General features: G+C 47.0%; 16 non-coding genes across 16 annotated transcripts; all 16 read left to right on the top strand.

Annotated features, from left to right (window-relative positions):
• Positions 1-17,544: 17,544 nt before the first annotated feature.
• Positions 17,545-17,616, top strand: TRNAG-UCC (transfer RNA glycine (anticodon UCC)). The gene has a single exon. It is a non-coding gene; the product is annotated as a tRNA-Gly (tRNA).
• Positions 17,617-68,433: 50,817 nt separating this feature from the next.
• On the top strand, positions 68,434-68,505 carry TRNAG-UCC (transfer RNA glycine (anticodon UCC)). The gene has a single exon. It is a non-coding gene; the product is annotated as a tRNA-Gly (tRNA).
• Positions 68,506-70,037: 1,532 nt separating this feature from the next.
• Positions 70,038-70,109, top strand: TRNAG-UCC (transfer RNA glycine (anticodon UCC)). Its single transcript has one exon. It is a non-coding gene; the product is annotated as a tRNA-Gly (tRNA).
• Positions 70,110-74,837: 4,728 nt separating this feature from the next.
• TRNAG-UCC (transfer RNA glycine (anticodon UCC)) lies at positions 74,838-74,909 on the top strand. The gene has a single exon. It is a non-coding gene; the product is annotated as a tRNA-Gly (tRNA).
• Positions 74,910-76,432: 1,523 nt separating this feature from the next.
• On the top strand, positions 76,433-76,504 carry TRNAG-UCC (transfer RNA glycine (anticodon UCC)). Its single transcript has one exon. It is a non-coding gene; the product is annotated as a tRNA-Gly (tRNA).
• A 1,532-nt stretch (positions 76,505-78,036) lies between these two features.
• TRNAG-UCC (transfer RNA glycine (anticodon UCC)) lies at positions 78,037-78,108 on the top strand. The gene has a single exon. It is a non-coding gene; the product is annotated as a tRNA-Gly (tRNA).
• A 6,313-nt stretch (positions 78,109-84,421) lies between these two features.
• TRNAG-UCC (transfer RNA glycine (anticodon UCC)) lies at positions 84,422-84,493 on the top strand. Its single transcript has one exon. It is a non-coding gene; the product is annotated as a tRNA-Gly (tRNA).
• Positions 84,494-90,785: 6,292 nt separating this feature from the next.
• On the top strand, positions 90,786-90,857 carry TRNAG-UCC (transfer RNA glycine (anticodon UCC)). Its single transcript has one exon. It is a non-coding gene; the product is annotated as a tRNA-Gly (tRNA).
• A 6,312-nt stretch (positions 90,858-97,169) lies between these two features.
• On the top strand, positions 97,170-97,241 carry TRNAG-UCC (transfer RNA glycine (anticodon UCC)). The gene has a single exon. It is a non-coding gene; the product is annotated as a tRNA-Gly (tRNA).
• A 6,312-nt stretch (positions 97,242-103,553) lies between these two features.
• Positions 103,554-103,625, top strand: TRNAG-UCC (transfer RNA glycine (anticodon UCC)). Its single transcript has one exon. It is a non-coding gene; the product is annotated as a tRNA-Gly (tRNA).
• Positions 103,626-105,157: 1,532 nt separating this feature from the next.
• On the top strand, positions 105,158-105,229 carry TRNAG-UCC (transfer RNA glycine (anticodon UCC)). Its single transcript has one exon. It is a non-coding gene; the product is annotated as a tRNA-Gly (tRNA).
• A 3,126-nt stretch (positions 105,230-108,355) lies between these two features.
• Positions 108,356-108,427, top strand: TRNAG-UCC (transfer RNA glycine (anticodon UCC)). The gene has a single exon. It is a non-coding gene; the product is annotated as a tRNA-Gly (tRNA).
• A 1,522-nt stretch (positions 108,428-109,949) lies between these two features.
• On the top strand, positions 109,950-110,021 carry TRNAG-UCC (transfer RNA glycine (anticodon UCC)). The gene has a single exon. It is a non-coding gene; the product is annotated as a tRNA-Gly (tRNA).
• A 1,532-nt stretch (positions 110,022-111,553) lies between these two features.
• On the top strand, positions 111,554-111,625 carry TRNAE-UUC (transfer RNA glutamic acid (anticodon UUC)). Its single transcript has one exon. It is a non-coding gene; the product is annotated as a tRNA-Glu (tRNA).
• A 1,522-nt stretch (positions 111,626-113,147) lies between these two features.
• On the top strand, positions 113,148-113,219 carry TRNAG-UCC (transfer RNA glycine (anticodon UCC)). The gene has a single exon. It is a non-coding gene; the product is annotated as a tRNA-Gly (tRNA).
• A 6,304-nt stretch (positions 113,220-119,523) lies between these two features.
• TRNAG-UCC (transfer RNA glycine (anticodon UCC)) lies at positions 119,524-119,595 on the top strand. Its single transcript has one exon. It is a non-coding gene; the product is annotated as a tRNA-Gly (tRNA).
• Positions 119,596-142,545: the final 22,950 nt, after the last annotated feature.

Below are 142,545 nucleotides of genomic sequence, written 5' to 3'. Positions count from 1 at the left end.
GATACTGGAGCAATATAGTCATTGAACTCAGGGTTGTGATGTCTAGAGTTTAAAAAAAACATATGCCACGGAGCGTTGGTGATATAGTGGTGAGCATAGCTGCCTTCCAAGCAGTTGACCCGGGTTCGATTCCTGGCCAACGCAGTGCTAATATTTATACATTAAGCAAGCTGTAGCTATTCTAACGCAATATGTTAAAAAAAAGAGAAATATCTTGACCAGATTACTCAGCTATTAGATAAATAATAAACAAAGACATAGGCAGGCATCCCAAAAGCCCCGTCTGCGACTTTCTATGTCCTGAAATTTTTATATTTTACAAACAGCAGTCACCACTCACAACTGCTGGTAATAAATGGGCTGCAGGGGGGCAGGCAATGAAACGGCTAAGCCCTTCTGCCCGACCAGCCTTTAGAACTGCAGCATCTCTGCAGTAAAAAGTGTTTCAGGTCAATATCTCTCCCCTGGAAAAAATGTGCGAGACCCACCACCGATAAATGTGGCAAAAGTCCCCAACATTTTCTGTATATTTGTGCTCTTACCTGAAAGCAGCGCCACCTTGTAGTCATCGCAGGCAACTGCAGCATACAACCAAATTTATCCGAGAGCAAGGTGAAAGAAACCCAAGGGAACAGCCCCTGTCTGCAGCAGAAAGGTTGGCTGCTTCGAATGGACAGAACTTCCAGTCCTAAGTCCACTCACGTCCCGAACGCTCGCCCTCACCGGGTGCACCTCTGGCTCCCAGGTAAGGCCAAAACCTGAGCATGGTAGCGCAGGATCACAGAGAAGGAGCGGGTGGGGGTGCTTCTGTCTTGACAAAGGCGTGACATGGCTAGTGACTGAGAGGGCCTTGACTTTCCCCTATGACTGACTGTGAGAGGGGAAGGCGAAGATTTTCTGCACCCAGCATGCCTTGTGACATTCTTAGGCAAATGAGGTGAGAGCCCTGCCAGAATAGCTCCAGCGATCCCATGCCACTCCTCTGAAGGCTCCTGATCTGCATAACCACAGCATTTTGAACGGGAAGCAGAGTGGCGCAGCGGAAGCGTGCTGGGCCCATAACCCAGAGGTCGATGGGTCGAAACCATCCTCTGCTAGCATGGATTGATTTTTTTTCTTGGGAGGACCACTCTCTCGTTTCCACGCTGCCAGAACGGAAAACAGCAGGCTTGTGCCAGCTTTTTGTGGGAAGAGACTGCTCAACTATCGGTCTCTGCTCAAAGTCAGGGAGACAGATGGTCAGAGAATCAACCCTACACTTCAAAGGAAATGATGCACAGTTATGACCATTAAAGAAAGATGGGACCCTCGCACTTCTTTCTGAGCCTGCTTGGAACGTTATTATTCCCTTTTTTTGTCCTGCTATTATCAATCTCCTGTGAATTTCGTGGAGCTGTTTTCTTTCTCTACCCTGCTGTTTTTCCCTTGCTGCCAATATATGCTTATTTCAATGATTTGAACTGCTGCTTTCCCTTTCTCCTTTTCTGCGCAGCTTTTGCATTGGTTTCAATCTCCAGTTCCTTAGCAGTTGCAAGAACTTTTTTCCTGATTTTCATGTTGGTCTGTAAACCAAAAATACCTCTGATACTGGTGCAATATAGTCATTGAACTCAGGGTTGTGATGTCTAGAGTTTAAAAAAAACATATGCCATGGAGCGTTGGTGGTATAGTGGTGAGCATAGCTGCCTTCCAAGCAGTTGACCTGGGTTTGATTCCCGGCCAACGCAGTGCTAATATTTATACATTAAGCAAGCTGTAGCTATTCTAACGCAATATGTTAAAAAAAAGAGAAATATCTTGACCAGATTACTCAGCTATTAGATAAATAATAAACAAAGACATAGGCAGGCATCCCAAAAGCCCCGTCTGCGACTTTCTATGTCCTGAAATTTTTATATTTTACAAACAGCAGTCACCACTCACAACTGCTGGTAATAAATGGGCTGCAGGGGGGCAGGCAATGAAACGGCTAAGCCCTTCTGCCCGACCAGCCTTTAGAACTGCAGCATCTCTGCAGTAAAAAGTGTTTCAGGTCAATATCTCTCCCCTGGAAAAAATGTGCGAGACCCACCACCGATAAATGTGGCAAAAGTCCCCAACATTTTATGCATATTTGTGCTCTTACCTGAAAGCAGCGCCACCTTGTAGTCACCGCAGGCAACTGCAGCATACAACCAAATTTATCCGAGAGCAAGGTGAAAGAAACCCAAGGGGACAGCCCCTGTCTGCAGCAGGAAGGTTGGCTGCTTTGAATGGACAGAACTTCCAGTCCTAAGTCCACTCACGTCCCAAACGCTCATACCGGGCAAGCCCTCACCGGGTGCACCTCTGGCTCCCAGGTAAGGCCAAAACCTGAGCATGGTAGCGCAGGATCACAGAGAAGGAGCGGGTGGGGGTGCTTCTGTCTTGACAAAGGCGTGACATGGCTAGTGACTGAGAGGGCCTTGACTTTCCCCTATGACTGACTGTGAGAGGGGAAGGCGAAGATTTTCTGCACCCAGCATGCCTTGTGACATTCTTAGGCAAATGAGGTGAGAGCCCTGCCAGAATAGCTCCAGCGATCCCATGCCACTCGTCTGAAGGCTCCTGATCTGCATAACCACAGCATTTGGAACACGAAGCAGAGTGGCGCAGCGGAAGCGTGCTGGGCCCATAACCCAGAGGTCGATGGATCGAAACCATCCTCTGCTAGCATGGATTGTTTTTTTTTCTTGTGAGGACCACTCTCTCGTTTCCACGCTGCCAGAGCGGAAAACAGCAGGCTTGTGCCAGCTTTTTGTGGGAAGAGACTGCTCAACTATCGGTCTCTGCTCAAAGTCAGGGAGACAGATGGTCAGAGAATCAACCCTACACTTCAAAGGAAATGATGCACAGTTATGACCATTAAAGAAAGATGGGACCCTCGCACTTCTTTCTGAGCCTGCTTGGAACGTTATTATTCCCTTTTTTTGTCCTGCTATTATCAATCTCCTGTGAATTTCGTGGAGCTGTTTTCTTTCTCTACCCTGCTGTTTTTCCCTTGCTGCCAATATATGCTTATTTCAATGATTTGAACTGCTGCTTTCCCTTTCTCCTTTTCTGCGCAGCTTTTGCATTGGTTTCAATCTCCAGTTCCTTAGCAGTTGCAAGAACTTTTTTCCTGATTTTCATGTTGGTCTGTAAACCAAAAATACCTCTGATACTGGTGCAATATAGTCATTGAACTCAGGGTTGTGATGTCTAGAGTTTAAAAAAAACATATGCCATGGAGCGTTGGTGGTATAGTGGTGAGCATAGCTGCCTTCCAAGCAATTGACGCGGGTTTGATTCCCGGCCAAAGCAGTGCTAATATTCATACATTAAGCAAGCTGTAGCTATTCTAACGCAATATGTTAAAAAAAAGAGAAATATCTTGACCAGATTACTCAGCTATTAGATAAATAATAAACAAAGACATAGGCAGGCATCCGAAAAGCCCCGTCTGCGACTTTCTATGTCCTGAAATTTTTATATTTTACAAACAGCAGTCACCACTCACAACTGCTGGTAATAAATGGGCTGCAGGGGGGCAGGCAATGAAACGGCTAAGCCCTTCTGCCCGACCAGCCTTTAGAACTGCAGCATCTCTGCAGTAAAAAGTGTTTCAGGTCAATATCTCTCCCCTGGAAAAAATGTGCGAGACCCACCACCGATAAATGTGGCAAAAGTCCCCAACATTTTATGCATATTTGTGCTCTTACCTGAAAGCAGCGCCACCTTGTAGTCATCGCAGGCAACTGCAGCATACAACCAAATTTATCCGAGAGCAAGGTGAAAGAAACCCAAGGGGACAGCCCCTGTCTGCAGCAGGAAGGTTGGCTGCTTTGAATGGACAGAACTTCCAGTCCTAAGTCCACTCACGTCCCAAACGCTCGCCCTCACCGGGTGCACCTCTGGCTCCCAGGTAAGGCCAAAACCTGAGCATGGTAGCGCAGGATCACAGAGAAGGAGCGGGTGGGGGTGCTTCTGTCTTGACAAAGGCGTGACATGGCTAGTGACTGAGAGGGCCTTGACTTTCCCCTATGACTGACTGTGAGAGGGGAAGGCGAAGATTTTCTGCACCCAGCATGCCTTGTGACATTCTTAGGCAAATGAGGTGAGAGCCCTGCCAGAATAGCTCCAGCGATCCCATGCCACTCCTCTGAAGGCTCCTGATCTGCATAACCACAGCATTTTGAACAGGAAGCAGAGTGGCGCAGCGGAAGCGTGCTGGGCCCATAACCCAGAGGTCGATGGATCGAAACCATCCTCTGCTAGCATGGATTGATTTTTTTTCTTGTGAGGACCACTCTCTCGTTTCCACGCTGCCAGAGCGGAAAACAGCAGGCTTGTGCCAGCTTTTTGTGGGAAGAGACTGCTCAACTATCGGTCTCTGCTCAAAGTCAGGGAGACAGATGGTCAGAGAATCAACCCTACACTTCAAAGGAAATGATGCACAGTTATGACCATTAAAGAAAGATGGGACCCTCGCACTTCTTTCTGAGCCTGCTTGGAACGTTATTATTCCCTTTTTTTGTCCTGCTATTATCAATCTCCTGTGAATTTCGTGGAGCTGTTTTCTTTCTCTACCCTGCTGTTTTTCCCTTGCTGCCAATATATGCTTATTTCAATGATTTGAACTGCTGCTTTCCCTTTCTCCTTTTCTGCGCAGCTTTTGCATTGGTTTCAATCTCCAGTTCCTTAGCAGTTGCAAGAACTTTTTTCCTGATTTTCATGTTGGTCTGTAAACCAAAAATACCTCTGATACTGGTGCAATATAGTAATTGAACTCAGGGTTGTGATGTCTAGAGTTTAAAAAAAACATATGCCATGGAGCGTTGGTGGTATAGTGGTGAGCATAGCTGCTTTCCAAGCAATTGACCCGGGTTTGATTCCCGGCCAACGCAGTGCTAATATTCATACATTAAGCAAGCTGTAGCTATTCTAACGCAATATGTTAAAAAAAAGAGAAATATCTTGACCAGATTACTCAGCTATTAGATAAATAATAGACATAGGCAGGCATCCCAAAAGCCCCGTCTGCGACTTTCTATGTCCTGAAATTTTTATATTTTACAAACAGCAGTCACCACTCACAACTGCTGGTAATAAATGGGCTGCAGGGGGGCAGGCAATGAAATGGCTAAGCCCTTCTGCCCGACCAGCCTTTAGAACTGCAGCATCTCTGCAGTAAAAAGTGTTTCAGGTCAATATCTCTCCCCTGGAAAAAATGTGCGAGACCCACCACCGATAAATGTGGCAAAAGTCCCCAACATTTTATGCATATTTGTGCTCTTACCTGAAAGCAGCGCCACCTTGTAGTCATCGCAGGCAACTGCAGCATACAACCAAATTTATCCGAGAGCAAGGTGAAAGAAACCCAAGGGGACAGCCCCTGTCTGCAGCAGGAAGGTTGGCTGCTTTGAATGGACAGAACTTCCAGTCCTAAGTCCACTCACGTCCCAAACGCTCGCCCTCACCGGGTGCACCTCTGGCTCCCAGGTAAGGCCAAAACCTGAGCATGGTAGCGCAGGATCACAGAGAAGGAGCGGGTGGGGGTGCTTCTGTCTTGACAAAGGCGTGACATGGCTAGTGACTGAGAGGGCCTTGACTTTCCCCTATGACTGACTGTGAGAGGGGAAGGCGAAGATTTTCTGCACCCAGCATGCCTTGTGACATTCTTAGGCAAATGAGGTGAGAGCCCTGCCAGAATAGCTCCAGCGATCCCATGCCACTCCTCTGAAGGCTCCTGATCTGCATAACCACAGCATTTTGAACAGGAAGCAGAGTGGCGCAGCGGAAGCGTGCTGGGCCCATAACCCAGAGGTCGATGGATCGAAACCATCCTCTGCTAGCATGGATTGATTTTTTTTCTTGTGAGGACCACTCTCTCGTTTCCACGCTGCCAGAGCGGAAAACAGCAGGCTTGTGCCAGCTTTTTGTGGGAAGAGACTGCTCAACTATCGGTCTCTGCTCAAAGTCAGGGAGACAGATGGTCAGAGAATCAACCCTACACTTCAAAGGAAATGATGCACAGTTATGACCATTAAAGAAAGATGGGACCCTCGCACTCCTTTCTGAGCCTGCTTGGAGCGTTATTATTCTCTTTTTTGTCCTGCTATTATCAATCTCCTGTGAATTTCGTGGAGCTGTTTTCTTTCTCTACCCTGCTGTTTTTCCCTTGCTGCCAATATATGCTTATTTCAATGATTTGAACTGCTGCTTTCCCTTTCTCCTTTTCTGCGCAGCTTTTGCATTGGTTTCAATCTCCAGTTCCTTAGCAGTTGCAAGAACTTTTTTCCTGATTTTCATGTTGGTCTGTAAACCAAAAATACCTCTGATACTGGTGCAATATAGTCATTGAACTCAGGGTTGTGATGTCTAGAGTTTAAAAAAAACATATGCCATGGAGCGTTGGTGGTATAGTGGTGAGCATAGCTGCCTTCCAAGCAGTTGACCCGGTTTTGATTCCCGGCCAACGCAGTGCTAATATTTATACATTAAGCAAGCTGTAGCTATTCTAACGCAATATGTTAAAAAAAAGAGAAATATCTTGACCAGATTACTCAGCTATTAGATAAATAATAAACAAAGACATAGGCAGGCATCCCAAAAGCCCCGTCTGCGACTTTCTATGTCCTGAAATTTTTATATTTTACAAACAGCAGTCACCACTCACAACTGCTGGTAATAAATGGGCTGCAGGGGGGCAGGCAATGAAACGGCTAAGCCCTTCTGCCCGACCAGCCTTTAGAACTGTAGCATCTCTGCAGTAAAAAGTGTTTCAGGTCAATATCTCTCCCCTGGGAAAAATGTGCGAGACCCACCACCGATAAATGTGGCAAAAGTCCCCAACATTTTCTGCATATTTGTGCTCTTACCTGAAAGCAGCGCCACCTTGTAGTCATCGCAGGCAACTGCAGCATACAACCAAATTTATCCGAGAGCAAGGTGAAAGAAACCCAAGGGAACAGCCCCTGTCTGCAGCAGGAAGGTTGGCTGCTTCGAATGGACAGAACTTCCAGTCCTAAGTCCACTCACGTCCCGAACGCTCATACCGGGCAAGCCCTCACCGGGTGCACCTCTGGCTCCCAGGTAAGGCCAAAACCTGAGCATGGTAGCGCAGGATCACAGAGAAGGAGCGGGTGGGGGTGCTTCTGTCTTGACAAAGGCGTGACATGGCTAGTGACTGAGAGGGCCTTGACTTTCCCCTATGACTGACTGTGAGAGGGGAAGGCGAAGATTTTCTGCACCCAGCATGCCTTGTGACATTCTTAGGCAAATGAGGTGAGAGCCCTGCCAGAATAGCTCCAGCGATCCCATGCCACTCCTCTGAAGGCTCCTGATCTGCATAACCACAGCATTTTGAGCAGGAAGCAGAGTGGTGCAGCGGAAGCGTGCTGGGCCCATAACCCAGAGGTCGATGGATCGAAACCATCCTCTGCTAGCATGGATTGATTTTTTTTCTTGTGAGGACCACTCTCTCGTTTCCACGCTGCCAGAGCGGAAAACAGCAGGCTTGTGCCAGCTTTTTGTGGGAAGAGACTGCTCAACTATCGGTCTCTGCTCAAAGTCAGGGAGACAGATGGTCAGAGAATCAACCCTACACTTCAAAGGAAAGGATGCACAGTTATGACCATTAACGAAAGATGGGACCCTCGCACTTCTTTCTGAGGCTGCTTGGAACGTTATTATTCCCTTTTTTTGTCCTGCTATTATCAATCTCCTGTGAATTTCGTGGAGCTATTTTCTTTCTCTACCCTGCTGTTTTTCCCTTGCTGCCAATATATGCTTATTTCAATGATTTGAACTGCTGCTTTCCCTTTCTCCTTTTCTGCGCAGCTTTTGCATTGGTTTTAATCTCCAGTTCCTTAGCAGTTGCAAGAACTTTTTTCCTTATTTTCATGTTGGTCTGTAAACCAAAAATACCTCTGATACTGGTGCAATATAGTCATTGAACTCAGGGTTGTGATGTCTAGAGTTTAAAAAAAACATATGCCATGGAGCGTTGGTGGTATAGTGGTGAGCATAGCTGCCTTCCAAGCAATTGACCCGGGTTCGATTCCCAGCCAACGCAGTGCTAATATTTATACATTAAGCAAGCTGTAGCTATTCTAACGCAATATGTTAAAAAAAAGAGAAATATCTTGACCAGATTACTCAGCTATTAGATAAATAATAAACAAAGACATAGGCAGGCATCCCAAAAGCCCCGTCTGCGACTTTCTATGTCCTGAAATTTTTATATTTTACAAACAGCAGTCACCACTCACAACTGCTGGTAATAAATGGGCTGCAGGGGGGCAGGCAATGAAACGGCTAAGCCCTTCTGCCCGACCAGCCTTTAGAACTGCAGCATCTCTGCAGTAAAAAGTGTTTCAGGCCAATATCTCTCCCCTGGAAAAAATGTGCGAGACCCACCACCGATAAATGTGGCAAAAGTCCCCAACATTTTCTGCATATTTGTGCTCTTACCTGAAAGCAGCGCCACCTTGTAGTCATCGCAGGCAACTGCAGCATACAACCAAATTTATCCGAGAGCAAGGTGAAAGAAACCCAAGGGAACAGCCCCTGTCTGCAGCAGGAAGGTTGGCTGCTTCGAATGGACAGAACTTCCAGTCCTAAGTCCACTCACGTCCCGAACGCTCATACCGGGCAAGCCCTCACCGGGTGCACCTCTGGCTCCCAGGTAAGGCCAAAACCTGAGCATGGTAGCGCAGGATCACAGAGAAGGAGCGGGTGGGGGTGCTTCTGTCTTGACAAAGGCGTGACATGGCTAGTGACTGAGAGGGCCTTGACTTTCCCCTATAACTGACTGTGAGAGGGGAAGGCGAAGATTTTCTGCACCCAGCATGCCTTGTGACATTCTTAGGCAAATGAGGTGAGAGCCCTGCCAGAATAGCTCCAGCGATCCCATGCCACTCCTCTGAAGGCTCCTGATCTGCATAACCACAGCATTTTGAGCAGGAAGCAGAGTGGCGCAGTGGAAGTGTGCTGGGCCCATAACCCAGAGGTCGATGGATCGAAACCATCCTCTGCTAGCATGGATTGATTTTTTTTCTTGTGAGGACCACTCTCTCGTTTCCACGCTGCCAGAGCGGAAAACAGCAGGCTTGTGCCAGCTTTTTGTGGGAAGAGACTGCTCAACTATCGGTCTCTGCTCAAAGTCAGGGAGACAGATGGTCAGAGAATCAACCCTACACTTCAAAGGAAATGATGCACAGTTATGACCATTAAAGAAAGATGGGACCCTCGCACTTCTTTCTGAGCCTGCTTGGAACGTTATTATTCCCTTTTTTTGTCCTGCTATTATCAATCTCCTGTGAATTTCGTGGAGCTGTTTTCTTTCTCTACCCTGCTGTTTTTCCCTTGCTGCCAATATATGCTTATTTCAATGATTTGAACTGCTGCTTTCCCTTTCTCCTTTTCTGCGCAGCTTTTGCATTGGTTTCAATCTCCAGTTCCTTAGCAGTTGCAAGAACTTTTTTCCTTATTTTCATGTTGGTCTGTAAACCAAAAATACCTCTGATACTGGAGCAATATAGTCATTGAACTCAGGGTTGTGATGTCTAGAGTTTAAAAAAAACATATGCCACGGAGCGTTGGTGATATAGTGGTGAGCATAGCTGCCTTCCAAGCAGTTGACCCGGGTTCGATTCCTGGCCAACGCAGTGCTAATATTTATACATTAAGCAAGCTGTAGCTATTCTAACGCAATATGTTAAAAAAAAGAGAAATATCTTGACCAGATTACTCAGCTATTAGATAAATAATAAACAAAGACATAGGCAGGCATCCCAAAAGCCCCGTCTGCGACTTTCTATGTCCTGAAATTTTTATATTTTACAAACAGCAGTCACCACTCACAACTGCTGGTAATAAATGGGCTGCAGGGGGGCAGGCAATGAAACGGCTAAGCCCTTCTGCCCGACCAGCCTTTAGAACTGCAGCATCTCTGCAGTAAAAAGTGTTTCAGGTCAATATCTCTCCCCTGGAAAAAATGTGCGAGACCCACCACCGATAAATGTGGCAAAAGTCCCCAACATTTTCTGTATATTTGTGCTCTTACCTGAAAGCAGCGCCACCTTGTAGTCATCGCAGGCAACTGCAGCATACAACCAAATTTATCCGAGAGCAAGGTGAAAGAAACCCAAGGGAACAGCCCCTGTCTGCAGCAGAAAGGTTGGCTGCTTCGAATGGACAGAACTTCCAGTCCTAAGTCCACTCACGTCCCGAACGCTCGCCCTCACCGGGTGCACCTCTGGCTCCCAGGTAAGGCCAAAACCTGAGCATGGTAGCGCAGGATCACAGAGAAGGAGCGGGTGGGGGTGCTTCTGTCTTGACAAAGGCGTGACATGGCTAGTGACTGAGAGGGCCTTGACTTTCCCCTATGACTGACTGTGAGAGGGGAAGGCGAAGATTTTCTGCACCCAGCATGCCTTGTGACATTCTTAGGCAAATGAGGTGAGAGCCCTGCCAGAATAGCTCCAGCGATCCCATGCCACTCCTCTGAAGGCTCCTGATCTGCATAACCACAGCATTTTGAACAGGAAGCAGAGTGGCGCAGCGGAAGCGTGCTGGGCCCATAACCCAGAGGTCGATGGGTCGAAACCATCCTCTGCTAGCATGGATTGATTTTTTTTCTTGGGAGGACCACTCTCTCGTTTCCACGCTGCCAGAACGGAAAACAGCAGGCTTGTGCCAGCTTTTTGTGGGAAGAGACTGCTCAACTATCGGTCTCTGCTCAAAGTCAGGGAGACAGATGGTCAGAGAATCAACCCTACACTTCAAAGGAAATGATGCACAGTTATGACCATTAAAGAAAGATGGGACCCTCGCACTTCTTTCTGAGCCTGCTTGGAACGTTATTATTCCCTTTTTTTGTCCTGCTATTATCAATCTCCTGTGAATTTCGTGGAGCTGTTTTCTTTCTCTACCCTGCTGTTTTTCCCTTGCTGCCAATATATGCTTATTTCAATGATTTGAACTGCTGCTTTCCCTTTCTCCTTTTCTGCGCAGCTTTTGCATTGGTTTCAATCTCCAGTTCCTTAGCAGTTGCAAGAACTTTTTTCCTGATTTTCATGTTGGTCTGTAAACCAAAAATACCTCTGATACTGGTGCAATATAGTCATTGAACTCAGGGTTGTGATGTCTAGAGTTTAAAAAAAACATATGCCATGGAGCGTTGGTGGTATAGTGGTGAGCATAGCTGCCTTCCAAGCAGTTGACCTGGGTTTGATTCCCGGCCAACGCAGTGCTAATATTTATACATTAAGCAAGCTGTAGCTATTCTAACGCAATATGTTAAAAAAAAGAGAAATATCTTGACCAGATTACTCAGCTATTAGATAAATAATAAACAAAGACATAGGCAGGCATCCCAAAAGCCCCGTCTGCGACTTTCTATGTCCTGAAATTTTTATATTTTACAAACAGCAGTCACCACTCACAACTGCTGGTAATAAATGGGCTGCAGGGGGGCAGGCAATGAAACGGCTAAGCCCTTCTGCCCGACCAGCCTTTAGAACTGCAGCATCTCTGCAGTAAAAAGTGTTTCAGGTCAATATCTCTCCCCTGGAAAAAATGTGCGAGACCCACCACCGATAAATGTGGCAAAAGTCCCCAACATTTTATGCATATTTGTGCTCTTACCTGAAAGCAGCGCCACCTTGTAGTCATCGCAGGCAACTGCAGCATACAACCAAATTTATCCGAGAGCAAGGTGAAAGAAACCCAAGGGGACAGCCCCTGTCTGCAGCAGGAAGGTTGGCTGCTTTGAATGGACAGAACTTCCAGTCCTAAGTCCACTCACGTCCCAAACGCTCATACCGGGCAAGCCCTCACCGGGTGCACCTCTGGCTCCCAGGTAAGGCCAAAACCTGAGCATGGTAGCGCAGGATCACAGAGAAGGAGCGGGTGGGGGTGCTTCTGTCTTGACAAAGGCGTGACATGGCTAGTGACTGAGAGGGCCTTGACTTTCCCCTATGACTGACTGTGAGAGGGGAAGGCAAAGATTTTCTGCACCCAGCATGCCTTGTGACATTCTTAGGCAAATGAGGTGAGAGCCCTGCCAGAATAGCTCCAGCGATCCCATGCCACTCGTCTGAAGGCTCCTGATCTGCATAACCACAGCATTTGGAACACGAAGCAGAGTGGCGCAGCGGAAGCGTGCTGGGCCCATAACCCAGAGGTCGATGGATCGAAACCATCCTCTGCTAGCATGGATTGATTTTTTTTCTTGTGAGGACCACTCTCTCGTTTCCACGCTGCCAGAGCGGAAAACAGCAGGCTTGTGCCAGCTTTTTGTGGGAAGAGACTGCTCAACTATCGGTCTCTGCTCAAAGTCAGGGAGACAGATGGTCAGAGAATCAACCCTACACTTCAAAGGAAATGATGCACAGTTATGACCATTAAAGAAAGATGGGACCCTCGCACTTCTTTCTGAGCCTGCTTGGAACGTTATTATTCCCTTTTTTTGTCCTGCTATTATCAATCTCCTGTGAATTTCGTGGAGCTGTTTTCTTTCTCTACCCTGCTGTTTTTCCCTTGCTGCCAATATATGCTTATTTCAATGATTTGAACTGCTGCTTTCCCTTTCTCCTTTTCTGCGCAGCTTTTGCATTGGTTTCAATCTCCAGTTCCTTAGCAGTTGCAAGAACTTTTTTCCTGATTTTCATGTTGGTCTGTAAACCAAAAATACCTCTGATACTGGTGCAATATAGTCATTGAACTCAGGGTTGTGATGTCTAGAGTTTAAAAAAAACATATGCCATGGAGCGTTGGTGGTATAGTGGTGAGCATAGCTGCCTTCCAAGCAATTGACCCGGGTTTGATTCCCGGCCAACGCAGTGCTAATATTCATACATTAAGCAAGCTGTAGCTATTCTAACGCAATATGTTAAAAAAAAGAGAAATATCTTGACCAGATTACTCAGCTATAAGATAAATAATAAACAAAGACATAGGCAGGCATCCCAAAAGCCCCGTCTGCGACTTTCTATGTCCTGAAATTTTTATATTTTACAAACAGCAGTCACCACTCACAACTGCTGGTAATAAATGGGCTGCAGGGGGGCAGGCAATGAAACGGCTAAGCCCTTCTGCCCGACCAGCCTTTAGAACTGCAGCATCTCTGCAGTAAAAAGTGTTTCAGGTCAATATCTCTCCCCTGGAAAAAATGTGCGAGACCCACCACCGATAAATGTGGCAAAAGTCCCCAACATTTTATGCATATTTGTGCTCTTACCTGAAAGCAGCGCCACCTTGTAGTCATCGCAGGCAACTGCAGCATACAACCAAATTTATCCGAGAGCAAGGTGAAAGAAACCCAAGGGGACAGCCCCTGTCTGCAGCAGGAAGGTTGGCTGCTTTGAATGGACAGAACTTCCAGTCCTAAGTCCACTCACGTCCCAAACGCTCGCCCTCACCGGGCGCACCTCTGGCTCCCAGGTAAGGCCAAAACCTGAGCATGGTAGCGCAGGATCACAGAGAAGGAGCGGGTGGGGGTGCTTCTGTCTTGACAAAGGCGTGACATGGCTAGTGACTGAGAGGGCCTTGACTTTCCCCTATGACTGACTGTGAGAGGGGAAGGCGAAGATTTTCTGCACCCAGCATGCCTTGTGACATTCTTAGGCAAATGAGGTGAGAGCCCTGCCAGAATAGCTCCAGCGATCCCATGCCACTCCTCTGAAGGCTCCTGATCTGCATAACCACAGCATTTTGAACAGGAAGCAGAGTGGCGCAGCGGAAGCGTGCTGGGCCCATAACCCAGAGGTCGATGGATCGAAACCATCCTCTGCTAGCATGGATTGATTTTTTTTCTTGTGAGGACCACTCTCTCGTTTCCACGCTGCCAGAGCGGAAAACAGCAGGCTTGTGCCAGCTTTTTGTGGGAAGAGACTGCTCAACTATCGGTCTCTGCTCAAAGTCAGGGAGACAGATGGTCAGAGAATCAACCCTACACTTCAAAGGAAATGATGCACAGTTATGACCATTAAAGAAAGATGGGACCCTCGCACTCCTTTCTGAGCCTGCTTGGAGCGTTATTATTCCCTTTTTTTGTCCTGCTATTATCAATCTCCTGTGAATTTCGTGGAGCTGTTTTCTTTCTCTACCCTGCTGTTTTTCCCTTGCTGCCAATATATGCTTATTTCAATGATTTGAACTGCTGCTTTCCCTTTCTCCTTTTCTGCGCAGCTTTTGCATTGGTTTCAATCTCCAGTTCCTTAGCAGTTGCAAGAACTTTTTTCCTGATTTTCATGTTGGTCTGTAAACCAAAAATACCTCTGATACTGGTGCAATATAGTCATTGAACTCAGGGTTGTGATGTCTAGAGTTTAAAAAAAACATATGCCATGGAGCGTTGGTGGTATAGTGGTGAGCATAGCTGCCTTCCAAGCAGTTGACCCGGGTTTGATTCCCGGCCAACGCAGTGCTAATATTTATACATTAAGCAAGCTGTAGCTATTCTAACGCAATATGTTAAAAAAAAGAGAAATATCTTGACCAGATTACTCAGCTATTAGATAAATAATAAACAAAGACATAGGCAGGCATCCCAAAAGCCCCGTCTGCGACTTTCTATGTCCTGAAATTTTTATATTTTACAAACAGCAGTCACCACTCACAACTGCTGGTAATAAATGGGCTGCAGGGGGGCAGGCAATGAAACGGCTAAGCCCTTCTGCCCGACCAGCCTTTAGAACTGTAGCATCTCTGCAGTAAAAAGTGTTTCAGGTCAATATCTCTCCCCTGGGAAAAATGTGCGAGACCCACCACCGATAAATGTGGCAAAAGTCCCCAACATTTTCTGCATATTTGTGCTCTTACCTGAAAGCAGCGCCACCTTGTAGTCATCGCAGGCAACTGCAGCATACAACCAAATTTATCCGAGAGCAAGGTGAAAGAAACCCAAGGGAACAGCCCCTGTCTGCAGCAGGAAGGTTGGCTGCTTCGAATGGACAGAACTTCCAGTCCTAAGTCCACTCACGTCCCGAACGCTCATACCGGGGAAGCCTTCACCGGGTGCACCTCTGGCTCCCAGGTAAGGCCAAAACCTGAGCATGGTAGCGCAGGATCACAGAGAAGGAGCGGGTGGGGGTGCTTCTGTCTTGACAAAGGCGTGACATGGCTAGTGACTGAGAGGGCCTTGACTTTCCCCTATGACTGACTGTGAGAGGGGAAGGCGAAGATTTTCTGCACCCAGCATGCCTTGTGACATTCTTAGGCAAATGAGGTGAGAGCCCTGCCAGAATAGCTCCAGCGATCCCATGCCACTCCTCTGAAGGCTCCTGATCTGCATAACCACAGCATTTTGAGCAGGAAGCAGAGTGGTGCAGCGGAAGCGTGCTGGGCCCATAACCCAGAGGTCGATGGATCGAAACCATCCTCTGCTAGCATGGATTGATTTTTTTTCTTGTGAGGACCACTCTCTCGTTTCCACGCTGCCAGAGCGGAAAACAGCAGGCTTGTGCCAGCTTTTTGTGGGAAGAGACTGCTCAACTATCGGTCTCTGCTCAAAGTCAGGGAGACAGATGGTCAGAGAATCAACCCTACACTTCAAAGGAAATGATGCACAGTTATGACCATTAAAGAAAGATGGGACCCTCGCACTCCTTTCTGAGCCTGCTTGGAGCGTTATTATTCCCTTTTTTTGTCCTGCTATTATCAATCTCCTGTGAATTTCGTGGAGCTGTTTTCTTTCTCTACCCTGCTGTTTTTCCCTTGCTGCCAATATATGCTTATTTCAATGATTTGAACTGCTGCTTTCCCTTTCTCCTTTTCTGCGCAGCTTTTGCATTGGTTTCAATCTCCAGTTCCTTAGCAGTTGCAAGAACTTTTTTCCTGATTTTCATGTTGGTCTGTAAACCAAAAATACCTCTGATACTGGTGCAATATAGTCATTGAACTCAGGGTTGTGATGTCTAGAGTTTAAAAAAAACATATGCCATGGAGCATTGGTGGTATAGTGGTGAGCATAGCTGCCTTCCAAGCAGTTGACCCGGGTTTGATTCCCGGCCAACGCAGTGCTAATATTTATACATTAAGCAAGCTGTAGCTATTCTAACGCAATATGTTAAAAAAAAGAGAAATATCTTGACCAGATTACTCAGCTATTAGATAAATAATAAACAAAGACATAGGCAGGCATCCCAAAAGCCCCGTCTGCGACTTTCTATGTCCTGAAATTTTTATATTTTACAAACAGCAGTCACCACTCACAACTGCTGGTAATAAATGGGCTGCAGGGGGGCAGGCAATGAAACGGCTAAGCCCTTCTGCCCGACCAGCCTTTAGAACTGTAGCATCTCTGCAGTAAAAAGTGTTTCAGGTCAATATCTCTCCCCTGGGAAAAATGTGCGAGACCCACCACCGATAAATGTGGCAAAAGTCCCCAACATTTTCTGCATATTTGTGCTCTTACCTGAAAGCAGCGCCACCTTGTAGTCATCGCAGGCAACTGCAGCATACAACCAAATTTATCCGAGAGCAAGGTGAAAGAAACCCAAGGGAACAGCCCCTGTCTGCAGCAGTAAGGTTGGCTGCTTCGAATGGACAGAACTTCCAGTCCTAAGTCCACTCACGTCCCGAACGCTCATACCGGGCAAGCCCTCACCGGGTGCACCTCTGGCTCCCAGGTAAGGCCAAAACCTGAGCATGGTAGCGCAGGATCACAGAGAAGGAGCGGGTGGGGGTGCTTCTGTCTTGACAAAGGCGTGACATGGCTAGTGACTGAGAGGGCCTTGACTTTCCCCTATGACTGACTGTGAGAGGGGAAGGCGAAGATTTTCTGCACCCAGCATGCCTTGTGACATTCTTAGGCAAATGAGGTGAGAGCCCTGCCAGAATAGCTCCAGCGATCCCATGCCACTCCTCTGAAGGCTCCTGATCTGCATAACCACAGCATTTTGAGCAGGAAGCAGAGTGGTGCAGCGGAAGCGTGCTGGGCCCATAACCCAGAGGTCGATGGATCGAAACCATCCTCTGCTAGCATGGATTGATTTTTTTTCTTGTGAGGACCACTCTCTCGTTTCCACGCTGCCAGAGCGGAAAACAGCAGGCTTGTGCCAGCTTTTTGTGGGAAGAGACTGCTCAACTATCGGTCTCTGCTCAAAGTCAGGGAGACAGATGGTCAGAGAATCAACCCTACACTTCAAAGGAAATGATGCACAGTTATGACCATTAACGAAAGATGGGACCCTCGCACTTCTTTCTGAGGCTGCTTGGAACGTTATTATTCCCTTTTTTTGTCCTGCTATTATCAATCTCCTGTGAATTTCGTGGAGCTATTTTCTTTCTCTACCCTGCTGTTTTTCCCTTGCTGCCAATATATGCTTATTTCAATGATTTGAACTGCTGCTTTCCCTTTCTCCTTTTCTGCGCAGCTTTTGCATTGGTTTTAATCTCCAGTTCCTTAGCAGTTGCAAGAACTTTTTTCCTTATTTTCATGTTGGTCTGTAAACCAAAAATACCTCTGATACTGGTGCAATATAGTCATTGAACTCAGGGTTGTGATGTCTAGAGTTTAAAAAAAACATATGCCACGGAGCGTTGGTGGTATAGTGGTGAGCATAGCTGCCTTCCAAGCAGTTGACCTGGGTTCGATTCCCAGCCAACGCAGTGCTAATATTTATACATTAAGCAAGCTGTAGCTATTCTAACGCAATATGTTAAAAAAAAGAGAAATATCTTGACCAGATTACTCAGCTATTAGATAAATAATAAACAAAGACATAGGCAGGCATCCCAAAAGCCCCGTCTGCGACTTTCTATGTCCTGAAATTTTTATATTTTACAAACAGCAGTCACCACTCACAACTGCTGGTAATAAATGGGCTGCAGGGGGGCAGGCAATGAAACGGCTAAGCCCTTCTGCCCGACCAGCCTTTAGAACTGCAGCATCTCTGCAGTAAAAAGTGTTTCAGGCCAATATCTCTCCCCTGGAAAAAATGTGCGAGACCCACCACCGATAAATGTGGCAAAAGTCCCCAACATTTTCTGCATATTTGTGCTCTTACCTGAAAGCAGCGCCACCTTGTAGTCATCGCAGGCAACTGCAGCATACAACCAAATTTATCCGAGAGCAAGGTGAAAGAAACCCAAGGGAACAGCCCCTGTCTGCAGCAGGAAGGTTGGCTGCTTCGAATAGACAGAACTTCCAGTCCTAAGTCCACTCACGTCCCGAACGCTCATACCGGGCAAGCCCTCACCGGGTGCACCTCTGGCTCCCAGGTAAGGCCAAAACCTGAGCATGGTAGCGCAGGATCACAGAGAAGGAGCGGGTGGGGGTGCTTCTGTCTTGACAAAGGCGTGACATGGCTAGTGACTGAGAGGGCCTTGACTTTCCCCTATAACTGACTGTGAGAGGGGAAGGCGAAGATTTTCTGCACCCAGCATGCCTTGTGACATTCTTAGGCAAATGAGGTGAGAGCCCTGCCAGAATAGCTCCAGCGATCCCATGCCACTCCTCTGAAGGCTCCTGATCTGCATAACCACAGCATTTTGAGCAGGAAGCAGAGTGGCGCAGCGGAAGTGTGCTGGGCCCATAACCCAGAGGTCGATGGATCGAAACCATCCTCTGCTAGCATGGATTGATTTTTTTTCTTGTGAGGACCACTCTCTCGTTTCCACGCTGCCAGAGCGGAAAACAGCAGGCTTGTGCCAGCTTTTTGTGGGAAGAGACTGCTCAACTATCGGTCTCTGCTCAAAGTCAGGGAGACAGATGGTCAGAGAATCAACCCTACACTTCAAAGGAAATGATGCACAGTTATGACCATTAAAGAAAGATGGGACCCTCGCACTTCTTTCTGAGCCTGCTTGGAACGTTATTATTCCCTTTTTTTGTCCTGCTATTATCAATCTCCTGTGAATTTCGTGGAGCTGTTTTCTTTCTCTACCCTGCTGTTTTTCTCTTGCTGCCAATATATGCTTATTTCAATGATTTGAACTGCTGCTTTCCCTTTCTCCTTTTCTGCGCAGCTTTTGCATTGGTTTCAATCTCCAGTTCCTTAGCAGTTGCAAGAACTTTTTTCCTTATTTTCATGTTGGTCTGTAAACCAAAAATACCTCTGATACTGGAGCAATATAGTCATTGAACTCAGGGTTGTGATGTCTAGAGTTTAAAAAAAACATATGCCATGGAGCGTTGGTGATATAGTGGTGAGCATAGCTGCCTTCCAAGCAGTTGACCCGGGTTCGATTCCTGGCCAACGCAGTGCTAATATTTATACATTAAGCAAGCTGTAGCTATTCTAACGCAATATGTTAAAAAAAAGAGAAATATCTTGACCAGATTACTCAGCTATTAGATAAATAATAAACAAAGACATAGGCAGGCATCCCAAAAGCCCCGTCTGCGACTTTCTATGTCCTGAAATTTTTATATTTTACAAACAGCAGTCACCACTCACAACTGCTGGTAATAAATGGGCTGCAGGGGGGCAGGCAATGAAACGGCTAAGCCCTTCTGCCCGACCAGCCTTTAGAACTGCAGCATCTCTGCAGTAAAAAGTGTTTCAGGTCAATATCTCTCCCCTGGAAAAAATGTGCGAGACCCACCACCGATAAATGTGGCAAAAGTCCCCAACATTTTCTGTATATTTGTGCTCTTACCTGAAAGCAGCGCCACCTTGTAGTCATCGCAGGCAACTGCAGCATACAACCAAATTTATCCGAGAGCAAGGTGAAAGAAACCCAAGGGAACAGCCCCTGTCTGCAGCAGAAAGGTTGGCTGCTTCGAATGGACAGAACTTCCAGTCCTAAGTCCACTCACGTCCCGAACGCTCGCCCTCACCGGGTGCACCTCTGGCTCCCAGGTAAGGCCAAAACCTGAGCATGGTAGCGCAGGATCACAGAGAAGGAGCGGGTGGGGGTGCTTCTGTCTTGACAAAGGCGTGACATGGCTAGTGACTGAGAGGGCCTTGACTTTCCCCTATGACTGACTGTGAGAGGGGAAGGCGAAGATTTTCTGCACCCAGCATGCCTTGTGACATTCTTAGGCAAATGAGGTGAGAGCCCTGCCAGAATAGCTCCAGCGATCCCATGCCACTCCTCTGAAGGCTCCTGATCTGCATAACCACAGCATTTTGAACAGGAAGCAGAGTGGCGCAGCGGAAGCGTGCTGGGCCCATAACCCAGAGGTCGATGGGTCGAAACCATCCTCTGCTAGCATGGATTGATTTTTTTTCTTGGGAGGACCACTCTCTCGTTTCCACGCTGCCAGAGCGGAAAACAGCAGGCTTGTGCCAGCTTTTTGTGGGAAGAGACTGCTCAACTATCGGTCTCTGCTCAAAGTCAGGGAGACAGATGGTCAGAGAATCAACCCTACACTTCAAAGGAAATGATGCACAGTTATGACCATTAAAGAAAGATGGGACCCTCGCACTTCTTTCTGAGCCTGCTTGGAACGTTATTATTCCCTTTTTTTGTCCTGCTATTATCAATCTCCTGTGAATTTCGTGGAGCTGTTTTCTTTCTCTACCCTGCTGTTTTTCCCTTGCTGCCAATATATGCTTATTTCAATGATTTGAACTGCTGCTTTCCCTTTCTCCTTTTCTGCGCAGCTTTTGCATTGGTTTCAATCTCCAGTTCCTTAGCAGTTGCAAGAACTTTTTTCCTGATTTTCATGTTGGTCTGTAAACCAAAAATACCTCTGATACTGGTGCAATATAGTCATTGAACTCAGGGTTGTGATGTCTAGAGTTTAAAAAAAACATATGCCATGGAGCGTTGGTGGTATAGTGGTGAGCATAGCTGCCTTCCAAGCAATTGACCTGGGTTTGATTCCCGGCCAACGCAGTGCTAATATTTATACATTAAGCAAGCTGTAGCTATTCTAACACAATATGTTAAAAAAAAGAGAAATATCTTGACCAGATTACTCAGCTATTAGATAAATAATAAACAAAGACATAGGCAGGCATCCCAAAAGCCCCGTCTGCGACTTTCTATGTCCTGAAATTTTTATATTTTACAAACAGCAGTCACCACTCACAACTGCTGGTAATAAATGGGCTGCAGGGGGGCAGGCAATGAAACGGCTAAGCCCTTCTGCCCGACCAGCCTTTAGAACTGCAGCATCTCTGCAGTAAAAAGTGTTTCAGGTCAATATCTCTCCCCTGGAAAAAATGTGCGAGACCCACCACCGATAAATGTGGCAAAAGTCCCCAACATTTTATGCATATTTGTGCTCTTACCTGAAAGCAGCGCCACCTTGTAGTCATCGCAGGCAACTGCAGCATACAACCAAATTTATCCGAGAGCAAGGTGAAAGAAACCCAAGGGGACAGCCCCTGTCTGCAGCAGGAAGGTTGGCTGCTTTGAATGGACAGAACTTCCAGTCCTAAGTCCACTCACGTCCCAAACGCTCGCCCTCACCGGGTGCACCTCTGGCTCCCAGGTAAGGCCAAAACCTGAGCATGGTAGCGCAGGATCACAGAGAAGGAGCGGGTGGGGGTGCTTCTGTCTTGACAAAGGCGTGACATGGCTAGTGACTGAGAGGGCCTTGACTTTCCCCTATGACTGACTGTGAGAGGGGAAGGCGAAGATTTTCTGCACCCAGCATGCCTTGTGACATTCTTAGGCAAATGAGGTGAGAGCCCTGCCAGAATAGCTCCAGCGATCCCATGCCACTCGTCTGAAGGCTCCTGATCTGCATAACCACAGCATTTGGAACACGAAGCAGAGTGGCGCAGCGGAAGCGTGCTGGGCCCATAACCCAGAGGTCGATGGATCGAAACCATCCTCTGCTAGCATGGATTGTTTTTTTTTCTTGTGAGGACCACTCTCTCGTTTCCACGCTGCCAGAGCGGAAAACAGCAGGCTTGTGCCAGCTTTTTGTGGGAAGAGACTGCTCAACTATCGGTCTCTGCTCAAAGTCAGGGAGACAGATGGTCAGAGAATCAACCCTACACTTCAAAGGAAATGATGCACAGTTATGACCATTAAAGAAAGATGGGACCCTCGCACTTCTTTCTGAGCCTGCTTGGAACGTTATTATTCCCTTTTTTTGTCCTGCTATTATCAATCTCCTGTGAATTTCGTGGAGCTGTTTTCTTTCTCTACCCTGCTGTTTTTCTCTTGCTGCCAATATATGCTTATTTCAATGATTTGAACTGCTGCTTTCCCTTTCTCCTTTTCTGCGCAGCTTTTGCATTGGTTTCAATCTCCAGTTCCTTAGCAGTTGCAAGAACTTTTTTCCTTATTTTCATGTTGGTCTGTAAACCAAAAATACCTCTGATACTGGAGCAATATAGTCATTGAACTCAGGGTTGTGATGTCTAGAGTTTAAAAAAAACATATGCCATGGAGCGTTGGTGATATAGTGGTGAGCATAGCTGCCTTCCAAGCAGTTGACCCGGGTTCGATTCCTGGCCAACGCAGTGCTAATATTTATACATTAAGCAAGCTGTAGCTATTCTAACGCAATATGTTAAAAAAAAGAGAAATATCTTGACCAGATTACTCAGCTATTAGATAAATAATAAACAAAGACATAGGCAGGCATCCCAAAAGCCCCGTCTGCGACTTTCTATGTCCTGAAATTTTTATATTTTACAAACAGCAGTCACCACTCACAACTGCTGGTAATAAATGGGCTGCAGGGGGGCAGGCAATGAAACGGCTAAGCCCTTCTGCCCGACCAGCCTTTAGAACTGCAGCATCTCTGCAGTAAAAAGTGTTTCAGGTCAATATCTCTCCCCTGGAAAAAATGTGCGAGACCCACCACCGATAAATGTGGCAAAAGTCCCCAACATTTTCTGTATATTTGTGCTCTTACCTGAAAGCAGCGCCACCTTGTAGTCATCGCAGGCAACTGCAGCATACAACCAAATTTATCCGAGAGCAAGGTGAAAGAAACCCAAGGGAACAGCCCCTGTCTGCAGCAGAAAGGTTGGCTGCTTCGAATGGACAGAACTTCCAGTCCTAAGTCCACTCACGTCCCGAACGCTCGCCCTCACCGGGTGCACCTCTGGCTCCCAGGTAAGGCCAAAACCTGAGCATGGTAGCGCAGGATCACAGAGAAGGAGCGGGTGGGGGTGCTTCTGTCTTGACAAAGGCGTGACATGGCTAGTGACTGAGAGGGCCTTGACTTTCCCCTATGACTGACTGTGAGAGGGGAAGGCGAAGATTTTCTGCACCCAGCATGCCTTGTGACATTCTTAGGCAAATGAGGTGAGAGCCCTGCCAGAATAGCTCCAGCGATCCCATGCCACTCCTCTGAAGGCTCCTGATCTGCATAACCACAGCATTTTGAACAGGAAGCAGAGTGGCGCAGCGGAAGCGTGCTGGGCCCATAACCCAGAGGTCGATGGGTCGAAACCATCCTCTGCTAGCATGGATTGATTTTTTTTCTTGGGAGGACCACTCTCTCGTTTCCACGCTGCCAGAGCGGAAAACAGCAGGCTTGTGCCAGCTTTTTGTGGGAAGAGACTGCTCAACTATCGGTCTCTGCTCAAAGTCAGGGAGACAGATGGTCAGAGAATCAACCCTACACTTCAAAGGAAATGATGCACAGTTATGACCATTAAAGAAAGATGGGACCCTCGCACTTCTTTCTGAGCCTGCTTGGAACGTTATTATTCCCTTTTTTTGTCCTGCTATTATCAATCTCCTGTGAATTTCGTGGAGCTGTTTTCTTTCTCTACCCTGCTGTTTTTCCCTTGCTGCCAATATATGCTTATTTCAATGATTTGAACTGCTGCTTTCCCTTTCTCCTTTTCTGCGCAGCTTTTGCATTGGTTTCAATCTCCAGTTCCTTAGCAGTTGCAAGAACTTTTTTCCTGATTTTCATGTTGGTCTGTAAACCAAAAATACCTCTGATACTGGTGCAATATAGTCATTGAACTCAGGGTTGTGATGTCTAGAGTTTAAAAAAAACATATGCCATGGAGCGTTGGTGGTATAGTGGTGAGCATAGCTGCCTTCCAAGCAATTGACCTGGGTTTGATTCCCGGCCAACGCAGTGCTAATATTTATACATTAAGCAAGCTGTAGCTATTCTAACACAATATGTTAAAAAAAAGAGAAATATCTTGACCAGATTACTCAGCTATTAGATAAATAATAAACAAAGACATAGGCAGGCATCCCAAAAGCCCCGTCTGCGACTTTCTATGTCCTGAAATTTTTATATTTTACAAACAGCAGTCACCACTCACAACTGCTGGTAATAAATGGGCTGCAGGGGGGCAGGCAATGAAACGGCTAAGCCCTTCTGCCCGACCAGCCTTTAGAACTGCAGCATCTCTGCAGTAAAAAGTGTTTCAGGTCAATATCTCTCCCCTGGAAAAAATGTGCGAGACCCACCACCGATAAATGTGGCAAAAGTCCCCAACATTTTATGCATATTTGTGCTCTTACCTGAAAGCAGCGCCACCTTGTAGTCATCGCAGGCAACTGCAGCATACAACCAAATTTATCCGAGAGCAAGGTGAAAGAAACCCAAGGGGACAGCCCCTGTCTGCAGCAGGAAGGTTGGCTGCTTTGAATGGACAGAACTTCCAGTCCTAAGTCCACTCACGTCCCAAACGCTCGCCCTCACCGGGTGCACCTCTGGCTCCCAGGTAAGGCCAAAACCTGAGCATGGTAGCGCAGGATCACAGAGAAGGAGCGGGTGGGGGTGCTTCTGTCTTGACAAAGGCGTGACATGGCTAGTGACTGAGAGGGCCTTGACTTTCCCCTATGACTGACTGTGAGAGGGGAAGGCGAAGATTTTCTGCACCCAGCATGCCTTGTGACATTCTTAGGCAAATGAGGTGAGAGCCCTGCCAGAATAGCTCCAGCGATCCCATGCCACTCGTCTGAAGGCTCCTGATCTGCATAACCACAGCATTTGGAACACGAAGCAGAGTGGCGCAGCGGAAGCGTGCTGGGCCCATAACCCAGAGGTCGATGGATCGAAACCATCCTCTGCTAGCATGGATTGTTTTTTTTTCTTGTGAGGACCACTCTCTCGTTTCCACGCTGCCAGAGCGGAAAACAGCAGGCTTGTGCCAGCTTTTTGTGGGAAGAGACTGCTCAACTATCGGTCTCTGCTCAAAGTCAGGGAGACAGATGGTCAGAGAATCAACCCTACACTTCAAAGGAAATGATGCACAGTTATGACCATTAAAGAAAGATGGGACCCTCGCACTTCTTTCTGAGCCTGCTTGGAACGTTATTATTCCCTTTTTTTGTCCTGCTATTATCAATCTCCTGTGAATTTCGTGGAGCTGTTTTCTTTCTCTACCCTGCTGTTTTTCCCTTGCTGCCAATATATGCTTATTTCAATGATTTGAACTGCTGCTTTCCCTTTCTCCTTTTCTGCGCAGCTTTTGCATTGGTTTCAATCTCCAGTTCCTTAGCAGTTGCAAGAACTTTTTTCCTGATTTTCATGTTGGTCTGTAAACCAAAAATACCTCTGATACTGGTGCAATATAGTCATTGAACTCAGGGTTGTGATGTCTAGAGTTTAAAAAAAACATATGCCATGGAGCGTTGGTGGTATAGTGGTGAGCATAGCTGCCTTCCAAGCAATTGACCCGGGTTTGATTCCCGGCCAACGCAGTGCTAATATTCATACATTAAGCAAGCTGTAGCTATTCTAACGCAATATGTTAAAAAAAAGAGAAATATCTTGACCAGATTACTCAGCTATTAGATAAATAATAAACAAAGACATAGGCAGGCATCCCAAAAGCCCCGTCTGCGACTTTCTATGTCCTGAAATTTTTATATTTTACAAACAGCAGTCACCACTCACAACTGCTGGTAATAAATGGGCTGCAGGGGGGCAGGCAATGAAACGGCTAAGCCCTTCTGCCCGACCAGCCTTTAGAACTGCAGCATCTCTGCAGTAAAAAGTGTTTCAGGTCAATATCTCTCCCCTGGAAAAAATGTGCGAGACCCACCACCGATAAATGTGGCAAAAGTCCCCAACATTTTATGCATATTTGTGCTCTTACCTGAAAGCAGCGCCACCTTGTAGTCATCGCAGGCAACTGCAGCATACAACCAAATTTATCCGAGAGCAAGGTGAAAGAAACCCAAGGGGACAGCCCCTGTCTGCAGCAGGAAGGTTGGCTGCTTTGAATGGACAGAACTTCCAGTCCTAAGTTCACTCACGTCCCAAACACTCGCCCTCACCGGGTGCACCTCTGGCTCCCAGGTAAGGCCAAAACCTGAGCATGGTAGCGCAGGATCACAGAGAAGGAGCGGGTGGGGGTGCTTCTGTCTTGACAAAGGCGTGACATGGCTAGTGACTGAGAGGGCCTTGACTTTCCCCTATGACTGACTGTGAGAGGGGAAGGCGAAGATTTTCTGCACCCAGCATGCCTTGTGACATTCTTAGGCAAATGAGGTGAGAGCCCTGCCAGAATAGCTCCAGCGATCCCATGCCACTCCTCTGAAGGCTCCTGATCTGCATAACCACAGCATTTTGAACAGGAAGCAGAGTGGCGCAGCGGAAGCGTGCTGGGCCCATAACCCAGAGGTCGATGGATCGAAACCATCCTCTGCTAGCATGGATTGATTTTTTTTCTTGTGAGGACCACTCTCTCGTTTCCACGCTGCCAGAGCGGAAAACAGCAGGCTTGTGCCAGCTTTTTGTGGGAAGAGACTGCTCAACTATCGGTCTCTGCTCAAAGTCAGGGAGACGGATGGTCAGAGAATCAACCCTACACTTCAAAGGAAATGATGCACAGTTATGACCATTAAAGAAAGATGGGACCCTCGCACTTCTTTCTGAGCCTGCTTGGAACGTTATTATTCCCTTTTTTTGTCCTGCTATTATCAATCTCCTGTGAATTTCGTGGAGCTGTTTTCTTTCTCTACCCTGCTGTTTTTCCCTTGCTGCCAATATATGCTTATTTCAATGATTTGAACTGCTGCTTTCCCTTTCTCCTTTTCTGCGCAGCTTTTGCATTGGTTTCAATCTCCAGTTCCTTAGCAGTTGCAAGAACTTTTTTCCTGATTTTCATGTTGGTCTGTAAACCAAAAATACCTCTGATACTGGTGCAATATAGTCATTGAACTCAGGGTTGTGATGTCTAGAGTTTAAAAAAAACATATGCCATGGAGCGTTGGTGGTATAGTGGTGAGCATAGCTGCCTTCCAAGCAATTGACCCGGGTTTGATTCCCGGCCAACGCAGTGCTAATATTCATACATTAAGCAAGCTGTAGCTATTCTAACGCAATATGTTAAAAAAAAGAGAAATATCTTGACCAGATTACTCAGCTATTAGATAAATAATAAACAAAGACATAGGCAGGCATCCCAAAAGCCCCGTCTGCGACTTTCTATGTCCTGAAATTTTTATATTTTACAAACAGCAGTCACCACTCACAACTGCTGGTAATAAATGGGCTGCAGGGGGGCAGGCAATGAAACGGCTAAGCCCTTCTGCCCGACCAGCCTTTAGAACTGCAGCATCTCTGCAGTAAAAAGTGTTTCAGGTCAATATCTCTCCCCTGGAAAAAATGTGCGAGACCCACCACCGATAAATGTGGCAAAAGTCCCCAACATTTTATGCATATTTGTGCTCTTACCTGAAAGCAGCGCCACCTTGTAGTCATCGCAGGCAACTGCAGCATACAACCAAATTTATCCGAGAGCAAGGTGAAAGAAACCCAAGGGGACAGCCCCTGTCTGCAGCAGGAAGGTTGGCTGCTTTGAATGGACAGAACTTCCAGTCCTAAGTTCACTCACGTCCCAAACACTCGCCCTCACCGGGTGCACCTCTGGCTCCCAGGTAAGGCCAAAACCTGAGCATGGTAGCGCAGGATCACAGAGAAGGAGCGGGTGGGGGTGCTTCTGTCTTGACAAAGGCGTGACATGGCTAGTGACTGAGAGGGCCTTGACTTTCCCCTATGACTGACTGTGAGAGGGGAAGGCGAAGATTTTCTGCACCCAGCATGCCTTGTGACATTCTTAGGCAAATGAGGTGAGAGCCCTGCCAGAATAGCTCCAGCGATCCCATGCCACTCCTCTGAAGGCTCCTGATCTGCATAACCACAGCATTTTGAACAGGAAGCAGAGTGGCGCAGCGGAAGCGTGCTGGGCCCATAACCCAGAGGTCGATGGATCGAAACCATCCTCTGCTAGCATGGATTGATTTTTTTTCTTGTGAGGACCACTCTCTCGTTTCCACGCTGCCAGAGCGGAAAACAGCAGGCTTGTGCCAGCTTTTTGTGGGAAGAGACTGCTCAACTATCGGTCTCTGCTCAAAGTCAGGGAGACAGATGGTCAGAGAATCAACCCTACACTTCAAAGGAAATGATGCACAGTTATGACCATTAAAGAAAGATGGGACCCTCGCACTCCTTTCTGAGCCTGCTTGGAGCGTTATTATTCCCTTTTTTTGTCCTGCTATTATCAATCTCCTGTGAATTTCGTGGAGCTGTTTTCTTTCTCTACCCTGCTGTTTTTCCCTTGCTGCCAATATATGCTTATTTCAATGATTTGAACTGCTGCTTTCCCTTTCTCCTTTTCTGCGCAGCTTTTGCATTGGTTTCAATCTCCAGTTCCTTAGCAGTTGCAAGAACTTTTTTCCTGATTTTCATGTTGGTCTGTAAACCAAAAATACCTCTGATACTGGTGCAATATAGTCATTGAACTCAGGGTTGTGATGTCTAGAGTTTAAAAAAAACATATGCCATGGAGCGTTGGTGGTATAGTGGTGAGCATAGCTGCCTTCCAAGCAGTTGACCCGGGTTTGATTCCCGGCCAACGCAGTGCTAATATTTATACATTAAGCAAGCTGTAGCTATTCTAACGCAATACGTTAAAAAAAAGAGAAATATCTTGACCAGATTACTCAGCTATTAGATAAATAATAAACAAAGACATAGGCAGGCATCCCAAAAGCCCCGTCTGCGACTTTCTATGTCCTGAAATTTTTATATTTTACAAACAGCAGTCACCACTCACAACTGCTGGTAATAAATGGGCTGCAGGGGGGCAGGCAATGAAACGGCTAAGCCCTTCTGCCCGACCAGCCTTTAGAACTGTAGCATCTCTGCAGTAAAAAGTGTTTCAGGTCAATATCTCTCCCCTGGGAAAAATGTGCGAGACCCACCACCGATAAATGTGGCAAAAGTCCCCAACATTTTCTGCATATTTGTGCTCTTACCTGAAAGCAGCGCCACCTTGTAGTCATCGCAGGCAACTGCAGCATACAACCAAATTTATCCGAGAGCAAGGTGAAAGAAACCCAAGGGAACAGCCCCTGTCTGCAGCAGGAAGGTTGGCTGCTTCGAATGGACAGAACTTCCAGTCCTAAGTCCACTCACGTCCCGAACGCTCAGCCCTCACCGGGTGCACCTCTGGCTCCCAGGTAAGGCCAAAACCTGAGCATGGTAGCGCAGGATCACAGAGAAGGAGCGGGTGGGGGTGCTTCTGTCTTGACAAAGGCGTGACATGGCTAGTGACTGAGAGGGCCTTGACTTTCCCCTATGACTGACTGTGAGAGGGGAAGGCGAAGATTTTCTGCACCCAGCATGCCTTGTGACATTCTTAGGCAAATGAGGTGAGAGCCCTGCCAGAATAGCTCCAGCGATCCCATGCCACTCCTCTGAAGGCTCCTGATCTGCATAACCACAGCATTTTGAGCAGGAAGCAGAGTGGTGCAGCGGAAGTGTGCTGGGCCCATAACCCAGAGGTCGATGGATCGAAACCATCCTCTGCTAGCATGGATTGATTTTTTTTCTTGTGAGGACCACTCTCTCGTTTCCACGCTGCCAGAGCGGAAAACAGCAGGCTTGTGCCAGCTTTTTGTGGGAAGAGACTGCTCAACTATCGGTCTCTGCTCAAAGTCAGGGAGACAGATGGTCAGAGAATCAACCCTACACTTCAAAGGAAATGATGCACAGTTATGACCATTAAAGAAAGATGGGACCCTCGCACTCCTTTCTGAGCCTGCTTGGAGCGTTATTATTCCCTTTTTTTGTCCTGCTATTATCAATCTCCTGTGAATTTCGTGGAGCTGTTTTCTTTCTCTACCCTGCTGTTTTTCCCTTGCTGCCAATATATGCTTATTTCAATGATTTGAACTGCTGCTTTCCCTTTCTCCTTTTCTGCGCAGCTTTTGCATTGGTTTCAATCTCCAGTTCCTTAGCAGTTGCAAGAACTTTTTTCCTGATTTTCATGTTGGTCTGTAAACCAAAAATACCTCTGATACTGGTGCAATATAGTCATTGAACTCAGGGTTGTGATGTCTAGAGTTTAAAAAAAACATATGCCATGGAGCGTTGGTGGTATAGTGGTGAGCATAGCTGCCTTCCAAGCAGTTGACCCGGGTTTGATTCCCGGCCAACGCAGTGCTAATATTTATACATTAAGCAAGCTGTAGCTATTCTAACGCAATATGTTAAAAAAAAGAGAAATATCTTGACCAGATTACTCAGCTATTAGATAAATAATAAACAAAGACATAGGCAGGCATCCCAAAAGCCCCGTCTGCGACTTTCTATGTCCTGAAATTTTTATATTTTACAAACAGCAGTCACCACTCACAACTGCTGGTAATAAATGGGCTGCAGGGGGGCAGGCAATGAAACGGCTAAGCCCTTCTGCCCGACCAGCCTTTAGAACTGTAGCATCTCTGCAGTAAAAAGTGTTTCAGGTCAATATCTCTCCCCTGGGAAAAATGTGCGAGACCCACCACCGATAAATGTGGCAAAAGTCCCCAACATTTTCTGCATATTTGTGCTCTTACCTGAAAGCAGCGCCACCTTGTAGTCATCGCAGGCAACTGCAGCATACAACCAAATTTATCCGAGAGCAAGGTGAAAGAAACCCAAGGGAACAGCCCCTGTCTGCAGCAGGAAGGTTGGCTGCTTCGAATGGACAGAACTTCCAGTCCTAAGTCCACTCACGTCCCGAACGCTCATACCGGGCAAGCCCTCACCGGGTGCACCTCTGGCTCCCAGGTAAGGCCAAAACCTGAGCATGGTAGCGCAGGATCACAGAGAAGGAGCGGGTGGGGGTGCTTCTGTCTTGACAAAGGCGTGACATGGCTAGTGACTGAGAGGGCCTTGACTTTCCCCTATGACTGACTGTGAGAGGGGAAGGCGAAGATTTTCTGCACCCAGCATGCCTTGTGACATTCTTAGGCAAATGAGGTGAGAGCCCTGCCAGAATAGCTCCAGCGATCCCATGCCACTCCTCTGAAGGCTCCTGATCTGCATAACCACAGCATTTTGAGCAGGAAGCAGAGTGGTGCAGCGGAAGCGTGCTGGGCCCATAACCCAGAGGTCGATGGATTGAAACCATCCTCTGCTAGCATGGATTGATTTTTTTTCTTGTGAGGACCACTCTCTCGTTTCCACGCTGCCAGAGCGGAAAACAGCAGGCTTGTGCCAGCTTTTTGTGGGAAGAGACTGCTCAACTATCGGTCTCTGCTCAAAGTCAGGGAGACAGATGGTCAGAGAATCAACCCTACACTTCAAAGGAAATGATGCACAGTTATGACCATTAACGAAAGATGGGACCCTCGCACTTCTTTCTGAGGCTGCTTGGAACGTTATTATTCCCTTTTTTTGTCCTGCTATTATCAATCTCCTGTGAATTTCGTGGAGCTATTTTCTTTCTCTACCCTGCTGTTTTTCCCTTGCTGCCAATATATGCTTATTTCAATGATTTGAACTGCTGCTTTCCCTTTCTCCTTTTCTGCGCAGCTTTTGCATTGGTTTTAATCTCCAGTTCCTTAGCAGTTGCAAGAACTTTTTTCCTTATTTTCATGTTGGTCTGTAAACCAAAAATACCTCTGATACTGGTGCAATATAGTCATTGAACTCAGGGTTGTGATGTCTAGAGTTTAAAAAAAACATATGCCACGGAGCGTTGGTGGTATAGTGGTGAGCATAGCTGCCTTCCAAGCAGTTGACCCGGGTTCGATTCCCAGCCAACGCAGTGCTAATATTTATACATTAAGCAAGCTGTAGCTATTCTAACGCAATATGTTAAAAAAAAGAGAAATATCTTGACCAGATTACTCAGCTATTAGATAAATAATAAACAAAGACATAGGCAGGCATCCCAAAAGCCCCGTCTGCGACTTTCTATGTCCTGAAATTTTTATATTTTACAAACAGCAGTCACCACTCACAACTGCTGGTAATAAATGGGCTGCAGGGGGGCAGGCAATGAAACGGCTAAGCCCTTCTGCCCGACCAGCCTTTAGAACTGCAGCATCTCTGCAGTAAAAAGTGTTTCAGGCCAATATCTCTCCCCTGGAAAAAATGTGCGAGACCCACCACCGATAAATGTGGCAAAAGTCCCCAACATTTTCTGCATATTTGTGCTCTTACCTGAAAGCAGCGCCACCTTGTAGTCATCACAGGCAACTGCAGCATACAACCAAATTTATCCGAGAGCAAGGTGAAAGAAACCCAAGGGAACAGCCCCTGTCTGCAGCAGGAAGGTTGGCTGCTTCGAATGGACAGAACTTCCAGTCCTAAGTCCACTCACGTCCCGAACGCTCATACCGGGCAAGCCCTCACCGGGTGCACCTCTGGCTCCCAGGTAAGGCCAAAACCTGAGCATGGTAGCGCAGGATCACAGAGAAGGAGCGGGTGGGGTTGCTTCTGTCTTGACAAAGGCGTGACATGGCTAGTGACTGAGAGGGCCTTGACTTTCCCCTATGACTGACTGTGAGAGGGGAAGGCGAAGATTTTCTGCACCCAGCATGCCTTGTGACATTCTTAGGCAAATGAGGTGAGAGCCCTGCCAGAATAGCTCCAGCGATCCCATGCCACTCCTCTGAAGGCTCCTGATCTGCATAACCACAGCATTTTGAGCAGGAAGCAGAGTGGCGCAGCGGAAGTGTGCTGGGCCCATAACCCAGAGGTCGATGGATCGAAACCATCCTCTGCTAGCATGGATTGATTTTTTTTCTTGTGAGGACCACTCTATCGTTTCCACGCTGCCAGAGCGGAAAACAGCAGGCTTGTGCCAGCTTTTTGTGGGAAGAGACTGCTCAACTATCGGTCTCTGCTCAAAGTCAGGGAGACAGATGGTCAGAGAATCAACCCTACACTTCAAAGGAAATGATGCACAGTTATGACCATTAAAGAAAGATGGGACCCTCGCACTTCTTTCTGAGCCTGCTTGGAACGTTATTATTCCCTTTTTTTGTCCTGCTATTATCAATCTCCTGTGAATTTCGTGGAGCTGTTTTCTTTCTCTACCCTGCTGTTTTTCCCTTGCTGCCAATATATGCTTATTTCAATGATTTGAACTGCTGCTTTCCCTTTCTCCTTTTCTGCGCAGCTTTTGCATTGGTTTCAATCTCCAGTTCCTTAGCAGTTGCAAGAACTTTTTTCCTTATTTTCATGTTGGTCTGTAAACCAAAAATACCTCTGATACTGGAGCAATATAGTCATTGAACTCAGGGTTGTGATGTCTAGAGTTTAAAAAAAACATATGCCACGGAGCGTTGGTGATATAGTGGTGAGCATAGCTGCCTTCCAAGCAGTTGACCCGGGTTCGATTCCTGGCCAACGCAGTGCTAATATTTATACATTAAGCAAGCTGTAGCTATTCTAACGCAATATGTTAAAAAAAAGAGAAATATCTTGACCAGATTACTCAGCTATTAGATAAATAATAAACAAAGACATAGGCAGGCATCCCAAAAGCCCCGTCTGCGACTTTCTATGTCCTGAAATTTTTATATTTTACAAACAGCAGTCACCACTCACAACTGCTGGTAATAAATGGGCTGCAGGGGGGCAGGCAATGAAACAGCTAAGCCCTTCTGCCCGACCAGCCTTTAGAACTGCAGCATCTCTGCAGTAAAAAGTGTTTCAGGTCAATATCTCTCCCCTGGAAAAAATGTGCGAGACCCACCACCGATAAATGTGGCAAAAGTCCCCAACATTTTCTGTATATTTGTGCTCTTACCTGAAAGCAGCGCCACCTTGTAGTCATCGCAGGCAACTGCAGCATACAACCAAATTTATCCGAGAGCAAGGTGAAAGAAACCCAAGGGAACAGCCCCTGTCTGCAGCAGAAAGGTTGGCTGCTTCGAATGGACAGAACTTCCAGTCCTAAGTCCACTCACGTCCCGAACGCTCGCCCTCACCGGGTGCACCTCTGGCTCCCAGGTAAGGCCAAAACCTGAGCATGGTAGCGCAGGATCACAGAGAAGGAGCGGGTGGGGGTGCTTCTGTCTTGACAAAGGCGTGACATGGCTAGTGACTGAGAGGGCCTTGACTTTCCCCTATGACTGACTGTGAGAGGGGAAGGCGAAGATTTTCTGCACCCAGCATGCCTTGTGACATTCTTAGGCAAATGAGGTGAGAGCCCTGCCAGAATAGCTCCAGCGATCCCATGCCACTCCTCTGAAGGCTCCTGATCTGCATAACCACAGCATTTTGAACAGGAAGCAGAGTGGCGCAGCGGAAGCGTGCTGGGCCCATAACCCAGAGGTCGATGGGTCGAAACCATCCTCTGCTAGCATGGATTGATTTTTTTTCTTGGGAGGACCACTCTCTCGTTTCCACGCTGCCAGAGCGGAAAACAGCAGGCTTGTGCCAGCTTTTTGTGGGAAGAGACTGCTCAACTATCGGTCTCTGCTCAAAGTCAGGGAGACAGATGGTCAGAGAATCAACCCTACACTTCAAAGGAAATGATGCACAGTTATGACCATTAAAGAAAGATGGGACCCTCGCACTTCTTTCTGAGCCTGCTTGGAACGTTATTATTCCCTTTTTTTGTCCTGCTATTATCAATCTCCTGTGAATTTCGTGGAGCTGTTTTCTTTCTCTACCCTGCTGTTTTTCCCTTGCTGCCAATATATGCTTATTTCAATTATTTGAACTGCTGCTTTCCCTTTCTCCTTTTCTGCGCAGCTTTTGCATTGGTTTCAATCTCCAGTTCCTTAGCAGTTGCAAGAACTTTTTTCCTGATTTTCATGTTGGTCTGTAAACCAAAAATACCTCTGATACTGGTGCAATATAGTCATTGAACTCAGGGTTGTGATGTCTAGAGTTTAAAAAAAAACATATGCCATGGAGCGTTGGTGGTATAGTGGTGAGCATAGCTGCCTTCCAAGCAGTTGACCCAGGTTTGATTCCCGGCCAACGCAGTGCTAATATTTATACATTAAGCAAGCTGTAGCTATTCTAACGCAATATGTTAAAAAAAAGAGAAATATCTTGACCAGATTACTCAGCTATTAGATAAATAATAAACAAAGACATAGGCAGGCATCCCAAAAGCCCCGTCTGCGACTTTCTATGTCCTGAAATTTTTATATTTTACAAACAGCAGTCACCACTCACAACTGCTGGTAATAAATGGGCTGCAGGGGGGCAGGCAATGAAACGGCTAAGCCCTTCTGCCCGACCAGCCTTTAGAACTGCAGCATCTCTGCAGTAAAAAGTGTTTCAGGTCAATATCTCTCCCCTGGAAAAAATGTGCGAGACCCACCACCGATAAATGTGGCAAAAGTCCCCAACATTTTCTGCATATTTGTGCTCTTACCTGAAAGCAGCGCCACCTTGTAGTCATCGCAGGCAACTGCAGCATACAACCAAATTTATGCGAGTGCAAGGTGAAAGAAACCCAAGGGGACAGCCCCTGTCTGCAGCAGGAAGGTTGGCTGCTTTGAATGGACAGAACTTCCAGTCCTAAGTACACTCACGTCCCGAACGCTCATACCGGGCAAGCCCTCACCGGGTGCACCTCTGGCTCCCAGGTAAGGCCAAAACCTGAGCATGGTAGCGCAGGATCACAGAGAAGGAGCGGGTGGGGGTGCTTCTGTCTTGACAAAGGCGCGACATGGCTAGTGACTGAGAGGGCCTTGACTTTCCCCTATGACTGACTGTGAGAGGGGAAGGCGAAGATTTTCTGCACCCAGCATGCCTTGTGACATTCTTAGGCAAATGAGGTGAGAGCCCTGCCAGAATAGCTCCACCGATCCCATGCCACTCCTCTGAAGGCTCCTGATCTGCATAACCACAGCATTTTGAACAGGAAGCAGAGTGGCGCAGCGGAAGCGTGCTGGGCCCATAACCCAGAGGTCGATGGATCGAAACCATCCTCTGCTAGCATGGATTGATTTTTTTTCTTGTGAGGACCACTCTCTCGTTTCCACGCTGCCAGAGCGGAAAACAGCAGGCTTGTGCCAGCTTTTTGTGGGAAGAGACTGCTCAACTATCGGTCTCTGCTCAAAGTCAGGGAGACAGATGGTCAGAGAATCAACCCTACACTTCAAAGGAAATGATGCACAGTTATGACCATTAAAGAAAGATGGGACCCTCGCACTTCTTTCTGAGCCTGCTTGGAACGTTATTATTCCCTTTTTTTGTCCTGCTATTATCAATCTCCTGTGAATTTCGTGGAGCTGTTTTCTTTCTCTACCCTGCTGTTTTTCCCTTGCTGCCAATATATGCTTATTTCAATGATTTGAACTGCTGCTTTCCCTTTCTCCTTTTCTGCGCAGCTTTTGCATTGGTTTCAATCTCCAGTTCCTTAGCAGTTGCAAGAACTTTTTTCCTGATTTTCATGTTGGTCTGTAAACCAAAAATACCTCTGATACTGGTGCAATATAGTCATTGAACTCAGGGTTGTGATGTCTAGAGTTTAAAAAAAACATATGCCACGGAGCGTTGGTGGTATAGTGATGAGCATAGCTGCCTTCCAAGCAGTTGACCCGGGTTCGATTCCCGGCCAACGCAGTGCTAATATTTATACATTAAGCAAGCTGTAGCTATTCTAACGCAATATGTTAAAAAAAAGAGAAATATCTTGACCAGATTACTCAGCTATTAGATAAATAATAAACAAAGACATAGGCAGGCATCCCAAAAGCCCCGTCTGCGACTTTCTATGTCCTGAAATTTTTTATATTTTACAAACAGCAGTCACCACTCACAACTGCTGGTAATAAATGGGCTGCAGGGGGGCAGGCAATGAAACGGCTAAGCCCTTCTGCCCGACCAGCCTTTAGAACTGCAGCATCTCTGCAGTAAAAAGTGTTTCAGGTCAATATCTCTCCCCTGGAAAAAATGTGCGAGACCCACCACCGATAAATGTGGCAAAAGTCCCCAACATTTTATGCATATTTGTGCTCTTACCTGAAAGCAGCGCCACCTTGTAGTCATCGCAGGCAACTGCAGCATACAACCAAATTTATCCGAGAGCAAGGTGAAAGAAACCCAAGGGGACAGCCCCTGTCTGCAGCAGGAAGGTTGGCTGCTTTGAATGGACAGAACTTCCAGTCCTAAGTCCACTCACGTCCCGAACGCTCCCAAACGCTCATACCGGGCAAGCCCTCACCGGGTGCACCTCTGGCTCCCAGGTAAGGCCAAAACCTGAGCATGGTAGCGCAGGATCACAGAGAAGGAGCGGGTGGGGGTGCTTCTGTCTTGACAAAGGCATGACATGGCTAGTGACTGAGAGGGCCTTGACTTTCCCCTATGACTGACTGTGAGAGGGGAAGGCGAAGATTTTCTGCACCCAGCATGCCTTGTGACATTCTTAGGCAAATGAGGTGAGAGCCCTGCCAGAATAGCTCCAGCGATCCCATGCCACTCCTCTGAAGGCTCCTGATCTGCATAACCACAGCATTTTGAGCAGGAAGCAGAGTGGTGCAGCGGAAGCGTGCTGGGCCCATAACCCAGAGGTCGATGGATCGAAACCATCCTCTGCTAGCATGGATTCATTTTTTTTCTTGTGAGGACCACTCTCTCGTTTCCACGCTGCCAGAGCGGAAAACAGCAGGCTTGTGCCAGCTTTTTGTGGGAAGAGACTGCTCAACTATCGGTCTCTGCTCAAAGTCAGGGAGAGAGATGGTCAGAGAATCAACCCTACACTTCAAAGGAAATGATGCACAGTTATGACCATTAACGAAAGATGGGACCCTCGCACTTCTTTCTGAGGCTGCTTGGAACGTTATTATTCCCTTTTTTTGTCCTGCTATTATCAATCTCCTGTGAATTTCGTGGAGCTGTTTTCTTTCTCTACCCTGCTGTTTTTCCCTTGCTGCCAATATATGCTTATTTCAATGATTTGAACTGCTGCTTTCCCTTTCTCCTTTTCTGCGCAGCTTTTGCATTGGTTTTAATCTCCAGTTCCTTAGCAGTTGCAAGAACTTTTTTCCTTATTTTCATGTTGGTCTGTAAACCAAAAATACCTCTGATACTGGTGCAATATAGTCATTGAACTCAGGGTTGTGATGTCTAGAGTTTAAAAAAAAAATATGCCACGGAGCGTTGGTGGTATAGTGGTGAGCATAGCTGCCTTCCAAGCAGTTGACCCGGGTTCGATTCCCAGCCAACGCAGTGCTAATATTTATACATTAAGCAAGCTGTAGCTATTCTAACGCAATATGTTAAAAAAAAGAGAAATATCTTGACCAGATTACTCAGCTATTAGATAAATAATAAACAAAGACATAGGCAGGCATCCCAAAAGCCCCGTCTGCGACTTTCTATGTCCTGAAATTTTTATATTTTACAAACAGCAGTCACCACTCACAACTGCTGGTAATAAATGGGCTGCAGGGGGGCAGGCAATGAAACGGCTAAGCCCTTCTGCCCGACCAGCCTTTAGAACTGCAGCATCTCTGCAGTAAAAAGTGTTTCAGGTCAATATCTCTCCCCTGGAAAAAATGTGCGAGACCCACCACCGATAAATGTGGCAAAAGTCCCCAACATTTTCTGCATATTTGTGCTCTTACCTGAAAGCAGCGCCACCTTGTAGTCATCGCAGGCAACTGCAGCATACAACCAAATTTATCCGAGAGCAAGGTGAAAGAAACCCAAGGGAACAGCCACTGTCTGCAGCAGGAAGGTTGGCTGCTTCGAATGGACAGAACTTCCAGTCCTAAGTCCACTCACGTCCCGAACGCTCATACCGGGCAAGCCCTCACCGGGTGCACCTCTGGCTCCCAGGTAAGGCCAAAACCTGAGCATGGTAGCGCAGGATCACAGAGAAGGAGCAGGTGGGGGTGCTTCTGTCTTGACAAAGGCGTGACATGGCTAGTGACTGAGAGGGCCTTGACTTTCCCCTATGACTGACTGTGAGAGGGGAAGGCGAAGATTTTCTGCACCCAGCATGCCTTGTGACATTCTTAGGCAAATGAGGTGAGAGCCCTGCCAGAATAGCTCCAGCGATCCCATGCCACTCCTCTGAAGGCTCCTGATCTGCATAACCACAGCATTTTGAGCAGGAAGCAGAGTGGCGCAGCGGAAGTGTGCTGGGCCCATAACCCAGAGGTCGATGGATCGAAACCATCCTCTGCCAGCATGGATTGATTTTTTTTCTTGTGAGGACCACTCTCTCGTTTCCACGCTGCCAGAGCGGAAAAAAGCAGGCTTGTGCCAGCTTTTTGTGGGAAGAGACTGCTCAACTATCGGTCTCTGCTCAAAGTCAGGGAGACAGATGGTCAGAGAATCAACCCTACACTTCAAAGGAAATGATGCACAGTTATGACCATTAACGAAAGATGGGACCCTCGCACTTCTTTCTGAGGCTGCTTGGAACGTTATTATTCCCTTTTTTTGTCCGGCTATTATCAATCTCCTGTGAATTTCGTGGAGCTGTTTTCTTTCTCTACCCTGCTGTTTTTCCCTTGCTGCCAATATATGCTTATTTCAATGATTTGAACTGCTGCTTTCCCTTTCTCCTTTTCTGCGCAGCTTTTGCATTGGTTTTAATCTCCAGTTCCTTAGCAGTTGCAAGAACTTTTTTCCTGATTTTCATGTTGGTCTGTAAACCAAAAATACCCCTGATACTGGTGCAATATAGTCATTGAACTCAGGGTTGTGATGTCTAGAGTTTAAAAAAAACATATGCCACGGAGCGTTGGTGGTATAGTGGTGAGCATAGCTGCCTTCCAAGCAGTTGACCTGGGTTCGATTCCTGGCCAACGCAGTGCTAATATTTATACATTAAGCAAGCTGTAGCTATTCTAACGCAATATGTTAAAAAAAAGAGAAATATCTTGACCAGATTACTCAGCTATTAGATAAATAATAAACAAAGACATAGGCAGGCATCCCAAAAGCCCCGTCTGCGACTTTCTATGTCCTGAAATTTTTATATTTTACAAACAGCAGTCACCACTCACAACTGCTGGTAATAAATGGGCTGCAGGGGGGCAGGCAATGAAACGGCTAAGCCCTTCTGCCCGACCAGCCTTTAGAACTGCAGCATCTCTGCAGTGAAAAGTGTTTCAGGTCAATATCTCTCCCCTGGAAAAAATGTGCGAGACCCACCACCGATAAATGTGGCAAAAGTCCCCAACATTTTCTGCATATTTGTGCTCTTACCTGAAAGCAGCGCCACCTTGTAGTCATCGCAGGCAACTGCAGCATACAACCAAATTTATCCGAGAGCAAGGTGAAAGAAACCCAAGGGAACAGCCCCTGTCTGCAGCAGGAAGGTTGACTGCTTCGAATGGACAGAACTTCCAGTCCTAAGTCCACTCACGTCCCGAACGCTCATACCGGGCAAGCCCTCACCGGGTGCACCTCTGGCTCCCAGGTAAGGCCAAAACCTGAGCATGGTAGCGCAGGATCACAGAGAAGGAGCGGGTGGGGGTGCTTCTGTCTTGACAAAGGCGTGACACTGCTAGTGACTGAGAGGGCCTTGACTTTCCCCTATGACTGACTGTGAGAGGGGAAGGCGAAGATTTTCTGCACCCAGCATGACTTGTGACATTCTTAGGCAAATGAGGTGAGAGCCCTGCCAGAATAGCTCCAGCGATCCCGTGCCACTCCTCTGAAGGCTCCTGATCTGCATAACCACAGCATTTTGAGCAGGAAGCAGAGTGGTGCAGCGGAAGCGTGCTGGGCCCATAACCCAGAGGTCGATGGATCGAAACCATCCTCTGCTAGCATGGATTCATTTTTTTTCTTGTGAGGACCACTCTCTCGTTTCCACGCTGCCAGAGCGGAAAACAGCAGGCTTGTGCCAGCTTTTTGTGGGAAGAGACTGCTCAACTATCGGTCTCTGCTCAAAGTCAGGGAGACAGATGGTCAGAGAATCAACCCTACACTTCAAAGGAAATGATGCACAGTTATGACCATTAACGAAAGATGGCACCCTCGCACTTCTTTCTGAGGCTGCTTGGAACGTTATTATTCCCTTTTTTTGTCCTGCTATTATCAATCTCCTGTGAATTTCGTGGAGCTGTTTTCTTTCTCTACCCAGCTGTTTTTCCCTTGCTGCCAATATATGCTTATTTCAATGATTTGAACTGCTGCTTTCCCTTTCTCCTTTTCTGCGCAGCTTTTGCATTGGTTTTAATCTCCAGTTCCTTAGCAGTTGCAAGAACTTTTTTCCTTATTTTCATGTTGGTCTGTAAACCAAGAACACCTCTGATACTGGTGCAATATAGTCATTGAACTCAGGGTTGTGATGTCTAGAGTTTAAAAAAAACATATGCCACGGAGCGTTGGTGGTATAGTGGTGAGCATAGCTACCTTCCAAGCAGTTGACCCGGGTTCGATTCCCAGCCAACGCAGTGCTAACATTTATACATTAAGCAAGCTGTAGCTATTCTAACGCAATATGTTAAAAAAAAGAGAAATATCTTGACCAGATTACTCAGCTATTAGATAAATAATAAACAAAGACATAGGCAGGCATCCCAAAAGCCCCGTCTGCGACTTTCTATGCCCTGAAATTTGTATATTTTACAAACAGCAGTCACCACTCACAACTGCTGGTAATAAATGGGCTGCAGGGGGGCAGGCAATGAAACGGCTAAGCCCTTCTGCCCGACCAGCCTTTAGAACTGCAGCATCTCTGCAGTAAAAAGTGTTTCAGGTCAATATCTCTCCCCTGGGAAAAATGTGCGAGACCCACCACCGATAAATGTGGCAAAAGTCCCCAACATTTTCTGCATATTTGTGCTCTTACCTGAAAGCAGCGCCACCTTGTAGTCATCGCAGGCAACTGCAGCATACAACCAAATTTATCCGAGAGCAAGGTGAAAGAAACCCAAGGGAACAGCCCCTGTCTGCAGCAGGAAGGTTGGCTGCTTCGAATGGACAGAACTTCCAGTCCTAAGTCCACTCACGTCCCGAACGCTCATACCGGGCAAGCCCTCACCGGGTGCACCTCTGGCTCCCAGGTAAGGCCAAAACCTGAGCATGGTAGCGCAGGATCACAGAGAAGGAGCGGGTGGGGGTGCTTCTGTCTTGACAAAGGCGTGACATGGCTAGTGACTGAGAGGGCCTTGACTTTCCCCTATGACTGACTGTGAGAGGGGAAGGCGAAGATTTTCTGCACCCAGCATGCCTTGTGACATTCTTAGGCAAATGAGGTGAGAGCCCTGCCAGAATAGCTCCAGCGATCCCATGCCACTCCTCTGAAGGCTCCTGATCTGCATAACCACAGCATTTTGAGCAGGAAGCAGAGTGTTGCAGCGGAAGCGTGCTGGGCCCATAACCTAGAGGTCGATGGATCGAAACCATCCTCTGCTAGCATGGATTGATTTTTTTTCTTGTGAGGACCACTCTCTCGTTTCCACGCTGCCAGAGCGGAAAAAAGCAGGCTTGTGCCAGCTTTTTGTGGGAAGAGACTGCTCAACTATCGGTCTCTGCTCAAAGTCAGGGAGACAGATGGTCAGAGAATCAACCCTACACTTCAAAGGAAATCATGCACAGTTATGACCATTAACGAAAGATGGGACCCTCGCACTTCTTTCTGAGGCTGCTTGGAACGTTATTATTCCCTTTTTTTGTCCTGCTATTATCAATCTCCTGTGAATTTCGTGGAGCTGTTTTCTTTCTCTACCCTGCTGTTTTTCCCTTGCTGCCAATATATGCTTATTTCAATGATTTGAACTGCTGCTTTCCCTTTCTCCTTTTCTGCGCAGCTTTTGCATTGGTTTCAATCTCCAGTTCCTTAGCAGTTGCAAGAACTTTTTTCCTGATTTTCATGTTGGTCTGTAAACCAAAAATACCTCTGATACTGGTGCAATATAGTCATTGAACTCAGGGTTGTGATGTCTAGAGTTTAAAAAAAACATATGCCACGGAGTGTTGGTGGTATAGTGGTGAGCATAGCTGCCTTCCAAGCAGTTGACCCGGGTTCGATTCCCGGCCAACGCAGTGCTAATATTTATACATTAAGCAAGCTGTAGCTATTCTAACGCAATACGTTAAAAAAAAGAGAAATATCTTGACCAGATTACTCAGCTATTAGATAAATAATAAACAAAGACATAGGCAGGCATCCCAAAAGCCCCGTCTGCGACTTTCTATGTCCTGAAATTTTTATATTTTACAAACAGCAGTCACCACTCACAACTGCTGGTAATAAATGGGCTGCAGGGGGGCAGGCAATGAAACGGCTAAGCCCTTCTGCCCGACCAGCCTTTAGAACTGCAGCATCTCTGCAGTAAAAAGTGTTTCAGGTCAATATCTCTCCCCTGGAAAAAATGTGCGAGACCCACCACCGATAAATGTGGCAAAAGTCCCTAACATTTTCTGCATATTTGTGCTCTTACCTGAAAGCAGCGCCACCTTGTAGTCATTGCAGGCAACTGCAGCATACAACCAAATTTATCCGAGAGCAAGGTGAAAGAAACCCAAGGAAACAGCCCCTGTCTGCAGCAGGAAGGTTGGCTGCTTCGAATGGACAGAACTTCCAGTCCTAAGTCCACTCACGTCCCGAACGCTCATACTGGGCAAGCCCTCACCGGGTGCACCTCTGGCTCCCAGGTAAGGCCAAAACCTGAGCATGGTAGCGCAGGATCACAGAGAAGGAGCGGGTGGGGGTGCTTCTGTCTTGACAAAGGCGTGACATGGCTAGTGACTGAGAGGGCCTTGACTTTCCCCTATGACTGACTGTGAGAGGGGAAGGCGAAGATTTTCTGCACCCAGCATGCCTTGTGACATTCTTAGGCAAATGAGGTGAGAGCCCTGCCAGAATAGCTCCAGCGATCCCATGCCACTCCTCTGAAGGCTCCTGATCTGCATAACCACAGCATTTTGAGCAGGAAGCAGAGTGGCGCAGCGGAAGCGTGCTGGGCCCATAACCCAGAGGTCGATGGATCGAAACCATCCTCTGCTAGCATGGATTGATTTTTTTTCTTGTGAGGACCACTCTCTCGTTTCCACGCTGCCAGAGCGGAAAACAGCAGGCTTGTGCCAGCTTTTTGTGGGAAGAGACTGCTCAACTATCGGTCTCTGCTCAAAGTCAAGGAGACAGATGGTCAGAGAATCAACCCTACACTTCAAAGGAAATGATGCACAGTTATGACCATTAAAGAAAGATGGGACCCTCGCACTTCTTTCTGAGCCTGCTTGGAACGTTATTATTCCCTTTTTTTGTCCTGCTATTATCAATCTCCTGTGAATTTCGTGGAGCTGTTTTCTTTCTCTACCCTGCTGTTTTTCCCTTGCTGCCAATATATGCTTATTTCAATGATTTGAACTGCTGCTTTCCCTTTCTCCTTTTCTGCGCAGCTTTTGCATTGGTTTCAATCTCCAGTTCCTTAGCAGTTGCAAGAACTTTTTTCCTGATTTTCATGTTGGTCTGTAAACCAAAAATACCTCTGATACTGGTGCAATATAGTCATTGAACTCAGGGTTGTGATGTCTAGAGTTTAAAAAAAACATATGCCATGGAGCGTTGGTGGTATAGTGGTGAGCATAGCTGCCTTCCAAGCAGTTGACCTGGGTTTGATTCCCGGCCAACGCAGTGCTAATATTTATACATTAAGCAAGCTGTAGCTATTCTAACGCAATATGTTAAAAAAAAGAGAAATATCTTGACCAGATTACTCAGCTATTAGATAAATAATAAACAAAGACATAGGCAGGCATCCCAAAAGCCCCGTCTGCGACTTTCTATGTCCTGAAATTTTTATATTTTACAAACAGCAGTCACCACTCACAACTGCTGGTAATAAATGGGCTGCAGGGGGGCAGGCAATGAAACGGCTAAGCCCTTCTGCCCGACCAGCCTTTAGAACTGCAGCATCTCTGCAGTAAAAAGTGTTTCAGGTCAATATCTCTCCCCTGGAAAAAATGTGCGAGACCCACCACCGATAAATGTGGCAAAAGTCCCCAACATTTTATGCATATTTGTGCTCTTACCTGAAAGCAGCGCCACCTTGTAGTCATCGCAGGCAACTGCAGCATACAACCAAATTTATCCGAGAGCAAGGTGAAAGAAACCCAAGGGGACAGCCCCTGTCTGCAGCAGGAAGGTTGGCTGCTTTGAATGGACAGAACTTCCAGTCCTAAGTCCACTCACGTCCCAAACGCTCAGCCCTCACCGGGTGCACCTCTGGCTCCCAGGTAAGGCCAAAACCTGAGCATGGTAGCGCAGGATCACAGAGAAGGAGCGGGTGGGGGTGCTTCTGTCTTGACAAAGGCGTGACATGGCTAGTGACTGAGAGGGCCTTGACTTTCCCCTATGACTGACTGTGAGAGGGGAAGGCGAAGATTTTCTGCACCCAGCATGCCTTGTGACATTCTTAGGCAAATGAGGTGAGAGCCCTGCCAGAATAGCTCCAGCGATCCCATGCCACTCCTCTGAAGGCTCCTGATCTGCATAACCACAGCATTTTGAGCAGGAAGCAGAGTGGCGCAGCGGAAGCGTGCTGGGCCCATAACCCAGAGGTCGATGGATCGAAACCATCCTCTGCTAGCATGGATTGATTTTTTTTCTTGTGAGGACCACTCTCTTGTTTCCACGCTGCCAGAGCGGAAAACAGCAGGCTTGTGCCAGCTTTTTGTGGGAAGAGACTGCTCAACTATCGGTCTCTGCTCAAAGTCAAGGAGACAGATGGTCAGAGAATCAACCCTACACTTCAAAGGAAATGATGCACAGTTATGACCATTAAAGAAAGATGGGACCCTCGCACTTCTTTCTGAGCCTGCTTGGAACGTTATTATTCCCTTTTTTTGTCCTGCTATTATCAATCTCCTGTGAATTTCGTGGAGCTGTTTTCTTTCTCTACCCTGCTGTTTTTCCCTTGCTGCCAATATATGCTTATTTCAATGATTTGAACTGCTGCTTTCCCTTTCTCCTTTTCTGCGCAGCTTTTGCATTGGTTTCAATCTCCAGTTCCTTAGCAGTTGCAAGAACTTTTTTCCTGATTTTCATGTTGGTCTGTAAACCAAAAATACCTCTGATACTGGTGCAATATAGTCATTGAACTCAGGGTTGTGATGTCTAGAGTTTAAAAAAAACATATGCCATGGAGCGTTGGTGGTATAGTGGTGAGCATAGCTGCCTTCCAAGCAGTTGACCTGGGTTTGATTCCCGGCCAACGCAGTGCTAATATTTATACATTAAGCAAGCTGTAGCTATTCTAACGCAATATGTTAAAAAAAAGAGAAATATCTTGACCAGATTACTCAGCTATTAGATAAATAATAAACAAAGACATAGGCAGGCATCCCAAAAGCCCCGTCTGCGACTTTCTATGTCCTGAAATTTTTATATTTTACAAACAGCAGTCACCACTCACAACTGCTGGTAATAAATGGGCTGCAGGGGGGCAGGCAATGAAACGGCTAAGCCCTTCTGCCCGACCAGCCTTTAGAACTGCAGCATCTCTGCAGTAAAAAGTGTTTCAGGTCAATATCTCTCCCCTGGAAAAAATGTGCGAGACCCACCACCGATAAATGTGGCAAAAGTCCCCAACATTTTATGCATATTTGTGCTCTTACCTGAAAGCAGCGCCACCTTGTAGTCATCGCAGGCAACTGCAGCATACAACCAAATTTATCCGAGAGCAAGGTGAAAGAAACCCAAGGGGACAGCCCCTGTCTGCAGCAGGAAGGTTGGCTGCTTTGAATGGACAGAACTTCCAGTCCTAAGTCCACTCACGTCCCAAACGCTCAGCCCTCACCGGGTGCACCTCTGGCTCCCAGGTAAGGCCAAAACCTGAGCATGGTAGCACAGGATCACAGAGAAGGAGCGGGTGGGGGTGCTTCTGTCTTGACAAAGGCGTGACATGGCTAGTGACTGAGAGGGCCTTGACTTTCCCCTATGACTGACTGTGAGAGGGGAAGGCGAAGATTTTCTGCACCCAGCATGCCTTGTGACATTCTTAGGCAAATGAGGTGAGAGCCCTGCCAGAATAGCTCCAGCGATCCCATGCCACTCGTCTGAAGGCTCCTGATCTGCATAACCACAGCATTTGGAACACGAAGCAGAGTGGCGCAGCGGAAGCGTGCTGGGCCCATAACCCAGAGGTCGATGGATCGAAACCATCCTCTGCTAGCATGGATTGATTTTTTTTCTTGTGAGGACCACTCTCTCGTTTCCACGCTGCCAGAGCGGAAAACAGCAGGCTTGTGCCAGCTTTTTGTGGGAAGAGACTGCTCAACTATCGGTCTCTGCTCAAAGTCAGGGAGACAGATGGTCAGAGAATCAACCCTACACTTCAAAGGAAATGATGCACAGTTATGACCATTAAAGAAAGATGGGACCCTCGGACTTCTTTCTGAGCCTGCTTGGAACGTTATTATTCCCTTTTTTTGTCCTGCTATTATCAATCTCCTGTGAATTTCGTGGAGCTGTTTTCTTTCTCTACCCTGCTGTTTTTCCCTTGCTGCCAATATATGCTTATTTCAATGATTTGAACTGCTGCTTTCCCTTTCTCCTTTTCTGCGCAGCTTTTGCATTGGTTTCAATCTCCAGTTCCTTAGCAGTTGCAAGAACTTTTTTCCTGATTTTCATGTTGGTCTGTAAACCAAAAATACCTCTGATACTGGTGCAATATAGTCATTGAACTCAGGGTTGTGATGTCTAGAGTTTAAAAAAAACATATGCCATGGAGCGTTGGTGGTATAGTGGTGAGCATAGCTGCCTTCCAAGCAATTGACCCGGGTTTGATTCCCGGCCAACGCAGTGCTAATATTCATACATTAAGCAAGCTGTAGCTATTCTAACGCAATATGTTAAAAAAAAGAGAAATATCTTGACCAGATTACTCAGCTATTAGATAAATAATAAACAAAGACATAGGCAGGCATCCCAAAAGCCCCGTCTGCGACTTTCTATGTCCTGAAATTTTTATATTTTACAAACAGCAGTCACCACTCACAACTGCTGGTAATAAATGGGCTGCAGGGGGGCAGGCAATGAAACAGCTAAGCCCTTCTGCCCGACCAGCCTTTAGAACTGCAGCATCTCTGCAGTAAAAAGTGTTTCAGGTCAATATCTCTCCCCTGGAAAAAATGTGCGAGACCCACCACCGATAAATGTGGCAAAAGTCCCCAACATTTTATGCATATTTGTGCTCTTACCTGAAAGCAGCGCCACCTTGTAGTCATCGCAGGCAACTGCAGCATACAACCAAATTTATCCGAGAGCAAGGTGAAAGAAACCCAAGGGGACAGCCCCTGTCTGCAGCAGGAAGGTTGGCTGCTTTGAATGGACAGCACTTCCAGTCCTAAGTCCACTCACGTCCCAAACGCTCGCCCTCACCGGGTGCACCTCTGGCTCCCAGGTAAGGCCAAAACCTGAGCATGGTAGCGCAGGATCACAGAGAAGGAGCGGGTGGGGGTGCTTCTGTCTTGACAAAGGCGTGACATGGCTAGTGACTGAGAGGGCCTTGACTTTCCCCTATGACTGACTGTGAGAGGGGAAGGCGAAGATTTTCTGCACCCAGCATGCCTTGTGACATTCTTAGGCAAATGAGGTGAGAGCCCTGCCAGAATAGCTCCAGCGATCCCATGCCACTCCTCTGAAGGCTCCTGATCTGCATAACCACAGCATTTTGAACAGGAAGCAGAGTGGCGCAGCGGAAGCGTGCTGGGCCCATAACCCAGAGGTCGATGGATCGAAACCATCCTCTGCTAGCATGGATTGATTTTTTTTCTTGTGAGGACCACTCTCTCGTTTCCACGCTGCCAGAGCGGAAAACAGCAGGCTTGTGCCAGCTTTTTGTGGGAAGAGACTGCTCAACTATCGGTCTCTGCTCAAAGTCAGGGAGACAGATGGTCAGAGAATCAACCCTACACTTCAAAGGAAATGATGCACAGTTATGACCATTAAAGAAAGATGGGACCCTCGCACTCCTTTCTGAGCCTGCTTGGAGCGTTATTATTCCCTTTTTTTGTCCTGCTATTATCAATCTCCTGTGAATTTCGTGGAGCTGTTTTCTTTCTCTACCCTGCTGTTTTTCCCTTGCTGCCAATATATGCTTATTTCAATGATTTGAACTGCTGCTTTCCCTTTCTCCTTTTCTGCGCAGCTTTTGCATTGGTTTCAATCTCCAGTTCCTTAGCAGTTGCAAGAACTTTTTTCCTGATTTTCATGTTGGTCTGTAAACCAAAAATACCTCTGATACTGGTGCAATATAGTCATTGAACTCAGGGTTGTGATGTCTAGAGTTTAAAAAAAACATATGCCATGGAGCGTTGGTGGTATAGTGGTGAGCATAGCTGCCTTCCAAGCAGTTGACCCGGGTTTGATTCCCGGCCAACGCAGTGCTAATATTTATACATTAAGCAAGCTGTAGCTATTCTAACGCAATATGTTAAAAAAAAGAGAAATATCTTGACCAGATTACTCAGCTATTAGATAAATAATAAACAAAGACATAGGCAGGCATCCCAAAAGCCCCGTCTGCGACTTTCTATGTCCTGAAATTTTTATATTTTACAAACAGCAGTCACCACTCACAACTGCTGGTAATAAATGGGCTGCAGGGGGGCAGGCAATGAAACGGCTAAGCCCTTCTGCCCGACCAGCCTTTAGAACTGTAGCATCTCTGCAGTAAAAAGTGTTTCAGGTCAATATCTCTCCCCTGGGAAAAATGTGCGAGATCCACCACCGATAAATGTGGTAAAAGTCCCCAACATTTTCTGCATATTTGTGCTCTTACCTGAAAGCAGCGCCACCTTGTAGTCATCGCAGGCAACTGCAGCATACAACCAAATTTATCCGAGAGCAAGGTGAAAGAAACCCAAGGGAACAGCCCCTGTCTGCAGCAGGAAGGTTGGCTGCTTCGAATGGACAGAACTTCCAGTCCTAAGTCCACTCACGTCCCGAACGCTCATACCGGGCAAGCCCTCACCGGGTGCACCTCTGGCTCCCAGGTAAGGCCAAAACCTGAGCATGGTAGCGCAGGATCACAGAGAAGGAGCGGGTGGGGGTGCTTCTGTCTTGACAAAGGCGTGACATGGCTAGTGACTGAGAGGGCCTTGACTTTCCCCTATGACTGACTGTGAGAGGGGAAGGCGAAGATTTTCTGCACCCAGCATGCCTTGTGACATTCTTAGGCAAATGAGGTGAGAGCCCTGCCAGAATAGCTCCAGCGATCCCATGCCACTCCTCTGAAGGCTCCTGATCTGCATAACCACAGCATTTTGAGCAGGAAGCAGAGTGGTGCAGCGGAAGCGTGCTGGGCCCATAACCCAGAGGTCGATGGATCGAAACCATCCTCTGCTAGCATGGATTGATTTTTTTTCTTGTGAGGACCACTCTCTCGTTTCCACGCTGCCAGAGCGGAAAACAGCAGGCTTGTGCCAGCTTTTTGTGGGAAGAGACTGCTCAACTATCGGTCTCTGCTCAAAGTCAGGGAGACAGATGGTCAGAGAATCAACCCTACACTTCAAAGGAAATGATGCACAGTTATGACCATTAACGAAAGATGGGACCCTCGCACTTCTTTCTGAGGCTGCTTGGAACGTTATTATTCCCTTTTTTTGTCCTGCTATTATCAATCTCCTGTGAATTTCGTGGAGCTATTTTCTTTCTCTACCCTGCTGTTTTTCCCTTGCTGCCAATATATGCTTATTTCAATGATTTGAACTGCTGCTTTCCCTTTCTCCTTTTCTGCGCAGCTTTTGCATTGGTTTTAATCTCCAGTTCCTTAGCAGTTGCAAGAACTTTTTTCCTTATTTTCATGTTGGTCTGTAAACCAAAAATACCTCTGATACTGGTGCAATATAGTCATTGAACTCAGGGTTGTGATGTCTAGAGTTTAAAAAAAACATATGCCACGGAGCGTTGGTGGTATAGTGGTGAGCATAGCTGCCTTCCAAGCAGTTGACCCGGGTTCGATTCCCAGTCAACGCAGTGCTAATATTTATACATTAAGCAAGCTGTAGCTATTCTAACGCAATATGTTAAAAAAAAGAGAAATATCTTGACCAGATTACTCAGCTATTAGATAAATAATAAACAAAGACATAGGCAGGCATCCCAAAAGCCCCGTCTGCGACTTTCTATGTCCTGAAATTTTTATATTTTACAAACAGCAGTCACCACTCACAACTGCTGGTAATAAATGGGCTGCAGGGGGGCAGGCAATGAAACGGCTAAGCCCTTCTGCCCGACCAGCCTTTAGAACTGCAGCATCTCTGCAGTAAAAAGTGTTTCAGGCCAATATCTCTCCCCTGGAAAAAATGTGCGAGACCCACCACCGATAAATGTGGCAAAAGTCCCCAACATTTTCTGCATATTTGTGCTCTTACCTGAAAGCAGCGCCACCTTGTAGTCATCGCAGGCAACTGCAGCATACAACCAAATTTATCCGAGAGCAAGGTGAAAGAAACCCAAGGGAACAGCCCCTGTCTGCAGCAGGAAGGTTGGCTGCTTCGAATGGACAGAACTTCCAGTCCTAAGTCCACTCACGTCCCGAACGCTCATACCGGGCAAGCCCTCACCGGGTGCACCTCTGGCTCCCAGGTAAGGCCAAAACCTGAGCATGGTAGCGCAGGATCACAGAGAAGGAGCGGGTGGGGGTGCTTCTGTCTTGACAAAGGCGTGACATGGCTAGTGACTGAGAGGGCCTTGACTTTCCCCTATAACTGACTGTGAGAGGGGAAGGCGAAGATTTTCTGCACCCAGCATGCCTTGTGACATTCTTAGGCAAATGAGGTGAGAGCCCTGCCAGAATAGCTCCAGCGATCCCATGCCACTCCTCTGAAGGCTCCTGATCTGCATAACCACAGCATTTTGAGCAGGAAGCAGAGTGGCGCAGCGGAAGTGTGCTGGGCCCATAACCCAGAGGTCGATGGATCGAAACCATCCTCTGCTAGCATGGATTGATTTTTTTTCTTGTGAGGACCACTCTCTCGTTTCCACGCTGCCAGAGCGGAAAACAGCAGGCTTGTGCCAGCTTTTTGTGGGAAGAGACTCCTCAACTATCGGTCTCTGCTCAAAGTCAGGGAGACAGATGGTCAGAGAATCAACCCTACACTTCAAAGGAAATGATGCACAGTTATGACCATTAAAGAAAGATGGGACCCTCGCACTTCTTTCTGAGCCTGCTTGGAACGTTATTATTCCCTTTTTTTGTCCTGCTATTATCAATCTCCTGTGAATTTCGTGGAGCTGTTTTCTTTCTCTACCCTGCTGTTTTTCCCTTGCTGCCAATATATGCTTATTTCAATGATTTGAACTGCTGCTTTCCCTTTCTCCTTTTCTGCGCAGCTTTTGCATTGGTTTCAATCTCCAGTTCCTTAGCAGTTGCAAGAACTTTTTTCCTTATTTTCATGTTGGTCTGTAAACCAAAAATACCTCTGATACTGGAGCAATATAGTCATTGAACTCAGGGTTGTGATGTCTAGAGTTTAAAAAAAACATATGCCACGGAGCGTTGGTGATATAGTGGTGAGCATAGCTGCCTTCCAAGCAGTTGACCCGGGTTCGATTCCTGGCCAACGCAGTGCTAATATTTATACATTAAGCAAGCTGTAGCTATTCTAACGCAATATGTTAAAAAAAAGAGAAATATCTTGACCAGATTACTCAGCTATTAGATAAATAATAAACAAAGACATAGGCAGGCATCCCAAAAGCCCCGTCTGCGACTTTCTATGTCCTGAAATTTTTATATTTTACAAACAGCAGTCACCACTCACAACTGCTGGTAATAAATGGGCTGCAGGGGGGCAGGCAATGAAACGGCTAAGCCCTTCTGCCCGACCAGCCTTTAGAACTGCAGCATCTCTGCAGTAAAAAGTGTTTCAGGTCAATATCTCTCCCCTGGAAAAAATGTGCGAGACCCACCACCGATAAATGTGGCAAAAGTCCCCAACATTTTCTGTATATTTGTGCTCTTACCTGAAAGCAGCGCCACCTTGTAGTCATCGCAGGCAACTGCAGCATACAACCAAATTTATCCGAGAGCAAGGTGAAAGAAACCCAAGGGAACAGCCCCTGTCTGCAGCAGAAAGGTTGGCTGCTTCGAATGGACAGAACTTCCAGTCCTAAGTCCACTCACGTCCCGAACGCTCGCCCTCACCGGGTGCACCTCTGGCTCCCAGGTAAGGCCAAAACCTGAGCATGGTAGCGCAGGATCACAGAGAAGGAGCGGGTGGGGGTGCTTCTGTCTTGACAAAGGCGTGACATGGCTAGTGACTGAGAGGGCCTTGACTTTCCCCTATGACTGACTGTGAGAGGGGAAGGCGAAGATTTTCTGCACCCAGCATGCCTTGTGACATTCTTAGGCAAATGAGGTGAGAGCCCTGCCAGAATAGCTCCAGCGATCCCATGCCACTCCTCTGAAGGCTCCTGATCTGCATAACCACAGCATTTTGAACAGGAAGCAGAGTGGCGCAGCGGAAGCGTGCTGGGCCCATAACCCAGAGGTCGATGGGTCGAAACCATCCTCTGCTAGCATGGATTGATTTTTTTTCTTGGGAGGACCACTCTCTCGTTTCCACGCTGCCAGAGCGGAAAACAGCAGGCTTGTGCCAGCTTTTTGTGGGAAGAGACTGCTCAACTATCGGTCTCTGCTCAAAGTCAGGGAGACAGATGGTCAGAGAATCAACCCTACACTTCAAAGGAAATGATGCACAGTTATGACCATTAAAGAAAGATGGGACCCTCGCACTTCTTTCTGAGCCTGCTTGGAACGTTATTATTCCCTTTTTTTGTCCTGCTATTATCAATCTCCTGTGAATTTCGTGGAGCTGTTTTCTTTCTCTACCCTGCTGTTTTTCCCTTGCTGCCAATATATGCTTATTTCAATGATTTGAACTGCTGCTTTCCCTTTCTCCTTTTCTGCGCAGCTTTTGCATTGGTTTCAATCTCCAGTTCCTTAGCAGTTGCAAGAACTTTTTTCCTGATTTTCATGTTGGTCTGTAAACCAAAAATACCTCTGATACTGGTGCAATATAGTCATTGAACTCAGGGTTGTGATGTCTAGAGTTTAAAAAAAACATATGCCATGGAGCGTTGGTGGTATAGTGGTGAGCATAGCTGCCTTCCAAGCAATTGACCCGGGTTCGATTCCCGGCCAACGCAGTGCTAATATTCATACATTAAGCAAGCTGTAGCTATTCTAACGCAATATGTTAAAAAAAAGAGAAATATCTTGACCAGATTACTCAGCTATTAGATAAATAATAAACAAAGACATAGGCAGGCATCCCAAAAGCCCCGTCTGCGACTTTCTATGTCCTGAAATTTTTATATTTTACAAACAGCAGTCACCACTCACAACTGCTGGTAATAAATGGGCTGCAGGGGGGCAGGCAATGAAACGGCTAAGCCCTTCTGCCCGACCAGCCTTTAGAACTGCAGCATCTCTGCAGTAAAAAGTGTTTCAGGTCAATATCTCTCCCCTGGAAAAAATGTGCGAGACCCACCACCGATAAATGTGGCAAAAGTCCCCAACATTTTATGCATATTTGTGCTCTTACCTGAAAGCAGCGCCACCTTGTAGTCATCGCAGGCAACTGCAGCATACAACCAAATTTATCCGAGAGCAAGGTGAAAGAAACCCAAGGGGACAGCCCCTGTCTGCAGCAGGAAGGTTGGCTGCTTTGAATGGACAGAACTTCCAGTCCTAAGTCCACTCACGTCCCAAACGCTCGCCCTCACCGGGTGCACCTCTGGCTCCCAGGTAAGGCCAAAACCTGAGCATGGTAGCGCAGGATCACAGAGAAGGAGCGGGTGGGGGTGCTTCTGTCTTGACAAAGGCGTGACATGGCTAGTGACTGAGAGGGCCTTGACTTTCCCCTATGACTGACTGTGAGAGGGGAAGGCGAAGATTTTCTGCACCCAGCATGCCTTGTGACATTCTTAGGCAAATGAGGTGAGAGCCCTGCCAGAATAGCTCCAGCGATCCCATGCCACTCCTCTGAAGGCTCCTGATCTGCATAACCACAGCATTTTGAACAGGAAGCAGAGTGGCGCAGCGGAAGCGTGCTGGGCCCATAACCCAGAGGTCGATGGATCGCAACCATCCTCTGCTAGCATGGATTGATTTTTTTTCTTGTGAGGACCACTCTCTCGTTTCCACGCTGCCAGAGCGGAAAACAGCAGGCTTGTGCCAGCTTTTTGTGGGAAGAGACTGCTCAACTATCGGTCTCTGCTCAAAGTCAGGGAGACAGATGGTCAGAGAATCAACCCTACACTTCAAAGGAAATGATGCACAGTTATGACCATTAAAGAAAGATGGGACCCTCGCACTCCTTTCTGAGCCTGCTTGGAGCGTTATTATTCCCTTTTTTTGTCCTGCTATTATCAATCTCCTGTGAATTTCGTGGAGCTGTTTTCTTTCTCTACCCTGCTGTTTTTCCCTTGCTGCCAATATATGCTTATTTCAATGATTTGAACTGCTGCTTTCCCTTTCTCCTTTTCTGCGCAGCTTTTGCATTGGTTTCAATCTCCAGTTCCTTAGCAGTTGCAAGAACTTTTTTCCTGATTTTCATGTTGGTCTGTAAACCAAAAATACCTCTGATACTGGTGCAATATAGTCATTGAACTCAGGGTTGTGATGTCTAGAGTTTAAAAAAAACATATGCCATGGAGCGTTGGTGGTATAGTGGTGAGCATAGCTGCCTTCCAAGCAGTTGACCCGGGTTTGATTCCCGGCCAACGCAGTGCTAATATTTATACATTAAGCAAGCTGTAGCTATTCTAACGCAATATGTTAAAAAAAAGAGAAATGTCTTGACCAGATTACTCAGCTATTAGATAAATAATAAACAAAGACATAGGCAGGCATCCCAAAAGCCCCGTCTGCGACTTTCTATGTCCTGAAATTTTTATATTTTACAAACAGCAGTCACCACTCACAACTGCTGGTAATAAATGGGCTGCAGGGGGGCAGGCAATGAAACGGCTAAGCCCTTCTGCCCGACCAGCCTTTAGAACTGTAGCATCTCTGCAGTAAAAAGTGTTTCAGGTCAATATCTCTCCCCTGGGAAAAATGTGCGAGACCCACCACCGATAAATGTGGCAAAAGTCCCCAACATTTTCTGCATATTTGTGCTCTTACCTGAAAGCAGCGCCACCTTGTAGTCATCGCAGGCAACTGCAGCATACAACCAAATTTATCCGAGAGCAAGGTGAAAGAAACCCAAGGGAACAGCCCCTGTCTGCAGCAGGAAGGTTGGCTGCTTCGAATGGACAGAACTTCCAGTCCTAAGTCCACTCACGTCCCGAACGCTCATACCGGGCAAGCCCTCACCGGGTGCACCTCTGGCTCCCAGGTAAGGCCAAAACCTGAGCATGGTAGCGCAGGATCACAGAGAAGGAGCGGGTGGGGGTGCTTCTGTCTTGACAAAGGCGTGACATGGCTAGTGACTGAGAGGGCCTTGACTTTCCCCTATGACTGACTGTGAGAGGGGAAGGCGAAGATTTTCTGCACCCAGCATGCCTTGTGACATTCTTAGGCAAATGAGGTGAGAGCCCTGCCAGAATAGCTCCAGCGATCCCATGCCACTCCTCTGAAGGCTCCTGATCTGCATAACCACAGCATTTTGAGCAAGAAGCAGAGTGGTGCAGCAGAAGCGTGCGGGGCCCATAACCCAGAGGTCGATGGATCGAAACCATCCTCTGCTAGCATGGATTGATTTTTTTTCTTGTGAGGACCACTCTCTCGTTTCCACGCTGCCAGAGCGGAAAACAGCAGGCTTGTGCCAGCTTTTTGTGGGAAGAGACTGCTCAACTATCGGTCTCTGCTCAAAGTCAGGGAGACAGATGGTCAGAGAATCAACCCTACACTTCAAAGGAAATGATGCACAGTTATGACCATTAACGAAAGATGGGACCCTCGCACTTCTTTCTGAGGCTGCTTGGAACGTTATTATTCCCTTTTTTTGTCCTGCTATTATCAATCTCCTGTGAATTTCGTGGAGCTATTTTCTTTCTCTACCCTGCTGTTTTTCCCTTGCTGCCAATATATGCTTATTTCAATGATTTGAACTGCTGCTTTCCCTTTCTCCTTTTCTGCGCAGCTTTTGCATTGGTTTTAATCTCCAGTTCCTTAGCAGTTGCAAGAACTTTTTTCCTTATTTTCATGTTGGTCTGTAAACCAAAAATACCTCTGATACTGGTGCAATATAGTCATTGAACTCAGGGTTGTGATGTCTAGAGTTTAAAAAAAACATATGCCACGGAGCGTTGGTGGTATAGTGGTGAGCATAGCTGCCTTCCAAGCAGTTGACCCGGGTTCGATTCCCAGCCAACGCAGTGCTAATATTTATACATTAAGCAAGCTGTAGCTATTCTAACGCAATATGTTAAAAAAAAGAGAAATATCTTGACCAGATTACTCAGCTATTAGATAAATAATAAACAAAGACATAGGCAGGCATCCCAAAAGCCCCGTCTGCGACTTTCTATGTCCTGAAATTTTTATATTTTACAAACAGCAGTCACCACTCACAACTGCTGGTAATAAATGGGCTGCAGGGGGGCAGGCAATGAAACGGCTAAGCCCTTCTGCCCGACCAGCCTTTAGAACTGCAGCATCTCTGCAGTAAAAAGTGTTTCAGGCCAATATCTCTCCCCTGGAAAAAATGTGCGAGACCCACCACCGATAAATGTGGCAAAAGTCCCCAAAATTTTCTGCATATTTGTGCTCTTACCTGAAAGCAGCGCCACCTTGTAGTCATCACAGGCAACTGCAGCATACAACCAAATTTATCCGAGAGCAAGGTGAAAGAAACCCAAGGGAACAGCCCCTGTCTGCAGCAGGAAGGTTGGCTGCTTCGAATGGACAGAACTTCCAGTCCTAAGTCCACTCACGTCCCGAACGCTCATACCGGGCAAGCCCTCACCGGGTGCACCTCTGGCTCCCAGGTAAGGCCAAAACCTGAGCATGGTAGCGCAGGATCACAGAGAAGGAGCGGGTGGGGGTGCTTCTGTCTTGACAAAGGCGTGAGATGGCTAGTGACTGAGAGGGCCTTGACTTTCCCCTATGACTGACTGTGAGAGGGGAAGGCGAAGATTTTCTGCACCCAGCATGCCTTGTGACATTCTTAGGCAAATGAGGTGAGAGCCCTGCCAGAATAGCTCCAGCGATCCCATGCCACTCCTCTGAAGGCTCCTGATCTGCATAACCACAGCATTTTGAGCAGGAAGCAGAGTGGCGCAGCGGAAGTGTGCTGGGCCCATAACCCAGAGGTCGATGGATCGAAACCATCCTCTGCTAGCATGGATTGATTTTTTTTCTTGTGAGGACCACTCTATCGTTTCCACGCTGCCAGAGCGGAAAACAGCAGGCTTGTGCCAGCTTTTTGTGGGAAGAGACTGCTCAACTATCGGTCTCTGCTCAAAGTCAGGGAGACAGATGGTCAGAGAATCAACCCTACACTTCAAAGGAAATGATGCACAGTTATGACCATTAAAGAAAGATGGGACCCTCGCACTTCTTTCTGAGCCTGCTTGGAACGTTATTATTCCCTTTTTTTGTCCTGCTATTATCAATCTCCTGTGAATTTCGTGGAGCTGTTTTCTTTCTCTACCCTGCTGTTTTTCCCTTGCTGCCAATATATGCTTATTTCAATGATTTGAACTGCTGCTTTCCCTTTCTCCTTTTCTGCGCAGCTTTTGCATTGGTTTCAATCTCCAGTTCCTTAGCAGTTGCAAGAACTTTTTTCCTTATTTTCATGTTGGTCTGTAAACCAAAAATACCTCTGATACTGGAGCAATATAGTCATTGAACTCAGGGTTGTGATGTCTAGAGTTTAAAAAAAACATATGCCACGGAGCGTTGGTGATATAGTGCTGAGCATAGCTGCCTTCCAAGCAGTTGACCCGGGTTCGATTCCTGGCCAACGCAGTGCTAATATTTATACATTAAGCAAGCTGTAGCTATTCTAACGCAATATGTTAAAAAAAAGAGAAATATCTTGACCAGATTACTCAGCTATTAGATAAATAATAAACAAAGACATAGGCAGGCATCCCAAAAGCCCCGTCTGCGACTTTCTATGTCCTGAAATTTTTATATTTTACAAACAGCAGTCACCACTCACAACTGCTGGTAATAAATGGGCTGCAGGGGGGCAGGCAATGAAACGGCTAAGCCCTTCTGCCCGACCAGCCTTTAGAACTGCAGCATCTCTGCAGTAAAAATTGTTTCAGGTCAATATCTCTCCCCTGGAAAAAATGTGCGAGACCCACCACCGATAAATGTGGCAAAAGTCCCCAACATTTTCTGTATATTTGTGCTCTTACCTGAAAGCAGCGCCACCTTGTAGTCATCGCAGGCAACTGCAGCATACAACCAAATTTATCCGAGAGCAAGGTGAAAGAAACCCAAGGGAACAGCCCCTGTCTGCAGCAGAAAGGTTGGCTGCTTCGAATGGACAGAACTTCCAGTCCTAAGTCCACTCACGTCCCGAACGCTCGCCCTCACCGAGTGCACCTCTGGCTCCCAGGTAAGGCCAAAACCTGAGCATGGTAGCGCAGGATCACAGAGAAGGAGCGGGTGGAGGTGCTTCTGTCTTGACAAAGGCGTGACATGGCTAGTGACTGAGAGGGCCTTGACTTTCCCCTATGACTGACTGTGAGAGGGGAAGGCGAAGATTTTCTGCACCCAGCATGCCTTGTGACATTCTTAGGCAAATGAGGTGAGAGCCCTGCCAGAATAGCTCCAGCGATCCCATGCCACTCCTCTGAAGGCTCCTGATCTGCATAACCACAGCATTTTGAACAGGAAGCAGAGTGGCGCAGCGGAAGCGTGCTGGGCCCATAACCCAGAGGTCGATGGGTCGAAACCATCCTCTGCTAGCATGGATTGATTTTTTTTCTTGGGAGGACCACTCTCTCGTTTCCACGCTGCCAGAGCGGAAAACAGCAGGCTTGTGCCAGCTTTTTGTGGGAAGAGACTGCTCAACTATCGGTCTCTGCTCAAAGTCAGGGAGACAGATGGTCAGAGAATCAACCCTACACTTCAAAGGAAATGATGCACAGTTATGACCATTAAAGAAAGATGGGACCCTCGCACTTCTTTCTGAGCCTGCTTGGAACGTTATTATTCCCTTTTTTTGTCCTGCTATTATCAATCTCCTGTGAATTTCGTGGAGCTGTTTTCTTTCTCTACCCTGCTGTTTTTCCCTTGCTGCCAATATATGCTTATTTCAATGATTTGAACTACTGCTTTCCCTTTCTCCTTTTCTGCGCAGCTTTTGCATTGGTTTCAATCTCCAGTTCCTTAGCAGTTGCAAGAACTTTTTTCCTGATTTTCATGTTGGTCTGTAAACCAAAAATACCTCTGATACTGGTGCAATATAGTCATTGAACTCAGGGTTGTGATGTCTAGAGTTTAAAAAAAACATATGCCATGGAGCGTTGGTGGTATAGTGGTGAGCATAGCTGCCTTCCAAGCAGTTGACCCAGGTTTGATTCCCGGCCAACGCAGTGCTAATATTTATACATTAAGCAAGCTGTAGCTATTCTAACGCAATATGTTAAAAAAAAGAGAAATATCTTGACCAGATTACTCAGCTATTAGATAAATAATAAACAAAGACATAGGCAGGCATCCCAAAAGCCCCGTCTGCGACTTTCTATGTCCTGAAATTTTTATATTTTACAAACAGCAGTCACCACTCACAACTGCTGGTAATAAATGGGCTGCAGGGGGGCAGGCAATGAAACGGCTAAGCCCTTCTGCCCGACCAGCCTTTAGAACTGCAGCATCTCTGCAGTAAAAAGTGTTTCAGGTCAATATCTCTCCCCTGGAAAAAATGTGCGAGACCCACCACCGATAAATGTGGCAAAAGTCCCCAACATTTTCTGCATATTTGTGCTCTTACCTGAAAGCAGCGCCACCTTGTAGTCATCGCAGGCAACTGCAGCATACAACCAAATTTATGCGAGTGCAAGGTGAAAGAAACCCAAGGGGACAGCCCCTGTCTGCAGCAGGAAGGTTGGCTGCTTTGAATGGACAGAACTTCCAGTCCTAAGTCCACTCACGTCCCGAACGCTCATACCGGGCAAGCCCTCACCGGGTGCACCTCTGGCTCCCAGGTAAGGCCAAAACCTGAGCATGGTAGCGCAGGATCACAGAGAAGGAGCGGGTGGGGGTGCTTCTGTCTTGACAAAGGCGTGACATGGCTAGTGACTGAGAGGGCCTTGACTTTCCCCTATGACTGACTGTGAGAGGGGAAGGCGAAGATTTTCTGCACCCAGCATGCCTTGTGACATTCTTAGGCAAATGAGGTGAGAGCCCTGCATGAATAGCTCCAGCGATCCCATGCCACTCCTCTGAAGGCTCCTGATCTGCATAACCACAGCATTTTGAACAGGAAGCAGAGTGGCGCAGCGGAAGCGTGCTGGGCCCATAACCCAGAGGTCGATGGATCGAAACCATCCTCTGCTAGCATGGATTGATTTTTTTTCTTGTGAGGACCACTCTCTCGTTTCCACGCTGCCAGAGCGGAAAACAGCAGGCTTGTGCCAGCTTTTTGTGGGAAGAGACTGCTCAACTATCGGTCTCTGCTCAAAGTCAGGGAGACAGATGGTCAGAGAATCAACCCTACACTTCAAAGGAAATGATGCACAGTTATGACCATTAAAGAAAGATGGGACCCTCGCACTTCTTTCTGAGCCTGCTTGGAACGTTATTATTCCCTTTTTTTGTCCTGCTATTATCAATCTCCTGTGAATTTCGTGGAGCTGTTTTCTTTCTCTACCCTGCTGTTTTTCCCTTGCTGCCAATATATGCTTATTTCAATGATTTGAACTGCTGCTTTCCCTTTCTCCTTTTCTGCGCAGCTTTTGCATTGGTTTCAATCTCCAGTTCCTTAGCAGTTGCAAGAACTTTTTTCCTGATTTTCATGTTGGTCTGTAAACCAAAAATACCTCTGATACTGGTGCAATATAGTCATTGAACTCAGGGTTGTGATGTCTAGAGTTTAAAAAAAACATATGCCACGGAGCGTTGGTGGTATAGTGATGAGCATAGCTGCCTTCCAAGCAGTTGACCCGGGTTCGATTCCCGGCCAACGCAGTGCTAATATTTATACATTAAGCAAGCTGTAGCTATTCTAACGCAATATGTTAAAAAAAAGAGAAATATCTTGACCAGATTACTCAGCTATTAGATAAATAATAAACAAAGACATAGGCAGGCATCCCAAAAGCCCCGTCTGCGACTTTCTATGTCCTGAAATTTTTTATATTTTACAAACAGCAGTCACCACTCACAACTGCTGGTAATAAATGGGCTGCAGGGGGGCAGGCAATGAAACGGCTAAGCCCTTCTGCCCGACCAGCCTTTAGAACTGCAGCATCTCTGCAGTAAAAAGTGTTTCAGGTCAATATCTCTCCCCTGGAAAAAATGTGCGAGACCCACCACCGATAAATGTGGCAAAAGTCCCCAACATTTTATGCATATTTGTGCTCTTACCTGAAAGCAGCGCCACCTTGTAGTCATCGCAGGCAACTGCAGCATACAACCAAATTTATCCGAGAGCAAGGTGAAAGAAACCCAAGGGGACAGCCCCTGTCTGCAGCAGGAAGGTTGGCTGCTTTGAATGGACAGAACTTCCAGTCCTAAGTCCACTCACGTCCCGAACGCTCCCAAACGCTCATACCGGGCAAGCCCTCACCGGGTGCACCTCTGGCTCCCAGGTAAGGCCAAAACCTGAGCATGGTAGCGCAGGATCACAGAGAAGGAGCGGGTGGGGGTGCTTCTGTCTTGACAAAGGCATGACATGGCTAGTGACTGAGAGGGCCTTGACTTTCCCCTATGACTGACTGTGAGAGGGGAAGGCGAAGATTTTCTGCACCCAGCATGCCTTGTGACATTCTTAGGCAAATGAGGTGAGAGCCCTGCCAGAATAGCTCCAGCGATCCCATGCCACTCCTCTGAAGGCTCCTGATCTGCATAACCACAGCATTTTGAGCAGGAAGCAGAGTGGTGCAGCGGAAGCGTGCTGGGCCCATAACCCAGAGGTCGATGGATCGAAACCATCCTCTGCTAGCATGGATTGATTTTTTTTCTTGTGAGGACCACTCTCTCGTTTCCACGCTGCCAGAGCGGAAAACAGCAGGCTTGTGCCAGCTTTTTGTGGGAAGAGACTGCTCAACTATCGGTCTCTGCTCAAAGTCAGGGAGAGAGATGGTCAGAGAATCAACCCTACACTTCAAAGGAAATGATGCACAGTTATGACCATTAACGAAAGATGGGACCCTCGCACTTCTTTCTGAGGCTGCTTGGAACGTTATTATTCCCTTTTTTTGTCCTGCTATTATCAATCTCCTGTGAATTTCGTGGAGCTGTTTTCTTTCTCTACCCTGCTGTTTTTCCCTTGCTGCCAATATATGCTTATTTCAATGATTTGAACTGCTGCTTTCCCTTTCTCCTTTTCTGCGCAGCTTTTGCATTGGTTTTAATCTCCAGTTCCTTAGCAGTTGCAAGAACTTTTTTCCTTATTTTCATGTTGGTCTGTAAACCAAAAATACCTCTGATACTGGTGCAATATAGTCATTGAACTCAGGGTTGTGATGTCTAGAGTTTAAAAAAAACATATGCCACGGAGCGTTGGTGGTATAGTGGTGAGCATAGCTGCCTTCCAAGCAGTTGACCCGGGTTCGATTCCCAGCCAACGCAGTGCTAATATTTATACATTAAGCAAGCTGTAGCTATTCTAACGCAATATGTTAAAAAAAAGAGAAATATCTTGACCAGATTACTCAGCTATTAGATAAATAATAAACAAAGACATAGGCAGGCATCCCAAAAGCCCCGTCTGCGACTTTCTATGTCCTGAAATTTTTATATTTTACAAACAGCAGTCACCACTCACAACTGCTGGTAATAAATGGGCTGCAGGGGGGCAGGCAATGAAACGGCTAAGCCCTTCTGCCCGACCAGCCTTTAGAACTGCAGCATCTCTGCAGTAAAAAGTGTTTCAGGTCAATATCTCTCCCCTGGAAAAAATGTGCGAGACCCACCACCGATAAATGTGGCAAAAGTCCCCAACATTTTCTGCATATTTGTGCTCTTACCTGAAAGCAGCGCCACCTTGTAGTCATCGCAGGCAACTGCAGCGTACAACCAAATTTATCCGAGAGCAAGGTGAAAGAAACCCAAGGGAACAGCCACTGTCTGCAGCAGGAAGGTTGGCTGCTTCGAATGGACAGAACTTCCAGTCCTAAGTCCACTCACGTCCCGAACGCTCATACCGGGCAAGCCCTCACCGGGTGCACCTCTGGCTCCCAGGTAAGGCCAAAACCTGAGCATGGTAGCGCAGGATCACAGAGAAGGAGCAGGTGGGGGTGCTTCTGTCTTGACAAAGGCGTGACATGGCTAGTGACTGAGAGGGCCTTGACTTTCCCCTATGACTGACTGTGAGAGGGGAAGGCGAAGATTTTCTGCACCCAGCATGCCTTGTGACATTCTTAGGCAAATGAGGTGAGAGCCCTGCCAGAATAGCTCCAGCGATCCCATGCCACTCCTCTGAAGGCTCCTGATCTGCATAACCACAGCATTTTGAGCAGGAAGCAGAGTGGCGCAGCGGAAGTGTGCTGGGCCCATAACCCAGAGGTCGATGGATCGAAACCATCCTCTGCCAGCATGGATTGATTTTTTTTCTTGTGAGGACCACTCTCTCGTTTCCACGCTGCCAGAGCGGAAAAAAGCAGGCTTGTGCCAGCTTTTTGTGGGAAGAGACTGCTCAACTATCGGTCTCTGCTCAAAGTCAGGGAGACAGATGGTCAGAGAATCAACCCTACACTTCAAAGGAAATGATGCACAGTTATGACCATTAACGAAAGATGGGACCCTCGCACTTCTTTCTGAGGCTGCTTGGAACGTTATTATTCCCTTTTTTTGTCCTGCTATTATCAATCTCCTGTGAATTTCGTGGAGCTGTTTTCTTTCTCTACCCTGCTGTTTTTCCCTTGCTGCCAATATATGCTTATTTCAATGATTTGAACTGCTGCTTTCCCTTTCTCCTTTTCTGCGCAGCTTTTGCATTGGTTTCAATCTCCAGTTCCTTAGCAGTTGCAAGAACTTTTTTCCTGATTTTCATGTTGGTCTGTAAACCAAAAATACCTCTGATACTGGTGCAATATAGTCATTGAACTCAGGGTTGTGATGTCTAGAGTTTAAAAAAAACATATGCCACGGAGCGTTGGTGGTATAGTGGTGAGCATAGCTGCCTTCCAAGCAATTGATCCGGGTTCGATTCCCGGCCAACGCAGTGCTAATATTTATACATTAAGCAAGCTGTAGCTATTCTAACGCAATATGTTAAAAAAAAGAGAAATATCTTGACCAGATTACTCAGCTATTAGATAAATAATAAACAAAGACATAGGCAGGCATCCCAAAAGCCCCGTCTGCGACTTTCTATGTCCTGAAATTTTTATATTTTACAAACAGCAGTCACCACTCACAACTGCTGGTAATAAATGGGATGCAGGGGGGCAGGCAATGAAACGGCTAAGCCCTTCTGCCCGACCAGCCTTTAGAACTGCAGCATCTCTGCAGTAAAAAGTGTTTCAGGTCAATATCTCTCCCCTGGAAAAAATGTGCGAGACCCACCACCGATAAATGTGGCAAAAGTCCCCAACATTTTCTGCATATTTGTGCTCTTACCTGAAAGCAGCGCCACCTTGTAGTCATCGCAGGCAACTGCAGCATACAACCAAATTTATCCGAGAGCAAGGTGAAAGAAACCCAAGGGAACAGCCCCTGTCTGCAGCAGGAAGGTTGGCTGCTTCGAATGGACAGAACTTCCAGTCCTAAGTCCACTCACGTCCCGAACGCTCCCAAACGCTCATACCGGGCAAGCCCTCACCAGGTGCACCTCTGGCTCCCAGGTAAGGACAAAACCTGAGCATGGTAGCGCAGGATCACAGAGAAGGAGCGGGTGGGGGTGCTTCTGTCTTGACAAAGGCGTTACATGGCTAGTGACTGAGAGGGCCTTGACTTTCCCCTATGACTGACTGTGAGAGGGGAAGGCGAAGATTTTCTGCACCCAGCATGCCTTGTGACATTCTTAGGCAAATGAGGTGAGAGCCCTGCCAGAATAGCTCCAGCGATCCCATGCCACTCCTCTGAAGGCTCCTGATCTGCATAACCACAGCCTTTTGAGCAGGAAGCAGAGTGGCGCAGCGGAAGCGTGCTGGGCCCATAACCCAGAGGTCGATGGATCGAAACCATCCTCTGCTAGCATGGATTGATTTTTTTTCTTGTGAGGACCACTCTCTCGTTTCCACGCTGCCAGAGCGGAAAAAAGCAGGCTTGTGCCAGCTTTTTGTGGGAAGAGACTGCTCAACTATCGGTCTCTGCTCAAAGTCAGGGAGACAGATGGTCAGAGAATCAACACTACACTTCAAAGGAAATGATGCACAGTTATGACCATTAACGAAAGCTGGGACCCTCGCACTTCTTTCTGAGGCTGCTTGGAACGTTATCATTCCCTTTTTTTGTCCTGCTATTATCAATCTCCTGTGAATTTCGTGGAGCTGTTTTCTTTCTCTACCCTGCTGTTTTTCCCTTGCTGCCAATATATGCTTATTTCAATGATTTGAACTGCTGCTTTCCCTTTCTCCTTTTCTGCGCAGCTTTTGCATTGGTTTCAATCTCCAGTTCCTTAGCAGTTGCAAGAACTTTTTTCCTGATTTTCATGTTGGTCTGTAAACCAAAAATACTCTGATACTGGTGCAATATAGTCATTGAACTCAGGGTTGTGATGTCTAGAGTTTAAAAAAAACATATGCCACGGAGCGTTGGTGGTATAGTGGTGAGCATAGCTGCCTTCCAAGCAGTTGACCCGGGTTAGATTCCCGGCCAACGCAGTGCTAATATTTATACATTAAGCAAGCTGTAGCTATTCTAACGCAATATGTTAAAAAAAAGAGAAATATCTTGACCAGATTACTCAGCTATTAGATAAATAATAAACAAAGACATAGGCAGGCATCCCAAAAGCCCCGTCTGCGACTTTCTATGTCCTGAAATTTTTATATTTTACAAACAGCAGTCACCACTCACAACTGCTGGCAATAAATGGGCTGCAGGGGGGCAGGCAATGAAACGGCTAAGCCCTTCTGCCCGACCAGCCTTTAGAACTGCAGCATCTCTGCAGTAAAAAGTGTTTCAGGTCAATATCTCTCCCCTGGAAAAAATGTGCGAGACCCACCACCGATAAATGTGGCAAAAGTCCCCAACATTTTCTGCATATTTGTGCTCTTACCTGAAAGCAGCGCCACCTTGTAGTCATCGCAGGCAACTGCAGCATACAACCAAATTTATCCAAGAGCAAGGTGAAAGAAACCCAAGGGAACAGCCCCTGTCTGCAGCAGGAAGGTTGGCTGCTTCCAATGGACAGAACTTCCAGTCCTAAGTCCACTCACGTCCCGAACACTCATACCGTGCAAGCCCTCACCGGGTGCACCTCTGGCTCCCAGGTAAGGCCAAAACCTGAGCATGGTAGCGCAGGATCACAGAGAAGGAGCGGGTGGGGGTGCTTCTGTCTTGACAAAGGCGTGACATGGCTAGTGACTGAGAGGGCCTTGACTTTCCCCTATGACTGACTGTGAGAGGGGAAGGCGAAGATTTTCTGCACCCAGCATGCCTTGTGACATTCTTAGGCAAATGAGGTGAGAGCCCTGCCAGAATAGCTCCAGCGATCCCATGCCACTCCTCTGAAGGCTCCTGATCTGCATAACCACAGCATTTTGAGCAGGAAGCAGAGTGGCGCAGCGGAAGCGTGCTGGGCCCATAACCCAGAGGTCGATGGATCGAAACCATCCTCTGCTAGCATGGATTGATTTTTTTTCTTGCGAGGACCACTCTCTCGTTTCCACGCTGCCAGAGCGGAAAACAGCAGGCTTGTGAAAGCTTTTTGTGGGAAGAGACTGCTCAACTAGCGGTCTCTGCTCAAAGTCAGGGAGACAGATGGTCAGAGAATCAACCCTACACTTCAAAGGAAATGATGCACAGTTATGACCATTAACGAAAGATGGGACCCTCGCACTTCTTTCTGAGGCTGCTTGGAACGTTATTATTCCCTTTTTTTGTCCTGCTATTATCAATCTCCTGTGAATTTCGTGGAGCTGTTTTCTTTCTCTACCCTGCTGTTTTTCCCTTGCTGCCAATATATGCTTATTTCAATGATTTGAACTGCTGCTTTCCCTTTCTCCTTTTCTGCGCAGCTTTTGCATTGGTTTCAATCTCCAGTTCCTTAGCAGTTGCAAGAACTTTTTTCCTGATTTTCATGTTGGTCTGTAAACCAAAAATACCTCTGATACTGGTGCAATATAGTCATTGAACTCAGGGTTTTGATGTCTAGAGTTTAAAAAAAACATATGCCATGGAGCGTTGGTGGTATAGTGGTGAGCATAGCTGCCTTCCAAGCAGTTGACCCGGGTTCGATTCCCGGCCAACGCAGTGCTAATATTTATACATTAAGCAAGCTGTAGCTATTCTAACGCAATATGTTAAAAAAAAGAGAAATATCTTGACCAGATTACTCAGCTATTAGATAAATAATTAACAAAGACATAGGCAGGCATCCCAAAAGCCCCGTCTGCGACTTTCTATGTCCTGAAATTTTTATATTTTACAAACAGCAGTCACCACTCACAACTGCTGGTAATAAATGGGCTGCAGGGGGGCAGGCAATGAAACGGCTAAGCCCTTCTGCCCGACCAGCCTTTAGAACTGCAGAATCTCTGCAGTAAAAAGTGTTTCAGGTCAATATCTCTCCCCTGGAAAAAATGTGCGAGACCCACCACCGATAAATGTGGCAAAAGTCCCCAACATTTTCTGCATATTTGAGCTCTTACCTGAAAGCAGCGCCACCTTGTAGTCATCGCAGGCAACTGCATCATACAACCAAATTTATCCGAGAGCAAGGTGAAAGAAACCCAAGGGAACAGCCCCTGTCTGCAGCAGGAAGGTTGGCTGCTTCGAATGGACAGAACTTCCAGTCCTAAGTCCACTCACGTCCCGAACGCTCCCAAACGCTCATACCGGGCAAGCCCTCACCGGGTGCACCTCTGGCTCCCAGGTAAGGACAAAACCTGAGCATGGTAGCGCAGGATCACAGAGAAGGAGCGGGTGGGGGTGCTTCTGTCTTGACAAAGGCGTTACATGGCTAGTGACTGAGAGGGCCTTGACTTTCCCCTATGACTGACTGTGAGAGGGGAAGGCGAAGATTTTCTGCACCCAGCATGCCTTGTGACATTCTTAGGCAAATGAGGTGAGAGCCCTGCCAGAATAGCTCCAGCGATCCCATGCCACTCCTCTGAAGGCTCCTGATCTGCATAACCTCAGCATTTTGAGCAGGAAGCAGAGTGGCGCAGCGGAAGCGTGCTGGGCCCATAACCCAGAGGTCGATGGATCGAAACCATCCTCTGCTAGCATGGATTGAATTTTTTTCTTGTGAGGACCAATCTCTCGTTTCCACGCTGCCAGAGCGGAAAAAAGCAGGCTTGTGCCAGCTTTTTGTGGGAAGAGACTGCTCAACTATCGGTCTCTGCTCAAAGTCAGGGAGACAGATGGTCAGAGAATCAACCCTACACTTCAAAGGAAATGATGCACAGTTATGACCATTAACGAAAGATGGGACCCTCGCACTTCTTTCTGAGGCTGCTTGGAACGTTATTATTCCCTTTTTTTGTCCTGCTATTATCAATCTCCTGTGAATTTCGTGGAGCTGTTTTCTTTCTCTACCCTGCTGTTTTTCCCTTGCTGTCAATATATGCTTATTTCAATGATTTGAACTGCTGCTTTCCCTTTCTCCTTTTCTGCGCAGCTTTTGCATTGGTTTCAATCTCCAGTTCCTTAGCAGTTGCAAGAACTTTTTTCCTGATTTTCATGTTGGTCTGTAAACCAAAAATACCTCTGATACTGGTGCAATATAGTCATTGAACTCAGGGTTGTGATGTCTAGAGTTTAAAAAAAACATATGCCACGGAGCGTTGGTGGTATAGTGGTGAGCATAGCTGCCTTCCAAGCAGTTGACCCGGGTTCGATTCCCGGCCAACGCAGTGCTAATATTTATACATTAAGCAAGCTGTAGCTATTCTAACGCAATATGTTAAAAAAAAGAGAAATATCTTGACCAGATTACTCAGCTATTAGATAAATAATAAACAAAGACATAGGCAGGCATCCCAAAAGCCCCGTCTGCGACTTTCTATGTCCTGAAATTTTTATATTTTACAAACAGCAGTCACCACTCACAACTGCTGGCAATAAATGGGCTGCAGGGGGGCAGGCAATGAAACGGCTAAGCCCTTCTGCCCGACCAGCCTTTAGAACTGCAGCATCTCTGCAGTAAAAAGTGTTTCAGGTCAATATCTCTCCCCTGGAAAAAATGTGCGAGACCCACCACCGATAAATGTGGCAAAAGTCCCCAACATTTTCTGCATATTTGTGCTCTTACCTGAAAGCAGCGCCACCTTGTAGTCATCGCAGGCAACTGCAGCATACAACCAAATTTATCCAAGAGCAAGGTGAAAGAAACCCAAGGGAACAGCCCCTGTCTGCAGCAGGAAGGTTGGCTGCTTCGAATGGACAGAACTTCCAATCCTAAGTCCACTCACGTCCCGAACGCTCATACCGGGCAAGCCCTCACCGGGTGCACCTCTGGCTCCCAGGTAAGGCCAAAACCTGAGCATGGTAGCGCAGGATCACAGAGAAGGAGCAGGTGGGGGTGCTTCTGTCTTGACAAAGGCGTGACATGGCTAGTGACTGAGAGGGCCTTGACTTTCCCCTATGACTGACTGTGAGAGGGGAAGGCGAAGATTTTCTGCACCCAGCATGCCTTGTGACATTCTTAGGCAAATGAGGTGAGAGCCCTGCCAGAATAGCTCCAGCGATCCCATGCCACTCCTCTGAAGGCTCCTGATCTGCATAACCACAGCATTTTGAGCAGGAAGCAGAGTGGCGCATCGGAAGCGTGCTGGGCCCATAACCCAGAGGTCGATGGATCGAAACCATCCTCTGCTGGCATGGATTGATTTTTTTTCTTGCGAGGACCACTCTCTCGTTTCCACGCTGCCAGAGCGGAAAACAGCAGGCTTGTGAAAGCTTTTTGTGGGAAGAGACTGCTCAACTATCGGTCTCTGCTCAAAGTCAGGGAGACAGATGGTCAGAGAATCAACCCTACACTTCAAAGGAAATGATGCACAGTTATGACCATTAACGAAAGATGGGACCCTCGCACTTCTTTCTGAGGCTGCTTGGAACGTTATTATTCCCTTTTTTTGTCCTGCTATTATCAATCTCCTGTGAATTTCGTGGAGCTGTTTTCTTTCTCTACCCTGCTGTTTTTCCCTTGCTGCCAATATATGCTTATTTCAATGATTTGAACTGCTGCTTTCCCTTTCTCCTTTTCTGCGCAGCTTTTGCATTGGTTTCAATCTCCAGTTCCTTAGCAGTTGCAAGAACTTTTTTCCTGATTTTCATGTTGGTCTGTAAACCAAAAATACCTCTGATACTGGTACAATATAGTCATTGAACTCAGGGTTGTGATGTCTAGAGTTTAAAAAAAACATATGCCATGGAGCGTTGGTGGTATAGTGGTGAGCATAGCTGCCTTCCAAGCAGTTGACCCGGGTTTGATTCCCGGCCAACGCAGTGCTAATATTTATACATTAAGCAAGCTGTAGCTATTCTAACGCAATATGTTAAAAAAAAGAGAAATATCTTGACCAGATTACTCAGCTATTAGATAAATAATAAACAAAGACATAGGCAGGCATCCCAAAAGCCCCGTCTGCGACTTTCTATGTCCTGAAATTTTAATATTTTACAAACAGCAGTCACCACTCACAACTGCTGGTAATAAATGGGCTGCAGGGGGGCAGGCAATGAAACGGCTAAGCCCTTCTGCCCGACCAGCCTTTAGAACTGCAGCATCTCTGCAGTAAAAAGTGTTTCAGGTCAATATCTCTCCCCTGGAAAAAATGTGCGAGACCCACCACCGATAAATGTGGCAAAAGTCCCCAACATTTTCTGCATATTTGAGCTCTTACCTGAAAGCAGCGCCACCTTGTAGTCATCGCAGGCAACTGCATCATACAACCAAATTTATCCGAGAGCAAGGTGAAAGAAACCCAAGGGAACAGCCCCTGTCTGCAGCAGGAAGGTTGGCTGCTTCGAATGGACAGAACTTCCAGTCCTAAGTCCACTCACGTCCCGAACGCTCCCAAACGCTCATACCGGGCAAGCCCTCACCGGGTGCACCTCTGGCTCCCAGGTAAGGACAAAACCTGAGCATGGTAGCGCAGGATCACAGAGAAGGAGCGGGTGGGGGTGCTTCTGTCTTGACAAAGGCGTGACATGGCTAGTGACTGAGAGGGCCTTGACTTTCCCCTATGACTGACTGTGAGAGGGGAAGGCGAAGATTTTCTGCACCCAGCATGCCTTGTGACATTCTTAGGCAAATGAGGTGAGAGCCCTGCCAGAATAGCTCCAGCGATCCCATGCCACTCCTCTGAAGGCTCCTGATCTGCATAACCACAGCGTTTTGAACAGGAAGCAGAGTGGCGCAGCGGAAGCGTGCTGGGCCCATAACCCAGAGGTCGATGGATCGAAACCATCGTCTGCTAGCATGGATTGAATTTTTTTCTTGTGAGGACCACTCTCTCATTTCCACGCTGCCAGAGCGGAAAACAGCAGGCTTGTGCCAGCTTTTTGTGGGAAGAGACTGCTCAACTATCGGTCTCTGCTCAAAGTCAGGGAGACAGATGGTCAGAGAATCAACCCTACACTTCAAAGGAAATGATGCACAGTTATGACCATTAAAGAAAGATGGGACCCTCGCACTTCTTTCTGAGCCTGCTTGGAACGTTATTATTCCCTTTTTTTGTCCTGCTATTATCAATCTCCTGTGAATTTCGTGGAGCTGTTTTCTTTCTCTACCCTGCTGTTTTTCCCTTGCTGCCAATATATGCTTATTTCAATGATTTGAACTGCTGCTTTCCCTTTCTCCTTTTCTGCGCAGCTTTTGCATTGGTTTTAATCTCCAGTTCCTTAGCAGTTGCAAGAACTTTTTTCCTGATTTTCATGTTGGTCTGTAAACCAAAAATACCTCTGATACTGGTGCAATATAGTCATTGAACTCAGGGTTGTGATGTCTAGAGTTTAAAAAAAACATATGCCATGGAGCGTTGGTGGTATAGTGGTGAGCATAGCTGCCTTCCAAGCAGTTGACCCGGGTTTGATTCCCGGCCAACGCAGTGCTAATATTTATACATTAAGCAGCTGTAGCTATTCTAACGCAATATGTTAAAAAAAAGAGAAATATCTTGAACAGATTACTCAGCTATTAGATAAATAATAAACAAAGACATAGGCAGGCATCCCAAAAGCCCAGTCTGCGACTTTCTATGTCCTGAAATTTTTATATTTTACAAACAGCAGTCACCACTCACAACTGCTGGTAATAAATGGGCTGCAGGGGGGCAGGCAATGAAACGGCTAAGCCCTTCTGCCCGACCAGCCTTTAGAACTGCAGCATCTCTGCAGTAAAAAGTGTTTCAGGTCAATATCTCTCCCCTGGAAAAAATGTGCGAGACCCACCACCGATAAATGTGGCAAAAGTCCCCAACATTTTCTGCATATTTGTGCTCTTACCTGAAAGCAGCGCCACCTTGTAGTCATCGCAGGCAACTGCAGCATACAACCAAATTTATCCGAGAGCAAGGTGAAAGAAACCCAAGGGAACAGCCCCTGTCTGCAGCAGGAAGGTTGGCTGTTTCGAATGGACAGAACTTCCAGTCCTAAGTCCACTCACGTCCCGAACGCTCCCAAACGCTCATACCGGGCAAGCCCTCACCAGGTGCACCTCTGGCTCCCAGGTAAGGACAAAACCTGAGCATGGTAGCGCAGGATCACAGAGAAGGAGCGGGTGGGGGTGCTTCTGTCTTGACAAAGGCGTTACATGGCTAGTGACTGAGAGGGCCTTGACTTTCCCCTATGACTGACTGTGAGAGGGGAAGGCGAAGATTTTCTGCACCCAGCATGCCTTGTGACATTCTTAGGCAAATGAGGTGAGAGCCCTGCCAGAATAGCTCCAGCGATCCCATGCCACTCCTCTGAAGGCTCCTGATCTGCATAACCACAGCATTTTGAGCAGGAAGCAGAGTGGCGCAGCGGAAGCGTGCTGGGCCCATAACCCAGAGGTCGATGGATCGAAACCATCCTCTGCTAGCATGGATTGATTTTTTTTCTTGTGAGGACCACTCTCTCGTTTCCACGCTGCCAGAGCGGAAAAAAGCAGGCTTGTGCCAGCTTTTTGTGGGAAGAGACTGCTCAACTATCGGTCTCTGCTCAAAGTCAGGGAGACAGATGGTCAGAGAATCAACACTACACTTCAAAGGAAATGATGCACAGTTATGACCATTAACGAAAGCTGGGACCCTCGCACTTCTTTCTGAGGCTGCTTGGAACGTTATCATTCCCTTTTTTTGTCCTGCCATTATCAATCTCCTGTGAATTTCGTGGAGCTGTTTTCTTTCTCTACCCTGTTGTTTTTCCCTTGCTGCCAATATATGCTTATTTCAATGATTTGAACTGCTGCTTTCCCTTTCTCCTTTTCTGCGCAGCTTTTGCATTGGTTTCAATCTCCAGTTCCTTAGCAGTTGCAAGAACTTTTTTCCTGATTTTCATGTTGGTCTGTAAACGAAAAATACTCTGATACTGGTGCAATATAGTCATTGAACTCAGGGTTGTGATGTCTAGAGTTTAAAAAAAACATATGCCACGGAGCGTTGGTGGTATAGTGGTGAGCATAGCTGCCTTCCAAGCAGTTGACCCGGGTTCGATTCCCGGCCAACGCAGTGCTAATATTTATACATTAAGCAAGCTGTAGCTATTCTAACGCAATATGTTAAAAAAAAGAGAAATATCTTGACCAGATTACTCAGCTATTAGATAAATAATAAACAAAGACATAGGCAGGCATCCCAAAAGCCCCGTCTGCGACTTTCTATGTCCTGAAATTTTTATATTTTACAAACAGCAGTCACCACTCACAACTGCTGGCAATAAATGGGCTGCAGGGGGGCAGGCAATGAAACGGCTAAGCCCTTCTGCCCGACCAGCCTTTAGAACTGCAGCATCTCTGCAGTAAAAAGTGTTTCAGGTCAATATCTCTCCCCTGGAAAAAATGTGCGAGACCCACCACCGATAAATGTGGCAAAAGAGTCCCAACATTTTCTGCATATTTGTGCTCTTACCTGAAAGCAGCGCCACCTTGTAGTCATCGCAGGCAACTGCAGCATACAACCAAATTTATCCAAGAGCAAGGTGAAAGAAACCCAAGGGAACAGCCCCTGTCTGCAGCAGGAAGGTTGGCTGCTTCCAATGGACAGAACTTCCAGTCCTAAGTCCACTCACGTCCCGAACGCTCATACCGGGCAAGCCCTCACCGGGTGCACCTCTGGCTCCCAGGTAAGGCCAAAACCTGAGCATGGTAGCGCAGGATCACAGAGAAGGAGCGGGTGGGGGTGCTTCTGTCTTGACAAAGGCGTGACATGGCTAGTGACTGAGAGGGCCTTGACTTTCCCCTATGACTGACTGTGAGAGGGGAAGGCGAAGATTTTCTGCACCCAGCATGCCTTGTGACATTCTTAGGCAAATGAGGTGAGAGCCCTGCCAGAATAGCTCCAGCGATCCCATGCCACTCCTCTGAAGGCTCCTGATCTGCATAACCACAGCATTTTGAGCAGGAAGCAGAGTGGCGCAGCGGAAGTGTGCTGGGCCCATAACCCAGAGGTCGATGGATCGAAACCATCCTCTGCTAGCATGGATTGATTTTTTTTCTTGCGAGGACCACTCTCTCGTTTCCACGCTCCCAGAGCGGAAAACAGCAGGCTTGTGAAAGCTTTTTGTGGGAAGAGACTGCTCAACTAGCGGTCTCTGCTCAAAGTCAGGGAGACAGATGGTCAGAGAATCAACCCTACACTTCAAAGGAAATGATGCACAGTTATGACCATTAACGAAAGATGGGACCCTCGCACTTCTTTCTGAGGCTGCTTGGAACGTTATTATTCCCTTTTTTTGTCCTGCTATTATCAATCTCCTGTGAATTTCGTGGAGCTGTTTTCTTTCTCTACCCTGCTGTTTTTCCCTTGCTGCCAATATATGCTTATTTCAATGATTTGAACTGCTGCTTTCCCTTTCTCCTTTTCTGCGCAGCTTTTGCATTGGTTTCAATCTCCAGTTCCTTAGCAGTTGCAAGAACTTTTTTCCTGATTTTCATGTTGGTCTGTAAACCAAAAATACCTCTGATACTGGTGCAATATAGTCATTGAACTCAGGGTTTTGATGTCTAGAGTTTAAAAAAAACATATGCCATGGAGCGTTGGTGGTATAGTGGTGAGCATAGCTGCCTTCCAAGCAGTTGACCCGGGTTCGATTCCCGGCCAACGCAGTGCTAATATTTATACATTAAGCAAGCTGTAGCTATTCTAACGCAATATGTTAAAAAAAAGAGAAATATCTTGACCAGATTACTCAGCTATTAGATAAATAATTAACAAAGACATAGGCAGGCATCCCAAAAGCCCCGTCTGCGACTTTCTATGTCCTGAAATTTTTATATTTTACAAACAGCAGTCACCACTCACAACTGCTGGTAATAAATGGGCTGCAGGGGGGCAGGCAATGAAACGGCTAAGCCCTTCTGCCCGACCAGCCTTTAGAACTGCAGAATCTCTGCAGTAAAAAGTGTTTCAGGTCAATATCTCTCCCCTGGAAAAAATGTGCGAGACCCACCACCGATAAATGTGGCAAAAGTCCCCAACATTTTCTGCATATTTGAGCTCTTACCTGAAAGCAGCGCCACCTTGTAGTCATCGCAGGCAACTGCATCATACAACCAAATTTATCCGAGAGCAAGGTGAAAGAAACCCAAGGGAACAGCCCCTGTCTGCAGCAGGAAGGTTGGCTGCTTCGAATGGACAGAACTTCCAGTCCTAAGTCCACTCACGTCCCAAACGCTCCCAAACGCTCATACCGGGCAAGCCCTCACTGGGTGCACCTCTGGCTCCCAGGTAAGGACAAAACCTGAGCATGGTAGCGCAGGATCACAGAGAAGGAGCGGGTGGGGGTGCTTCTGTCTTGACAAAGGCGTTACATGGCTAGTGACTGAGAGGGCCTTGACTTTCACCTATGACTGACTGTGAGAGGGGAAGGCGAAGATTTTCTGCACCCAGCATGCCTTGTGACATTCTTAGGCAAATGAGGTGAGAGCCCTGCCAGAATAGCTCCAGCGAGCCCATGCCACTCCTCTGAAGGCTCCTGATCTGCATAACCACAGCATTTTGAGCAGGAAGCAGAGTGGCGCAGCGGAAGCGTGCTGGGCCCATAACCCAGAGGTCGATGGATCGAAACTATCCTCTGCTAGCATGGATTGATTTTTTTTCTTGTGAGGACCAATCTCTCGTTTCCACGCTGCCAGAGCGGAAAAAAGCAGGCTTGTGCCAGCTTTTTGTGGGAAGAGACTGCTCAACTATCGGTCTCTGCTCAAAGTCAGGGAGACAGATGGTCAGAGAATCAACCCTACACTTCAAAGGAAATGATGCACAGTTATGACCATTAACGAAAGATGGGACCCTCGCACTTCTTTCTGAGGCTGCTTGGAACGTTATTATTCCCTTTTTTTGTCCTGCTATTATCAATCTCCTGTGAATTTCGTGGAGCTGTTTTCTTTCTCTACCCTGCTGTTTTTCCCTTGCTGCCAATATATGCTTATTTCAATGATTTGAACTGCTGCTTTCCCTTTCTCCTTTTCTGCGCAGCTTTTGCATTGGTTTCAATCTCCAGTTCCTTAGCAATTGCAAGAACTTTTTTCCTGATTTTCATGTTGGTCTGTAAACCAAAAATACCTCTGATACTGGTGCAATATAGTCATTGAACTCAGGGTTGTGATGTCTAGAGTTTAAAAAAAACATATGCCACGGAGCGTTGGTGGTATAGTGGTGAGCATAGCTGCCTTCCAAGCAGTTGACCCGGGTTCGATTCCCGGCCAACGCAGTGCTAACATTTATTCATTAAGCAAGCTGTAGCTATTCTAACGCAATATGTTAAAAAAAGAGAAGTATCTTGACCAGATTACTCAGCTATTAGATAAATAATAAACAAAGACATAGGCAGGCATCCCAAAAGCCCCGTCTGCGACTTTCTATGTCCTGAAATTTTTATATTTTACAAACAGCAGTCACCACTCACAACTGCTGGCAATAAATGGGCTGCAGGGGGGCAGGCAATGAAACGGCTAAGCCCTTCTGCCCGACCAGCCTTTAGAACTGCAGCATCTCTGCAGTAAAAAGTGTTTCAGGTCAATATCTCTCCCCTGGAAAAAATGTGCGAGACCCACCACCGATAAATGTGGCAAAAGTCCCCAACATTTTCTGCATATTTGTGCTCTTACCTGAAAGCAGCGCCACCTTGTAGTCATCGCAGGCAACTGCAGCATACAACCAAATTTATCCGAGAGCAAGGTGAAAGAAACCCAAGGGAACAGCCCCTGTCTGCAGCAGGAAGGTTGGCTGCTTCGAATGGACAGAACTTCCAGTCCTAAGTCCACTCACGTCCCGAACGCTCATACCGGGCAAGCCCTCACCGGGTGCACCTCTGGCTCCCAGGTAAGGCCAAAACCTGAGCATGGTAGCGCAGGATCACAGAGAAGGAGCGGGTGGGGGTGCTTCTGTCTTGACAAAGGCGTGACATGGCTAGTCACTGAGAGGGCCTTGACTTTCCACTATGACTGACTGTGAGAGGGGAAGGCGAAGATTTTCTGCACCCAGCATGCCTTGTGACATTCTTAGGCAAATGAGGTGAGAGCCCTGCCAGAATAGCTCCAGCGATCCCATGCCACTCCTCTGAAGGCTCCTGATCTGCATAACCACAGCATTTTGAGCAGGAAGCAGAGTGGCGCAGCGGAAGCGTGCTGGGCCCATAACCCAGAGGTCAATGCATCGAAACCATCCTCTGCTAGCATGGATTGATTTTTTTTCTTGTGAGGACCACTCTCTCGTTTCCACGCTGCCAGAGCGGAAAACAGCAGGCTTGTGCCAGCTTTTTGTGGGAAGAGACTGCTCAACTATCGGTCTCTGCTCAAAGTCAGGGAGACAGATGGTCAGAGAATCAACCCTACACTTCAAAGGAAATGATGCACAGTTATGACCATTAACGAAAGATGGACCCTCGCACTTCTTTCTGAGGCTGCTTGGAACGTTATTATTCCCTTTTTTTGTCCTGCTATTATCAATCTCCTGTGAATTTCGTGGAGCTGTTTTCTTTCTCTACCCTGCTGTTTTTCCCTTGCTGCCAATATATGCTTATTTCAATGATTTGAACTGCTGCTTTCCCTTTCTCCTTTTCTGCGCAGCTTTTGCATTGGTTTCAATCTCCAGTTCCTTAGCAGTTGCAAGAACTTTTTTCCTGATTTTCATGTTGGTCTGTAAACCAAAAATACCTCTGATACTGGTACAATATAGTCATTGAACTCAGGGTTGTGATGTCTAGAGTTTCAAAAAAACATATGCCATGGAGCGTTGGTGGTATAGTGGTGAGCATAGCTGCCTTCCAAGCAGTTGACCCGTGTTTGATTCCCGGCCAACGCAGTGCTAATATTTATACATTAAGCAAGCTGTAGCTATTCTAACGCAATATGTTAAAAAAAAGAGAAATATCTTGACCAGATTACTCAGCTATTAGATAAATAATAAACAAAGACATAGGCAGGCATCCCAAAAGCCCCGTCTGCGACTTTCTATGTCCTGAAATTTTTATATTTTACAAACAGCAGTCACCACTCACAACTGCTGGTAATAAATGGGCTGCAGGGGGGCAGGCAATGAAACGGCTAAGCCCTTCTGCCCGACCAGCCTTTAGAACTGCAGCATCTCTGCAGTAAAAAGTGTTTCAGGTCAATATCTCTCCCCTGGAAAAAATGTTCGAGACCCACCACCGATAAATGTGGCAAAAGTCCCCAACATTTTATGCATATTTGTGCTCTTACCTGAAAGCAGCGCCACCTTGTAGTCATCGCAGGCAACTGCAGCATACAACCAAATTTATCCGAGAGCAAGGTGAAAGAAACCCAAGGGGACAGCCCCTGTCTGCAGCAGGAAGGTTGGCTGCTTCGAATGGACAGAACTTCCAGTCCTAAGTCCACTCACGTCCCGAACGCTCTCAAACGCTCATACCGGGCAAGCCCTCACCGGGTGCACCTCTGGCTCCCAGGTAAGGCCAAAACCTGAGCATGGTAGCGCAGGATCACAGAGAAGGAGCGGGTGGGGGTGCTTCTGTCTTGACAAAGGCGTGACATGGCTAGTGACTGAGAGGGCCTTGACTTTCCCCTATGACTGACTGTGAGAGGGGAAGGCGAAGATTTTCTGCACCCAGCATGCCTTGTGACATTCTTAGGCAAATGAGGTGAGAGCCCTGCCAGAATAGCTCCAGCGAGCCCATGCCACTCCTCTGAAGGCTCCTGATCTGCATAACCACAGCATTTTGAGCAGGAAGCAGAGTGGCGCAGCGGAAGCGTGCTGGGCCCATAACCCAGAGGTCGATGGATCGAAACCATCCTCTGCTAGCATGGATTGATTTTTTTTCTTGTGAGGACCACTCTCTCGTTTCCACGCTGCCAGAGCGGAAAAAAGCAGGCTTGTGCCAGCTTTTTGTGGGAAGAGACTGCTCAACTATCGGTCTCTGCTCAAAGTCAGGGAGACAGATGGTCAGAGAATCAACCCTACACTTCAAAGGAAATGATGCACAGTTATGACCATTAAAGAAAGATGGGACCCTCGCACTTCTTTCTGAGCCTGCTTGGAACGTTATTATTCCCTTTTTTTGTCCTGCTATTATCAATCTCCTGTGAATTTCGTGGAGCTGTTTTCTTTCTCTACCCTGCTGTTTTTCCCTTGCTGCCACTATATGCTTATTTCAATGATTTGAACTGCTGCTTTCCCTTTCTCCTTTTCTGCGCAGCTTTTGCATTGGTTTCAATCTCCAGTTCCTTAGCAGTTGCAAGAACTTTTTTCCTTATTTTCATGTTGGTCTGTAAACCAAAAATACCTCTGATACTGGTGCAATATAGTCATTGAACTCAGGGTTGTGATGTCTAGAGTTTAAAAAAAACATATGCCACGGAGCGTTGGTGGTATAGTGGTGAGCATAGCTGCCTTCCAAGCAGTTGACCCGGGTTCGATTCCTGGCCAACGCAGTGCTAATATTTATACATTAAGCAAGCTGTAGCTATTCTAACGCAATATGTTAAAAAAAAGAGAAATATCTTGACCAGATTACTCAGCTATTAGATAAATAATAAACAAAGACATAGGCAGGCATCCCAAAAGCCCCGTCTGCGACTTTCTATGTCCTGAAATTTTTATATTTTACAAACAGCAGTCACCACTCACAACTGCTGGTAATAAATGGGCTGCAGGGGGGCAGGCAATGAAACGGCTAAGCCCTTCTGCCCGACCAGCCTTTAGAACTGCAGCATCTCTGCAGTAAAAAGTGTTTCAGGTCAATATCTCTCCCCTGGAAAAAATGTGCGAGACCCACCACCGATAAATGTGGCAAAACTCCCCAACATTTTCTGTATATTTGTGCTCTTACCTTAAAGCAGCGCCACCTTGTAGTCATCGCAGGCAACTGCAGCATACAACCAAATTTATCCGAGAGCAAGGTGAAAGAAACCCAAGGGAACAGCCCCTGTCTGCAGCAGGAAGGTTGGCTGCTTCGAATGGACAGAACTTCCAGTCCTAAGTCCACTCACGTCCCGAACGCTCATACCGGGCAAGCACTCACCGGGTGCACCTCTGGCTCCCAGGTAAGGCCAAAACCTGAGCATGGTAGCGCAGGATCACAGAGAAGGAGCGGGTGGGGGTGCTTCTGTCTTGACAAAGGCGTGACATGGCTAGTGACTGAGAGGGCCTTGACTTTCCCCTATGACTGACTGTGAGAGGGGAAGGCGAAGATTTTCTGCACCCAGCATGCCTTGTGACATTCTTAGGCAAATGAGGTGAGAGCCCTGCCAGAATAGCTCCAGCGACCCCATGCCACTCCTCTGAAGGCTCCTGATCTGCATAACCACAGCATTTTGAACAGGAAGCAGAGTGGCGCAGCGGAAGCTTGCTGAGCCCATAACCCAGAGGTCGATGGATCTAAACCATCCTCTGCTAGCATGGATTGATTTTTTTTCTTGTGAGGACCACTCTCTCGTTTCCACGCTGCCAGAGCGGAAAACAGCAGGCTTGTGCCAGCTTTTTGTGGGAAGAGACTGCTCAACTATCGGTCTCTGCTCAAAGTCAGGGAGACAGATGGTCAGAGAATCAACCCTACACTTCAAAGGAAATGATGCACAGTTATGACCATTAAAGAAAGATGGGACCCTCGCACTTCTTTCTGAGCCTGCTTGGAACGTTATTATTCCCTTTTTTTGTACTGCTATTATCAATCTCCTGTGAATTTCGTGGAGCTGTTTTCTTTCTCTACCCTGCTGTTTTTCCCTTGCTGCCAATATATGCTTATTTCAATGATTTGAACTGCTGCTTTCCCTTTCTCCTTTTCTGCGCAGCTTTTGCATTGGTTTCAATCTCCAGTTCCTTAGCAGTTGCAAGAACTTTTTTCCTGATTTTCATGTTGGTCTGTAAACCAAAAATACCTCTGATACTGGTGCAATATAGTCATTGAACTCAGGGTTGTGATGTCTAGAGTTTAAAAAAAACATATGCCACGGAGCGTTGGTGGTATAGTGATGAGCATAGCTGCCTTCCAAGCAGTTGACCCGGGTTCGATTCCCGGCCAACGCAGTGCTAATATTTATACATTAAGCAAGCTGTAGCTATTCTAACGCAATATGTTAAAAAAAAGAGAAATATCTTGACCAGATTACTCAGCTATTAGATAAATAATAAACAAAGACATAGGCAGGCATCCCAAAAGCCCCGTCTGCGACTTTCTATGTCCTGAAATTTTTTATATTTTACAAACAGCAGTCACCACTCACAACTGCTGGTAATAAATGGGCTGCAGGGGGGCAGGCAATGAAACGGCTAAGCCCTTCTGCCCGACCAGCCTTTAGAACTGCAGCATCTCTGCAGTAAAAAGTGTTTCAGGTCAATATCTCTCCCCTGGAAAAAATGTGCGAGACCCACCACCGATAAATGTGGCAAAAGTCCCCAACATTTTATGCATATTTGTGCTCTTACCTGAAAGCAGCGCCACCTTGTAGTCATCGCAGGCAACTGCAGCATACAACCAAATTTATCCGAGAGCAAGGTGAAAGAAACCAAAGGGGACAGCCCCTGTCTGCAGCAGGAAGGTTGGCTGCTTCGAATGGACAGAACTGCCAGTCCTAAGTCCACTCACGTCCCGAACGCTCATACCGGGCAAGCCCTCACCGGGTGCACCTCTGGCTCCCAGGTAAGGCCAAAACCTGAGCATGGTAGCGCAGGATCACAGAGAAGGAGCAGGTGGGGGTGCTTCTGTCTTGACAAAGGCGTGACATGGCTAGTGACTGAGAGGGCCTTGACTTTCCCCTATGACTGACTGTGAGAGGGGAAGGCGAAGATTTTCTGCACCCAGCATGCCTTGTGACATTCTTAGGCAAATGAGGTGAGAGCCCTGCCAGAATAGCTCCAGCGATCCCATGCCACTCCTCTGAAGGCTCCTGATCTGCATAACCACAGCATTTTGAACAGGAAGCAGAGTGGCGCAGTGGAAGCGTGCTGGGCCCATAACCCAGAGGTCGATGGATCGAAACCATCCTCTGCTAGCATGGATTCATTTTTTTTCTTGTGAGGACCGCTCTCTCGTTTCCACGCTGCCAGAGCGGAAAACAGCAGGCTTGTGCCAGCTTTTTGTGGGAAGAGACTGCTCAACTATCGGTCTCTGCTCAAAGTCAGGGAGACAGATGGTCAGAGAATCAACCCTACACTTCAAAGGAAATGATGCACAGTTATGACCATTAACGAAAGATGGGACCCTCGCACTTCTTTCTGAGGCTGCTTGGAACGTTATTATTCCCTTTTTTTGTCCTGCTATTATCAATCTCCTGTGAATTTCGTGGAGCTGTTTTCTTTCTCTACCCTGCTGTTTTTCCCTTGCTGCCAATATATGCTTATTTCAATGATTTGAACTGCTGCTTTCCCTTTCTCCTTTTCTGCGCAGCTTTTGCATTGGTTTCAATCTCCAGTTCCTTAGCAGTTGCAAGAACTTTTTTCCTGATTTTCATGTTGGTCTGTAAACCAAAAATACCTCTGATACTGGTGCAATATAGTCATTGAACTCAGGGTTGTGATGTCTAGAGTTTAAAAAAAACATATGCCATGGAGCGTTGGTGGTATAGTGGTGAGCATAGCTGCCTTCCAAGCAGTTGATCCGGGTTCGATTCCCGGCCAACGCAGTGCTAATATTTATACATTAAGCAAGCTGTAGCTATTCTAACGCAATATGTTAAAAAAAAGAGAAATATCTTGACCAGATTACTCAGCTATTAGATAAATAATAAACAAAGACATAGGCAGGCATCCCAAAAGCCCCGTCTGCGACTTTCTATGTCCTGAAATTTTTATATTTTACAAACAGCAGTCACCACTCACAACTGCTGGTAATAAATGGGATGCAGGGGGGCAGGCAATGAAACGGCTAAGCCCTTATGCCCGACCAGCCTTTAGAACTGCAGCATCTCTGCAGTAAAAAGTGTTTCAGGTCAATATCTCTCCCCTGGAAAAAATGTGCAAGACCCACCACCGATAAATGTGGCAAAAGTCCCCAACATTTTCTGCATATTTGTGCTCTTACTTGAAAGCAGCGCCACCTTGTAGTCATCGCAGGCAACTGCAGCATACAACCAAATTTATCCGAGAGCAAGGTGAAAGAAACCCAAGGGAACAGCCCCTGTCTGCAGCAGGAAGGTTGGCTGCTTCGAATGGACAGAACTTCCAGTCCTAAGTCCACTCACGTCCCGAACGCTCGCCCTCACCGGGTGCACCTCTGGCTCCCAGGTAAGGCCAAAACCTGAGCATGGTAGCTCAGGATCACAGAGAAGGAGCGGGTGGGGGTGCTTCTGTCTTGACAAAGGCGTGACATGGCTAGTGACTGAGAGGGCCTTGACTTTCCCCTATGACTGACTGTGAGAGGGGAAGGCGAAGATTTTCTGCACCCAGCATGCCTTGTGACATTCTTAGGCAAATGAGGTGAGAGCCCTGCCAGAATAGCTCCAGCGATCCCATGCCACTCCTCTGAAGGCTCCTGATCTGCATAACCACAGCATTTTGAACAGGAAGCAGAGTGGCGCAGCGGAAGCATGCTGGGCCCATAACCCAGAGGTCGATGGATCAAAACCATCCTCTGCTAGCATGGATTGAATTTTTTTCTTGTGAGGACCACTCTCTCGTTTCCACGCTGCCAGAGCGGAAAACAGCAGGCTTGTGCCAGCTTTTTGTGGGAAGAGACTGCTCAACTATCGGTCTCTGCTCAAAGTCAGGGAGACAGATGGTCAGAGAATCAACCCTACACTTCAAAGGAAATGATGCACAGTTATGACCATTAAAGAAAGATGGGACCCTCGCACTTCTTTCTGAGCCTGCTTGGAACGTTATTATTCCCTTTTTTTGTCCTGCTATTATCAATCTCCTGTGAATTTCGTGGAGCTGTTTTCTTTCTCTACCCTGCTGTTTTTCCCTTGCTGCCAATATATGCTTATTTCAATGATTTGAACTGCTGCTTTCCCTTTCTCCTTTTCTGCGCAGCTTTTGCATTGGTTTCAATCTCCAGTTCCTTAGCAGTTGCAAGAACTTTTTTCCTGATTTTCATGTTGGTCTGTAAACCAAAAATACCTCTGATACTGGTGCAATATAGTCATTGAACTCAGGGTTGTGATGTCTAGAGTTTAAAAAAAACATATGCCACGGAGCGTTGGTGGTATAGTGGTGAGCATACCTGCCTTCCAAACAGTTGACCCGGGTTCGATTCCCGGCCTACGCAGTGCTAATATTTATACATTAAGCAAGCTGTAGCTATTCTAACGCAATATGTTAAAAAAAAGAGAAATATCTTGACCAGATTACTCAGCTATTAGATAAATAATAAACAAAGACATAGGCAGGCATCCCAAAAGCACCGTCTGCGACTTTCTATGTCCTGAAATTTTTATATTTTACAAACAGCAGTCACCACTCACAACTGCTGGCAATAAATGGGCTGCAGGGGGGCAGGCAATGAAACGGCTAAGCCCTTCTGCCCGACCAGCCTTTAGAACTGCAGCATCTCTGCAGTAAAAAGTGTTTCAGGTCAATATCTCTCCCCTGGAAAAAATGTGCGAGACCCACCACCGATAAATGTGGCAAAAGTCCCCAACATTTTCTGCATATTTGTGCTCTTACCTGAAAGCAGCGCCACCTTGTAGTCATCGCAGGCAACTGCAGCATACAACCAAATTTATCCAAGAGCAAGGTGAAAGAAACCCAAGGGAACAGTCCCTGTCTGCAGCAGGAAGGTTGGCTGCTTCGAATGGACAGAACTTCCAGTCCTAAGTCCACTCACGTCCCGAACGCTCACCCTCACCGGGTGCACCTCTGGCTCCCAGGTAAGGCCAAAACCTGAGCATGGTAGCGCAGGATCACAGAGAAGGAGCAGGTGGGGGTGCTTCTGTCTTGACAAAGGCGTGACATGGCTAGTGACTGAGAGGGCCTTGACTTTCCCCTATGACTGACTGTGAGAGGGGAAGGCGAAGATTTTCTGCACCCAGCATGCCTTGTGACATTCTTAGGCAAATGAGGTGAGAGCCCTGCCAGAATAGCTCCAGCGATCCCATGCCACTCCTCTGAAGGCGCCTGATCTGCATAACCACAGCATTTTGAGCAGGAAGCAGAGTGGCGCAGCGGAAGCGTGCTGGGCCCATAACCCAGAGGTTGATGGATCGAAACCATCCTCTGCTAGCATGGATTGATTTTTTTTCTTGCGAGGACCACTCTCTCGTTTCCACGCTGCCAGAGCGGAAAACAGCAGGCTTGTGAAAGCTTTTTGTGGGAAGAGACTGCTCAACTATCGGTCTCTGCTCAAAGTCAGGGAGACAGATGGTCAGAGAATCAACCCTACACTTCAAAGGAAATGATGCACAGTTAAGACCATTAACGAAAGATGGGACCCTCGCACTTCTTTCTGAGGCTGCTTGGAACGTTATTATTCCCTTTTTTTGTCCTGCTATTATCAATCTCCTGTGAATTTCGTGGAGCTGTTTTCTTTCTCTACCCTGCTGTTTTTCCCTTGCTGCCAATATATGCTTATTTCAATGATTTGAACTGCTGCTTTCCCTTTCTCCTTTTCTGCGCAGCTTTTGCATTGGTTTCAATCTCCAGTTCCTTAGCAGTTGCAAGAACTTTTTTCCTGATTTTCATGTTGGTCTGTAAACCAAAAATACCTCTGATACTGGTACAATATAGTCATTGAACTCAGGGTTGTGATGTCTAGAGTTTAAAAAAAACATATGCCATGGAGCGTTGGTGGTATAGTGGTGAGCATAGCTGCCTTCCAAGCAGTTGACCCGGGTTTGATTCCCGGCCAACGCAGTGCTAATATTTATACATTAAGCAAGCTGTTGCTATTCTAACGCAATATGTTAAAAAAAAGAGAAATATCTTGACCAGATTACTCAGCTATTAGATAAATAATAAACAAAGACATAGGCAGGCATCCCAAAAGCCCCGTCTGCGACTTTCTATGTCCTGAAATTTTAATATTTTACAAACAGCAGTCACCACTCACAACTGCTGGTAATAAATGGGCTGCAGGGGGGCAGGCAATGAAACGGCTAAGCCCTTCTGCCCGACCAGCCTTTAGAACTGCAGCATCTCTGCAGTAAAAAGTGTTTCAGGTCAATATCTCTCCCCTGGAAAAAATGTGCGAGACCCACCACCGATAAATGTGGCAAAAGTCCCCAACATTTTCTGCATATTTGAGCTCTTACCTGAAAGCAGCGCCACCTTGTAGTCATCGCAGGCAACTGCATCATACAACCAAATTTATCCGAGAGCAAGGTGAAAGAAACCCAAGGGAACAGCCCCTGTCTGCAGCAGGAAGGTTAGCTGCTTCGAATGGACAGAACTTCCAGTCCTAAGTCCACTCACGTCCCGAACGCTCATACCGGGCAAGCCCTCACCGGGTGCACCTCTGGCTCCCAGGTAAGGACAAAACCTGAGCATGGTAGCGCAGGATCACAGAGAAGGAGCGGGTGGGGGTGCTTCTGTCTTGACAAAGGCGTGACATGGCTAGTGACTGAGAGGGCCTTGACTTTCCCCTATGACTGACTGTGAGAGGGGAAGGCGAAGATTTTCTGCACCCAGCATGCCTTGTGACATTCTTAGGCAAATGAGGTGAGAGCCCTGCCAGAATAGCTCCAGCGATCACATGCCACTCCTCTGAAGGCTCCTGATCTGCATAACCACAGCATTTTGAACAGGAAGCAGAGTGGTGCAGCGGAAGCGTGCTGGGCCCATAACCCAGAGGTCGATGGATCGAAACCATCCTCTGCTAGCATGGATTGAATTTTTTTCTTGTGAGGACCACTCTCTCGTTTCCACGCTGCCAGAACGGAAAACAGCAGGCTTGTGCCAGCTTTTTGTGGGAAGAGACTGCTCAACTATCGGTCTCTGCTCAAAGTCAGGGAGACAGATGGTCAGAGAATCAACCCTACACTTCAAAGGAAATGATGCACAGTTATGACCATTAAAGAAAGATGGGACCCTCGCACTTCTTTCTGAGCCTGCTTGGAATGTTATTATTCCCTTTTTTTGTCCTGCTATTATCAATCTCCTGTGAATTTCGTGGAGCTGTTTTCTTTCTCTACCCTGCTGTTTTTCCCTTGCTGCCAATATATGCTTATTTCAATGATTTGAACTGCTGCTTTCCCTTTCTCCTTTTCTGCGCAGCTTTTGCATTGGTTTTAATCTCCAGTTCCTTAGCAGTTGCAAGAACTTTTTTCCTGATTTTCATGTTGGTCTGTAAACCAAAAATACCTCTGATACTGGTGCAATATAGTCATTGAACTCAGGGTTGTGATGTCTAGAGTTTAAAAAAAACATATGCCATGGAGCGTTGGTGGTATAGTGGTGAGCATAGCTGCCTTCCAAGCAGTTGACCCGGGTTTGATTCCCGGCCAACGCAGTGCTAATATTTATACATTAAGCAAGCTGTAGCTATTCTAACGCAATATGTTAAAAAAAAGAGAAATATCTTGACCAGATTACTCAGCTATTAGATAAATAATAAACAAAGACATAGGCAGGCATCCCAAAAGCCCCGTCTGCGACTTTCTATGTCCTGAAATTTGTATATTTTACAAACAGCAGTCACCACTCACAACTGCTGGTAATAAATGGGCTGCAGGGGGGCAGGCAATGAAACGGCTAAGCCCTTCTGCCCGACCAGCCTTTAGAACTGCAGCATCTCTGCAGTAAAAAGTGTTTCAGGTCAATATCTCTCCCCTGGAAAAAATGTGCGAGACCCACCACCGATAAATGTGGCAAAAGTCCCCAACATTTTCTGCATATTTGTGCTCTTACCTGAAAGCAGCGCCACCTTGTAGTCATCGCAGGCAACTGCATCATACAACCAAATTTATCCGAGAGCAAGGTGAAAGAAACCCAAGGGAACAGCCCCTGTCTGCAGCAGGAAGGTTGGCTGCTTCGAATGGACAGAACTTCCAGTACTAAGTCCACTCACGTCCCGAACGCTCCCAAACGCTGATACCGGGCAAGCCCTCACCGGGTGCACCTCTGGCTCCCAGGTAAGGACAAAACCTGAGCATGGTAGCGCAGGATCACAGAGAAGGAGCGGGTGGGGGTGCTTCTGTCTTGACAAAGGCGTTACATGGCTAGTGACTGAGAGGGCCTTGACTTTCCCCTATGACTGACTGTGAGAGGGGAAGGCGAAGATTTTCTGCACCCAGCATGCCTTGTGACATTCTTAGGCAAATGAGGTGAGAGCCCTGCCAGAATAGCTCCAGCGATCCCATGCCACTCCTCTGAAGGCTCCTGATCTGCATAACCACAGCATTTTGAGCAGGAAGCAGAGTGGCGCAGCGGAAGCGTGCTGGGCCCATAACCCAGAGGTCGATGGATCAAAACCATCCTCTGCTAGCATGGATTGATTTTTTTTCTTGTGAGGACCAATCTCTCGTTTCCTCGCTGCCAGAGCGGAAAAAAGCAGGCTTGTGCCAGCTTTTTGTGGCAAGAGACTGCTCAACTATCGGTCTCTGCTCAAAGTCAGGGAGACAGATGGTCAGAGAATCAACCCTACACTTCAAAGGAAATGATGCACAGTTATGACCATTAACGAAAGATGGGACCCTCGCACTTCTTTCTGAGGCTGCTTGGAACGTTATTATTCCCTTTTTTTGTCCTGCTATTATCAATCTCCTGTGAATTTCGTGGAGCTGTTTTCTTTCTCTACCCTGCTGTTTTTCCCTTGCTGCCAATATATGCTTATTTCAATGATTTGAACTGCTGCTTTCCCTTTCTCCTTTTCTGCGCAGCTTTTGCATTGGTTTCAATCTCCAGTTCCTTAGCAGTTGCAAGAACTTTTTTCCTGATTTTCATGTTGGTCTGTAAACCAAAAATACCTCTGATACTGGTGCAATATGGTCATTGAACTCAGGGTTGTGATGTCTAGAGTTTAAAAAAAACATATGCCACGGAGCGTTGGTGGTATAGTGGTGAGCATAGCTGCCTTCCAAGCAGTTGACCTGGGTTCGATTCCCGGCCAACGCAGTGCTAATATTTGTTCATTAAGCAAGCTGTAGCTATTCTAACGCAATATGTTAAAAAAAAGAGAAATATCTTGACCAGATTACTCAGCTATTAGATAAATAATAAACAAAGACATAGGCAGGCATCCCAAAAGCCCCGTCTGCGACTTTCTATGTCCTGAAATTTTTATATTTTACAAACAGCAGTCACCACTCACAACTGCTGGCAATAAATGGGCTGCAGGGGGGCAGGCAATGAAACGGCTAAGCCCTTCTGCCCGACCAGCCTTTAGAACTGCAGCATCTCTGCAGTAAAAAGTGTTTCAGGTCAATATCTCTCCCCTGGAAAAAATGTGCGAGACCCACCACCGATAAATGTGGCAAAAGTCCCCAACATTTTCTGCATATTTGTGCTCTTACCTGAAAGCAGCGCCACCTTGTAGTCATCGCAGGCAACTGCAGCATACAACCAAATTTATCCGAGAGCAAGGTGAAAGAAACCCAAGGGAACAGCCCCTGTCTGCAGCAGGAAGGTTGGCTGCTTCGAATGGACAGAACTTCCAGTCCTAAGTCCACTCACGTCCCGAACGCTCGCCCTCACCGGGTGCACCTCTGGCTCCCAGGTAAGGCCAAAACCTGAGCATGGTAGCGCAGGATCACAGAGAAGGAGCGGGTGGGGGTGCTTCTGTCTTGACAAAGGCGTGACATGGCTAGTGACTGAGAGGGCCTTGACTTTCCCCTATGACTGACTGTGAGAGGGGAAGGCGAAGATTTTCTGCACCCAGCATGCCTTGTGACATTCTTAGGCAAATGAGGTGAGAGCCCTGCCAGAATAGCTCCAGCGATCCCATGCCACTCCTCTGAAGGCTCCTGATCTGCATAACCACAGCATTTTGAGCAGGAAGCAGAGTGGCGCAGCGGAAGCGTGCTGGGCCCATAACCCAGAGGTCGATGCATCGAAACCATCCTCTGCTAGCATGGATTGATTTTTTTTCTTGTGAGGACCACTCTCTCGTTTCCACGCTGCCAGAGCGGAAAACAGCAGGCTTGTGCCAGCTTTTTGTGGGAAGAGACTGCTCAACTATCGGTCTCTGCTCAAAGTCAGGGAGACAGATGGTCAGAGAATCAACCCTACACTTCAAAGGAAATGATGCACAGTTATGACCATTAACGAAAGATGGACCCTCGCACTTCTTTCTGAGGCTGCTTGGAACGTTATTATTCCCTTTTTTTGTCCTGCTATTATCAATCTCCTGTGAATTTCGTGGAGCTGTTTTCTTTCTCTACCCTGCTGTTTTTCCCTTGCTGCCAATATATGCTTATTTCAATGATTTGAACTGCTGCTTTCCCTTTCTCCTTTTCTGCGCAGCTTTTGCATTGGTTTCAATCTCCAGTTCCTTAGCAGTTGCAAGAACTTTTTTCCTGATTTTCATGTTGGTCTGTAAACCAAAAATACCTCTGATACTGGTACAATATAGTCATTGAACTCAGGGTTGTGATGTCTAGAGTTTCAAAAAAACATATGCCATGGAGCGTTGGTGGTATAGTGGTGAGCATAGCTGCCTTCCAAGCAGTTGACCCGGGTTTGATTCCCAGCCAACGCAGTGCTAATATATATACATTAAGCAAGCTGTAGCTATTCTAACGCAATATGTTAAAAAAAAGAGAAATATCTTGACCAAATTACTCAGCTATTAGATAAATAATAAACAAAGACATAGGCAGGCATCCCAAAAGCCCCGTCTGCGACTTTCTATGTCCAGAAATTTTTATATTTTACAAACAGCAGTCACCACTCACAACTGCTGGTAATAAATGGGCTGCAGGGGGGCAGGCAATGAAACGGCTAAGCCCTTCTGCCCGACCAGCCTTTAGAACTGCAGCATCTCTGCAGTAAAAAGTGTTTCAGGTCAATATCTCTCCCCTGGAAAAAATGTTCGAGACCCACCACCGATAAATGTGGCAAAAGTCCCCAACATTTTATGCATATTTGTGCTCTTACCTGAAAGCAGCGCCACCTTGTAGTCATCGCAGGCAACTGCAGCATACAACCAAATTTATCCGAGAGCAAGGTGAAAGAAACCCAAGGGGACAGCCCCTGTCTGCAGCAGGAAGGTTGGCTGCTTCGAATGGACAGAACTTCCAGTCCTAAGTCCACTCACGTCCCGAACGCTCTCAAACGCTCATACCGGGCAAGCCCTCACCGGGTGCACCTCTGGCTCCCAGGTAAGGCCAAAACCTGAGCATGGTAGCGCAGTATCACAGAGAAGGAGCGGGTGGGGGTGCTTCTGTCTTGACAAAGGCGTGACATGGCTAGTGACTGAGAGGGCCTTGACTTTCCCCTATGACTGACTGTGAGAGGGGAAGGCGAAGATTTTCTGCACCCAGCATGCCTTGTGACATTCTTAGGCAAATGAGGTGAGAGCCCTGCCAGAATAGCTCCAGCGAGCCCATGCCACTCCTCTGAAGGCTCCTGATCTGCATAACCACAGCATTTTGAGCAGGAAGCAGAGTGGCGCAGCGGAAGCGTGCTGGGCCCATAACCCAGAGGTCGATGGATCGAAACCATCCTCTGCTAGCATGGATTGATTTTTTTTCTTGTGAGGACCACTCTCTCGTTTCCACGCTGCCAGAGCGGAAAAAAGCAGGCTTGTGCCAGCTTTTTGTGGGAAGAGACTGCTCAACTATCGGTCTCTGCTCAAAGTCAGGGAGACAGATGGTCAGAGAATCAACCCTACACTTCAAAGGAAATGATGCACAGTTATGACCATTAACGAAAGATGGGACCCTCGCACTTCTTTCTGAGGCTGCTTGGAACGTTATTATTCCCTTTTTTTGTCCTGCTATTATCAATCTCCTGTGAATTTCGTGGAGCTGTTTTCTTTCTCTACCCTGCTGTTTTTCCCTTGCTGCCAATATATGCTTATTTCAATGATTTGAACTGCTGCTTTCCCTTTCTCCTTTTCTGCGCAGCTTTTGCATTGGTTTCAATCTCCAGTTCCTTAGCAGTTGCAAGAACTTTTTTCCTGATTTTCATGTTGGTCTGTAAACCAAAAATACCTCTGATACTGGTGCAATATAGTCATTGAACTCAGGGTTGTGATGTCTAGAGTTTAAAAAAAACATATGCCACGGAGCGTTGGTGGTATAGTGGTGAGCATAGCTGCCTTCCAAGCAGTTGACCCGGGTTCGATTTCCGGCCAACGCAGTGCTAATATTTATTCATTAAGCAAGCTGTAGCTATTCTAACGCAATATGTTAAAAAAAAGAGAAATATCTTGACCAGATTACTCAGCTATTAGATAAATAATAAACAAAGACATAGGCAGGCATCCCAAAAGCCCCGTCTGCGACTTTCTATGTCCTGAAATTTTTATATTTTACAAACAGCAGTCACCACTCACAACTGCTGGCAATAAATGGGCTGCAGGGGGGCAGGCAATGAAACGGCTAAGCCCTTCTGCCCGACCAGCCTTTAGAACTGCAGCATCTCTGCAGTAAAAAGTGTTTCAGGTCAATATCTCTCCCCTGGAAAAAATGTGCGAGACCCACCACCGATAAATGTGGCAAAAGTCCCCAACATTTTCTGCATATTTGTACTCTTACCTGAAAGCAGCGCCACCTTGTAGTCATCACAGGCAACTGCAGCATACAACCAAATTTATCCGAGAGCAAGGTGAAAGAAACCCAAGGGAACAGCCCCTGTCTGCAGCAGGAAGGTTGGCTGCTTCGAATGGACAGAACTTCCAGTCCTAAGTCCACTCACGTCCCGAACGCTCATACCGGGCAAGCCCTCACCGGGTGCACCTCTGGCTCCCAGGTAAGGCCAAAACCTGAGCATGGTAGCGCAGGATCACAGAGAAGGAGCGGGTGGGGGTGCTTCTGTCTTGACAAAGGCGTGACATGGCTAGTGACTGAGAGGGCCTTGACTTTCCCCTATGAGTGACTGTGAGAGGGGAAGGCGAAGATTTTCTGCACCCAGCATGCCTTGTGACATTCTTAGGCAAATGAGGTGAGAGCCCTGCCAGAATAGCTCCAGCGATCCCATGCCACTCCTCTGAAGGCTCCTGATCTGCATAACCACAGCATTTTGAGCAGGAAGCAGAGTGGCGCAGCAGAAGCGTGCTGGGCCCATAACCCAGAGGTCGATGGATCGAAACCATCCTCTGCTAGCATGGATTGATTTTTTTTCTTGTGAGGACCACTCTCTCGTTTCCACGCTGCCAGAGCGGAAAACAGCAGGCTTGTGCCAGCTTTTTGTGGGAAGAGACTGCTCAACTATCGGTCTCTGCTCAAAGTCAGGGAGACAGATGGTCAGAGAATCAACCCTACACTTCAAAGGAAATGATGCACAGCTATGACCATTAACGAAAGATGGGACCCTCGCACTTCTTTCTGAGGCTGCTTGGAACGTTGTTATTCCCTTTTTTTGTCCTGCTATTATCAATCTCCTGTGAATTTCGTGGAGCTGTTTTCTTTCTCTACCCTGCTGTTTTTCCCTTGCTGCCAATATATGCTTATTTCAATGATTTGAACTGCTGCTTTCCCTTTCTCCTTTTCTGCGCAGCTTTTGCATTGGTTTTAATCTCCAGTTCCTTAGCAGTTGCAAGAACTTTTTTCCTGATTTTCATGTTGGTCTGTAAACCAAAAATACCTCTGATACTGGTGCAATATAGTCATTGAACTCAGGGTTGTGATGTCTAGAGTTTAAAAAAAACATATGCCATGGAGCGTTGGTGGTATAGTGGTGAGCATAGCTGCCTTCCAAGCAGTTGACCCGGGTTTGATTCCCGGCCAACGCAGTGCTAATATTTATACATTAAGCAAGCTGTAGCTATTCTAACGCAATATGTTAAAAAAAAGAGAAATATCTTGACCAGATTACTCAGCTATTAGATAAATAATAAACAAAGACATAGGCAGGCATCCCAAAAGCCCCGTCTGCGACTTTCTATGTCCTGAAATTTGTATATTTTACAAACAGCAGTCACCACTCACAACTGCTGGTAATAAATGGGCTGCAGGGGGGCAGGCAATGAAACGGCTAAGCCCTTCTGCCCGACCAGCCTTTAGAACTGCAGCATCTCTGCAGTAAAAAGTGTTTCAGGTCAATATCTCTCCCCTGGAAAAAATGTGCGAGACCCACCACCGATAAATGTGGCAAAAGTCCCCAACATTTTCTGCATATTTGTGCTCTTACCTGAAAGCAGCGCCACCTTGTAGTCATCGCAGGCAACTGCATCATACAACCAAATTTATCCGAGAGCAAGGTGAAAGAAACCCAAGGGAACAGCCCCTGTCTGCAGCAGGAAGGTTGGCTGCTTCGAATGGACAGAACTTCCAGTACTAAGTCCACTCACGTCCCGAACGCTCCCAAACGCTGATACCGGGCAAGCCCTCACCGGGTGCACCTCTGGCTCCCAGGTAAGGACAAAACCTGAGCATGGTAGCGCAGGATCACAGAGAAGGAGCGGGTGGGGGTGCTTCTGTCTTGACAAAGGCGTTACATGGCTAGTGACTGAGAGGGCCTTGACTTTCCCCTATGACTGACTGTGAGAGGGGAAGGCGAAGATTTTCTGCACCCAGCATGCCTTGTGACATTCTTAGGCAAATGAGGTGAGAGCCCTGCCAGAATAGCTCCAGCGATCCCATGCCACTCCTCTGAAGGCTCCTGATCTGCATAACCACAGCATTTTGAGCAGGAAGCAGAGTGGCGCAGCGGAAGCGTGCTGGGCCCATAACCCAGAGGTCGATGGATCAAAACCATCCTCTGCTAGCATGGATTGATTTTTTTTCTTGTGAGGACCAATCTCTCGTTTCCTCGCTGCCAGAGCGGAAAAAAGCAGGCTTGTGCCAGCTTTTTGTGGCAAGAGACTGCTCAACTATCGGTCTCTGCTCAAAGTCAGGGAGACAGATGGTCAGAGAATCAACCCTACACTTCAAAGGAAATGATGCACAGTTATGACCATTAACGAAAGATGGGACCCTCGCACTTCTTTCTGAGGCTGCTTGGAACGTTATTATTCCCTTTTTTTGTCCTGCTATTATCAATCTCCTGTGAATTTCGTGGAGCTGTTTTCTTTCTCTACCCTGCTGTTTTTCCCTTGCTGCCAATATATGCTTATTTCAATGATTTGAACTGCTGCTTTCCCTTTCTCCTTTTCTGCGCAGCTTTTGCATTGGTTTCAATCTCCAGTTCCTTAGCAGTTGCAAGAACTTTTTTCCTGATTTTCATGTTGGTCTGTAAACCAAAAATACCTCTGATACTGGTGCAATATGGTCATTGAACTCAGGGTTGTGATGTCTAGAGTTTAAAAAAAACATATGCCACGGAGCGTTGGTGGTATAGTGGTGAGCATAGCTGCCTTCCAAGCAGTTGACCTGGGTTCGATTCCCGGCCAACGCAGTGCTAATATTTGTTCATTAAGCAAGCTGTAGCTATTCTAACGCAATATGTTAAAAAAAAGAGAAATATCTTGACCAGATTACTCAGCTATTAGATAAATAATAAACAAAGACATAGGCAGGCATCCCAAAAGCCCCGTCTGCGACTTTCTATGTCCTGAAATTTTTATATTTTACAAACAGCAGTCACCACTCACAACTGCTGGCAATAAATGGGCTGCAGGGGGGCAGGCAATGAAACGGCTAAGCCCTTCTGCCCGACCAGCCTTTAGAACTGCAGCATCTCTGCAGTAAAAAGTGTTTCAGGTCAATATCTCTCCCCTGGAAAAAATGTGCGAGACCCACCACCGATAAATGTGGCAAAAGTCCCCAACATTTTCTGCATATTTGTGCTCTTACCTGAAAGCAGCGCCACCTTGTAGTCATCGCAGGCAACTGCAGCATACAACCAAATTTATCCGAGAGCAAGGTGAAAGAAACCCAAGGGAACAGCCCCTGTCTGCAGCAGGAAGGTTGGCTGCTTCGAATGGACAGAACTTCCAGTCCTAAGTCCACTCACGTCCCGAACGCTCGCCCTCACCGGGTGCACCTCTGGCTCCCAGGTAAGGCCAAAACCTGAGCATGGTAGCGCAGGATCACAGAGAAGGAGCGGGTGGGGGTGCTTCTGTCTTGACAAAGGCGTGACATGGCTAGTGACTGAGAGGGCCTTGACTTTCCCCTATGACTGACTGTGAGAGGGGAAGGCGAAGATTTTCTGCACCCAGCATGCCTTGTGACATTCTTAGGCAAATGAGGTGAGAGCCCTGCCAGAATAGCTCCAGCGATCCCATGCCACTCCTCTGAAGGCTCCTGATCTGCATAACCACAGCATTTTGAGCAGGAAGCAGAGTGGCGCAGCGGAAGCGTGCTGGGCCCATAACCCAGAGGTCGATGCATCGAAACCATCCTCTGCTAGCATGGATTGATTTTTTTTCTTGTGAGGACCACTCTCTCGTTTCCACGCTGCCAGAGCGGAAAACAGCAGGCTTGTGCCAGCTTTTTGTGGGAAGAGACTGCTCAACTATCGGTCTCTGCTCAAAGTCAGGGAGACAGATGGTCAGAGAATCAACCCTACACTTCAAAGGAAATGATGCACAGTTATGACCATTAACGAAAGATGGACCCTCGCACTTCTTTCTGAGGCTGCTTGGAACGTTATTATTCCCTTTTTTTGTCCTGCTATTATCAATCTCCTGTGAATTTCGTGGAGCTGTTTTCTTTCTCTACCCTGCTGTTTTTCCCTTGCTGCCAATATATGCTTATTTCAATGATTTGAACTGCTGCTTTCCCTTTCTCCTTTTCTGCGCAGCTTTTGCATTGGTTTCAATCTCCAGTTCCTTAGCAGTTGCAAGAACTTTTTTCCTGATTTTCATGTTGGTCTGTAAACCAAAAATACCTCTGATACTGGTACAATATAGTCATTGAACTCAGGGTTGTGATGTCTAGAGTTTCAAAAAAACATATGCCATGGAGCGTTGGTGGTATAGTGGTGAGCATAGCTGCCTTCCAAGCAGTTGACCCGGGTTTGATTCCCAGCCAACGCAGTGCTAATATATATACATTAAGCAAGCTGTAGCTATTCTAACGCAATATGTTAAAAAAAAGAGAAATATCTTGACCAAATTACTCAGCTATTAGATAAATAATAAACAAAGACATAGGCAGGCATCCCAAAAGCCCCGTCTGCGACTTTCTATGTCCAGAAATTTTTATATTTTACAAACAGCAGTCACCACTCACAACTGCTGGTAATAAATGGGCTGCAGGGGGGCAGGCAATGAAACGGCTAAGCCCTTCTGCCCGACCAGCCTTTAGAACTGCAGCATCTCTGCAGTAAAAAGTGTTTCAGGTCAATATCTCTCCCCTGGAAAAAATGTTCGAGACCCACCACCGATAAATGTGGCAAAAGTCCCCAACATTTTATGCATATTTGTGCTCTTACCTGAAAGCAGCGCCACCTTGTAGTCATCGCAGGCAACTGCAGCATACAACCAAATTTATCCGAGAGCAAGGTGAAAGAAACCCAAGGGGACAGCCCCTGTCTGCAGCAGGAAGGTTGGCTGCTTCGAATGGACAGAACTTCCAGTCCTAAGTCCACTCACGTCCCGAACGCTCTCAAACGCTCATACCGGGCAAGCCCTCACCGGGTGCACCTCTGGCTCCCAGGTAAGGCCAAAACCTGAGCATGGTAGCGCAGTATCACAGAGAAGGAGCGGGTGGGGGTGCTTCTGTCTTGACAAAGGCGTGACATGGCTAGTGACTGAGAGGGCCTTGACTTTCCCCTATGACTGACTGTGAGAGGGGAAGGCGAAGATTTTCTGCACCCAGCATGCCTTGTGACATTCTTAGGCAAATGAGGTGAGAGCCCTGCCAGAATAGCTCCAGCGAGCCCATGCCACTCCTCTGAAGGCTCCTGATCTGCATAACCACAGCATTTTGAGCAGGAAGCAGAGTGGCGCAGCGGAAGCGTGCTGGGCCCATAACCCAGAGGTCGATGGATCGAAACCATCCTCTGCTAGCATGGATTGATTTTTTTTCTTGTGAGGACCACTCTCTCGTTTCCACGCTGCCAGAGCGGAAAAAAGCAGGCTTGTGCCAGCTTTTTGTGGGAAGAGACTGCTCAACTATCGGTCTCTGCTCAAAGTCAGGGAGACAGATGGTCAGAGAATCAACCCTACACTTCAAAGGAAATGATGCACAGTTATGACCATTAACGAAAGATGGGACCCTCGCACTTCTTTCTGAGGCTGCTTGGAACGTTATTATTCCCTTTTTTTGTCCTGCTATTATCAATCTCCTGTGAATTTCGTGGAGCTGTTTTCTTTCTCTACCCTGCTGTTTTTCCCTTGCTGCCAATATATGCTTATTTCAATGATTTGAACTGCTGCTTTCCCTTTCTCCTTTTCTGCGCAGCTTTTGCATTGGTTTCAATCTCCAGTTCCTTAGCAGTTGCAAGAACTTTTTTCCTGATTTTCATGTTGGTCTGTAAACCAAAAATACCTCTGATACTGGTGCAATATAGTCATTGAACTCAGGGTTGTGATGTCTAGAGTTTAAAAAAAACATATGCCACGGAGCGTTGGTGGTATAGTGGTGAGCATAGCTGCCTTCCAAGCAGTTGACCCGGGTTCGATTTCCGGCCAACGCAGTGCTAATATTTATTCATTAAGCAAGCTGTAGCTATTCTAACGCAATATGTTAAAAAAAAGAGAAATATCTTGACCAGATTACTCAGCTATTAGATAAATAATAAACAAAGACATAGGCAGGCATCCCAAAAGCCCCGTCTGCGACTTTCTATGTCCTGAAATTTTTATATTTTACAAACAGCAGTCACCACTCACAACTGCTGGCAATAAATGGGCTGCAGGGGGGCAGGCAATGAAACGGCTAAGCCCTTCTGCCCGACCAGCCTTTAGAACTGCAGCATCTCTGCAGTAAAAAGTGTTTCAGGTCAATATCTCTCCCCTGGAAAAAATGTGCGAGACCCACCACCGATAAATGTGGCAAAAGTCCCCAACATTTTCTGCATATTTGTACTCTTACCTGAAAGCAGCGCCACCTTGTAGTCATCACAGGCAACTGCAGCATACAACCAAATTTATCCGAGAGCAAGGTGAAAGAAACCCAAGGGAACAGCCCCTGTCTGCAGCAGGAAGGTTGGCTGCTTCGAATGGACAGAACTTCCAGTCCTAAGTCCACTCACGTCCCGAACGCTCATACCGGGCAAGCCCTCACCGGGTGCACCTCTGGCTCCCAGGTAAGGCCAAAACCTGAGCATGGTAGCGCAGGATCACAGAGAAGGAGCGGGTGGGGGTGCTTCTGTCTTGACAAAGGCGTGACATGGCTAGTGACTGAGAGGGCCTTGACTTTCCCCTATGAGTGACTGTGAGAGGGGAAGGCGAAGATTTTCTGCACCCAGCATGCCTTGTGACATTCTTAGGCAAATGAGGTGAGAGCCCTGCCAGAATAGCTCCAGCGATCCCATGCCACTCCTCTGAAGGCTCCTGATCTGCATAACCACAGCATTTTGAGCAGGAAGCAGAGTGGCGCAGCAGAAGCGTGCTGGGCCCATAACCCAGAGGTCGATGGATCGAAACCATCCTCTGCTAGCATGGATTGATTTTTTTTCTTGTGAGGACCACTCTCTCGTTTCCACGCTGCCAGAGCGGAAAACAGCAGGCTTGTGCCAGCTTTTTGTGGGAAGAGACTGCTCAACTATCGGTCTCTGCTCAAAGTCAGGGAGACAGATGGTCAGAGAATCAACCCTACACTTCAAAGGAAATGATGCACAGCTATGACCATTAACGAAAGATGGGACCCTCGCACTTCTTTCTGAGGCTGCTTGGAACGTTGTTATTCCCTTTTTTTGTCCTGCTATTATCAATCTCCTGTGAATTTCGTGGAGCTGTTTTCTTTCTCTACCCTGCTGTTTTTCCCTTGCTGCCAATATATGCTTATTTCAATGATTTGAACTGCTGCTTTCCCTTTCTCCTTTTCTGCGCAGCTTTTGCATTGGTTTCAATCTCCAGTTCCTTAGCAGTTGCAAGAACTTTTTTCCTGATTTTCATGTTTGTCTGTAAACCAAAAATACCTCTGATACTGGTGCAATATAGTCATTGAACTCAGGGTTGTGATGTCTAGAGTTTAAAAAAAACATATGCCACGGAGCGTTGGTGGTATAGTGGTGAGCATAGCTGCCTTCCAAGCAGTTGACCCGGGTTTGATTCCCGGCCAACGCAGTGCTAATATTTATACATTAAGCAAGCTGTAGCTATTCTAATGCAATATGTTAAAAAAAAGAGAAATATCTTGACCAGATTACTCAGCTATTAGATAAATAATAAACAAAGACATAGGCAGGCATCCCAAAAGCCCCGTCTGCGACTTTCTATGTCCTGAAATTTTTATATTTTACAAACAGCAGTCACCACTCACAACTGCTGGTAATAAATGGGCTGCAGGGGGGCAGGCAATGAAACGGCTAAGCCCTTCTGCCCGACCAGCCTTTAGAACTGCAGCATCTCTGCAGTAAAAAGTGTTTCAGGTCAATATCTCTCCCCTGGAAAAAATGTTCGAGACCCACCACTGATAAATGTGGCAAAAGTCCCCAACATTTTATGCATATTTGTGCTCTTACCTGAAAGCAGCGCCACCTTGTAGTCATCGCAGGCAACTGCAGCATACAACCAAATTTATCCGAGAGCAAGGTGAAAGAAACCCAAGGGGACAGCCCCTGTCTGCAGCAGGAAGGTTGGCTGCTTCGAATGGACAGAACTTCCAGTCCTAAGTCCACTCACGTCCCGAACGCTCTCAAACGCTCATACCGGGCAAGCCCTCACCGGGTGCACCTCTGGCTCCCAGGTAAGGCCAAAACCTGAGCATGGTAGCGCAGGATCACAGAGAAGGAGCGGGTGGGGGTGCTTCTGTCTTGACAAAGGCGTGACATGGCTAGTGACTGAGAGGGCCTTGACTTTCCCCTATGACTGACTGTGAGAGGGGAAGGCGAAGATTTTCTGCACCCAGCATGCCTTGTGACATTCTTAGGCAAATGAGGTGAGAGCCCTGCCAGAATAGCTCCAGCGAGCCCATGCCACTCCTCTGAAGGCTCCTGATCTGCATAACCACAGCATTTTGAGCAGGAAGCAGAGTGGCGCAGCGGAAGCGTGCTGGGCCCATAACCCAGAGGTCGATGGATCGAAACCATCCTCTGCTAGCATGGATTGATTTTTTTTCTTGTGAGGACCACTCTCTCGTTTCCACGCTGCCAGAGCGGAAAACAGCAGGCTTGTGCCAGCTTTTTGTGGGAAGAGACTGCTCAACTATCGGTCTCTGCTCAAAGTCAGGGAGACAGATGGTCAGCGAATCAACCCTACACTTCAAAGGAAATGATGCACAGTTATGACCATTAACGAAAGATGGGACCCTCGCACTTCTTTCTGAGGCTGCTTGGAACGTTATTATTCCCTTTTTTTGTCCTGCTATTATCAATCTCCTGTGAATTTCGTGGAGCTGTTTTCTTTCTCTACCCTGCTGTTTTTCCCTTGCTGCCAATATATGCTTATTTCAATGATTTGAACTGCTGCTTTCCCTTTCTCCTTTTCTGCTCAGCTTTTGCATTGGTTTCAATCTCCAGTTCCTTAGCAGTTGCAAGAACTTTTTTCCTGATTTTCATGTTGGTCTGTAAACCAAAAATACCTCTGATACTGGTGCAATATAGTCATTGAACTCAGGGTTGTGATGTCTAGAGTTTAAAAAAAACATATGCCACGGAGCGTTGGTGGTATAGTGGTGAGCATAGCTGCCTTCCAAGCAGTTGACCCGGGTTCGATTCCCGGCCAACGCAGTGCTAATATTTATACATTAAGCAAGCTGTAGCTATTCTAACGCAATATGTTAAAAAAAAGAGAAATATCTTGACCAGATTACTCAGCTTTTAGATAAATAATAAACAAAGACATAGGCAGGCATCCCAAAAGCCCCGTCTGCGACTTTCTATGTCCTGAAATTTTTATATTTTACAAACAGCAGTCACCACTCACAACTGCTGGTAATAAATGGGCTGCAGGGGGGCAGGCAATGAAACGGCTAAGCCCTTCTGCCCGACCAGCCTTTAGAACTGCAGCATCTCTGCAGTAAAAAGTGTTTCAGGTCAATATCTCTCCCCTGGAAAAAATGTGCGAGACCCACCACCGATAAATGTGGCAAAAGTCCCCAACATTTTCTGCATATTTGTGCTCTTACCTGAAAGCAGCGCCACCTTGTAGTCATCGCAGGCAACTGCAGCATACAACCAAATTTATCCGAGAGCAAGGTGAAAGAAACCCAAGGGGACAGCCCCTGTCTGCAGCAGGAAGGTTGGCTGCTTCGAATGGACAGAACTTCCAGTCCTAAGTCCACTCACGTCCCGAACGCTGCCAAACGCTCATACCGGGCAAGCCCGCACCGGGTGCACCTCTGGCTCCCAGGTAAGGCCAAAACCTGAGCATGGTAGCGCAGGATCACAGAGAAGGAGCGGGTGGGGGTGCTTCTGTCTTGACAAAGGCGTGACATGGCTAGTGACTGAGAGGGCCTTGACTTTCCCCTATGACTGACTGTGAGAGGGGAAGGCGAAGATTTTCTGCACCCAGCATGCCTTGTGACATTCTTAGGCAAATGAGGTGAGAGCCCTGCCAGAATAGCTCCAGCGATCCCATGCCACTCCTCTGAAGGCTCCTGATCTGCATAACCACAGCATTTTGAGCAGGAAGCAGAGTGGCGCAGCGGAAGCGTGCTGGGCCCATAACCCAGAGGTCGATGGATCGAAACCATCCTCTGCTAGCATGGATTGATTTTTTTTCTTGTGAGGACCACTCTCTCGTTTCCACGTTGCCAGAGCGGAAAACAGCAGGCTTGTGCCAGCTTTTTGTGGGAAGAGACTGCTCAACTATCGGTCTCTGCTCAAAGTCAGGGAGACAGATGGTCAGAGAATCAACCCTACACTTCAAAGGAAATGATGCATAGTTATGACCATTAACGAAAGATGGGACCCTCGCACTTCTTTCTGAGGCTGCTTGGAACGTTATTATTCCCTTTTTTTGTCCTGCTATTATCAATCTCCTGTGAATTTCGTGGAGCTGTTTTCTTTCTCTACCCTGCTGTTTTTCCCTTGCTGCCAATATATGCTTATTTCAATGATTTGAACTGCTGCTTTCCCTTTCTCCTTTTCTGCTCAGCTTTTGCATTGGTTTCAATCTCCAGTTCCTTAGCAGTTGCAAGAACTTTTTTCCTGATTTTCATGTTGGTCTGTAAACCAAAAATACCTCTGATACTGGTGCAATATAGTCATTGAACTCAGGGTTGTGATGTCTAGAGTTTAAAAAAAACATATGCCACGGAGCGTTGGTGGTATAGTGGTGAGCATAGCTGCCTTCCAAGCAGTTGACCCGGGTTCGATTCCCGGCCAACGCAGTGCTAATATTTATACATTAAGCAAGCTGTAGCTATTCTAACGCAATATGTTAAAAAAAAGAGAAATATCTTGACCAGATTACTCAGCTATTAGATAAATAATAAACAAAGACATAGGCAGGCATCCCAAAAGCCCCGTCTGCGACTTTCTATGTCCTGAAATTTTTATATTTTACAAACAGCAGTCACCACTCACAACTGCTGGTAATAAATGGGCTGCAGGGGGGCAGGCAATGAAACGGCTAAGCCCTTCTGCCCGACCAGCCTTTAGAACTGCAGCATCTCTGCAGTAAAAAATGTTTCAGGTCAATATCTCTCCCCTGGAAAAAATGTGCGAGACCCACCACCGATAAATGTGGCAAAAGTCCCCAACATTTTCTGCATATTTGTGCTCTTACCTGAAAGCAGCACCACCTTGTAGTCATCGCAGGCAACTGCAGCATACAACCAAATTTATCCGAGAGCAAGGTGAAAGAAACCCAAGGGAACAGCCCCTGTCTGCAGCAGGAAGGTTGGCTGCTTCGAATGGACAGAACTTCCAGTCCTAAGTCCACTCACGTCCCGAACGCTCATACCGGGCAAGCCCTCACCGGGTGCACCTCTGGCTCCCAGGTAAGGCCAAAACCTGAGCATGGTAGCGCAGGATCACAGAGAAGGAGCGTGTGGGGGTGCTTCTGTCTTGACAAAGGCGTGACATGGCTAGTGACTGAGAGGGCCTTGACTTTCCCCTATGACTGACTGTGAGAGGGGAAGGCGAAGATTTTCTGCACCCAGCATGCCTTGTGACATTCTTAGGCAAATGAGGTGAGGGCCCTGCCAGAATAGCTCCAGCGATCCCATGCCACTCCTCTGAAGGCTCCTGATCTGCATAACCACAGCATTTTGAACAGGAAGCAGAGTGGCGCAGCGGAAGCGTGCTGGGCCCATAACCCAGAGGTCGATGGATTGAAACCATCCTCTGCTAGCATGGATTGACTTTTTTTCTTGTGAGGACCACTCTCTCGTTTCCACGCTGCCAGAGCGGAAAACAGCAGGCTTGTGCCAGCTTTTTGTGGGAAGAGACTGCTCAACTATCGGTCTCTGCTCAAAGTCAGGGAGACAGATGGTCAGAGAATCAACCCTACACTTCAAAGGAAATGATGCACAGTTATGACCATTAAAGAAAGATGGGACCCTCGCACTTCTTTCTGAGCCTGCTTGGAACGTTATTATTCCCTTTTTTTGTCCTGCTATTATCAATCTCCTGTGAATTTCGTGGAGCTGTTTTCTTTCTCTACCCTGCTGTTTTTCCCTTGCTGCCAATATATGCTTATTTCAATGATTTGAACTGCTGCTTTCCATTTCTCCTTTTCAGCGCAGCTTTTGCATTGGTTTCAATCTCCAGTTCCTTAGCAGTTGCAAGAACTTTTTTCCTGATTTTCATGTTGGTCTGTATACCAAAAATACCTCTGATACTGGTGCAATATAGTCATTGAACTCAGGGTTGTGATGTCTAGAGTTTAAAAAAAACATATACCATGGAGCGTTGGTGGTATAGTGGTGAGCATAGCTGCCTTCCAAGCAGTTGACCCGGGTTTGATTCCCGGCCAACGCAGTGCTAATATTTATACTTTAAGCAATCTGTAGCTATTCTAACGCAATATGTTAAAAAAAAGAGAAATATCATGACCAGATTACTCAGCTATTAGATAAATAATAAACAAAGACATAGGCAGGCATCCCAAAAGCCCCGTCTGCGACTTTCTATGTCCTGAAATTTTTATATTTTACAAACAGCAGTCACCACTCACAACTGCTGGTAATAAATGGGCTGCAGGGGGGCAGGCAATGAAACGGCTAAGCCCTTCTGCCCGACCAGCCTTTAGAACTGCAGCATCTCTGCAGTAAAAAGTGTTTCAGGTCAATATCTCTCCCCTGGAAAAAATGTGCGAGACCCACCACCGATAAATGTGGCAAAAGTCGCCAACATTTTCTGCATATTTGTGCTCTTACCTGAAAGCAGCGCCACCTTGTAGTCATCGCAGGCAACTGCAGCATACAACCAAATTTATCCGAGAGCAAGGTGAAAGAAACCCAAGGGAACAGCCCCTGTCTGCAGCAGGAAGGTTGGCTGCATCGAATGGACAGAACTTCCAGTCCTAAGTCCACTCACATCCCGAACGCTCCCAAACGCTCATACCGGACAAACCCTCACCGGGTGCACCTCTGGCTCCCAGGTAAGGCCAAAACCTGAGCATGGTAGCGCAGGATCACAGAGAAGGAGCGGGTGGGGGTGCTTCTGTCTTGACAAAGGCGTTACATGGCTAGTGACTGAGAGGGCCTTGACTTTCCCCTATGACTGACTGTGAGAGGGGAAGGCGAAGATTTTCTGCACCCAGCATGCCTTGTGACATTCTTAGGCAAATGAGGTGAGAGCCCTGCCAGAATAGCTCCAGCGATCCCATGCCACTCCTCTGAAGGCTCCTGATCTGCATAACCACGGCATTTTGAGTAGGAAGCAGAGTGGTGCAGCGGAAGCGTGCTGGGCCCATAACCCAGAAGTCGATGGATCGAAACCATCCTCTGCTAGCATGGATTCATTTTTTTTCTTGTGAGGACCACTCTCTCGTTTCCACGCTGCCAGAGCGGAAAACAGCAGGCTTGTGCCAGCTTTTTGTGGGAAGAGACTGCTCAACTATCGGTCTCTGCTCAAAGTCAGGGAGACAGATGGTCAGAGAATCAACCCTACACTTCAAAGGAAATGATGCACAGTTATGACCATTAACGAAAGATGGGACCCTCGCACTTCTTTCTGAGGCTGCTTGGAACGTTATTATTCCCTTTTTTTGTCCTGCTATTATCAATCTCCTGTGAATTTCGTGGAGCTGTTTTCTTTCTCTACCCTGCTGTTTTTCCCTTGCTGCCAATATATGCTTATTTCAATGATTTGAACTGCTGCTTTCCCTTTCTCCTTTTCTGCGCAGCTTTTGCATTGGTTTCAATCTCCAGTTCCTTAGCAGTTGCAAGAACTTTTTTCCTGATTTTCATGTTGGTCTGTAAACCAAAAATACCTCTGATACTGGTGCAATATAGTCATTGAACTCAGGGTTGTGATGTCTAGAGTTTAAAAAAAACATATGCCACGGAGCGTTGGTGGTATAGTGGTGAGCATAGCTGCCTTCCAAGCAGTTGACCCGGGTTCGATTCCCGGCCAACGCAATTCTAATATTTATACATTAAGCAAGCTGTAGCTATTCTAACGCAATATGTTAAAAAAAAGAGAAATATCTTGACCAGATTACTCAGCTATTAGATAAATAATAAACAAAGACATAGGCAGGCATCCCAAAAGCCCCGTCTGCGACTTTCTATGTCCTGAAATTTTTATATTTTACAAACAGCAGTCACCACTCACAACTGCTGGCAATAAATGGGCTGCAGGGGGGCAGGCAATGAAACGGCTAAGCCCTTCTGCCCGACCAGCCTTTAGAACTGCAGCATCTCTGCAGTAAAAAGTGTTTCAGGTCAATATCTCTCCCCTGGAAAAAATGTGCGAGACCCACCACCGATAAATGTGGCAAAAGTCCCCAACATTTTCTGCATATTTGTGCTCTTACCTGAAAGCAGCGCCACCTTGTAGTCATCGCAGGCAACTGCAGCATACAACCAAATTTATCCGAGAGCAAGGTGAAAGAAACCCAAGGGAACAGCCCCTGTCTGCAGCAGGAAGGTTGGCTGCTTCGAATGGACAGAACTTCCAGTCCTAAGTCCACTCACGTCCCAAACGCTCATACCGGGCAAGCCCTCACCGGGTGCACCTCTGGCTCCCAGGTAAGGCCAAAACCTGAGCATGGTAGCGCAGGATCACAGAGAAGGAGCGGGTGGGGGTGCTTCTGTCTTGACAAAGGCGTGACATGGCTAGTGACTGAGAGGGCCTTGACTTTCCCGTATGACTGACTGTGAGAGGGGAAGGCGAAGATTTTCTGCACCCAGCATGCCTTGTGACATTCTTAGGCAAATGAGGTGAGAGCCCTGCCAGAATAGCTCCAGCGATCCCATGCCACTCCTCTGAAGGCTCCTGATCTGCATAACCACAGCATTTTGAGCAAGAAGCAGAGTGGCGCAGCGGAAGCGTGCTGGGCTCATAACCCAGAGGTCGATGGATCGAAACCATCCTCTGCTAGCATGGATTGATTTTTTTTCTTGTGAGGACCACTCTCTCGTTTCCACGCTGCCAGAGCGGAAAAAAGCAGGCTTGTGCCAGCTTTTTGTGGGAAGTGACTGCTCAACTATCGGTCTCTGCTCAAAGTCAGGGAGACAGTTGGTCAGAGAATCAACCCTACACTTCAAAGGAAATGATGCACAGTTATGACCATTAACGAAAGATGGGACCCTCGCACTTCTTTCTGAGGCTGCTTGGAACGTTATTATTCCCTTTTTTTGTCCTGCTATTATCAATCTCCTGTGAATTTCGTGGAGCTGTTTTCTTTCTCTACCCTGCTGTTTTTCCCTTGCTGCCAATATATGCTTATTTCAATGATTTGAACTGCTGCTTTCCCTTTCTCCTTTTCTGCACAGCTTTTGCATTGGTTTCAATCTCCAGTTCCTTAGCAGTTGCAAGAACTTTTTTCCTGATTTTCATGTTGGTCTGTAAACCAAAAATACCTCTGATACTGGTGCAATATAGTCATTGAACTCAGGGTTGTGATGTCTAGAGTTTAAAAAAAACATATGCCACGGAGCGTTGGTGGTATAGTGGTGAGCATAGCTGCCTTCCAAGCAGTTGACCCGGGTTCGATTCCCGGCCAACGCAGTGCTAATATTTATACATTAAGCAAGCTGTAGCTATTCTAACGCAATATGTTAAAAAAAAGAGAAATGTCTTGACCGGATTACTCAGCTATTAGATAAATAATAAACAAATACATGGGCAGGCATCCCAAAAGCCCCGTCTGCGACTTTCGATGTCCTGAAATTTTTATATTTTACAAACAGCAGTCACCACTCACAACTGCTGGCAATAAATGGGCTGCAGGGGGGCAGGCAATGAAACGGCTAAGCCCTTCTGCCCGACCAGCCTTTAGAACTGCAGCATCTCTGCAGTAAAAAGTGTTTCAGGTCAATATCTCTCCCCTGGAAAAAATGTGCGAGACCCACCACCGATAAATGTGGCAAAAGTCCCCAACATTTTCTGCATATTTGTGCTCTTACCTGAAAGCAGCGCCACCTTGTAGTCATCGCAGGCAACTGCAGCATACAACCAAATTTATCCGAGAGCAAGGTGAAAGAAACCCAAGGGAACAGCCCCTGTCTGCAGCAGGAAGGTTGGCTGCTTCGAATGGACAGAACTTCCAGTCCTAAGTCCACTCACGTCCCGAACGCTCCCAAACGCTCATACCGGGCAAGCCCTCATCGGGTGCACCTCTGGCTCCCAGGTAAGGCCAAAACCTGAGCATGGTAGCGCAGGATCACAGAGAAGGAGCGGGTGGGGGTGCTTCTGTCTTGACAAAGGCGTGACATGGCTAATGACTGAGAGGGCCTTGACTTTCCCCTATGACTGACTGTGAGAGGGGAAGGCGAAGATTTTCTGCACCCAGCATGCCTTGTGACATTCTTAGGCAAATGAGGTGAGAGCCCTGCCAGAATAGCTCCAGCGATCCCATGCCACTCCTCTGAAGGCTCCTGATCTGCATAACCACAGCATTTTGAGCAGGAAGCAGAGTGGCGCAGCGGAAGCGTGCTGGGCCCATAACCCAGAGGTCGATGGATCGAAACCATCCTCTGCTAGCATGGATTGATTTTTTTTCTTGTGAGGACCACTCTCTCGTTTCCACGCTGCCAGAGCGGAAAAAAGCAGGCTTGTGCCAGCTTTTTGTGGGAAGAGACTGCTCAACTATCGGTCTCTGCTCAAAGTCAGGGAGACAGATGGTCAGAGAATCAACCCTACACTTCAAAGGAAATGATGCACAGTTATGACCATTAACGAAAGATGGGACCCTCGCACTTCTTTCTGAGGCTGCTTGGAACGTTATTATTCCCTTTTTTTGTCCTGCTATTATCAATCTCCTGTGAATTTCGTGGAGCTGTTTTCTTTCTCTACCCTGCTGTTTTTCCCTTGCTGCCAATATATGCTTATTTCAATGATTTGAACTGCTGCTTTCCCTTTCTCCTTTTCTGCGCAGCTTTTGCATTGGTTTCAATCTCCAGTTCCTTAGCAGTTGCAAGAACTTTTTTCCTGATTTTCATGTTGGTCTGTAAACCAAAAATACCTCTGATACTGGTGCAATATAGTCATTGAACTCAGGGTTGTGATGTCTAGAGTTTAAAAAAAACATATGCCACGGAGAGTTGGTGGTATAGTGGTGAGCATAGCTGCCTTTCAAGCAGTTGACCCGGGTTCGATTCCCGGCCAACGCAATTCTAATATTTATACATTAAGCAAGCTGTAGCTATTCTAACGCAATATGTTAAAAAAAAGAGAAATATCTTGACCAGATTACTCAGCTATTAGATAAATAATAAACAAAGACATAGGCAGGCATCCCAAAAGCCCCGTCTGCGACTTTCTATGTCCTGAAATTTTTATATTTTACAAACAGCAGTCACCACTCACAACTGCTGGCAATAAATGGGCTGCAGGGGGGCAGGCAATGAAACGGCTAAGCCCTTCTGCCCGACCAGCCTTTAGAACTGCAGCATCTCTGCAGTAAAAAGTGTTTCAGGTCAATATCTCTCCCCTGGAAAAAATGTGCGAGACCCACCACCGATAAATGTGGCAAAAGTCCCCAACATTTTCTGCATATTTGTGCTCTTACCTGAAAGCAGCGCCACCTTGTAGTCATCGCAGGCAACTGCAGCATACAACCAAATTTATCCGAGAGCAAGGTGAAAGAAACCCAAGGGAACAGCCCCTGTCTGCAGCAGGAAGGTTGGCTGCTTCGAATGGACAGAACTTCCAGCCCTAAGTCCACTCACGTCCCAAACGCTCATACCGGGCAAGCCCTCACCGGGTGCACCTCTGGCTCCCAGGTAAGGCCAAAACCTGAGCATGGTAGCGCAGGATCACAGAGAAGGAGCGGGTGGGGGTGCTTCTGTCTTGACAAAGGCGTGACATGGCTAGTGACTGAGAGGGCCTTGACTTTCCCGTATGACTGACTGTGAGAGGGGAAGGCGAAGATTTTCTGCACCCAGCATGCCTTGTGACATTCTTAGGCAAATGAGGTGAGAGCCCTGCCAGAATAGCTCCAGCGATCCCATGCCACTCCTCTGAAGGCTCCTGATCTGCATAACCACAGCATTTTGAGCAGGAAGCAGAGTGGCGCAGCGGAAGCGTGCTGGGCCCATAACCCAGAGGTCGATGGATCGAAACCATCCTCTGCTAGCATGGATTGATTTTTTTTCTTGTGAGGACCACTCTCTCGTTTCCACGCTGCCAGAGCGGAAAAAAGCAGGCTTGTGCCAGCTTTTTGTGGGAAGTGACTGCTCAACTATCGGTCTCTGCTCAAAGTCAGGGAGACAGTTGGTCAGAGAATCAACCCTACACTTCAAAGGAAATGATGCACAGTTATGACCATTAACGAAAGATGGGACCCTCGCACTTCTTTCTGAGGCTGCTTGGAACGTTATTATTCCCTTTTTTTGTCCTGCTATTATCAATCTCCTGTGAATTTCGTGGAGCTGTTTTCTTTCTCTACCCTGCTGTTTTTCCCTTGCTGCCAATATATGCTTATTTCAATGATTTGAACTGCTGCTTTCCCTTTCTCCTTTTCTGCACAGCTTTTACATTGGTTTCAATCTCCAGTTCCTTAGCAGTTGCAAGAACTTTTTTCCTGATTTTCATGTTGGTCTGTAAACCAAAAATACCTCTGATACTGGTGCAATATAGTCATTGAACTCAGGGTTGTGATGTCTAGAGTTTAAAAAAAACATATGCCACGGAGCGTTGGTGGTATAGTGGTGAGCATAGCTGCCTTCCAAGCAGTTGACCCGGGTTCGATTCCCGGCCAACGCAGTGCTAATATTTATACATTAAGCAAGCTGTAGCTATTCTAACGCAATATGTTAAAAAAAAGAGAAATGTCTTGACCGGATTACTCAGCTATTAGATAAATAATAAACAAATACATGGGCAGGCATCCCAAAAGCCCCGTCTGCGACTTTCTATGTCCTGAAATTTTTATATTTTACAAACAGCAGTCACCACTCACAACTGCTGGCAATAAATGGGCTGCAGGGGGGCAGGCAATGAAACGGCTAAGCCCTTCTGCCCGACCAGCCTTTAGAACTGCAGCATCTCTGCAGTAAAAAGTGTTTCAGGTCAATATCTCTCCCCTGGAAAAAATGTGCGAGACCCACCACCGATAAATGTGGCAAAAGTCCCCAACATTTTCTGCATATTTGTGCTCTTACCTGAAAGCAGCGCCACCTTGTAGTCATCGCAGGCAACTGCAGCATACAACCAAATTTATCCGAGAGCAAGGTGAAAGAAACCCAAGGGAACAGCCCCTGTCTGCAGCAGGAAGGTTGGCTGCTTCGAATGGACAGAACTTCCAGTCCTAAGTCCACTCACGTCCCGAACGCTCATACCGGGCAAGCCCTCACCGGGTGCACCTCTGGCTCCCAGGTAAGGCCAAAACCTGAGCATGGTAGCGCAGGATCACAGAGAAGGAGCGGGTGGGGGTGCTTCTGTCTTGACAAAGGCGTGACATGGCTAGTGACTGAGAGGGCCTTGACTTTCCCCTATGACTGACTGTGAGAGGGGAAGGCGAAGATTTTCTGCACCCAGCATGCCTTGTGACATTCTTAGGCAAATGAGGTGAGAGCCCTGCCAGAATAGCTCCAGCGATCCCATGCCACTCCTCTGAAGGCTCCTGATCTGCATAACCACAGCATTTTGAGTAGGAAGCAGAGTGGCGCAGCAGAAGCGTGCTGAGCCCATAACCCAGAGGTCGATGGATCGAAACCATCCTCTGCTAGCATGGATTGTTTTTTTTTCTTGTGAGGACCACTCTCTCGTTTCCACGCTGCCAGAGCGGAAAAAAGCAGGCTTGTGCCAGCTTTTTGTGGGAAGAGACTGCTCAACTATCGGTCTCTGCTCAAAGTCAGGGAGACAGATGGTCAGAGAATCAACCCTACACTTCAAAGGAAATGATGCACAGTTATGACCATTAACGAAAGATGGGACCCTCGCACTTCTTTCTGAGGCTGCTTGGAACGTTATTATTCCCTTTTTTTGTCCTGCTATTATCAATCTCCTGTGAATTTCGTGGAGCTGTTTTCTTTCTCTACCCTGCTGTTTTTCCCTTGCTGCCAATATATGCTTATTTCAATGATTTGAACTGCTGCTTTCCCTTTCTCCTTTTCTGCGCAGCTTTTGCATTGGTTTCAATCTCCAGTTCCTTAGCAGTTGCAAGAACTTTTTTCCTGATTTTCATGTTGGTCTGTAAACCAAAAATACCTCTGATACTGGTGCAATATAGTCATTGAACTCAGGGTTGTGATGTCTAGAGTTTAAAAAACACATATGCCATGGAGCGTTGGTGGTATAGTGGTGAGCATAGCTGCCTTCCAAGCAGTTGACCCGAGTTTGATTCCCGGCCAACGCAGTGCTAATATTTATACATTAAGCAAGCTGTAGCTATTCTAACGCAATATGTTAAAAAAAAGAGAAATATCTTGACCAGATTACTCAGCTATTAGATAAATAATAAACAAAGACATAGGCAGGCATCCCAAAAGCCCCGTCTGCGACTTTCTATGTCCTGAAATTTTTATATTTTACAAACAGCAGTCACCACTCACAACTGCTGGTAATAAATGGGCAGCAGGGGGGCAGGCAATGAAACGGCTAAGCCCTTCTGCCCGACCAGCCTTTAGAACTGCAGCATCTCTGCAGTAAAATGTGTTTCAGGTCAATATCTCTCCCCTGGAAAAAATGTGCGAGACCCACCACCGATAAATGTGGCAAAAGTCCCCAACATTTTATGCATATTTGTGCTCTTACCTGAAAGCAGCGCCACCTTGTAGTCATCGCAGGCAACTGCAGCATACAACCAAATTTATCCGAGAGCAAGGTGAAAGAAACCCAAGGGAACAGGCCCTGTCTGCAGCAGGAAGGTTGGCTGCTTCGAATGGACAGAACTTCCAGTCCTAAGTCCACTCACGTCCCGAACGCTCATACCGGGCAAGCCCTCACCGGGTGCACCTCTGGCTCCCAGGTAAGGCCAAAACCTGAGCATGGTAGCGCAGGATCACAGAGAAGGAGCGGGTGGGGGTGCTTCTGTCTTGACAAAGGCGTGACATGGCTAGTGACTGAGAGGGCCTTGACTTTCCCCTATGACTGACTGTGAGAGGGGAAGGCGAAGATTTTCTGCACCCAGCATGCCTTGTGACATTCTTAGGCAAATGAGGTGAGAGCCCTGCCAGAATAGCTCCAGCGATCCCATGCCACTCCTCTGAAGGCTCCTGATCTGCATAACCACAGCATTTTGAGCAGGAAGCAGAGTGGCGCAGCGGAAGCGTGCTGGGCCCATAACCCAGAGGTCGATGGATCAAAACCATCCTCTGCTAGCATGGATTGATTTTTTTTCTTGTGAGGACCACTCTCTCGTTTCCACGCTGCCAGAGCGGAAAAAAGCAGGCTTGTGCCAGCTTTTTGTGGGAAGAGACTGCTCAACTATCGGTCTCTGCTCAAAGTCAGGGAGACAGATGGTCAGAGAATCAACCCTACACTTCAAAGGAAATGATGCACAGTTATGACCATTAACGAAAGATGGGACCCTCGCACTTCTTTCTGAGGCTGCTTGGAACGTTATTATTCCCTTTTTTTGTCCTGCTATTATCAATCTCCTGTGAATTTCGTGGAGCTGTTTTCTTTCTCTACCCTGCTGTTTTTCCCTTGCTGCCAATATATGCTTATTTCAATGATTTGAACTGCTGCTTTCCCTTTCTCCTTTTCTGCGCAGCTTTTGCATTGGTTTCAATCTCCAGTTCCTTAGCAGTTGCAAGAACTTTTTTCCTGATTTTCATGTTGGTCTGTAAACCAAAAATACCTCTGATACTGGTGCAATATAGTCATTGAACTCAGGGTTGTGATGTCTAGAGTTTAAAAAAAACATATGCCACGGAGCGTTGGTGGTATAGTGGTGAGCATAGCTGCCTTCCAAGCAGTTGACCCGGTTAGATTCCCGGCCAACGCAGTGCTAATATTTATACATTAAGCAAGCTGTAGCTATTCTAACGCAATATGTTAAAAAAAAGAGAAATATCTTGACCAGATTACTCAGCTATTAGATAAATAATAAACAAAGACATAGGCAGGCATCCCAAAAGCCCCGTCTGCGACTTTCTATGTCCTGAAATTTTTATATTTTACAAACAGCAGTCACCACTCACAACTGCTGGCAATAAATGGGCTGCAGGGGGGCAGGCAATGAAACGGCTAAGCCCTTCTGCCCGACCAGCCTTTAGAACTGCAGCATCTCTGCAGTAAAAAGTGTTTCAGGTCAATATCTCTCCCCTGGAAAAAATGTGCGAGACCCACCACCGATAAATGTGGCAAAAGTCCCCAACATTTTCTGCATATTTGTGCTCTTACCTGAAAGCAGCGCCACCTTGTAGTCATCGCAGTCAACTGCAGCATACAACCAAATTTATCCGAGAGCAAGGTGAAAGAAACCCAAGGGAACAGCCCCTGTCTGCAGCAGGAAGGTTGGCTGCTTCGAATGGACAGAACTTCCAGTCCTAAGTCCACTCACGTCCCGAACGCTCAAGCCCTCACCGGGTGCACCTCTGGCTCCCAGGTAAGGCCAAAACCTGAGCATGGTAGCGCAGGATCACAGAGAAGGAGCGGGTGGGGGTGCTTCTGTCTTGACAAAGGCGTGACATGGCTAGTGACTGAGAGGGCCTTGACTTTCCCCTATGACTGACTGTGAGAGGGGAAGGCGAAGATTTTCTGCACCCAGCATGCCTTGTGACATTCTTAGGCAAATGAGGTGAGAGCCCTGCCAGAATAGCTCCAGCGATCCCATGCCACTCCTCTGAAGGCTCCTGATCTGCATAACCACAGCATTTTGAGCAGGAAGCAGAGTGGCGCAGCAGAAGCGTGCTGGGCCCATAACCCAGAGGTCGATGGATCGAAACCATCCTCTGCTAGCATGGATTGATTTTTTTTCTTGTGAGGACCACTCTCTCGTTTCCACGCTGCCAGAGCGGAAAAAAGCAGGCTTGTGCCAGCTTTTTGTGGGAAGAGACTGCTCAACTATCGGTCTCTGCTCAAAGTCAGGGAGACAGATGGTCAGAGAATCAACCCTACACTTCAAAGGAAATGATGCACAGTTATGACCATTAACGAAAGATGGGACCCTCGCACTTCTTTCTGAGGCTGCTTGGAACGTTATTATTCCCTTTTTTTGTCCTGCTATTATCAATCTCCTGTGAATTTCGTGGAGCTGTTTTCTTTCTCTACCCTGCTGTTTTTCCCTTGCTGCCAATATATGCTTATTTCAATGATTTGAACTGCTGCTTTCCCTTTCTCCTTTTCTGCGCAGCTTTTGCATTGGTTTCAATCTCCAGTTCCTTAGCAGTTGCAAGAACTTTTTTCCTGATTTTCATGTTGGTCTGTAAACCAAAAATACCTCTGATACTGGTGCAATATAGTCATTGAACTCAGGGTTGTGATGTCTAGAGTTTAAAAAAAACATATGCCATGGAGCGTTGGTGGTATAGTGGTGAGCATAGCTGCCTTCCAAGCAGTTGACCCGGGTTTGATTCCCGGCCAACGCAGTGCTAATATTTATACATTAAGCAAGCTGTAGCCATTCTAACGCAATATGTTAAAAAAAAGAGAAATATCTTGACCAGATTACTCAGCTATTAGATAAATAATAAACAAAGACATAGGCAGGCATCCCAAAAGCCCCGTCTGCGACTTTCTATGTCCTGAAATTTTTATATTTTACAAACAGCAGTCACCACTCACAACTGCTGGTAATAAATGGGCTGCAGGGGGGCAGGCAATGAAACGGCTAAGCCCTTCTGCCCGACCAGCCTTTAGAACTGCAGCATCTCTGCAGTAAAAAGTGTTTCAGGTCAATATCTCTCCCCTGGAAAAAATGTGCGAGACCCACCACCGATAAATGTGGCAAAAGTCCCCAACATTTTCTGCATATTTGTGCTCTTACCTGAAAGCAGCGCCACCTTGTAGTCATCGCAGGCAACTGCAGCATACAACCAAATTTATCCGAGAGCAAGGTGAAAGAAACCCAAGGGAACAGCCCCTGTCTGCAGCAGGAAGGTTGGCTGCTTCGAATGGACAGAACTTCCAGTCCTAAGTCCACTCACGTCCCGAACGCTCCCAAACGCTCATACCGGGCAAGCCCTCACCGGGTGCACCTCTGGCTCCCAGGTAAGGCCAAAACCTGAGCATGGTAGCGCAGGATCACAGAGAAGGAGCGGGTGGGGGTGCTTCTGTCTTGACAAAGGCGTGACATGGCTAGTGACTGAGAGGGCCTTGACTTTCCCCTATGACTGACTGTGAGAGGGGAAGGCGAAGAGTTTCTGCACCCAGCATGCCTTGTGACATTCTTAGGCAAATGAGGTGAGAGCCCTGCCAGAATAGCTCCAGCGATCCCATGCCACTCCTCTGAAGGCTCCTGATCTGCATAACCACAGCATTTTGAGCAGGAAGCAGAGTGGCGCAGCGGAAGCGTGCTGGGCCCATAACCCAGAGGTCGATGGATCGAAACCATCCTCTGCTAGCATGGATTGATTTTTTTTCTTGTGAGGACCACTCTCTCGTTTCCACGCTGCCAGAGCGGAAAAAAGCAGGCTTGTGCCAGCTTTTTGTGGGAAGAGACTGCTCAACTATCGGTCTCTGCTCAAAGTCAGGGAGACAGATGGTCAGAGAATCAACCCTACACTTCAAAGGAAATGATGCACAGTTATGACCATTAACGAAAGATGGGACCCTCGCACTTCTTTCTGAGGATGCTTGGAACGTTATTATTCCCTTTTTTTGTCCTGCTATTATCAATCTCCTGTGAATTTCGTGGAGCTGTTTTCTTTCTCTACCCTGCTGTTTTTCCCTTGCTGCCAATATATGCTTATTTCAATGATTTGAACTGCTGCTTTCCCTTTCTCCTTTTCTGCGCAGCTTTTGCATTGGTTTCAATCTCCAGTTCCTTAGCAGTTGCAAGAACTTTTTTCCTGATTTTCATGTTGGTCTGTAAACCAAAAATACCTCTGATACTGGTGCAATATAGTCATTGAACTCAGGGTTGTGATGTCTAGAGTTTAAAAAAAACATATGCCATGGAGCGTTGGTGGTATAGTGGTGAGCATAGCTGCCTTCCAAGCAGTTGACCCGGGTTCGATTCCCGGCCAACGCAGTGCTAATATTTATACATTAAGCAAGCTGTAACTATTCTAACGCAATATGTTAAAAAAAAGAGAAACATCTTGACCAGATTACTCAGCTATTAGATAAATAATAAACAAAGACATAGGCAGGCATCCCAAAAGCCCCGTCTGCGACTTTCTATGTCCTGAAATTTTTATATTTTACAAACAGCAGTCACCACTCACAACTGCTGGCAATAAATGGGCTGCAGGGGGGCAGGCAATGAAACGGCTAAGCCCTTCACCCCGACCAGCCTTTAGAACTGCAGCATCTCTGCAGTAAAAAGTGTTTCAGGTCAATATCTCTCCCCTGGAAAAAATGTGCGAGACCCACCACCGATAAATGTGGCAAAAGTCCCCAACATTTTCTGCATATTTGTGCTCTTACCTGAAAGCAGCGCCACCTTGTAGTCATCGCAGGCAACTGCAGCATACAACCAAATTTATCCGAGAGCAAGGTGAAAGAAACCCAAGGGAACAGCCCCTGTCTGCAGCAGGAAGGTTGGCTGCTTCGAATGGACAGAACTTCCAGTCCTAAGTCCACTCACGTCCCGAACGCTCAGCCCTCACCGGGTGCACCTCTGGCTCCCAGGTAAGGCCAAAACCTGAGCATGGTAGCGCAGGATCACAGAGAAGGAGCGGGTGGGGGTGCTTCTGTCTTGACAAAGGCGTGACATGGCTAGTGACTGAGAGGGCCTTGACTTTCCCCTATGACTGACTGTGAGAGGGGAAGGCGAAGATTTTCTGCACCCAGCATGCCTTGTGACATTCTTAGGCAAATGAGGTGAGAGCCCTGCCAGAATAGCTCCAGCGATCCCATGCCACTCCTCTGAAGGCTCCTGATCTGCATAACCACAGCATTTTGAGCAGGAAGCAGAGTGGCGCAGCAGAAGCGTGCTGGGCCCATAACCCAGAGGTCGATGGATCGAAACCATCCTCTGCTAGCATGGATTGATTTTTTTTCTTGTGAGGACCACTCTCTCGTTTCCACGCTGCCAGAGCGGAAAAAAGCAGGCTTGTGCCAGCTTTTTGTGGGAAGAGACTGCTCAACTATCGGTCTCTGCTCAAAGTCAGGGAGACAGATGGTCAGAGAATCAACCCTACACTTCAAAGGAAATGATGCACAGTTATGACCATTAACGAAAGATGGGACCCTCGCACTTCTTTCTGAGGCTGCTTGGAACGTTATTATTCCCTTTTTTTGTCCTGCTATTATCAATCTCCTGTGAATTTCGTGGAGCTGTTTTCTTTCTCTACCCTGCTGTTTTTCCCTTGCTGCCAATATATGCTTATTTCAATGATTTGAACTGCTGCTTTCCCTTTCTCCTTTTCTGCGCAGCTTTTGCATTGGTTTCAATCTCCAGTTCCTTAGCAGTTGCAAGAACTTTTTTCCTGATTTTCATGTTGGTCTGTAAACCAAAAATACCTCTGATACTGGTGCAATATAGTCATTGAACTCAGGGTTGTGATGTCTAGAGTTTAACAAAAACATATGCCATGGAGCGTTGGTGGTATAGTGGTGAGCATAGCTGCCTTCCAAGCAGTTGACCCGGGTTTGATTCCCTGCCAACGCAGTGCTAATATTTATACATTAAGCAAGCTGTAGCTATTCTAACGCAATATGTTAAAAAAAAGAGAAATATCTTGACCAGATTACTCAGCTATTAGATAAATAATAAACAAAGACATAGGCAGGCATCCCAAAAGCCCCGTCTGCGACTTTCTATGTCCTGAAATTTTTATATTTTACAAACAGCAGTCACCACTCACAACTGCTGGCAATAAATGGGCTGCAGGGGGGCAGGCAATGAAACGGCTAAGCCCTTCTGCCCGACCAGCCTTTAGAACTGCAGCATCTCTGCAGTAAAAAGTGTTTCAGGTCAATATCTCTCCCCTGGAAAAAATGTGCGAGACCCACCACCGATAAATGTGGCAAAAGTCCCCAACATTTTCTGCATATTTGTGCTCTTACCTGAAAGCAGCGCCACCTTGTAGTCATCGCAGGCAACTGCAGCATACAACCAAATTTATCCGAGAGCAAGGTGAAAGAAACCCAAGGGAACAGCCCCTGTCTGCAGCAGGAAGGTTGGCTGCTTCGAATGAACAGAACTTCCAGTCCTAAGTCCACTCACGTCCCGAACGCTCAAGCCCTCACCGGGTGCACCTCTGGCTCCCAGGTAAGGCCAAAACCTGAGCATGGTAGCGCAGGATCACAGAGAAGGAGCGGGTGGGGGTGCTTCTGTCTTGACAAAGGCGTGACATGGCTAGTGACTGAGAGGGCCTTGACTTTCCCCTATGACTGACTGTGAGAGGGGAAGGCGAAGATTTTCTGCACCCAGCATGCCTTGTGACATTCTTAGGCAAATGAGGTGAGAGCCCTGCCAGAATAGCTCCAGCGATCCCATGCCACTCCTCTGAAGGCTCCTGATCTGCATAACCACAGCATTTTGAGCAGGAAGCAGAGTGGCGCAGCAGAAGCGTGCTGGGCCCATAACCCAGAGGTCGATGGATCGAAACCATCCTCTGCTAGCATGGATTGATTTTTTTTCTTGTGAGGACCACTCTCTCGTTTCCACGCTGCCAGAGCGGAAAAAAGCAGGCTTGTGCCAGCTTTTTGTGGGAAGAGACTGCTCAACTATCGGTCTCTGCTCAAAGTCAGGGAGACAGATGGTCAGAGAATCAACCCTACACTTCAAAGGAAATGATGCACAGTTATGACCATTAACGAAAGATGGGACCCTCGCACTTCTTTCTGAGGCTGCTTGGAACGTTATTATTCCCTTTTTTTGTCCTGCTATTATCAATCTCCTGTGAATTTCGTGGAGCTGTTTTCTTTCTCTACCCTGCTGTTTTTCCCTTGCTGCCAATATATGCTTATTTCAATGATTTGAACTGCTGCTTTCCCTTTCTCCTTTTCTGCGCAGCTTTTGCATTGGTTTCAATCTCCAGTTCCTTAGCAGTTGCAAGAACTTTTTTCCTGATTTTCATGTTGGTCTGTAAACCAAAAATACCTCTGATACTGGTGCAATATAGTCATTGAACTCAGGGTTGTGATGTCTAGAGTTTAAAAAAAACATATGCCACGGAGCGTTGGTGGTATAGTGGTGAGCATAGCTGCCTTCCAAGCAGTTGACCCGGTTCGATTCCCGGCCAACGCAGTGCTAATATTTATACATTAAGCAAGCTGTAGCTATTCTAACGCAATATGTTAAAAAAAAGAGAAATATCTTGACCAGATTACTCAGCTATTAGATAAATAATAAACAAAGACATAGGCAGGCATCCCAAAAGCCCCGTCTGCGACTTTCTATGTCCTGAAATTTTTATATTTTACAAACAGCAGTCACCACTCACAACTGCTGGCAATAAATGGGCTGCAGGGGGGCAGGCAATGAAACGGCTAAGCCCTTCTGCCCGACCAGCCTTTAGAACTGCAGCATCTCTGCAGTAAAAAGTGTTTCAGGTCAATATCTCTCCCCTGGAAAAAATGTGCGAGACCCACCACCGATAAATGTGGCAAAAGTCCCCAACATTTTCTGCATATTTGTGCTCTTACCTGAAAGCAGCGCCACCTTGTAGTCATCGCAGGCAACTGCAGCATACAACCAAATTTATCCGAGAGCAAGGTGAAAGAAACCCAAGGGAACAGCCCCTGTCTGCAGCAGGAAGGTTGGCTGCTTCGAATGGACAGAACTTCCAGTCCTAAGTCCACTCACGTCCCGAACGCTCAAGCCCTCACCGGGTGCACCTCTGGCTCCCAGGTAAGGCCAAAACCTGAGCATGGTAGCGCAGGATCACAGAGAAGGAGCGGGTGGGGGTGCTTCTGTCTTGACAAAGGCGTGACATGGCTAGTGACTGAGAGGGCCTTGACTTTCCCCTATGACTGACTGTGAGAGGGGAAGGCGAAGATTTTCTGCACCCAGCATGCCTTGTGACATTCTTAGGCAAATGAGGTGAGAGCCCTGCCAGAATAGCTCCAGCGATCCCATGCCACTCCTCTGAAGGCTCCTGATCTGCATAACCACAGCATTTTGAGCAGGAAGCAGAGTGGCGCAGCGGAAGCGTGCTGGGCCCATAACCCAGAGGTCGATGGATCGAAACCATCCTCTGCTAGCATGGATTGATTTTTTTTCTTGTGAGGACCACTCTCTCGTTTCCACGCTGCCAGAGCGGAAAACAGCAGGCTTGTGCCAGCTTTTTGTGGGAAGAGACTGCTCAACTATCGGTCTCTGCTCAAAGTCAGGGAGACAGATGGTCAGAGAATCAACCCTACACTTCAAAGGAAATGATGCACAGTTATGACCATTAACGAAAGATGGGACCCTCGCACTTCTTTCTGAGGCTGCTTGGAACGTTATTATTCCCTTTTTTTGTCCTGCTATTATCAATCTCCTGTAAATTTCGTGGAGCTGTTTTCTTTCTCTACCCTGCTGTTTTTCCCTTGCTGCCAATATATGCTTATTTCAATGATTTGAACTGCTGCTTTCCCTTTCTCCTTTTCTGCGCAGCTTTTGCATTGGTTTCAATCTCCAGTTCCTTAGCAGTTGCAAGAACTTTTTTCCTGATTTTCATGTTGGTCTGTAAACCAAAAATACCTCTGATACTGGTGCAATATAGTCATTGAACTCAGGGTTGTGATGTCTAGAGTTTAAAAAAAACATATGCTTTGGAGCGTTGGTGGTATAGTGGTGAGCATAGCTGCCTTCCAAGCAGTTGACCCGGGTTTGATTCCCGGCCAACGCAGTGCTAATATTTATACATTAAGCAAGCTGTAGCTATTCTAACGCAATATGTTAAAAAAAAGAGAAATATCTTGACCAGATTACTCAGCTATTAGATAAATAATAAACAAAGACATAGGCAGGCATCCCAAAAAGCCCCGTCTGCGACTTTCTATGTCCTGAAATTTTTATATTTTACAAACAGCAGTCACCACTCACAACTGCTGGTAATAAATGGGCTGCAGGGGGGCAGGCAATGAAACGGCTAAGCCCTTCTGCCCGACCAGCCTTTAGAACTGCAGCATCTCTGCAGTAAAAAGTGTTTCAGGTCAATATCTCTCCCCTGGAAAAAATGTGCGAGACCCACCACCGATAAATGTGGCAAAAGTCCCCAACATTTTCTGCATATTTGTGCTCTTACCTGAAAGCAGCGCCACCTTGTAGTCATCGCAGGCAACTGCAGCATACAACCAAATTTATCCGAGAGCAAGGTGAAAGAAACCCAAGGGAACAGCCCCTGTCTGCAGCAGGAAGGTTGGCTGCTTCGAATGGACAGAACTTCCAGTCCTAAGTCCACTCACGTCCCGAACGCTCCCAAACGCTCATACCGGGCAAGCCCTCACCGGGTGCACCTCTGGCTCCCAGGTAAGGCCAAAACCTGAGCATGGTAGCGCAGGATCACAGACGAGGAGCGGGTGGGGGTGCTTCTGTCTTGACAAAGGCGTGACATGGCTAGTGACTGAGAGGGCCTTGACTTTCCCCTATGACTGACTGTGAGAGGGGAAGGCGAAGATTTTCTGCACCCAGCATGCCTTGTGACATTCTTAGGCAAATGAGGTGAGAGCCCTGCCAGAATAGCTCCAGCGATCCCATGCCACTCCTCTGAAGGCTCCTGATCTGCATAACCACAGCATTTTGAGCAGGAAGCAGAGTGGCGCAGCGGAAGCGTGCTGGGCCCATAACCCAGAGGTCGATGGATCGAAACCATCCTCTGCTAGCATGGATTGATTTTTTTTCTTGTGCGGACCACTCTCTCGTTTCCACGCTGCCAGAGCGGAAAACAGCAGGCTTGTGCCAGCTTTTTGTGGGAAGAGACTGCTCAACTATCGGTCTCTGCTCAAAGTCAGGGAGACAGATGGTCAGAGAATCAACCCTACACTTCAAAGGAAATGATGCACAGTTATGACCATTAACGAAAGATGGGACCCTCGCACTTCTTTCTGAGGCTGCTTGGAACGTTATTATTCCCTTTTTTTGTCCTGCTATTATCAATCTCCTGTAAATTTCGTGGAGCTGTTTTCTTTCTCTACCCTGCTGTTTTTCCCTTGCTGCCAATATATGCTTATTTCAATGATTTGAACTGCTGCTTTCCCTTTCTCCTTTTCTGCGCAGCTTTTGCATTGGTTTCAATCTCCAGTTCCTTAGCAGTTGCAAGAACTTTTTTCCTGATTTTCATGTTGGTCTGTAAACCAAAAATACCTCTGATACTGGTGCAATATAGTCATTGAACTCAGGGTTGTGATGTCTAGAGTTTAAAAAAAACATATGCTTTGGAGCGTTGGTGGTATAGTGGTGAGCATAGCTGCCTTCCAAGCAGTTGACCCGGGTTTGATTCCCGGCCAACGCAGTGCTAATATTTATACATTAAGCAAGCTGTAGCTATTCTAACGCAATATGTTAAAAAAAAGAGAAATATCTTGACCAGATTACTCAGCTATTAGATAAATAATAAACAAAGACATAGGCAGGCATCCCAAAAAGCCCCGTCTGCGACTTTCTATGTCCTGAAATTTTTATATTTTACAAACAGCAGTCACCACTCACAACTGCTGGTAATAAATGGGCTGCAGGGGGGCAGGCAATGAAACGGCTAAGCCCTTCTGCCCGACCAGCCTTTAGAACTGCAGCATCTCTGCAGTAAAAAGTGTTTCAGGTTAATATCTCTCCCCTGGAAAAAATGTGCGAGACCCACCACCGATAAATGTGGCAAAAGTCCCCAACATTTTCTGCATATTTGTGCTCTTACCTGAAAGCAGCGCCACCTTGTAGTCATCGCAGGCAACTGCAGCATACAACCAAATTTATCCGAGAGCAAGGTGAAAGAAACCCAAGGGAACAGCCCCTGTCTGCAGCAGGAAGGTTGGCTGCTTCGAATGGACAGAACTTCCAGTCCTAAGTCCACTCACGTCCCGAACGCTCCCAAACGCTCATACCGGGCAAGCCCTCACCGGGTGCACCTCTGGCTCCCAGGTAAGGCCAAAACCTGAGCATGGTAGCGCAGGATCACAGACGAGGAGCGGGTGGGGGTGCTTCTGTCTTGACAAAGGCGTGACATGGCTAGTGACTGAGAGGGCCTTGACTTTCCCCTATGACTGACTGTGAGAGGGGAAGGCGAAGATTTTCTGCACCCAGCATGCCTTGTGACATTCTTAGGCAAATGAGGTGAGAGCCCTGCCAGAATAGCTCCAGCGATCCCATGCCACTCCTCTGAAGGGACCTGATCTGCATAACCACACCATTTTGAGCAGGAAGCAGAGTGGCGCAGCGGAAGCGTGCTGGGCCCATAACCCAGAGGTCGATGGATCGAAACCATTCTCTGCTAGCATGGATTCATTTTTTTTCTTGTGAGGACCACTCTCTCGTTTCCACGTTGCCAGAGCGGAAAAAAGCAGGCTTGTGCCAGCTTTTTGTGGGAAGAGACTGCTCAACTATCGGTCTCTGCTCAAAGTCAGGGAGACAGATGGTCAGAGAATCAACCCTACACTTCAAAGGAAATGATGCACAGTTATGACCATTAACGAAAGATGGGACCCTCGCACTTCTTTCTGAGGCTGCTTGGAACGTTATTATTCCCTTTTTTTGTCCTGCTATTATCAATCTCCTGTGAATTTCGTGGAGCTGTTTTCTTTCTCTACCCTGCTGTTTTTCCCTTGCTGCCAATATATGCTTATTTCAATGATTTGAACTGCTGCTTTCCCTTTCTCCTTTTCTGCGCAGCTTTTGCATTGGTTTCAATCTCCAGTTCCTTAGCAGTTGCAAGAACTTTTTTCCTGATTTTCATGTTGGTCTGTAAACCAAAAATACCTCTGATACTGGTGCAATATAGTAATTGAACTCAGGGTTGTGATGTCTAGAGTTTAAAAAAAACATATGTCACGTAGTGTTGGTGGTATAGTGGTGAGCATAGCTGCCTTCCAAGCAGTTGACCCGGGTTCGATTCCCGGCCAACGCAGTGCTAATATTTATACATTAAGCAAGCTGTAGCTATTCTAACGCAATATGTTAAAAAAAAGAGAAATATCTTGACCAGATTACTCAGCTATTAGATAAATAATAAACAAAGACATAGGCAGGCATCCCAAAAGCCCCGTCTGCGACTTTCTATGTCCTGAAATTTTTATATTTTACAAACAGCAGTCACCACTCACAACTGCTGGCAATAAATGGGCTGCAGGGGGGCAGGCAATGAAACGGCTAAGCCCTTCTGCCCGACCAGCCTTTAGAACTGCAGCATCTCTGCAGTAAAAAGTGTTTCAGGTCAATATCTCTCCCCTGGAAAAAATGTGCGAGACCCACCACCGATAAATGTGGCAAAAGTCCCCAACATTTTCTGCATATTTGTGCTCTTACCTGAAAGCAGCGCCACCTTGTAGTCATCGCAGGCAACTGCAGCATACAACCAAATTTATCCGAGAGCAAGGTGAAAGAAACCCAAGGGAACAGCCCCTGTCTGCAGCAGGAAGGTTGGCTGCTTCGAATGGACAGAACTTCCAGTCCTAAGTCCACTCACGTCCCGAACGCTCAAGCCCTCACCGGGTGCACCTCTGGCTCCCAGGTAAGGCCAAAACCTGAGCATGGTAGCGCAGGATCACAGAGAAGGAGCGGGTGGGGGTGCTTCTGTCTTGACAAAGGCGTGACATGGCTAGTGACTGAGAGGGCCTTGACTTTCCCCTATGACTGACTGTGAGAGGGGAAGGCGAAGATTTTCTGCACCCAGCATGCCTTGTGACATTCTTAGGCAAATGAGGTGAGAGCCCTGCCAGAATAGCTCCAGCGATCCCATGCCACTCCTCTGAAGGCTCCTGATCTGCATAACCACAGCATTTTGAGCAGGAAGCAGAGTGGCGCAGCGGAAGCGTGCTGGGCCCATAACCCAGAGGTCGATGGATCGAAACCATCCTCTGCTAGCATGGATTGATTTTTTTTCTTGTGAGGACCACTCTCTCGTTTCCACGCTGCCAGAGCGGAAAACAGCAGGCTTGTGCCAGCTTTTTGTGGGAAGAGACTGCTCAACTATCGGTCTCTGCTCAAAGTCAGGGAGACAGATGGTCAGAGAATCAACCCTACACTTCAAAGGAAATGATGCACAGTTATGACCATTAACGAAAGATGGGACCCTCGCACTTCTTTCTGAGGCTGCTTGGAACGTTATTATTCCCTTTTTTTGTCCTGCTATTATCAATCTCCTGTAAATTTCGTGGAGCTGTTTTCTTTCTCTACCCTGCTGTTTTTCCCTTGCTGCCAATATATGCTTATTTCAATGATTTGAACTGCTGCTTTCCCTTTCTCCTTTTCTGCGCAGCTTTTGCATTGGTTTCAATCTCCAGTTCCTTAGCAGTTGCAAGAACTTTTTTCCTGATTTTCATGTTGGTCTGTAAACCAAAAATACCTCTGATACTGGTGCAATATAGTCATTGAACTCAGGGTTGTGATGTCTAGAGTTTAAAAAAAACATATGCTTTGGAGCGTTGGTGGTATAGTGGTGAGCATAGCTGCCTTCCAAGCAGTTGACCCGGGTTTGATTCCCGGCCAACGCAGTGCTAATATTTATACATTAAGCAAGCTGTAGCTATTCTAACGCAATATGTTAAAAAAAAGAGAAATATCTTGACCAGATTACTCAGCTATTAGATAAATAATAAACAAAGACATAGGCAGGCATCCCAAAAAGCCCCGTCTGCGACTTTCTATGTCCTGAAATTTTTATATTTTACAAACAGCAGTCACCACTCACAACTGCTGGTAATAAATGGGCTGCAGGGGGGCAGGCAATGAAACGGCTAAGCCCTTCTGCCCGACCAGCCTTTAGAACTGCAGCATCTCTGCAGTAAAAAGTGTTTCAGGTCAATATCTCTCCCCTGGAAAAAATGTGCGAGACCCACCACCGATAAATGTGGCAAAAGTCCCCAACATTTTCTGCATATTTGTGCTCTTACCTGAAAGCAGCGCCACCTTGTAGTCATCGCAGGCAACTGCAGCATACAACCAAATTTATCCGAGAGCAAGGTGAAAGAAACCCAAGGGAACAGCCCCTGTCTGCAGCAGGAAGGTTGGCTGCTTCGAATGGACAGAACTTCCAGTCCTAAGTCCACTCACGTCCCGAACGCTCCCAAACGCTCATACCGGGCAAGCCCTCACCGGGTGCACCTCTGGCTCCCAGGTAAGGCCAAAACCTGAGCATGGTAGCGCAGGATCACAGACGAGGAGCGGGTGGGGGTGCTTCTGTCTTGACAAAGGCGTGACATGGCTAGTGACTGAGAGGGCCTTGACTTTCCCCTATGACTGACTGTGAGAGGGGAAGGCGAAGATTTTCTGCACCCAGCATGCCTTGTGACATTCTTAGGCAAATGAGGTGAGAGCCCTGCCAGAATAGCTCCAGCGATCCCATGCCACTCCTCTGAAGGCTCCTGATCTGCATAACCACAGCATTTTGAGCAGGAAGCAGAGTGGCGCAGCGGAAGCGTGCTGGGCCCATAACCCAGAGGTCGATGGATCGAAACCATCCTCTGCTAGCATGGATTGATTTTTTTTCTTGTGCGGACCACTCTCTCGTTTCCACGCTGCCAGAGCGGAAAACAGCAGGCTTGTGCCAGCTTTTTGTGGGAAGAGACTGCTCAACTATCGGTCTCTGCTCAAAGTCAGGGAGACAGATGGTCAGAGAATCAACCCTACACTTCAAAGGAAATGATGCACAGTTATGACCATTAACGAAAGATGGGACCCTCGCACTTCTTTCTGAGGCTGCTTGGAACGTTATTATTCCCTTTTTTTGTCCTGCTATTATCAATCTCCTGTAAATTTCGTGGAGCTGTTTTCTTTCTCTACCCTGCTGTTTTTCCCTTGCTGCCAATATATGCTTATTTCAATGATTTGAACTGCTGCTTTCCCTTTCTCCTTTTCTGCGCAGCTTTTGCATTGGTTTCAATCTCCAGTTCCTTAGCAGTTGCAAGAACTTTTTTCCTGATTTTCATGTTGGTCTGTAAACCAAAAATACCTCTGATACTGGTGCAATATAGTCATTGAACTCAGGGTTGTGATGTCTAGAGTTTAAAAAAAACATATGCTTTGGAGCGTTGGTGGTATAGTGGTGAGCATAGCTGCCTTCCAAGCAGTTGACCCGGGTTTGATTCCCGGCCAACGCAGTGCTAATATTTATACATTAAGCAAGCTGTAGCTATTCTAACGCAATATGTTAAAAAAAAGAGAAATATCTTGACCAGATTACTCAGCTATTAGATAAATAATAAACAAAGACATAGGCAGGCATCCCAAAAAGCCCCGTCTGCGACTTTCTATGTCCTGAAATTTTTATATTTTACAAACAGCAGTCACCACTCACAACTGCTGGTAATAAATGGGCTGCAGGGGGGCAGGCAATGAAACGGCTAAGCCCTTCTGCCCGACCAGCCTTTAGAACTGCAGCATCTCTGCAGTAAAAAGTGTTTCAGGTTAATATCTCTCCCCTGGAAAAAATGTGCGAGACCCACCACCGATAAATGTGGCAAAAGTCCCCAACATTTTCTGCATATTTGTGCTCTTACCTGAAAGCAGCGCCACCTTGTAGTCATCGCAGGCAACTGCAGCATACAACCAAATTTATCCGAGAGCAAGGTGAAAGAAACCCAAGGGAACAGCCCCTGTCTGCAGCAGGAAGGTTGGCTGCTTCGAATGGACAGAACTTCCAGTCCTAAGTCCACTCACGTCCCGAACGCTCCCAAACGCTCATACCGGGCAAGCCCTCACCGGGTGCACCTCTGGCTCCCAGGTAAGGCCAAAACCTGAGCATGGTAGCGCAGGATCACAGACGAGGAGCGGGTGGGGGTGCTTCTGTCTTGACAAAGGCGTGACATGGCTAGTGACTGAGAGGGCCTTGACTTTCCCCTATGACTGACTGTGAGAGGGGAAGGCGAAGATTTTCTGCACCCAGCATGCCTTGTGACATTCTTAGGCAAATGAGGTGAGAGCCCTGCCAGAATAGCTCCAGCGATCCCATGCCACTCCTCTGAAGGCTCCTGATCTGCATAACCACACCATTTTGAGCAGGAAGCAGAGTGGCGCAGCGGAAGCGTGCTGGGCCCATAACCCAGAGGTCGATGGATCGAAACCATTCTCTGCTAGCATGGATTCATTTTTTTTCTTGTGAGGACCACTCTCTCGTTTCCACGTTGCCAGAGCGGAAAAAAGCAGGCTTGTGCCAGCTTTTTGTGGGAAGAGACTGCTCAACTATCGGTCTCTGCTCAAAGTCAGGGAGACAGATGGTCAGAGAATCAACCCTACACTTCAAAGGAAATGATGCACAGTTATGACCATTAACGAAAGATGGGACCCTCGCACTTCTTTCTGAGGCTGCTTGGAACGTTATTATTCCCTTTTTTTGTCCTGCTATTATCAATCTCCTGTGAATTTCGTGGAGCTGTTTTCTTTCTCTACCCTGCTGTTTTTCCCTTGCTGCCAATATATGCTTATTTCAATGATTTGAACTGCTGCTTTCCCTTTCTCCTTTTCTGCGCAGCTTTTGCATTGGTTTCAATCTCCAGTTCCTTAGCAGTTGCAAGAACTTTTTTCCTGATTTTCATGTTGGTCTGTAAACCAAAAATACCTCTGATACTGGTGCAATATAGTAATTGAACTCAGGGTTGTGATGTCTAGAGTTTAAAAAAAACATATGTCACGTAGTGTTGGTGGTATAGTGGTGAGCATAGCTGCCTTCCAAGCAGTTGACCCGGGTTCGATTCCCGGCCAACGCAGTGCTAATATTTATACATTAAGCAAGCTGTAGCTATTCTAACGCAATATGTTAAAAAAAAGAGAAATATCTTGACCAGATTACTCAGCTATTAGATAAATAATAAACAAAGACATAGGCAGGCATCCCAAAAGCCCCGTCTGCGACTTTCTATGTCCTGAAATTTTTATATTTTACAAACAGCAGTCACCACTCACAACTGCTGGCAATAAATGGGCTGCAGGGGGGCAGGCAATGAAACGGCTAAGCCCTTCTGCCCGACCAGCCTTTAGAACTGCAGCATCTCTGCAGTAAAAAGTGTTTCAGGTCAATATCTCTCCCCTGGAAAAAATGTGCGAGACCCACCACCGATAAATGTGGCAAAAGTCCCCAACATTTTCTGCATATTTGTGCTCTTACCTGAAAGCAGCGCCACCTTGTAGTCATCGCAGGCAACTGCAGCATACAACCAAATTTATCCGAGAGCAAGGTGAAAGAAACCCAAGGGAACAGCCCCTGTCTGCAGCAGGAAGGTTGGCTGCTTCGAATGGACAGAACTTTCAGTCCTAAGTCCACTCACGTCCCGAACGCTCATACCGGGCAAGCCCTCACCGGGTGCACCTCTGGCTCCCAGGTAAGGCCAAAACCTGAGCATGGTAGCGCAGGATCACAGAGAAGGAGCGGGTGGGGGTGCTTCTGTCTTGACAAAGGCGTGACATGGCTAGTGACTGAGAGGGCCTTGACTTTCCCCTATGACTGACTGTGAGAGGGGAAGGCGAAGATTTTCTGCACCCAGCATGCCTTGTGACATTCTTAGGCAAATGAGGTGAGAGCCCTGCCAGAATAGCTCCAGCGATCCCAAGCCACTCCTCTGAAGGCTCCTGATCTGCATAACCACAGCATTTTGAGCAGGAAGCAGAGTGGCGCAGCGGAAGCGTGCTGGGCCCATAACCCAGAGGTCGATGGATCGAAACCATCCTCTGCTAGCATGGATTGATTTTTTTTCTTGTGAGGACCACTCTCTCGTTTCCACGCTGCCAGAGCGGAAAAAAGCAGGCTTGTGCCAGCTTTTTGTGGGAAGAGACTGCTCAACTATCGGTCTCTGCTCAAAGTCAGGGAGACAGATGGTCAGAGAATCAACCCTACACTTCAAAGGAAATGATGCACAGTTATGACCATTAACGAAAGATGGGACCCTCGCACTTCTTTCTGAGGCTGCTTGGAACGTTATTATTCCCTTTTTTTGTCCTGCTATTATCAATCTCCTGTGAATTTCGTGGAGCTGTTTTCTTTCTCTACCCTGCTGTTTTTCCCTTGCTGCCAATATATGCTTATTTCAATGATTTGAACTGCTGCTTTCCCTTTCTCCTTTTCTGCGCAGCTTTTGCATTGGTTTCAATCTCCAGTTCCTTAGCAGTTGCAAGAACTTTTTTCCTGATTTTCATGTTGGTCTGTAAACCAAAAATACCTCTGATACTGGTGCAATATAGTCATTGAACTCAGGGTTGTGATGTCTAGAGTTTAAAAAAAACATATGCCACGGAGCGTTGGTGGTATAGTGATGAGCATAGCTGCCTTCCAAGCAGTTGACCCGGGTTCGATTCCCGGCCAACGCAGTGCTAATATTTATACATTAAGCAAGCTGTAGCTATTCTAACGCAATATGTTAAAAAAAAGAGAAATATCTTGACCAGATTACTCAGCTATTAGATAAATAATAAACAAAGACTTAGGCAGGCATCCCAAAAGCCCCGTCTGCGACTTTCTATGTCCTGAAATTTTTATATTTTACAAACAGCAGTCACCACTCACAACTGCTGGCAATAAATGGGCTGCAGGGGGGCAGGCAATGAAACGGCTAAGCCCTTCTGCCCGACCAGCCTTTAGAACTGCAGCATCTCTGCAGTAAAAAGTGTTTCAGGTCAATATCTCTCCCCTGGAAAAAATGTGCGAGACCCACCACCGATAAATGTGGCAAAAGTCCCCAACATTTTCTGCATATTTGTGCTCTTACCTGAAAGCAGCGCCACCTTGTAGTCATCGCAGGCAACTGCAGCATACAACCAAATTTATCCGAGAGCAAGGTGAAAGAAACCCAAGGGAACAGCCCCTGTCTGCAGCAGGAAGGTTGGCTGCTTCGAATGGACAGAACTTCCAGTCCTAAGTCCACTCACGTCCCGAACGCTCATACCGGGCAAGCCCTCACCGGGTGCACCTCTGGCTCCCAGGTAAGGCCAAAACCTGAGCATGGTAGCGCAGGATCACAGAGAAGGAGCGGGTGGGGGTGCTTCTGTCTTGACAAAGGCGTGACATGGCTAGTGACTGAGAGGGCCTTGACTTTCCCCTATGACTGACTGTGAGAGGGGAAGGCGAAGATTTTCTGCACCCAGCATGCCTTGTGACATTCTTAGGCAAATGAGGTGAGAGCCCTGCCAGAATAGCTCCAGCGATCCCATGCCACTCCTCTGAAGGCTCCTGATCTGCATAACCACAGCATTTTGAGCAGGAAGCAGAGTGGCGCAGCAGAATTGTGCTGTGCCCATAACCCAGAGGTCGATGGATCGAAACCATCCTCTGCTAGCATGGATTGATTTTTTTTCTTGTGAGGACCACTCTCTCGTTTCCACGCTGCCAGAGCGGAAAAAAGCAGGCTTGTGCCAGCTTTTTGTGGGAAGAGACTACTCAACTATCGGTCTCTGCTCAAAGTCAGGGAGACAGATGGTCAGAGAATCAACCCTACACTTCAAAGGAAATGATGCACAGTTATGACCATTAACGAAAGATGGGACCCTCGCACTTCTTTCTGAGGCTGCTTGGAATGTTATTATTCCCTTTTTTTGTCCTGCTATTATCAATCTCCTGTGAATTTCGTGGAGCTGTTTTCTTTCTCTACCCTGCTGTTTTTCCCTTGCTGCCAATATATGCTTATTTCAATGATTTGAACTGCTGCTTTCCCTTTCTCCTTTTCTGCGCAGCTTTTGCATTGGTTTCAATCTCCAGTTCCTTAGCAGTTGCAAGAACTTTTTTCCTGATTTTCATGTTGGTCTGTAAACCAAAAATACCTCTGATACTGGTGCAATATAGTCATTCAACTCAGGGTTGTGATGTCTAGAGTTTAAAAAAAACATATGCATTGGAGCGTTGGTGGTATAGTGGTGAGCATAGCTGCCTTCCAAGCAGTTGACCCGGGTTTGATTCCCGGCCAACGCAGTGCTAATATTTATACATTAAGCAAGCTGTAGCTATTCTAACGCAATATGTTAAAAAAAAGATAAATATCTTGACCAGATTACTCAGCTATTAGATAAATAATAAACAAAGACATAGGCAGGCATCCCAAAAAGCCCAGTCTGCGACTTTCTATGTCCTGAAATTTTTATATTTTACAAACAGCAGTCCCCACTCACAACTGCTGGTAATAAATGGGCTGCAGGGGGGCAGGCAATGAAACGGCTAAGCCCTTCTGCCCGACCAGCCTTTAGAACTGCAGCATCTCTGCAGTAAAAAGTGTTTCAGGTCAATATCTCTCCCCTGGAAAAAATGTGCGAGACCCACCACCGATAAATGTGGCAAAAGTCCCCAACATTTTCTGCATATTTGTGCTCTTACCTGAAAGCAGCGCCACCTTGTAGTCATCGCAGGCAACTGCAGCATACAACCAAATTTATCCGAGAGCAAGGTGAAAGAAACCCAAGGGAACAGCCCCTGTCTGCAGCAGGAAGGTTGGCTGCTTCGAATGGACAGAACTTCCAGTCCTAAGTCCACTCACGTCCCGAACGCTCATACCGGGCAAGCCCTCACCGGGTGCACCTCTGGCTCCCAGGTAAGGCCAAAACCTGAGCATGGTAGCGCAGGATCACAGAGAAGGAGCGGGTGGGGGTGCTTCTGTCTTGACAAAGGCGTGACATGGCTAGTGACTAAGAGGGCCTTGACTTTCCCCTATGACTGACTGTGAGAGGGGAAGGCGAAGATTTTCTGCACCCAGCATGCCTTGTGACATTCTTAGGCAAATGAGGTGAGAGCCCTGCCAGAATAGCTCCAGCGATCCCATGCCACTCCTCTGAAGGCTCCTGATCTGCATAACCACAGCATTTTGAGCAGGAAGCAGAGTGGCGCAGCGGAAGAGTGCTGGGCCCATAACCCAGAGGTCGATGGATCGAAACCATCCTCTGCTAGCATGGATTGATTTTTTTTCTTGTGAGGACCACTCTCTCGTTTCCACGCTGCCAGAGCGGAAAACAGCAGGCTTGTGCCAGCTTTTTGTGGGAAGAGACTGCTCAACTATCGGTCTCTGCTCAAAGTCAGGGAGACAGATGGTCAGAGAATCAACCCTACACTTCAAAGGAAATGATGCACAGTTATGACCATTAACGAAAGATGGGACCCTCGCACTTCTTTCTGAGGCTGCTTGGAACGTTATTATTCCCTTTTTTTGTCCTGCTATTATCAATCTCCTGTAAATTTCGTGGAGCTGTTTTCTTTCTCTACCCTACTGTTTTTCCCTTGCTGCCAATATATGCTTATTTCAATGATTTGAACTGCTGCTTTCCCTTTCTCCTTTTCTGCGCAGCTTTTGCATTGGTTTCAATCTCCAGTTCCTTAGCAGTTGCAAGAACTTTTTTCCTGATTTTCATGTTGGTCTGTAAACCAAAAATACCTCTGATACTGGTGCAATATAGTCATTGAACTCAGGGTTGTGATGTCTAGAGTTTAAAAAAAACATATGCTTTGGAGCGTTGGTGGTATAGTGGTGAGCATAGCTGCCTTCCAAGCAGTTGACCCGGGTTTGATTCCCGGCCAACGCAGTGCTAATATTTATACATTAAGCAAGCTGTAGCTATTCTAACGCAATATGTTAAAAAAAAGAGAAATATCTTGACCAGATTACTCAGCTATTAGATAAATAATAAACAAAGACATAGGCAGGCATCCCAAAAAGCCCCGTCTGCGACTTTCTATGTCCTGAAATTTTTATATTTTACAAACAGCAGTCACCACTCACAACTGCTGGTAATAAATGGGCTGCAGGGGGGCAGGCAATGAAACGGCTAAGCCCTTCTGCCCGACCAGCCTTTAGAACTGCAGCATCTCTGCAGTAAAAAGTGTTTCAGGTCAATATCTCTCCCCTGGAAAAAATGTGCGAGACCCACCACCGATAAATGTGGCAAAAGTCCCCAACATTTTATGCATATTTGTGCTCTTACCTGAAAGCAGCGCCACCTTGTAGTCATCGCAGGCAACTGCAGCATACAACCAAATTTATCCGAGAGCAAGGTGAAAGAAACCCAAGGGAACAGCCCCTGTCTGCAGCAGGAAGGTTGGCTGCTTTGAATGGACAGAACTTCCAGTCCTAAGTCCACTCACGTCCCGAACGCTCCCAAACGCTCATACCGGGCAAGCCCTCACCGGGTGCACCTCTGGCTCCCAGGTAAGGCCAAAACCTGAGCATGGTAGCGCAGGATCACAGACGAGGAGCAGGTGGGGGTGCTTCTGTCTTGACAAAGGCGTGACATGGCTAGTGACTGAGAGGGCCTTGACTTTCCCCTATGACTGACTGTGAGAGGGGAAGGCGAAGATTTTCTGCACCCAGCATGCCTTGTGACATTCTTAGGCAAATGAGGTGAGAGCCCTGCCAGAATAGCTCCAGCGATCCCATGCCACTCCTCTGAAGGCTCCTGATCTGCATAACCACAGCATTTTGAGCAGGAAGCAGAGTGGCGCAGCGGAAGCGTGCTGGGCCCATAACCCAGAGGTCGATGGATCGAAACCATTCTCTGCTAGCATGGATTGATTTTTTTTCTTGTGAGGACCACTCTCTCGTTTCCACGTTGCCAGAGCGGAAAAAAGCAGGCTTGTGCCAGCTTTTTGTGGGAAGAGACTGCTCAACTATCGGTCTCTGCTCAAAGTCAGGGAGACAGATGGTCAGAGAATCAACCCTACACTTCAAAGGAAATGATGCACAGTTATGACCATTAACGAAAGATGGGACCCTCGCACTTCTTTCTGAGGCTGCTTGGAACGTTATTATTCCCTTTTTTTGTCCTGCTATTATCAATCTCCTGTGAATTTCGTGGAGCTGTTTTCTTTCTCTACCCTGCTGTTTTTCCCTTGCTGCCAATATATGCTTATTTCAATGATTTGAACTGCTGCTTTCCCTTTCTCCTTTTCTGCGCAGCTCTTGCATTGGTTTCAATCTCCAGTTCCTTAGCAGTTGCAAGAACTTTTTTCCTGATTTTCATGTTGGTCTGTAAACCAAAAATACCTCTGATACTGGTGCAATATAGTCATTGAACTCAGGGTTGTGATGTCTAGAGTTTAAAAAAAACATATGCCACGGAGCGTTGGTGGTATAGTGGTGAGCATAGCTGCCTTCCAAGCAGTTGACCCGGGTTTGATTCCTGGCCAACGCAGTGCTAATATTTATACATTAAGCAAGCTGTAGCTATTCTAACGCAATATGTTAAAAAAAAGAGAAATATCTTGACCAGATTACTCAGCTATTAGATAAATAATAAACAAAGACATAGGCAGGCATCCCAAAAGCCCCGTCTGCGACTTTCTATGTCCTGAAATTTTTATATTTTACAAACAGCAGTCACCACTCACAACTGCTGGCAATAAATGGGCTGCAGGGGGGCAGGCAATGAAATGGCTAAGCCCTTCTGCCCGACCAGCCTTTAGAACTGCAGCATCTCTGCAGTAAAAAGTGTTTCAGGTCAATATCTCTCCCCTGGAAAAAATGTGCGAGACCCACCACCGATAAATGTGGCAAAAGTCCCCAACATTTTCTGCATATTTGTGCTCTTACCTGAAAGCAGCGCCACCTTGTAGTCATCGCAGGCAACTGCAGCATACAACCAAATTTATCCGAGAGCAAGGTGAAAGAAACCCAAGGGAACAGCCCCTGTCTGCAGCAGGAAGGTTGGCTGCTTCGAATGGACAGAACTTCCAGTCCTAAGTCCACTCACGTCCCGAACGCTCATACCAGGCAAGCCCTCACCGGGTGCACCTCTGGCTCCCAGGTAAGGCCAAAACCTGAGCATGGTAGCGCAGGATCACAGAGAAGGAGCGGGTGGGGGTGCTTCTGTCTTGACAAAGGCGTGACATGGCTAGTGACTGAGAGGGCCTTGACTTTCCCCTATGACTGACTGTGAGAGGGGAAGGCGAAGATTTTCTGCACCCAGCATGCCTTGTGACATTCTTAGGCAAATGAGGTGAGAGCCCTGCCAGAATAGCTCCAGCGATCCCATGCCACTCCTCTGAAGGCTCCTGATCTGCATAACCACAGCATTTTGAGCAGGAAGCAGAGTGGCGCATCGGAAGCGTGCTGGGCCCATAACCCAGAGGTCGATGGATCGAAACCATCCTCTGCTAGCATGGATTGATTTTTTTTCTTGTGAGGACCACTCTCTCGTTTCCACGCTGCCAGAGCGGAAAAAAGCAGGCTTGTGCCAGCTTTTTGTGGGAAGAGACTGCTCAACTATCGGTCTCTGCTCAAAGTCAGGGAGACAGATGGTCAGAGAATCAACCCTACACTTCAAAGGAAATGATGCACAGTTATGACCATTAACGAAAGATGGGACCCTCGCACTTCTTTCTGAGGCTGCTTGGAACGTTATTATTCCCTTTTTTTGTCCTGCTATTATCAATCTCCTGTGAATTTCGTGGAGCTGTTTTCTTTCTCTACCCTGCTGTTTTTCCCTTGCTGCCAATATATGCTTATTTCAATGATTTGAACTGCTGCTTTCCCTTTCTCCTTTTCTGCGCAGCTTTTGCATTGGTTTCAATCTCCAGTTCCTTAGCAGTTGGAAGAACTTTTTTCCTGATTTTCATGTTGGTCTGTAAACCAAAAACACCTCTGATACTGGTGCAATATAGTCATTCAACTCAGGGTTGTGATGTCTAGAGTTTAAAAAAAACATATGCCATGGAGCGTTGGTGGTATAGTGGTGAGCATAGCTGCCTTCCAAGCAGTTGACCCGGGTTTGATTCCCGGCCAACGCAGTGCTAATATTTATACATTAAGCAAGCTGTAGCTATTCTAACGCAATATGTTAAAAAAAAGAGAAATATCTTGACCAGATTACTCAGCTATTAGATAAATAATAAACAAAGACATAGGCAGGCATCCCAAAAGCCCCGTCTGCGACTTTCTATGTCCTGAAATTTTTATATTTTACAAACAGCAGTCACCACTCACAACTGCTGGTAATAAATGGGCTGCAGGGGGGCAGGCAATGAAACGGCTAAGCCCTTCTGCCCGACCAGCCTTTAGAACTGCAGCATCTCTGCAGTAAAAAGTGTTTCAGGTCAATATCTCTCCCCTGGAAAAAATGTGCGAGACCCACCACCGATAAATGTGGCAAAAGTCCCCAACATTTTCTGCATATTTGTGCTCTTACCTGAAAGCAGCGCCACCTTGTAGTCATCGCAGGCAACTGCAGCATACAACCAAATTTATCCGAGAGCAAGGTGAAAGAAACCCAAGGGAACAGCCCCTGTCTGCAGCAGGAAGGTTGGCTGCTTCGAATGGACAGAACTTCCAGTCCTAAGTCCACTCACCTCCCAAACGCTCATACCGGGCAAGCCCTCACCGGGTGCACCTCTGGCTCCCAGGTAAGGCCAAAACCTGAGCATGGTAGCGCAGGATCACAGAGAAGGAGCGGGTGGGGGTGCTTCTGTCTTGACAAAGGCGTGACATGGCTAGTGACTGAGAGGGCCTTGACTTTCCCCTATGACTGACTGTGAGAGGGGAAGGCGAAGATTTTCTGCACCCAGCATGCCTTGTGACATTCTTAGGCAAATGAGGTGAGAGCCCTGCCAGAATAGCTCTAGCGATCCCATGCCACTCCTCTGAAGGCTCCTGATCTGCATAACCACAACATTTCGAGCAGGAAGCAGAGTGGCGCAGCAGAAGCGTGCTGGGCCCGTAACCCAGAGGTCGATGGATCGAAACCATCCTCTGCTAGCATGGATTGATTTTTTTTCTTGTGAGGACCACTCTCTCGTTTCCACGCTGCCAGAGCGGAAAAAAGCAGGCTTGTGCCAGCTTTTTGTGGGAAGAGACTGCTCAACTATCGGTCTCTGCTCAAAGTCAGGGAGACAGATGGTCAGAGAATCAACCCTACACTTCAAAGGAAATGATGCACAGTTATGACCATTAACGAAAGATGGGACCCTCGCACTTCTTTCTGAGGCTGCTTGGAACGTTATTATTCCCTTTTTTTGTCCTGCTATTATCAATCTCCTGTGAATTTCGTGGAGCTGTTTTCTTTCTCTACCCTGCTGTTTTTCCCTTGCTGCCAATATATGCTTATTTCAATGATTTGAACTGCTGCTTTCCCTTTCTCCTTTTCTGCGCAGCTCTTGCATTGGTTTCAATCTCCAGTTCCTTAGCAGTTGCAAGAACTTTTTTCCTGATTTTCATGTTGGTCTGTAAACCAAAAATACCTCTGATACTGGTGCAATATAGTCATTGAACTCAGGGTTGTGATGTCTAGAGTTTAAAAAAAACATATGCCACGGAGCGTTGGTGGTATAGTGGTGAGCATAGCTGCCTTCCAAGCAGTTGACCCGGGTTTGATTCCTGGCCAACGCAGTGCTAATATTTATACATTAAGCAAGCTGTAGCTATTCTAACGCAATATGTTAAAAAAAAGAGAAATATCTTGACCAGATTACTCAGCTATTAGATAAATAATAAACAAAGACATAGGCAGGCATCCCAAAAGCCCCGTCTGCGACTTTCTATGTCCTGCAATTTTTATATTTTACAAACAGCAGTCACCACTCACAACTGCTGGCAATAAATGGGCTGCAGGGGGGCAGGCAATGAAATGGCTAAGCCCTTCTGCCCGACCAGCCTTTAGAACTGCAGCATCTCTGCAGTAAAAAGTGTTTCAGGTCAATATCTCTCCCCTGGAAAAAATGTGCGAGACCCACCACCGATAAATGTGGCAAAAGTCCCCAACATTTTCTGCATATTTGTGCTCTTACCTGAAAGCAGCGCCACCTTGTAGTCATCGCAGGCAACTGCAGCATACAACCAAATTTATCCGAGAGCAAGGTGAAAGAAACCCAAGGGAACAGCCCCTGTCTGCAGCAGGAAGGTTGGCTGCTTCGAATGGACAGAACTTCCAGTCCTAAGTCCACTCACGTCCCGAACGCTCATACCAGGTAAGCCCTCACCGGGTGCACCTCTGGCTCCCAGGTAA

The sequence above is a fragment of the Pleurodeles waltl genome, unplaced genomic scaffold, assembly GCF_031143425.1.
Source record: "Pleurodeles waltl isolate 20211129_DDA unplaced genomic scaffold, aPleWal1.hap1.20221129 scaffold_69, whole genome shotgun sequence".
In the NCBI taxonomy this organism is placed as follows: Eukaryota; Metazoa; Chordata; class Amphibia; order Caudata; family Salamandridae; genus Pleurodeles; species Pleurodeles waltl.
The sequence above is the reverse complement of the archived record's forward strand: the minus strand, read 5'-3'. Positions and strand labels throughout refer to the sequence as shown.